At 30.3% G+C, this 144179-nt stretch overlaps 19 protein-coding genes across 19 annotated transcripts; 8 read left to right on the top strand and 11 right to left on the bottom strand.

Annotated features, from left to right (window-relative positions):
- Positions 1 to 47760: 47760 nt before the first annotated feature.
- Positions 47761 to 48075, bottom strand: K444DRAFT_512748 (uncharacterized protein; the record flags this gene model as incomplete). Its single annotated transcript, XM_024873496.1, has 1 exon — positions 47761 to 48075. A coding segment is annotated over one exon (315 nt), but the record flags the coding sequence as incomplete, so codon positions are not given.
- Positions 48061 to 49686, bottom strand: K444DRAFT_499738 (HET-domain-containing protein; the record flags this gene model as incomplete). Its single annotated transcript, XM_024873331.1, has 1 exon — positions 48061 to 49686. A coding segment is annotated over one exon (1626 nt), but the record flags the coding sequence as incomplete, so codon positions are not given.
- A 20534-nt stretch (positions 49687 to 70220) lies between these two features.
- K444DRAFT_529438 (HET-domain-containing protein) lies at positions 70221 to 71000 on the top strand (the record flags this gene model as incomplete). The annotated part of the gene is made up of 1 exon (XM_024874809.1): positions 70221 to 71000. One exon carries the CDS (start codon positions 70221 to 70223, stop codon positions 70998 to 71000), a length of 780 nt encoding a protein of 259 aa, XP_024736931.1.
- Positions 70965 to 73579, top strand: K444DRAFT_629870 (uncharacterized protein; the record flags this gene model as incomplete). Its single annotated transcript, XM_024883118.1, has 3 exons — positions 70965 to 70974; positions 71116 to 72822; positions 72864 to 73579. The coding sequence occupies 3 exons, from the start codon at positions 70965 to 70967 to the stop codon at positions 73577 to 73579; spliced, it is 2433 nt and encodes an 810-aa protein (XP_024736930.1).
- Positions 73580 to 75467: 1888 nt separating this feature from the next.
- K444DRAFT_613054 (uncharacterized protein) lies at positions 75468 to 76703 on the bottom strand. The gene has a single exon (XM_024880265.1). The coding sequence runs from the start codon at positions 76444 to 76446 to the stop codon at positions 75886 to 75888; it is 561 nt and encodes a 186-aa protein (XP_024736929.1). The 5' UTR covers positions 76447 to 76703; the 3' UTR covers positions 75468 to 75885.
- Positions 76704 to 81912: 5209 nt separating this feature from the next.
- K444DRAFT_629868 (carbohydrate-binding module family 18 protein) lies at positions 81913 to 82952 on the bottom strand (the record flags this gene model as incomplete). Its single annotated transcript, XM_024883117.1, has 2 exons — positions 81913 to 82619; positions 82727 to 82952. 2 exons carry the CDS (start codon positions 82950 to 82952, stop codon positions 81913 to 81915), a joined length of 933 nt encoding a protein of 310 aa, XP_024736928.1.
- Positions 82953 to 83728: 776 nt separating this feature from the next.
- K444DRAFT_629867 (uncharacterized protein) lies at positions 83729 to 84127 on the bottom strand (the record flags this gene model as incomplete). Its single annotated transcript, XM_024883116.1, has 1 exon — positions 83729 to 84127. One exon carries the CDS (start codon positions 84125 to 84127, stop codon positions 83729 to 83731), a length of 399 nt encoding a protein of 132 aa, XP_024736927.1.
- Positions 84128 to 85071: 944 nt separating this feature from the next.
- On the bottom strand, positions 85072 to 85323 carry K444DRAFT_529113 (uncharacterized protein; the record flags this gene model as incomplete). Its single annotated transcript, XM_024874778.1, has 1 exon — positions 85072 to 85323. A coding segment is annotated over one exon (252 nt), but the record flags the coding sequence as incomplete, so codon positions are not given.
- Positions 85324 to 108116: 22793 nt separating this feature from the next.
- On the bottom strand, positions 108117 to 109382 carry K444DRAFT_561737 (uncharacterized protein). Its single transcript, XM_024876958.1, has 2 exons — positions 109312 to 109382; positions 108117 to 109185 (listed from the first exon to the last, which is right to left on the bottom strand). Exons 1-2 carry the CDS (start codon positions 109332 to 109334, stop codon positions 108189 to 108191), a joined length of 1020 nt encoding a protein of 339 aa, XP_024736925.1. The 5' UTR covers positions 109335 to 109382; the 3' UTR covers positions 108117 to 108188.
- A 1405-nt stretch (positions 109383 to 110787) lies between these two features.
- On the bottom strand, positions 110788 to 113083 carry K444DRAFT_663574 (uncharacterized protein). Its single transcript, XM_024886847.1, has 2 exons — positions 112755 to 113083; positions 110788 to 112690 (listed from the first exon to the last, which is right to left on the bottom strand). The coding sequence occupies exons 1-2, from the start codon at positions 112994 to 112996 to the stop codon at positions 111115 to 111117; spliced, it is 1818 nt and encodes a 605-aa protein (XP_024736924.1). The 5' UTR covers positions 112997 to 113083; the 3' UTR covers positions 110788 to 111114.
- A 993-nt stretch (positions 113084 to 114076) lies between these two features.
- K444DRAFT_613051 (uncharacterized protein) lies at positions 114077 to 114336 on the bottom strand. Its single transcript, XM_024880264.1, has one exon. The coding sequence runs from the start codon at positions 114288 to 114290 to the stop codon at positions 114084 to 114086; it is 207 nt and encodes a 68-aa protein (XP_024736923.1). The 5' UTR covers positions 114291 to 114336; the 3' UTR covers positions 114077 to 114083.
- Positions 114337 to 116362: 2026 nt separating this feature from the next.
- On the top strand, positions 116363 to 117654 carry K444DRAFT_613050 (uncharacterized protein). Its single transcript, XM_024880263.1, has one exon. It carries the CDS (start codon positions 116503 to 116505, stop codon positions 117502 to 117504), a length of 1002 nt encoding a protein of 333 aa, XP_024736922.1. The 5' UTR covers positions 116363 to 116502; the 3' UTR covers positions 117505 to 117654.
- Positions 117655 to 120516: 2862 nt separating this feature from the next.
- On the top strand, positions 120517 to 122813 carry K444DRAFT_723002 (glycoside hydrolase family 51 protein; the record flags this gene model as incomplete). Its single annotated transcript, XM_024888576.1, has 4 exons — positions 120517 to 121248; positions 121329 to 121424; positions 121485 to 122159; positions 122295 to 122813. The coding sequence occupies 4 exons, from the start codon at positions 120517 to 120519 to the stop codon at positions 122715 to 122717; spliced, it is 1926 nt and encodes a 641-aa protein (XP_024736921.1). The 3' UTR covers positions 122718 to 122813.
- A 292-nt stretch (positions 122814 to 123105) lies between these two features.
- On the top strand, positions 123106 to 124435 carry K444DRAFT_663572 (uncharacterized protein; the record flags this gene model as incomplete). Its single annotated transcript, XM_024886846.1, has 2 exons — positions 123106 to 123558; positions 123611 to 124435. The coding sequence occupies 2 exons, from the start codon at positions 123106 to 123108 to the stop codon at positions 124211 to 124213; spliced, it is 1056 nt and encodes a 351-aa protein (XP_024736920.1). The 3' UTR covers positions 124214 to 124435.
- A 1100-nt stretch (positions 124436 to 125535) lies between these two features.
- Positions 125536 to 127004, top strand: K444DRAFT_589731 (uncharacterized protein; the record flags this gene model as incomplete). Its single annotated transcript, XM_024878123.1, has 7 exons — positions 125536 to 125724; positions 125775 to 125843; positions 125897 to 125932; positions 125982 to 126160; positions 126260 to 126454; positions 126502 to 126569; positions 126621 to 127004. 7 exons carry the CDS (start codon positions 125536 to 125538, stop codon positions 126983 to 126985), a joined length of 1101 nt encoding a protein of 366 aa, XP_024736919.1. The 3' UTR covers positions 126986 to 127004.
- Positions 127005 to 128071: 1067 nt separating this feature from the next.
- Positions 128072 to 129195, bottom strand: K444DRAFT_529015 (putative quinone oxidoreductase; the record flags this gene model as incomplete). Its single annotated transcript, XM_024874768.1, has 3 exons — positions 128072 to 128272; positions 128312 to 128800; positions 128857 to 129195. 3 exons carry the CDS (start codon positions 129193 to 129195, stop codon positions 128072 to 128074), a joined length of 1029 nt encoding a protein of 342 aa, XP_024736918.1.
- Positions 129196 to 130018: 823 nt separating this feature from the next.
- K444DRAFT_529420 (uncharacterized protein) lies at positions 130019 to 132089 on the top strand (the record flags this gene model as incomplete). Its single annotated transcript, XM_024874807.1, has 8 exons — positions 130019 to 130182; positions 130231 to 130538; positions 130720 to 131077; positions 131130 to 131364; positions 131429 to 131444; positions 131497 to 131611; positions 131667 to 131915; positions 131975 to 132089. 8 exons carry the CDS (start codon positions 130019 to 130021, stop codon positions 132087 to 132089), a joined length of 1560 nt encoding a protein of 519 aa, XP_024736917.1.
- Positions 132090 to 136644: 4555 nt separating this feature from the next.
- On the top strand, positions 136645 to 138822 carry K444DRAFT_589727 (uncharacterized protein; the record flags this gene model as incomplete). The annotated part of the gene is made up of 3 exons (XM_024878122.1): positions 136645 to 136797; positions 136882 to 138220; positions 138398 to 138822. The coding sequence occupies 3 exons, from the start codon at positions 136645 to 136647 to the stop codon at positions 138661 to 138663; spliced, it is 1758 nt and encodes a 585-aa protein (XP_024736916.1). The 3' UTR covers positions 138664 to 138822.
- K444DRAFT_589725 (uncharacterized protein) lies at positions 138543 to 140567 on the bottom strand. The gene is made up of 6 exons (XM_024878121.1): positions 140160 to 140567; positions 139963 to 140106; positions 139631 to 139906; positions 139373 to 139572; positions 139038 to 139306; positions 138543 to 138988 (listed from the first exon to the last, which is right to left on the bottom strand). The coding sequence occupies exons 1-6, from the start codon at positions 140323 to 140325 to the stop codon at positions 138910 to 138912; spliced, it is 1134 nt and encodes a 377-aa protein (XP_024736915.1). The 5' UTR covers positions 140326 to 140567; the 3' UTR covers positions 138543 to 138909.
- Positions 140568 to 144179: the final 3612 nt, after the last annotated feature.

The following is a 144179-nucleotide window of genomic DNA, read 5'->3' as shown; positions in this document are numbered from 1 at the left end:
TTTTCTCTTTTAATAATTAGCTTACTAATAATCGGGAGTATTCGGGCTAGTATAAAGATATAAGAAGTTATTATATAGAGCTTAGGAGCAGCGAATATAAAAGTATTAGAAATAGTAAAGGTTAAAAAAATAATAATAGCTCGAGCTTTAATATATTTTCTAAGGCTCTTATAAGTCTATAATACCTTTATCTCGGAATTAACTAATAAGGCTATATAGTATAAGTTATAAAGTATATAAATAGAATAGTACTAGCTTACGAGTTATTCTTAAAAAGAAAATATTAGTATATTATATAGCTTATTAAAATAGTCTTATAAATAAATCTAAGCCTTATTTATTAAGTAAATAAACTTGGTCTTAAACTTATAAAAGGTCTAAACCTCATTTATTTATAGCTTCTTATATTTATATCTAGCTTTATATATATAGTAAGAATTAATAAAGTATTTACTAAGGTAATTAATTATCTCTATAGCTATCTTAAAAGAATTAGTAGCTTTAGGCTTATATTAAGTATATAAGTAGTATTAGGTATTATCTTTTATATAATTAAAGATATAGTATATATAGGTATTCTTATTTATATAATAGTTTATATTAACTTTAAATTTGCTAATAATCTAGCCTTATTAATAGTTATAGATTGGGTTTTTACTATTACTAAGCTTTAAGAAATCCGGAACCTTTATAAAGTAAAACTTGCTATATTTAGGAACTTCTCTAGCCGGATATACTTATTTAATAAAAGGAACTAGAGAGTTAGGTACTATATTATAGTATTTAGATTAGAAGTAAATATTACCTGAAATATAATTTCTACTAATAAAATATTTTCGGGAAAGCTTCTTTATATTAAATAAGTGAGCTAGACTAGTAGCTAAGCTATTTAGGGTTATATAGTTAGTTTGGATATTTATCTAGATCTTGACTCAGGCTTATTATAATATAAGTATATTAGAATAAATATTAGATAAAATAAGTAATTTTCTCGGAATAAAAGATTCTATTCTAGAAGTATTCTTAATACCAGAAATAAGAAGTAGAATTATAGGATATAGGTAAAACCTTTAAAAAGGCTATTAGTATAAGAGGCTATATTAATAGTATTAGGTATATATAATTCGTATATAAGAAGTTATTCTTTAGAAGTAAATAGTTATTTTAGGGGAAATATTCTAAAGCTTTTCTAGATAAAAAGAAAAAGCTTAGGTTAATTATAAAATATATAATAATAGAGTAATATATAAGTAATTAAGATAAGTAAGCTATAAAGTAATACTTATAAATATAACTAATTCCAAGAATTAATTCTAATAAAAGACTAATTAATACCTCTTTCTAAAGCTAGAAGTATCTCCCTATATATTTCCTAGTATTTAGCCAAGCCTATAAAGTACTTTATTTAACTAGAAAATATAATTTCATATAATCTATATAATTCTAATTATAAGCTTTATCTAAAATAGGAAACTAGATTTATAATATCTAATACCTATTTATATACTATTATATATATCTATTATATTAATTTCCTTTCTAGGCCCTTATTTCTAAGAGGCCTAAGAAAACTATAAATAGCTTTATAAATAACTTCCTAAAACTTTCCCGGCTATTAGTCTTTTCTAAAAACTTCTTATAATTATTCTGTTATTATACTAGGTAATAGAATTAAGGATATAGTTTACTAATTCTATCTAGTTAATTTGCAAATTGCTTCTAGTAATTCCCTCTTATAAAAATAGTATAAGTATAATATATATTATTAGTTATAAAGCTCTTCCGATCTCCTAATTAGTTTATAAATCTTAATTTAGCTTCTATTTATAAATAAATTATTATTCTATAGGCCCAAGAGCTTAGAAAAATTAATTCGATTTTCTGGTTTATTTATAAATTCTTTCTTTGAAATTTTCTAGATATTTCTAATATAAAACCGGTTTTAAATTTATAATTATTATTTAAGAAAAGAATATTATAAAAAGGCCTTCCTTTTCCTACTAACTAATCTTTCTTTTCCTTAATTATAATACTATATCTAGTTTTTCCTTATTTTTTACCTTCTTTCTTTAAGCCTTCTTTAAGCTCTTTTAAGCTTCTTTAAGCTTCTTTAAGCTCCTTTAAGCTTTATTTAAGTTCTCTTCTAATTCCCTTTTTTATTTCTTTATTTGTTAAGATAAATACTTCTCTTAGTACTTATTAGTCTATTATTATCCGTTTGACTAATATTCTTATATTATTAATTCGCTTTTACTATTTTTAATATTCCAAGAATATTACTAAGTTTCCTAATCTCACTTATATTAAAAGTAATAATTATTTAATATATAATTACTACTGCTTTAAGAATAAGAAATATAATTCTATAAATTATAAATTCCTTCTTTTATTTCCTATTCTAATACTATCTAAGGTTCCTTAAGTATATATAGTATAATTAAACCGCCTTCTTTAAGCTATTAATATATATAAGCGTTTCCCCTAATCTTTATCCGAAAAAAGAAAGTAGTTATTATTCTTTTTCTATATTAAACTATATATACTTCTTATATTAAAGCTATTATTCGAGGCTAATAAATTCCTCTAATAATCTAAGAAATAGGTTAAGTAATTCTTATTAGCTTAGTATAAATATAAAGTGCTTTTAATAATATAATTAATATTCTTTAGTATTAAGTAAGCTTACTTTTTCCTTATTTTTTATTAATAGCTAATAGTTTTATAAGCTAATTTACTATCTATTTCTCGAGAGAATTCTAATAAGAATAATAATGAGAATAGTAAAGAATAGTTATAAAAGTGGAGTATTTATAGAATATAGAAATTAGAGTTTTTAGAGTTCTTAATAATTTTTATATAGCTTTTCCAAGAATAAATATATAATTTTTAATAGTTTCCTAATAAAAGCATTTATCTTTTATGCCTCTATTTAGCTAATAGTATTATAATATTACTTTTTTCCAAGTATTTTTATAATTCTTGAACTATATTCTCTAGATTACTTAGTAATTCCCATATATTATTTACTAGTAAATAGCTCTTCTAATAAACGAGATACTTCTTTCCTTTTCTGCTCTTCTTATAGGCTATAATAAATTCTATCTCGAATTCCTCTTTATCCTTAATCTCGACCGGTTTTGGTTCTATTATAGTACTAGTTTACAGGTGCTATAATTCTAAAAAAAAAGTAGAAAATATTATAAATCTAATATAATAGTAATAATTTCAAGTAATATACTTATTTATATATTCCTATAATTTCTAGAACTTTAAAAAGGCCGAGATATTTATTTACTAGCTTTATATCAGGTTATAGCTATTAAATATTCTTTATATAAAATATAACTTTATTAAGTATATTAAACTTCTTATTAATATACTTTTTATTATAATACTTTTTCTATATATCTATTACTTCTTATTATTACTTCTCTATTACCTCTCGTTTTACTTAAATCCTTTATACTTTTTCTTATATTACTGGTATTTCTTTTTCTAGAATATTATTCTTAATATATAGTTTAATACTAGAATAGAATTTATATAATATATAGAATAAAGAAATTCCTATTATTAAATATATAAAATTATTATATATAAATTCTATAAGAGTAAGCTTTATTATCTAGTTATTCTACTAATAGCTAATATAGTACCTTAAGTATTATTCTAGAGTTTGGTTTAGATTCTTTATTTATTTATTAGTTTATAAGTAAAATACTATATTTAGCTATTATTAAACCTTTAAATAGAAATATAAACTTAACTAGAACTTGCTTATAAAAACAGATTCTTTATTAGAGATTATATCTATAGGTATACTAAAGTCTTTAATAATATAATATATAAATAGCTTTACTAATTCAGGAGTCGAGATTTCCTTAGTAATTAGAATATATTATATTATTTTCGTATATTTATTAATAATACTAAATATAGAATTATATATCTTATTATAAAACCTAAAAGAAGGCAGCCTTATAATAAAGTCTATAGTAATTTCTTATTATAGCTTAGAGAAGAAAGAGAACGAACTAAGTATATTATATAGTAAATATCTTTTTATTTTAGTTTATTAATATATAAGGCAAGTTCTAATATAGTTTTTTATATTCTTTTTTATATTTTATTAGAAATACTTTTTCTAGAGAATCTCTAGTATCTTACTAGTATTAAAATACCTACTTATAGGATTATTATAGTTAGCTTATAGTAATTTTTCTTTAAAAGCCGGCTTATTTAGTATATAGATAGTATCCTAATATTTTAATAATCCAGATATATTAAGTTCTCAAGTCTTAATAGCTCTAATAAAAGTCTTTTTTAAGAACTATTTATACTACCCGTATTATACTAATAGATTAAGCTTTTAGTATTATAATAGTAATTTAAATAGTATTTCTCTATTTTCCTTATATACTATTTCGGACCTAGCTATTTATATAGCTAGAATCTATAATATATATTATTTGTAACTAGTTATACTAGTAATAGACTCAAGTAATAATATTTCTAATACTATTTTATTACTAAAATAAACTTCCTTTTCGGAATTCCTTAGTATCTTATTAATTAAGAAGTGCCTATTTCCTTTCTTCTGGGCCTTAAATTATAGTATTACAGGAATAGTATAATATCTTATTACTATTACTTATAGGGCTTTTTATTTTATATTCTATAGCTTATTATAAAATATAAGTAATAAAGTATTTTTATTTATTTCTATTATAAAGTCTGGCTTTCTTAATAGCCTATTAATAGACTTACTATACTCCGGCTAGTATTTTAAGATAAAGTTAAAAATAGCTAGCTCTTCTACCTATCTTATTTATTAACTATTTAGTTTTCTCTTAGTTATAAAGTATTTTAAGTTATTATAATCTGTTTTAATAATAATAGTATACCAGATATATATTAGATAATATTACTAAATATAAAATACTAGAATAATAGTTAAGAGTTCTAAATTATATATCTTATAACTATTCTTAATTATAGTTATTTTCTTTAAATAGAAAATAATAGAGTATTATCTGGCTTTTATTCTCTTACTAAAAAGCTAGGAAATTATACTTATAATTATAAATCTTAAAGCATTTATTTCTATATAAATTTTTAAGGCTAAGTTAAAATAATAAAGGATTAATACTATTATAAATATAATTTATAGCTCCTTAAAAGCCTTATTTGCTTTATTTATCTAGCTAAAATAATATTATAGATTTCTATTAGTTTTTAATAAATTAGTTAATTCTTTTATTATCCTAGAATATCTATAGATAAACCTCTAGTAAAAGTTAGTAAAACCCAGAAATACTTAAACTTCTCGAATATTATTCTTTAGAGTCGGCTATTTCCTAATAGCTATAACCCGGCTAGCTTCTATTTCTATACTATCTAGGCTAATTATAAATTCCAGAAACTCTATTTTCTCTATATTAAACTCGCATTTTACTAAGTTTATAAAGAGCTAATATTATTATAACTACTCGAATATATATTAAACTATTACTATATATTATTTTAGGTTCTTTAAATTAATTAAAATATTATCTAGATAAACTATATAAATAATATTTATAAGGCCTACTAATATATAATTAATATATATCTGGAATATTACTAGAGTATTAGAGAATCTAAAGAATATAATATAATACTTAAAATATCTATAATATATTCGAAATATTATCTTTTATTTATTATTCTCCCGTATTTATAACTAATAGTAAATATTCTTTAAATCTAGCTTTATATATATCCTTATTTTATAAAGCCAATTTATTATTTTACTAATAAGTAATAATAGTATTTAGTTCTTAATAGTAATCCTATTTAGGCTCTAGTAATTAATATATAGATATAGGCCGCTTTCTTTCTTTAAAATAAATATAATTAGAATACTAGCTAGACTAGTAAAATAACGAATCTATTTCTTTTTTAAGCTAGTATTAAGATATTCTCGAAGAACTTCAAGCTTTCTTTCTAATAAAGTATATATAAGATTATATAATAGTTAGAACCCTAGTTCTGGATCTATATAATATTCTATTATATAGTAGTCGGGTAATATATTTATAGCCTTTATAAAGAATACTCGGAAAAGGTTCTAATACTTTTTGGGAAATATAACTATTTCGTTTATAATAATAGTAGTAATTCTTTGGCTATCTATTATAAAATAGGTAATTAATAGAAAAATATATATCTTATATTTTATTATTTTAGTAAACTTTCTGGTATTTAGAACTTTAATTTTTTATAATTAAATCTAGTATTTTTATATTACCTTTTTAAAAGAAATTAGGAGATTAACCTAATAAAGTTATAGGAATCCAAATATTATATTAATATAATTTAGATTAAAATCATATAATATAAAGTATATATTAGCCTCTTTTTAGTTCTCTAGTATATCTTTAGTAATAATCCTAAGAATACAATTTCTATATAAATAAATCTTTTTTCTTTCTAGTAAGAATAAGGGAATTACTCTTAATATTAATAAAATACCTATATCTAAAGCTAATTTCCTCTTTATATAATTAGTCTTTATACCTAAATTAACTAATACTCTAATTCTTTATTTACTTTTTCTTATTTTAATAATAATCTCAATTATTATTCTCGTTTTAGGAGCCTTGCTCTTTATAATATAAACGAATATAACTATTATAAGACATATTTATTTCCTGGCTTCTTTAGTTATAAGTACTTATATAACTTATAGCCAGACTTATTATAGTTATAGTAAGTTAGTTTCTTCCGGTTTAGGTAAGTAATAGTATAGTAACTCTTTTTCTAGTAAGTAAAGCAAATTATATCCGGTTTTATAAATTTTAATATAAGTATTATATTAGATTCTATTATTATATCTTTATTATTCCGGTTTTATAAATCTCGTAATAGAAATATACTTCTTTTCTGTTTTCTTTTATTATTTCCTTTCTCTTTTTTCTTATTTCTTTTCTTTTATTATCCTATTAGGTTATTATTATATTTCTATTAAGCTAATAAATTCAAATTATTCTTAATTCTTATAGCTATAGAAATAAGCTTCTCTTTTTCTTATAAAGTATTTTATTAATAATTAATCTTATTCCGAATCTCTTATTTTAAGCTACTAAATAAGTTATTCTATTCTTATAATAAACTTATATATCCTAAGTTATCTAATAAGCTATCTAAGTAAGATATAAAGCTTTAGATATTCTAGCCTAGCTATTATTTAGTATCCTTAAACTTAGTAAGAGTATTATTACTATAATTCTCTAAATTCAAGATAGAATTTTTTATAAACTTAATAAAAATCTCCTAATTCGTAATATTAATACCTATTAATTATTTTTTATACTTTTAGATATCTCTAGCTATATCCTTAAAACAGGAAATATAATATATAACTTTTACTATATTAGTAGCCCAGGTAATTCTGCTATCTTTATACTATTTTAATTCTGTCTAGTAAAAGAAGTCCTGGGTTTCTTTAATACTCTTTTCCTAATAAGTAAATAGTTCTCGGGTTTTTAGAGCCCTCTAAGCTAAGGATATTACTAGAAGTATAACGGGTTCTATACCGGATATCCAAATATTTTTAAGATAATAAATCTAAGCTTCTAGTTTCTTTAGATTCTTTCTTTATTATATTTCTACTTCTAACTTAGTAATATAATAGTAAGCTACTACTAATTTCTCTATTATTATTATTATCTTACTAGCTAGTTCTGGAAATATCTAAGTTTTATTTCCTTCTCCTAATTAGATAATATAAAGAATACTTAACTAGGTACTTCCCTAGATATCTGGCTAGGTTATTCCGGTAGTAGTAAAGGCGCTTCTTCTAGTTAATACTCTAGTTATTAATAGTTTTATTTATTAATAGCTTAACTATCTCGTAATAAACTATTTCCCAAAGGTTAGATTAATTAGAATATAAGGTATATAATAGTAGGGTAATATATAAGTAATTAAGGTAAGTAAGCTATAAAGTAATACTTATAAGTATAACTAATTCCAAGAATTAATTTTAATAAAAGACTAATTAATACTTCTTTCCAAAGCTAGGAGTATCTCTCTATATATTCCCTAGTACTTAACCAAGCCTGCAAAGCACTTTATTTAACTAGAAAATATAATCTTATATAATTCATATAATTCTAATTATAAGCTTTACCTAAAATAGGAAACTAGATTTATAATATCTAATATCTGTTTATATACTATTATATATATCTATTATATTAATATTATAGACCTATAAAAGAAGCTTATAAATAAGGCGCTTATAGGAGAACAATTTATTAAGAAATCTAAGCTAAAGAGGAAAAAAAGTCTTAAACTAAGGTCTTTTAAGTATTTATAATTCTTTACTTATAGCTCGGCCTAATAGGGTTTAGTATCCTAAATTTCCTAGAATATAGCTTCTTTTAGCTTTATTATATATAACTATTATATAACTTCAGATATTAGATACTAGGCTAAATAAAACATAAAATTATAATAAAATCTATATAAAACTAAATATATTTTATTAAATTTAAATAGATCTAGAATTAGAAAAACTTATAATATTTTATATAAGATATAGGACTTATAAATATAAAGTTTTCTAAAAAGGCCTAACTAATAGCCCTATTATATATTAGAAATATATAAATAATATTTTCTTTAATATTTTAATATCTTTTATATAGCTTATCTAAATAATATTTTAATTTATTTAAATAATTTCCTTAAATATAAAAACTATATATAAAAGATATTTTAGTAATTATAGAATATCGGTTTTTAAATAAATATTAAGAAATTAGAGTTTAAGATTATTTATATAAAATATCTAGATTTTATTATTTTTATTATTTTTTATTAAAATAGATTCAAATAAAATAATAGGTATTAAAAACTAGTAATTACTAATAATAATTAAAAATATAAGGCTTTTTAGGCTTTTATAATTTTTATTAATATTTTATTATAAAATATAGTTATATAGTAAAACCTCTAATAGTTCTAATATATAAAAGAATCTTATATAAATAAATAAATTAATATTAAAAAGGCTTTATTAAGCTAAAATAAGCTATATTTTTAATATTAATTCTATATTATTATAACTCGAATTCTTTTATTATAATTAAAATAAATATATTAAATAGAATTATAGCCGGTATTTTCTTATAATAAAATCCTTAAATAGAACTCTAGTATCTAATAGTATTTTTTCTAAAACTATATAATTAATAAAGCTAAATTATAATATTTATAATAAAGAAATATTTACTATTATTTTCTTTTTAATTAAATTATAAATGAAACTAAAAGGCCTATAAAAGGCATTTTTTATAATTTATTTAAATTACTAAGCTTTTAAATACTTTATAATTACAAAAAAGCTTTTAATAAAACAAATTTACTAGATAAAATATTTATTATTATTATTATTTTAAGCTTATATATTAGATAAGTAAATTAAATAAATAAATAAATATCCTAAATAGGAAACATAAAAATATAATTACCTAAAATAAAATAATAATAGTTTATTAAACCCAAATTCTTCTTTTATAATAAAAGATTAATAAAAATATTTTATAGAATCTCTAGTTAGCTTTAATTAAGGCCTTAATAAATCCGGCTTAGAAAAAAATCTAATATAATAATATTTAGTTTATAAATAAGCTATTAAGTAAAAATTAAAAGTTATTAAAATTAGAAAAGCTATAGAATAAAATAAGAAATAAAAAGAAAAGTATTTAAATATTATAAAATAACTTTTTTTAATATTATAATAAACTATTTGTATTTAATAATATAATAATACCCGAAATACTATTATATATTATTCTTATTTATAAGATATATATATAGCTTTTAATAAAATATTTAGAATAAGCTAACCTTTAATAGCTTTTTTAGGCCTGCTATTACTAACTAGATTAAAATATAAATCTTAATTAATATAAAAACAATTATTATATTTATTAATAATCTTATATATCTAAAAATAAAAAGCTAGATTTTTTATATTTATTATTAGTTTCTAATTACTTTTAATAATATATATTAATAGATTTCAAAAATGTCCAGAAAATAGAAATAAATATAATATAATAATAATCTTTAATTATCTAAATAGGTACTTTATTATAATTCTTATTTGAAATATAATTATAGCTAAAGAATTAATATATCTTTTTCTTATTTATATAATTTATTAAATTAGTATTCCGGAAATTATAGTATTTAATTAAAGTTCTTAATTTGTATTAAATTTCTAAAGCAAATTCTATAAATATATTAGTATAAAGCTTAAGTTATTAATTATTAATTATTCCTAAACTAATAACTAAATAAAGATTATTAATTAGTATTTTAATTAATAGCTATATTTTTATAAATTAAAACAAATAAGTAATAATAATTAATTATTAATAAATAGCTCTAGTTTATAAAATTATAGGCCAGTTTCTATTTCTTATAAAAAAAGGCTATAAATTACAGATATTAGTTAATTAGAAAACTTAAATATAATTAAATATTCTAAAGAAAAAGCTAAATAAATAAAATATAAAGGCCCTAATAATATAGCTTTATAAATTATAATAAATTATATAAGAGAATATAATATAAATATAAGAATATTATATTATTTAATCTAATAAATACTCTTAACTAATAGATTTCGAAATAGGAAATAAAATATAAGTTATTATTAAATATTAAAAGAATAATTATCCGAGCTATAAACTAGACTATTAAATAAAAGAACTATATAGAATCCTGAAATAAATAGAATATTTCTTTAGGCTTAAATTCCCGGAATTAATAAGAATATATCTGGTATTTTATATAAAGAAGCTATATAAAAACCCAAATAATTCTCTTTTTAAATAAGCGAATTCAGAGCCTTTATTATTAGAATTATAAAATAAGAAAACAAAATATAAAGTTTAGGAGATATTAATAATAAAGCTATTTTATAAAAAGTTTAAATACTGAATTTAATAAAAAAAAAATCAAATTTAAAATAGTATTTAGTATTTTTATTAAATAATAGCTTTCTAGCTTTTTAGAACTTTTATAATAAGAACCTTAAATAGCTAGAATTACTCTAGAATCTTTTTTATTAATTAAACTATATATAATAAATAAAGGTTCTTTAAATTATATATAAAAGGCCTTTAGCCTTTAATATATATAACTTGTAATTTGAGATTTTAATAGAGACTTTTAAAGCTCGGAAATAAGCTGATTTTAAGAAAAGAAATAATATTATAATTATTATAATATATAATATTAGTAAAGATTAAATTAGAATTAGCTAGATATATAAAATCGAAATCGGGAAATATAAATCGAGGTTATATATTACAAGCTTAAGCTAGTATATAGGCCCGTATATAGCTTATAATTATTTAAATTCGAGGCTTTTTCGAGATTTGTTTTATTTTTTTTAGCTTTAAATTATTAGAATAAAAATAATCTAATTTTATTTTTCAGGCTCTAAATCTTATACTTGTAATATAAAGTCAAGATCGCGTGTTACGAGCTTAAGCTAGTATATGGGCCTGTATATAACTTATAATTATTTAGATTCGAGGCTTCTTTGAAATTCTCTTCTCTTTTTTCGCTTTAAATTATTAAAATAAAAATAATCTAACTTTATTTTCTAGGCTTTAGATCTTATATTTATAATATAATTTAAAGCTAAAAAAAAGAAAGAGATCTCGAAAGAGCCTCGGATCTAAATAATTATAAGCTATATATAGGCCCATATACTAGCTTAAGCTTATAATATATAACCTCGACTTATATTTCTCGATTTTGATTTTATATATTTAGCTAGTTCTAGTCTAATTTTTATTAGTATTATATGTTATAATAATTATAATATATATATAATAGGTTAGCTTTATTAAATAAAGCCTCGAATACTTTTGCTTTAATATTATTTTATTACTTAATTAAATAGTAATAATATTTAATAAATAAACCGAATCTTTATAATATTATTAGAATTACCTCAATTTAAGAAATTAATAATAATAGTAATCTTATTAATAAAAATTAGAAATTAAAAGACTAGAATCTCTGAAATAAGGGAATTCTTTTTAATTAAAAAAATAATAAAGAAGCTCTTAGAATATTAGAACTTTCTAATTCTAATAAAAATAACTTAAATATATATATTATTAATAAGTCTTCTAATATAGAAAACAAATTAGTAACTTATTTAGAAGAAAAGAAAGAAAATAGAAAAGAAAGAAAATAGAAAAGCAAATAAAATATTCTTAAATTCTATTAAATAATTATCTAATATTCTTTTAATATTTTTTTATATATTAATATTAATATATATATATATAGATTAAGCTTTTAGATTATTAAAAGTCTAATATTACTAGATTTCCTGCTTTATTTTTAATAATTAAAAAATATTTAGAAATTCTAGTTTTCTTGGCTTATAATAAAAGATTCTTTTTTTAAAAATATATATATATATATTAATTTACTAAAATTATATAATTTATATATAACTATTTATAAATATTTATAAATATATATTCTATTTTACTTAAATTCTTTAAGTTTTATATTACTTATATCTTATTACCTATATTCTATTATTTTCTAAATATATATAATATAGCTATTTTATTAAAGAAATATATTTGAAATATACTAGAAATATTTAGAAAACTAAATTTCTTATAGACTAATATATTATAAAATATATATACTCTTTTATAGCTTTTTATATTCTAGTTTTCTCTTTTTTAGCCTTAAATTATCTTTATAAGAAATCTTTTATTTTGCTTTTTAAACCCAAAATACTATATTTATAATAGTATTTAAAGCTTATTTCTTTTAATTCTATAAAGGATTTCAAATAAATTAATTTAAAACTATTAGAAATATAGGTATTATTAAAATAATAAAATCTCAGAAATATAAGTAATAAATTCTAGAATAATAAAAGTAAAAAGTTTTAGAATTTTTTAAAAAAAATCAAATATTTATATTTTTATAAATATATATTAATAATATATTAGAAATTCTTTTAAAAATTCCGAAAATTAAAGAATTTTATATAAAGATTACTTTTTAATTAAGTTTTAAAATAATAGATATTTATAGGCTAGAAATCTAATTACTATTTTTAAGTTTTATTCTATAATTTTATAAGCCTTATATATATATTAGTAATAAGATTATTAGAAAGAAAAAAGAATGAAGAAATATAATAAATTAATTTCCTAGAATATTATATTAATTTTTATTAAGGCTTCTAAAGCTTTTATTAATTCAGATTATTCTGTTAGTAGCTTTTTTTAAACTAAATATTCTATTAATATTTCTAGAGAATTTATAAATAAATTTATAAAAATAGAATTCTTTACTTTTATTATAAAGCTTCTAAAAACTAATAATTATATTATTATTAAAAAGTTATATAAATAGGCCAGAAAGCCTAATATTTTGCTTTTAAATATTAATATTATTATAAAGAATTACCGGGAAAATATTTAAAGAATACTTTTATATAAAAATATTTATAATTATAATTATAATAAAGCTATTTTCGAAAATAATAAGTTCTATAATATTAAACTCGAGAAAAATATTAAATACTATATAGCTATAATAAATTAATTTATAATAATATAATATAATAAGCTATATTTTATTAAAATTACTTTATTTTAATAATTTTAAGGTTTTAGTTATATAATAAAAGCTAGAATCTTTTATATATAACTTATAGAAATTATATAAAAAAGCTAGCTTTTTTATAATTTTAAATAATAATTTCTTTTATATATTTAATTAATTAGGCTTTTATATATTATATATTATTATTAGTTTATTAGTAATATATAATACTATTATATAATATATATAAAATACAAATATATTAAAATTAGTAAAGTAATTAATATTTAGAAATAAGATTATAATATTATAATATTAATATATAATTCCTAAATTTATTAAGCCTAATAGAAACTAGCTATTAATTGAGTTATTTATAAAACATAAAATTATATAACTATATTCCATATCTTATATTCTATTACTTATATTCTATTACTTATATTTCATATTTCGAGTTCTATAATTAGATATATAACTTTTAAATAAATAGCTATATTAATACTAGAACTTTTCTAAAAACTTAAAAAATAGTATTTCTTTTTAATTATATACTAATTTCCTAATCCGGCCTAGTACTAGATTCCCTCAAATATTTTATATTTCCATTTTATATATTTATTTTCTATTTTATTTATATTTAATTATATTATATTTATATTAATTAGATATTTAAAGATATTTAATAACTTTAATTTTATTATAGAATTAGTAATATTTAATTTTTATAATCTCTTATTATTTATATATTTAATAAAGATATATTATATTAATTATTAGATATTTCTTTTAAATAATATTAAATTTAATAAAGCATTTATATAACGATTTCGAATTTATATAAATAATAAATAATAGTTCTATTTCTATTATTTTATTAATTATAGAATCTTAAAACTAAAATACTTCTAGTAATTTTGTTATATTTAATAAAGAACTAGTAAATAATATTACTATATCTAGTTTTATTTATTAAATTAAAATATATCTGATTTAGAAAAAGAGATTTCTATTATTTATAAATAAAATATTTATAAAAACAATTAAATATAAGAACTTTTTTACTAGCTTTATAAATCTTAGTTTTCTAATAATATTCTTAATTTGCTATTAAATATATTTATTAAATATCTTTATATTAGTTTTCGAAAATTTAATAACTTAAATAATAATTAATAAATTATATAAAGCTTCTAGTTAATAAATTAATATAATATATATTTCTTTAATATATTTAGTAATATATTAGTTTTTATTAAAGAGATTTTAATAAATAATACTTCTATTACTTATAATAGTAATATTTTTTATAGAAATAGTTTAGATGTTTTTATATTAGTATTTTTATATAAAAGTAATTCTAGTAGTATTTATATAAATAATATCTTTATTAAACTTGAGATTATAATTAAAAATAAGGCATTTATATTTTTTAGCAAAGAATTTAGCCTTTTAAAGCTTTAATTATTCTGCTTTTATAAAATTATTAATTCTAATAAATAAAGTATTATTAGTTTAAAGGCTAATAATTTTAAAAAATTATTTATTATAAAAAAAGCAAGAATTATAAATTAATTATTTTATAAAAAGCTTATTAATATAATAGAAATAGTAAGTTTTAAACTAGTAATTTCCAGCTTTTAATATATTATATAATAGTTTTATAATCTTTAGAATAAAACAATTCTTTAAATTTAGTTTTCTAATAAGCTTATAAAGTAAATTAATATAAAAATTATAATTAAATAAAGTTATTAATTATATATAAATTTGCGAGATATTGTATAAATATAATTCCGTAATATTTATTATTAATATTATAATAATAATACTAAAAATAATTCTTTAGCTAATATATTAAATAATAAATAATTATATTAATATTATATATTTGTTATTATTATTATAAGTTTAGATAACTAGTCTCGATTTCTTAAGCTTTCTTTCTATATTCTTGTTCTTAATTTTATTAATAAATCGAAAATTAAAAATATATATCTCTTTTAATATCTAAAATCTAGAAATAATCTTAAATATATTCTTTTCTAGAAAACTAATAACTTTAACTTAATAGAAATTCTTATATAAGTTATTATTTTATAGAAATGCTATAATATTCGAGTTCTTATAAAGGTATTCTTTATTATACTTTAGTAAAATAGCACGAATAATAAAAGAAATTATATTTATATTACTTTTAGTTTTATTATAAAGTTTAGAAATAGATTTAGATTCGAGACTATTAATAATAACTTTAATATTTCTTATATAAAATAACTTTATAAAAATTAAATAAAAAGTAGTATTATTATATAATAGAACTAGTATATAGTTCTTTTTATTAATAGCTACTAGCTTATATAACTTATTTTAATTACTAAATTAATTAATATTTCTTTTATATTATATAAAAATATTTGAATTTAGGAAAAGTTTATAAATATTAGTAGTATTAGAATTATTTCGGGTATTTAAAGTATTAGTAATTTAATATCTAACTCGAAGCTTCTAAATTTCTATTATTATTTTCTTAAATACTACTAATTAATATAATATAATTAATAATAAAGTATTATATTTAATTATTTAAAATAAAATACTTTAAATTAAAAGAATTAAAATAATATTATTAGGTTTTATAAGTTATTAATAGCCTTAAAAACTATTTGAAATATAATATTCTTATTAATTCTATTAATTTTAATTATAATAATAAGGTAAATATATTAAATTAGGCTATAATAATATTTTATAATTTTAATAGAATTATAAGCTTTTATAAAAACAATTTTAATTTTATTTCCTATAATATTTATAAGCTAAGTAAATTCCTTACTAATATATTACTTTCTAATATTTGCTATAATCTAATTAAAAGAGCCTAAATAAATATTAATCTAATATTATTTTATAGTATTTCAAGTATATAATATATTAATATTTTAAAGCTATTAGCTAATTTAATATCGAGTACCTTTATTAATAATATAAAATATAAGTTTATTAGAAATATAGAAAATATTAATAATAATAAAGTAATTAAAGCTAATATTATTTCTTAAATCAAACTTAAATTATTTCAATAATTATCCGAATTTCTGGTATTATTTATAGTATTTTATAAGGTATTTAAGAGCTTTTATATTAATATTATAGCCTGGTTATTCTAGTATATTTCGGAATTTATTAATAAATAAATAATTAAAATAATAATATAAATATTATAATTCGATTTCTATAAAAAAGCAAAAATTATAAATAAAGAATTCAGAAATAAAGCTTTATAATATAATATTTCAAAGCAAGAAAGAATATTTAAAACATTATATTATAAATATATAATATCTAATAAAAATAATAAGATAATTAACAAAATTATTAAAATAGATATCTAGCTTATTTATATTAGTTAAGCTAAATAGAAATAAAGTTTCTTTTAAATATAATATAAAATTATATTCATTTAATTAATATATTTATTATTATAAATCTAACAAAAAATATAAATTTAATATTAAATTAGATATTAATTTGGCTTTTAATAGTTTTATTAAGTTTAATACTATTATTAGTTTATTATAAAACTTGGAATTAGTTAAAATTAGTAATTAAGAATCTAGAAGCTTTAGTAATAAGTATTATATTTTAATATATTATTAATTATAAATATTTAAGTATTTTCTATTTATTTAATAGATTCTAAAATATAGTTTTTATTTATTATTTAATATATAAGAAAAAGAAAAGTAAAGTTATTTATAAGAGTATTAGTTATAGAAATAATAGAAATAAAAGTAGTAAAAGTAATTAAAAAGCTTTTAATTAAAATAAAATAGAAATCTAAATATTATTTCTTTTCTTTATTTATTTCTATTACTAAAGCTTTAAAAGTATTATTCTTTAATTTGTTTTTATTACTTTTATTATTCTCTGTTTTTTCGATTTTAGTAATATATTATATATAAATATTACTAAAGTATTTATTAAAGTTATAGAAGTTTCGGAATCTTAATTAATAGATATTTCTATTCTTAAATCGAGTTTTCTTAGTTTCTTATATCTTTAATATATATTTCCAGAAATAGTATTCGAGTTTTTTATATATAAAATATGATTTTGAAATATAATTATTATAATTATAGAACTTGAAATAGTTATTATAAATTCCGAAATTATAACTAGATTTATATTAATAATTTTCGAATAAATAATAATTTTAAGAATTTTAAGAATAGTATTATTAATTAATAAGATAAATTTCGGTATAAATTTATTATTTCTTTTTATAAATAATAATAAATAATTAGAGTTTATTAATAAGCTAGCCGAATTTATTAAAAAAGTTCGAAACTATATATTAGTATATTAGTAAACCTTAATAAAAAATAATAATTAATATAAATTATTAATTAATAGTTATAATATATATAGAATTATATATAACCTAAAAATATATAATAAACCTCGAATATTATAAGTAGTAATTAGAAAGATTAATAGCTTTTTAATATTATAATTATATTACTATTTATATTATAGGCTTTAGGCTTATTAATTACTAAATATATATATATTATTAAAAGCTTCTATTTAAAGAAGGCTTTTCTAGAGTTTATAAAAGAAATAAAAATTAGTTTTATACTAAATTTAATATTATAGTTTTATAATTTACTAATTTATTCTATTATTTTATTATTTACTAATAAATACCTTATAAGCTAATCTCTTTATCTTTAAAGGAAATAGTTTAATAAATAATTATATTTCGAAATTTGCGAAATATATAATCTTTTACTAAAGCTATTCTTATAAAAGAAATTAACTAAATTAATTCTAATATAAGTAATAGTAAAGGCTTATTTAATACTTTTAATAGGGCCTTTTAGGAGCCTCTATAAACGAGTAATAATTAAGATACTAAGATTAATATTTAAGTTATTATTACTCAAATAATAAAACAGGACTTATATATTAAAGTTAAAATACTTTAATAAAAGCAAGAATTAGTATATATAATTAATTAGTATATCCTATAATTAAAGTAATATAAGAGTACCTTTAGAAATACCTTATAATTTATTATATTTTATAGAAATTCTATTTATAAGTCTATTCTATTTTCTTTAGTAATTCTTATTAAGGAATTTCCTGAAATAGAAATAGAAATTATTTCCTTTCCTAATATAATAAGCTTTAAAATAACCTTAATACTATTTATTAGAAGCTATTATATAAGATCCTGAAAATATATTTAGATTAAGAGAAATTTCTTAAGATTTAAATACCTGATTTATATTATAGAAAGTTCCTTAAAAAATAAAGAATATTTGTATTTTTCTAAGAAATAGTTTTTAGAACCTAATTTTGGACTTATAATAGATATCTTTCTAAAATTAATTTTATTATAAATACTTTTAGAAATAAATCTTATAATACTTAAAAGACTATAATAAAGTAAAGCCTACTATTATATAAGATTTATTAGAAGTAATTTAAGGCCTATTTAGTTAATATACTCTAAGTACTTCAAACCTATTAGTAAAATACCTTTAAGGAACTCTGAGATTTTTATTAAAAAAATAGTAAAATAATTACTAAATTATATATTCGAATAATTAGTCTCGAAATTAACTAGAACCTATATTCTAAAAAAGACCGAATCCGGACTTTTAATACTATTTTATCTAATTATAAGACTTATTAGATACTTATATTTTTTTTTTTAGGAAATAAGATAATATCTATTTCTAAATAGCTAAAAAAAGCTTAGAAAGCAAAATATATTATTTATTCTAAATTAAGGAAAATAAAAACGGGAAAGTCTAATAAGAGTAATTCTGTTTCTAAGAATTCTAATTTAGTAAATTCTAATTTATAAGGCTATTAAAAAAGAAAAAAGAAGTTCCGAAAATTATATAAGAAATCCTCAGGTAATATTTTGGCCCTTTTTAAGTTCTACTAAAATACTAGTTTTATTTCAGATATAATTTATTAAACTTATAATTAGAAAGAATATTTCTTAGAAAATATAAAATATTTCAAATATAATAAATAAGCTTAATAAAACTCTAATAAGGCTAAGACTATAGAAGAATTAAGGTATTTATAGAAGTAGGTTTATATTATTATTATAAAAAAGTATTCTAGAAAAGACCTTTTTAAAAAAATAGAAAAAAGAAAAAACTAAATCTTAAATATTAATAATTTTAGCTATAATAAAAAAGATATATTACTTTATATAACTATTTAAGCAAGATTAATCTAACCAGAAATAGATACTTTAAATATATAATAAATTTAATAATACCAGGTCAGATTATAATTTCCTTAATAATAATTGGATTTAAAGCCAGAACTTTATTACCTTAGCTAAATATAATTAAGAATTTGTAATTTTTTATAGAAATAGATTTAAAATCTATTAAACCTATAATTTTGAGGTATTTATTATAAATAATTATAATAAGATATATTCTTTTAAGCTCTAGTTCTATAGGTATAAGAATATTAGCTTTTATAGCCTTATTTTTAGTATGGAATTTTATAAAACAATTCTTATATAATATATAAATTATATTAAGAAATAAGAAATATATATATTTATATAGCCTAATAATATTAAGATCCTAATATTAAAAGAATTTAGTAAAGAGCTTAACTAGTATCCTAAGCTAATATTTCAAGTTTTATTCTTAATTAAAGACAAATATAATTATCCTAAATAATAGGCTTTATATATTTATAATAATTATTAGATCTCTACTTTATTATATTTCTTTGTCCGCTGAGACATTGCTATATTAGCGGCCGCATGTAAATATCCCTAATTTGGATTATGTTTTGGCCGAATTAGAGATATTCACGTGCGGCCGCTAATGTGGCAATATCTCAGCGGATGAAGGGATAATTCTAGTAATACTAAATAGAAGTTTTTAATATAGTAAATTAATACTTTCCGAAAAGAAGCCTTAAAAATACCTATATATTTTCGGAATAATAAATATAAAAATTTCTTAGAGGTTTTTAATTCTAATAAAGCTTCGGAATTTTCTAATCTTGGTAATATTAAATACTCTATTAATATAAATAATACGGTTCTATATAGACCTTTGTATAATTTATTAGAGATCTAACTAGAAGTATTATTTCTATATTTATAGGATATATTTTATAAATATTAGATAAGGCCTAATAAAAGCCTTATAGAAACACTTATTCTTTTTGTTTCCAAAAAGAATAAAAGGCTATATCTTTATATTAATTATTATAAACTTAATTATATTATAATTAAAATTTAGTATTTGCTTTCTCTTATTAATAAAACCCTTAATTAGTTTTAAAAAGCCAAGATTTTTATAAAATTAGATTTTAAGAATATATATTATTAGATAAGAATTCATAAAGAATATAAATAAAAAACGGCTTTTAGAACTTGCTATAGCTATTTTAAATACCTTATAATGCCTTTTAGGCTAGCTAATATACTAGCCACATTTTAAATATATATTAATATTATATTTATAAGATTTCTAAATTATTTTATAGTTATTTATTTAGATAATATTCTTATTTATATCCGAAATAAAAATAAATACTATAATTATATTTGCTAGATATTTACTAGGCTATATAAAAATAACCCGTTTAATGAACTTAATAAATACGAGTTTAATATTAAGGAAATCGAATTCTTGAACTTTTTTATTGAATAGAAAGTATTTAAGCAGATCCTAAACAGATTTATAATATTATTAAATAGCTAGAACTAAAATTGTTTTATAATATTCAAGTATTTCTTAAATTTACTAATTTCTATTATAGGTTTATTTACTATTACTTTTAGGTAATTATAGACTTAATAGATTTTTTAAAAGAAATAGAAAAGGGCCGGAAATCCGGTTTCTTTATATAAATAAATAAAATAGCTAAAAGCTTTAAGATTTTAAAGAAAGCTTTTACTATAATACCTATTCTAGTCTATTTTGACTTTTCTAAAAAGATTTATATTAAAACTAATATATTAAAATTTGTAATTACTAGTACTATTTTATAATAAATTAATTCTAGTAATAGCCCAAAGAAATACTAATATCCGGTAATATTCTGGTTCCGGAAACTTTTCGGAACTAAATATAACTATAATATCTATAATAGAGAGCTACTTATAATTATTAAAGCCTTTAAGTATTAGTATTATTACCTTAAAGAATCCAGATTTATAATCAAAATTATTATAGACTATAATAACCTCTAATATTTTATAGAAATAAAATATCTAGAAAGCTATTAAATATATTAGATAATATATCTTATAATATATAATTTTAATATTATTTATTATAGAAGTATTTCAAATCTAATAGATAGATTTAATAGAAGGCCTAATTATAAAAAAGGTTTTATTAATATAACTTGACTTCTAATCTTTTAAAATAAGTTAAAAAAAGCTTTTATAATTATAATTTAGAGATTCTTATAGATATTTAAAGAGTTCTCTCTTTAAAATAAGTATTATTTAATACTTATTATATTTATAATAGCTAAAAATAAATATTTATTATAAAATAAATAAATAGATTATTTTATAGATTCCTTAATTATAGAATTAATTAAAAAGCAAAATATAAAGAAATACCTTAAAGGTTCTATTACTATAGCTAAAATAATAGAAATATCTATAATTATATTATTTAATAAAACTAAAGACTTTTCGGGTTTTCGAGTTTTTAAATTAAATAATTATAAATATCTAATTTCCTATATATAGATATATATAACTACTAAAAAAGCTATAGTACTAGCTTCTTTATCTGAATTTCTTCTAGATATTATCTAAATAGCTTAGAGAAATAATTCTTAATATTAGAATATCTTAAAATAAAGGCTTAGTAAAAAAAATCTAGAGAAATAATTCGGGTTTATTTAGGTATTATTTAAAAATTATTATATCTAATAATTCCGCTTTATATTAAGAAATTATAAAGCTTTATTATAATAATCTAATAACCAGATACTATAAAGTAAAGAAAACTCTCGAGTTTCTTAAAAGATTCTAGTATTAGGAAAATATAAAAAGAAATATTTATAAATATTATTAAAAATATAATATTTACTAAAAGATTAAAGCTAAGAGGCATTTATAATATAGTTTACTTAATAGTTTACTATAGCCTAAAAGACCGTAAAATAAGATCTCTATAGATTTTATTATAGATTTACTATTATATAAGAATCTAGTAAAAGATCCCGATTTTAATATAATTCTTATAATTATTAACTAGTATTCTAAAATAGTAAAATATATTATATACTATAAAACTATTAACTTTTCGAAACTTATTAAGATTATATAAAAACATATTTTCTTAATCTTTAGCTTTTTTAATAAAATTATTTCTAATTAAGAAGTAGTATTTATTAGCTAGTTCTAGTTTGTTTTTTATTTCTATTTAATATATAAATAGTATTTAAATATAGCTTATTATTCTTAGATAAATAATTAAATAGAAAAGTAGAATTAAGTTCTAGAATATTATCTAAGATATTATTATAATACCTAAAAGAAATAACTAGTTTAAGAAATTATTTTTTATAGAATTTATATATAATAATTCAAAATATTAGGTTTTATAAAATATATCTTTTTATATATATTATAAATACTATTTTTAACTTTTATAAAATCCTAAAAACAGGATTATAGAAAAGATATTAGTTATATATAAAAGGCTAGAAATCCTTAAAATAAGCAGAAAAAACTTAAGAATTTATAGTATTATATATAAAATAATTAGGAAACCTATTATAATAAGTATTAGTTAGCTAAATACTATTTTAAAAAGCCTAAATAATACTATTAATAAGAAATATTAAATTTAAAGCAAGAAAGCTTAAGCTAAAATTTATAGATTTATTTAAGGTTCTTAAATATATTAGTAATTTAGTATATAAATTAGAATTATTAAATATATATAATTATTTATATCTAAATTTCTATATTTTTCTCTTTAAAAAATATATAATAAAAAAGAATTAGAAGCTATATTTATATTTTTTGGGAGAATTTCCGGAATTAGTAAATAATAATAAAAAATAAAAATAGAAAATAGAAGCTATTATTAATTACTAATAAGATAATAGAAATAAGAAATAATAGTATTTAATTAAATAAAAAGCCTGGCCTGAAAACTATAATATCTAATTACTTGCTCTTTCTAATCTTGAAAATTCTAAGAAACTTCTAAAATTATATAATTAAAACTATAGCCTGAAATCCGAAACTATCTTTTAATAATTTTTTAAAATTAAAAAGATTTCTGAACTATTAAGAAAAAAAAGATCTAGATAGCTAAAACAAAATAAAAAAAAAAGGCCCGGAATAATAATAGAAATACTTTTTTCCTAGGGTTTTTTTATTTATAAAAGTTTTCTAGGGTTTTATTAAGGCTTATAAGAATTTTATTTAAATTATTAGAAAAAGATTTAAGATTAAGAAAAATTTATTATAAATAAACTAGCTATAAGTATCTTAAATAAATAAACTCTAATTCTTATAAATTCCTAATTTCTAAAGCAAAAATATTAAATACTAGTTCTATTTAGGAGTTAGTAAAGAATTAGATAATACTTTCTGGAATTCATTTATTTTTTAATAGAATATAATTATACTATAGTAATATTAGTATTAAGGATATTAAAAAAAAAATAAGGAACTTATAATTATTATATATATTTTATAAAAGACCCGAACTTTTAAAATTAGATCTTAAATAATTATAAATATTATATTATTAGTACTTGAAATACTATTAATAATTTGCTTGGAAATCTTAATAGAAATCTCGGTAATAAAATTAATATCTTAAAAATAAACTTTATAATATTTTTTTAAGGAATTAATAAATATTTAAATATATTAGAAAAACTTATTTTTGGAATATTAATTTAAATAGTATTCTTATTAATTTTATTAAGATAGGAAAAAGAATTCTAAAGCTTATTAGATTTTTTCTAGTTTTTAAAAACCTAATTAATAGTATTATTTATATTAGTATAATACTATTTAGAATATTTTTTAAGAAATTTCTTAAAGGTTATAATAGTATTTTTCTAGAACTAATAAGCCTTTAATAGGTAATAAGAAATCTGAAGTTATATTAGCTTTAATAAATATTAAAGCTAAAGAATTTACTAAGATATAAAATTTAGAACCCTTATTATAATAGTTATAATTCTTTTTACTAGATACTATAATATATAAGGTAAAGAAATTAATAAGTAAATACTTAAAATATTTCAAGTATTTGCTAGTAATAGAAAAAGAGGCTATAAGGTTATTTTTATACTTATAATTCTATTAGTAAATAGTAAAGCCAGAAAATATTATAGAATTAATTAAAAATAATGAAAAAAGACTTAGAAAAGAATAGAAAAAAGGCTAGAAAGTAATAATAGAAGAAGCTATTATATATATAGTTATTAGAAAGAAAAAAATATATAATAATATAAAAAGATTCTTTTATAGAAATAAAGAACTACCTGAATTAATTACTAGTTTTTATACTAGTTCTAATAGGAAATTAGTATAATTAATTAATATATACTTTCAGGAATCTATTAATAATTTCTAGAATCTTAGAAATATTTATATAGGTTTTTTATATAAATATTTTATTAAATTCTTTCTATAAAGCTATTTAGATTATTCTAATATAAAATCTAATAAGTAATATTAATTTTATAAAATAGTACTTTAGTATTTTAAATTAAGCTAATTAGAATATTTAATTCTTAAAAGAAATCGTAATTACTAGCTAGTTCCTATATCTGAAATATAATAATTATTATTTTTTATTTATTTAGCCCTAATTTAATTAAATGCTTTTTATATTTATTATTTAGATTATATTAATAAAATCATTTCCTAAAATACTAGAAGTTTACTTTAATTAAATATTTCATTAGAATAGATTAATAAATCATGGGAATAAAATCCTAAAAAGAAAATATAATTATAATATATATAAGGTTATATATAATTTAAAAGTATATAATAAATCTCGAATATTACAGATATTAATTAGAGAGATTAATAGCCCTTTAATATTATAATTATATTACTATTTATATTATAAGTATTAGGCTTATAAATTACTAATTATATATATATTATTAGGGCCTTTTATTTAGAAGAGGCTTTTTTAAATCTTATAGAAGAAATAGAGATTAGTTCTATAATAAATATAAAAATTTCTTAAAAGTTTTTAATTTTAATAAAGCTTTGAAATTTCTTGATTTTAATAATATTAAATACTTTATTAATATAAATAGTATTATTAGTATAGCTATTTCTTTAGAAGTTATATATATAATTATAAGATTCAAAATATAAAATACGAAATATAGTTATATAATTTCATATTTTATAAATAATTTAATTAGTAAACTAGATCCTATTAGGCTTAATAGATTTAGGAATTATATATTATAATATTATAATTCTTATTTCTAAATATTAATTATTTTACTAATTTAATATAAATAAAATTTATAATTATATAGTAATACTATATATTACTAATAAACTAATATTAATTAATTTATATATATAAATTAGTAAAGATTTTAGATTAGTTCTAGAAATATTTAATAGCCTAAAACAAATCTAGTCTATTTTATATTAAAGGAAAAAATTATTTATTAATTTTATAAAAGTATTTAGTAATTTATAAAAATAATATCTAGATTTTATAAATTAATAAATAATTAGCTATTTAATTAATTATTTAATTAATTTCTATTATTCTTTAAAACTAATTTCTTTTAGGCCCAAAACTACTTTCTTATAAACTATCTTTTCTATTTATATAATATTCGAATCTATAGAATTCTCTTTCCGGAATATATATCTTATATATATCTTTAAAGCTCTTTAATTATAATTTCGATTTTATTATTAAATCGAGCTTTTTAAGTTTTAAACTCTTCCGGAATTATACTATTTCATATTCTAAATTTCTTATTATAAACGAAATATTTACTTTAATATCCTTAATATCTAGATATTTAGATATTTTTATTATTAAATTCTTTTTATAAATCTACTATAAACTATTTTACTTTTGAATTTCTTTTATTATAAATCATATATATATATATTAGAAAAAAACTAAACTCGGTTTAATATAAATACTAATAAGGAAAAGAAATTAATTAAGAAATAGAAAAATAGTATTAATTTAGTAATTATAATAAGAAATAATTTTTAGAAATATCTAATTATTAAAATAGATTAATATATCTTATATAAAAATAAAAATAATAACTTATAGAATCTATTCTAGAATAACTTTAAGAATTTTAATACTATAATATTTAATTAAATTAGTTATATATTATTATAAAGTCTTTTAGCCTAACTTTAGTATAATAGTATTTATATTAAATAGAACTATAAAAGCCTTATTATTATATAATTCCTTATTAATCTTATTTAAAATAAAATAAATATATATAAAATAAAGCTAATATTATTAATAATAGTCTAATTAGAGTAAATCTTTTTTAGAAATCTATTATATTAGTTTATTTTACTTTAAATAGAATTAAATATAAAAGAATTAGATATTTTTATTCGAGAAATTAAGCTATCTATTTATTACTTTTATTTTTACTATTATTATTATTATTACTAAGCCCGAAAATCTATTAATTAATACCTACTATTATTACTAGAAAGCTTATTAGAGAAATAGTAAAAATATATTCCGAAATATAAAAATATAATAAAACTAATAATAGTTTTAATTATAAATTTACTATTTTTCTTAATATTTACTAATATATAAAGCTTTTAAAAAAGATACTAATAAGAGCTTTTTATATTATATTAAAGAAACTAGTATAAAACTACTATTGGTTTACTAGTAATATATAGTACCGTTATATAGGCGTGGAAATACTAGTTGTATTAGTTAGTAAAGTTATTATTATTCAGAAGTAGGGATTATAGTATTATAGTATTAATATATAATCCCTAAATCTACTAAGCCTAAAGGGGTCTAGTTACGTAACTCCCAAAGAAACAGCTATATTAATACTGGAAACTCTCTAAAAAATGCGAAAAATAGTATCTCTCTCCGATTATATACAAATTCCCTAATCCGGCCTAGTACCAGATTTTCCCAAATATTCTATATATCCATATTACTTCTGAGGTTTTAGTTATATACCAAAGGCCGCAGCCTTTTATATATAACTTCCCCTCCTATAATATCCTTCTATTTTATATATCCATTTCCTGCCCTATCTATATTCGACTTATTCCTCTATATCCAATTATATAGTATTCATATTAATTAGGTACTTAAGGGTATTTATTAGCTTCGATTTCATTATGGAATCGGTAGGATTCGATTCTCCCTTAATCCATTTAACTTCTGTAATCTCTCGTTATTTATATACCTGGCAGAGGTATATTATATTAATTATTAGATGCTTTTCTCGATAGTTCCCAATTTAATAAGGTATTCGTATAATAACTTCGAATCTGTATAGACTACTAGTAGTAATTCCATTTCCAGTATTCTATTAATTATAAATTTAATTAAAGTACCCATATTAAAGCCGTAAGCTATACTATAGAGTTCCGAAGCTAGAACGCTTCTGGTAACTCTCTTATATTTGGTAGAGAACTAGTAAATAATATTAGTATATCTAGTTCTATCTACTAGAACTAGAATATATCCGATTTGGGAAAAGAGATCTCTATTATTTGTAAATAAAGCATTTGTAAAAACGATCAAATATAAGAACTTCTTTACTAGCTTCACAAATCTCAGTCTTCTGGTAGTATTCTCAATTTGCTATTAAATATACTTATTAAGTGCCTTTATATTAGTTTCCGAAAGTTTAATAGCTTAAGTAGTAATTAATAGGTCATATAAAGCTTCTGGTTAATAGACTAATATAATATATACTTCTCTAGTATATTAGATAATATATTAGTCCTTAATAGAGAGATCTTAACGAATAGTATCCCTACTATTTATAATAGTAGTATTTTTTATAGAAATGGTTCAGAGGTTTTTATACTAGTATTCCTATATAAGAGTAATTCCAGTAGTATTCGTATGAATAATACCTCTATTAAACTTGAAATTATAGTTAATAGTAAGATATTTATACTTCTTGGCTAAGAACTTAGTCTCTTAAAGCTTTAGTTATTCCGTCTTTATAAAATTATTATTTCCGATAAATAGGGTATTATTAGTTTAAAGGCTAATAATTCCGAAGGGTTATTTGCTATAGAGGAGGTAAGAATTATAAGTTAACTATTTTATAGAAAGCTTATTAATATAATAGGAATAGTAAGTCTTAAACTAGTAGTTCCCAGCTTCCGGTATATTATATAGTAGTTTTATAACCTTTAGAACCGAATTATTATTTAGATTTAGCTCTCTAGTAAGCTTATAAGGTAAGTTAATATAAAAATTATAGTTAAATAAGGTTATTAATTAGATATAAGCTTATAAGATATTATATAAATATAGCTCTATAGTATCTATTATTATAGTAGTAATACTAAGAATAATTCTCTAGCTAATATATTAAATAGTAGGCAATTATATTAATACTATATATTTTTCACTGTTATTATAAGCCTAGATAACTAGTTTCGACTTTTTAAACTCTCTCTCTATACCCTTATTCTTGATCTTATTAATAAACCGGGAATTAAAGATATATATCTCTTTTAGTATCTGAGATCTGGAAGTAACCTCAAATATACCCTTTTCTAGAAGGCTAATAACTTTAACTTAACGGGAGTTCTTATATAGGTTATTGTCTTATAGAAATACTATAATATCCGGGTTCTTATAAGGGTATCCTCTGCTATACTTTAGTAGAATAGCAGGAATAGCAGGAGAAATCATACCTATATTACCTTTAGCCTTATTATAAAGTTCGGAAACAGGTTCAGGTTCGGGGCCATTAATAATAACCTTAATATTCCCTATATAAAAGGGCTTTATAGAGGTTAAGTAGAAAGTAATATTACTATATAATAGAGCTAGTATATAGTCCTTTCTATTAATGGCTACTAGCTTATATGGCCTATTCCAATTACTAGATTAACTGGTATTTCCTTTATACTATACGAGAATATTCGAATTCAAAAGAAGCTTATAGATATTACTAGTACTGGGACCATTTCGGGTATTTAGGATATTTGTAATCTGGTATCTAGCTTGAAGCTTTTGAATTTCTACTATTACTTTCTTAAATACTACTAATTACTATAATACAGTTAGTAATAGGGTATTATATTCGGTTATTTAGGGTAAAGTACTATAAACCAAGAGAATTAGAATAATATTATCGGGTCTAGCGAAATCGTTAATAGTCTTAAAAGCTATTTGAAATACGGTATCCTTATTAATTCTATTAATTTCGGCTATAATAATAAAATAAGTATATTAAATCGAGCTATAGTAGTATTCTATAATTCCGACGGAACTATAAGCTTCTATAAAAACGATTTTGACCTTGGTTTCTATAGTATTTATAAGCTAAATAAACTTCTTACTAGTAAACTGCTTTCTGGTATTTACTATAATCTAATTAGGAGGGCCTAAATAGGTATTAATCTAATACTATTTTAGGGTATCCCAAGTATATAATATACTAATATTTTAAAGCCATTAGCCGGCTTAATATCTAGTATCTTTATTAATAATATAGAGTATAGGCTTACCGGAAATATAGAAAATATTAATAATAATAGAGTAGTTAAAGCTAATATTATTTTTTAGGTTAAACTTAAATTATTCCGGTAATTATTCGAATTTCTAGTATTACTTATAATACTTTATAAGGTACTTAAGGGCTTCTATATTAATATTATAGTCTGCTTATTCTAGTATATTTCAAAGCTTACTAATAAATAGATAACTAAAACGGTAGTATAAATATTATAATTCGACTTCTATAAGAAAGTAGAGGTTATAAATAAAGGATTCGGAAATAAAGATTTATAGAATAGTATTCCAAAGCAGGAAAGAGTATTCAAAACATTATATTGCAGGTATAAAGTATTTATTAGAAGTAATAAGATAATTAATAAGATTATTAAAGTAAATTTCTAGCTTATCTATATTAGCTAAGCTAAATAGGAATAGAGTCTTTATAGATATAATATAGAATTATACTTACCTAATTAGTATTCTTACTATTATAGATCTAATAGAAGATATAGATCTAATACTAAACTGGATATTAACTTGATCTTTAATAGTTTTATTAAGTTTAATACTACTATTAGTCTACTATAAAGCTTGGAATTAGTTAGAACTAGTAGTTGAGAATCTAAAGGCTCCGGTATTAATTATAATTCTATAAAAGCAGTAAGTATTATATCTTAATATACTATTAACTATAAATATCTAAATATCTTCTATTTATTTAATAGGCTCTAAAGTATAGTTTTCGCCTATTATCTGGTATATAAGGGAAAGAGAAGTAAGGTTATCTATAAGGGTATTAGTTATAGGAATAGCAGGAGCAGGGGCTATAAAAGCGGCTAGAAAGCTCTTAATAGAAATAAAGTAGGAATTAGAATAATATTTCTCTCTTTTATTCGTTTCTACTAGTAAGGCTTTAAAAACATTACCTACTAGTTTGTCCTTACTACTCTTATTATCCTCTTCTCCTTCGAATTCGGTAATATACTATATATAAATACTACTAAAGTATTTATTAAAATTATAAATATTTCGGGATCTAAATTAGTAAATATTTCTATTCTTGAATTAAGCCTTCTCGGCCTCTTATTCCTCCGGTATATACTTCTATAAGCAGTATTCGGGTTTCTTATATATAAAATATAACTTTGGAATATATTTATTATAATTACAGGACTTAGAATAGTTATTACAGGTTCCGAAGTTATAGCTAGATCCGTATTAATAATTTCCGGACGGATAGTAGTTTAAAGGATTTTGAGAATAGTATTATTAATTAGTAAAGTAGGTTTTAGTAGTAATTTATTATTTCTTCTTATAAGTAGTAATAGATAATTAGAGCTTATTAATAAGCTGGCCGAGATTATTAGGAAAGTCTAAAACTATATATTAGTATACCGGTAAGCCTTAATAGGAGATAATAATCTTATTATATAGGAATTCGGTACTTTATAAAACAGGAATAAGGCTATACTATAATTTATATAGGTTATTAATTAGTATTTAGACAAGCTCAAATATTATCTTTTTAGAGTCCTTTACTATTATAGTTACTAAGGTAATAGTATTCTATTTATCTAAATTTCAATAATAGAAACCGGGGCCTTTAAAGAAGCTATAGATATTTGTATAGGCCTTTTTATATATATGGTTTGAGAGCTAGTTATTATAGAAGTAGTCTTATATTAGTTCCTTTAATATAGTAGGAAAAGCTCTTACTAGTACCTCTTCTGGGAGCTCTATATATTAGCAGATATCGAAAAAGATAGTAAGTTTATAATTAAAACTACTATTAGTTCTGTTATACTTCTATATTTCGGAATATATCTTTACTATTTCCCTAATAAGCTTTCTAGCAGAAATAGTAGGTACTAATTAATAGTAGTTCGGATTCGGTAGTAATACTAGTAGTAGTAAAGGTAGAAGCAGTAGATAGTCTTGATTTAGAAAAGGTAAATAGATAGCTTAATTTCTCGACTGAGATTATCTAGTTCTTTTATATCTAGTTTTATCTAGAATAAGATAAACCAATATAATAGGTCCCTAAAAAAGATCCGTTCTAATTAGATTATTATTAATAATATTAGCTTTGTTTTATATACTTTTTATCTCTTTTTAGATAAGGTTAATAAAGGATTATATAATAGTAAGGTTTCTATAGTTCTATTTAATATAGATACTACTATACTAAAGTTAGGCTTGAAGATTTTATATAAGTATATAATTAATTAGACTATATACTATACTATTAAAGTTTTTAAAATTATCCTGGAATAGATCCTATAGATTATTATTACTCTTCCTATATAAGATATACTAATATATCTTAGTAGTTATATATTCCTGAAGTTTAGCCTTTATTATAGTTACTGGGTTAATATTATTCTCCCATTTCTTAATTAGTTCCTTTCCCTTATTAGTATCTATACTAAACCGAGTTCAGGTTCTCCCTAGTATATATATATGATTTATAATAGGAGGGGTTCAAAGATAAAGTAGTTTATAATAGGTTTATAGAAAGGGTTCGATAATAAAGATATCCAGATACCTGATTTAGATACTAAATACCCCAGATATCTAGGGGTATTATAGGTATTAAAGTAAATATTTCGCCCTTAAATATTTCATTTATAATAAGAAATTTAGGAAGTAAAATATTATAATTCCGGAAGGATCTAAAGCTTAAAGAACTCGATTTAATAGTAAAATCAAAGTAGTAGTTAAATAGCTTTAAGGATATATATAGGATATATATTCCGGAGAAAGGGTCCCGTAGATACAGGTATTATATAAGTAGAAAAGATAGTTTCTAAGAAGGTGGTTTTAGAGCTAAAAGAAGTTAGTTTTAAAGAATAATAGAAGTTAAATAAATAGATAGTCAAATGGCTAACCGCTTATTAATTAGTAAGAGCTAGATATTTTCTCTATAGGCTATTAAATACTTTCGTAAAGTTAATAAGTAGTTTCCCCCTTTAATATAGAATAGACTAGATTTGTCTTAGGCTACCAAATACTTTTAGGACTAATCTAAAATCTTCTCTAATCTATATATATAAACTAATTAATATCGGTTTACTAGTAATATATAGTACCGTTATATAAGTATAGAAATACTAGTTATATTAGTTAGTAAAGTTATTATTATTCAGAAATAGGAATTATAGTATTATAGTATTAATATATGATCCCTAAATCTACTAAGCCTAAAGGGGTCTAGTTACGTAACTCCCAAAGGAATAGCTATACTAATAACTACTTTTATAATAACTAGCTCTTTTAATATATATATAAAAAGGCCTATATAAATATTTATAACTTTTTTTAAAGACTTTAATTTTTATTATTAAAATTTAAATAAATGAAATATTATTACTTTAGTAATTATAATAACTAAATATTCTAAAAAGACAATATTTAAGCTTATTTAAATATTAATTAATAACTTATATTAATTATAATATAGCCTTATTTTTATTTTATAAAATACTAAATTTCTATATAATAAAAATATTATTTCCTATTAAAGATTACTAATATACTAATATATAATTTCGAACTCTTTTAATAAACTTAGCTAGTCTATTAATAAGCTTTATTCATTTATTACTATTTATAAGAAAAAGTAATAAATTAATACTAAAATCTATTTTTCTAATTAATAATACTAATTTTAAAATTCTTTAAACTATTATTTATTCGGAAATTATTAATATAAACCTAGCTATAATTTCGGAACTTATAATAATTATATTCCGAAATTATATTTTATATATAAAAAACCCAAATACTATTTTTAAAAATATATATTAGAAAAATTAAAAATTAAAAAAGCTCGATTTAAAAATAAAAATATTTATTAATTTAGATCTCGAAACTCCTATAACTTTAATAAATACTTTAGTAATACTAATATATAATATATTACTAAAGTCGAAAAAGAAGAGAATAATAAGAATAATAAAAATAAATTAGAAAATAATACTTTTAAAGCTTTACTAGTAAAAAGAAATTGAAAAAAGAAATATTATTTAGATCTCTATTTTATTTTAATTAAGAGCTTTTTAGCTATTTCTATTACTCTTGCTTTTACTATTTCTATAACTAATATTTTTATAAATAACCTTATTTTTTTTTTTTTTATATACTAAATAATAAATAAAAACTATATTTTAGAATTTATTAAATAAATAGAAAATATTCAAATATTTATAATTAATAATATATTAAAATATAATATTTATTACTTTTATAGAACTATATTTAATACTAAAGCCTCTAGATTCTTAATTACTAGTTCTAACTAATTTTAAGCTTTATAATAAACTAATAAAAATATTAAATTGAATAAAACTACTAAAAATTAAATTAATATCTAGTTTAGTATTAGATCTATATTTTCTATTAGATCTATAATTATAAAAATACTAATTAGGCAAATATAATTTCATATTATATTTATAAAAATGCTATTTCTATTTAGCTTAACTAATATAAATAAACTAGAAGTCTATTTTAATAATTTTACTAATTATTTTATTACTTTTACTAGATATTATATATTTATAATATAATGTTTTAAATACTATATTATAAAGCTTTATTTCCGAATTCTTTATTTATAATTCCTACTTTTTTATAAAAATTAAATTATAATATTTATATTATTATTTTAGTTATTTATTTATTAATAAGCTCCGAAATATACTAAAATAAGCAGACTATAATATTAATATAAAACCCTTTAAATACCTTATAAAGTATTATAAGTAATACTAGAAATTCGAATAATTACTAGAATAATTCAAGTTTAACCTAAAAAATAATATTAGCTTTAATTATTTTATTATTATTAATATTTTCTATATTTCTAATAAGTTTATATTCTATATTATTAATAAAGGCACTTAATATTAAACCAGCTAATAGTTTTAAAATATTAGTATATTATATATTTGAAATATCCTAAAATAATATTAGATTAATATTTATTTAGGCTTTTCTAATTAGATTATAGTAAATACCAAAAAGTAATTTACTAATAAAGAGTTTAGTTAGTTTATAAATACTATAGAAATTAAGATTAAAATTATTTCTATAAAAGCTTATAATTTTATTAGAATTATAAAATACTATTATAATCTAATTTAATATATTTATTTTATTATTATAGCTAAAATTAATAAAATTAATAAAGATATTATATTTTAAATAGCTTTTAAGGCTATTAATAATTCTATAAAATCTTATAATATTATTTTAATTCTTTTAGTTTATAGTATTTTATTTCAAATAATTAAATATAATATCTTATTATTAATTATATTATAATAATTAGTAATATTTAAAAAGGTAATAGTAGAAATTTAGGAGCTTTAAACTAGATATTAAATTACTAATACTTTAAATACCCGAAATAATTCTAATACTACTAATATTTATAAACTTTTCCTAAATTCGAATATTTTTATATAATATAAAGGAAATACTAATTAATTTAATAATTAGAATAGACTATATAAGCTTATTATAATAGACGAGAAGTCTTATATACTAGCTCTATTATATAGTAATATTACCTTTTATTTAAGTTCTATAAAGCTCTTTTATATAAGAAATATTAAGGCTATTATTAATAACCCCAAATCTGAACTTATTTCTGAATTTTATAATAAAGCTAAAAGTAATATAGGTATAATTTCTTTTATTATTTTCGCTATTTCACTAAAATATAATAGAGAATACCCTTATAAGAACTCTAATATTATAATATTCTTATAAAATAATAGTTTATATAAGAATTCTCATTAAATTAAAATTACTAGTCTTTTAAAAAAGAATATATATAAGATTATTTCCAGATTTCAGGTATTAAAGGAAATATATATTTTTAATTTTTGGTTTATTAATAAAATTAAGAATAAAAATATAAAAAAAGAACTTAAAAAATTAAAACTAGTTATTTAAGCTTATAGTAATAATAAGAAATATATAATATTAATATAATTACTAATTATCTAATATATTAGCTAGAGAATTTATTCTTTATATTATTATTATAATTATAAGAATTATAGAACTATATTTATAGAATATATTATAAGCTTATATCTAATTAATAATCTCATTTAATTATAATTTCTATATTAATTTATTTTATAAGTTTACTAAATATCTAATTCTAAATAATAATTCGATTCTAAAGATTATAAAACTATTATATAATATATTAAAAGCTAAAAACTACTAATTTAAGACTTATTATTTCTATTATATTAATAAGCTTTTTATAAAATAGTTAACTTATAATTCTTACTTTTTTTTAAAATAAATAATTATTCGGAATTATTAGCTTTTAAATAAATAATAATTTTATAAAAGCAAAGTAATTAAAGCTCTAAAAGACTAAATTTTTAGCTAAAAAATATAAATACTTTACTTTTAATTATAATCTTAAGTTTAATAAAGATATTATTTATATAAAAACTACTAAATTACTTTTATATAAAAATACTAATATAAAAACTACTAAATTATTTTTATATAAAAATACTAATATAAAAACCTTAAAAATTATATTAATTAAAAATACTATTATTATAAATAATAGAAGTACTATATAGTAAAATCTTTTTATTAAAAATTAATATATTATCTAATATACTAAAAGAGTATATATTATATTATTCTATTAACTAGAAGCTTTATATAATTTATTAATTATTATTTAAGCTATTAAATTTTCGAAAACTAATATAAAAGTATTTAATAAATATATTTAATAGTAAATTGAAAATACTATTAGAGAAATAAAATTTATAAAATTAGTAAAGAAATCTTTATATTTAATTATTTTTATAAATGCTTTATTTATAAATAATTGAGATCTCTTTTTCTAAATTAGATATATTCTAGTTCTAATAAATAGAACTAGATATACTAATATTATTTACTAGTTTTTTATTAAATATAAGAGAGTTACTAGAAATATTCTAGCTTTAGAACTATATAATATAGCTTATAGTTTTAATATAAGTACTTTAATTAAATCTATAATTAATAAAATATTAGAAATAGTACTTTTATTAATTCTTTATTAAATTAGATATTATTTAAAAGAAATACTTAATAATTAATATAATATATTTTTATTAAATATATAAATAATAAAAGATTATAGAAATTAAATAAATTAAGAAAGAATTAAATTCTACTAATTTTATAATAAAATCGAAGCTATTAAATATTTTTAAATATTTAATTAATATAAATATAATATAGAGAAATAAATTAAATATAAATAAAACAAGAAATAAATATATAAAATAGAAATATAAAATAAAAAATATATATAAATATATAAAGTATTTAGAAAAATCTAGTACTAGGCCGAATTAGGAAATTAGTATATAATTAGAAGAAAATTTTATTTTTCGTATTTTTAGAAAAGTTCTAATATTAATATAGCTATTTCTTTAAAAGTTATATATATAATTACGGAATTCGGAATATAAAATATAAATAACAAAATATAAAATATAAGATATAATTATATAATCTCGTATTCTATAAATAACTTAACTAATAAATTAGATTCTATTAGGTTTAGTAAATTTAGAAATTATATATTAATATTATAATATTATAATTCTTATTTTTAAATATTAATTACTTTATTAATTTAATATAAATAGTATTTTATAATTATATAATAATATTATATATTACTAATAAACTAATAAGTATAATCTTATATAAACCTTTATATAATTTATTAGAAATCTAACTAGAAATATTATATTTATATTTATAAAATATATTTTATAAATATTAAATAAGGCCTAATAAAAGCCTTATAGAAATACTTATTCTTTTTATTTCTAAGAAAAATAAAAGGCTATATATTTATATTAATTATTATAAACTTAATTAAATTATAATTAAAAATTAATATTTGCTTTATTTTATTAATAAAATCTTTAATTTATTATAAATATAAGATTTAGGGCCTAGAAAACAGAATTAAACTATTTCTATTCTAATAATTTAAAGCTAAAAAAAGAAGAGGATTTTAAAAAAGCTTCGGATCTAAATAATTACAAGCTATATATAAGCTTATATACTAGTTTAAGCTTATAATATATAATCTTATATATAACTATTAGGCAATTATAGATATTAGATACTAGATATTTAGATACTAGATACTTTAATATTAGATATTTAGATATTAAATATTTAGATATTATACTAGATATCTAAATATTCCGATTTCGACTTTATATATCTAGCTAGTTCTAGTTTAATTCTTACTAGTATTATATATTATAATAATTATAATATTATTTTCTTTTTCGAAATAAGTTTATTTTCGAACTTTAAAAGTCTTTATTAAATTCTCAAATTACAAATTATATATTAAAGGCCAAGGGCCTTTTATATATAACTTAAAAGATTTCCATTTATATTATATAGTTCCGGTAATATATTATTCTTAATATAATTTAACTAATAGAAGAGGTTTTATAATAGTTCTAGCTATTCGGGATTTTTATTATAAAAGCTTTAAAGAGCCAGAGTACTATTATTTAATAAGAATATAGAATACTATTTTAAATTTAGATTTTATTCTTTTTACTAGATTTAGTATTTCAGCTTTCTATAAAATAGCTTTACTACTAGTATTTCTTGAATTTCGTATTCTATTTCTCTATTTTATAGCTCTAATAATAAAGGCTTCAAATTTGCTTATCTAGAAAAGGAATTACTTGGGTTTTTATATAGCTTTTCTATATAGAATACCGGATATATTTTTATTAATTCTAGTAGCTTAAGCCTAAAGAAATATTTTACTTATTTCAGGATTTCATATAGTTCTTTTATTTAATAGACTAGTTTATAGCTCGGATAATTATTCTTCTAATATTTAATAATAATTTATATCTTATTTCCCATTTCGAAATCTACTAATTAGTAGTATTTATTAGCTTAAATAATATAATATTCTTATATTTATATTATATTTTTTTATATCTTTTATGTCACGAAACCGGGCTCTGGGCTTAGAAATTAAAGTAGAGTGGCTCTTTATCCAAGGATTCTAAACTAAGGAGGGAAGCTCGTGAGTACAGGAGCTTTAGTATTCTAAATACTAGCTCCAGCCGTATGCGTCATCGCGATCACGTGACGCTAAATTTACCAGTGAAGCGGTAGAGCGTAACATTTTACATCTTTTATTATAATTTATAAAGCCGTATTACTAGAGCCTTTATTTCTTATTTATTTAGTTCTTTTTTCGGAATATCTAATTATACTTAAATTTCTTAATTAAATAATATTTATAATTTATAGTTCTTTTTTATAAGAAATAGAAACTGGCTTATAATTTTATAAACTAGAGCTATTTACTAATAGTTAATTATTATTATTTATTTATTTTAATTATTCTAGTAATAGTTTATATAGAAATATAGCTATTAGTTAAAATACTAATTAATAATTTCTATCTAGCTATTAGTTTAGGAATAGTTAATTATTAATAACTTAAGCTTTATACTAATATATTTATAGAACTTGCTTTAGAAATCTAATATAAACTAGAGCCTTTAATTAAATACTATAGTTTTCAAAATACTAATCTAATAGACTATATAAATAAAATAAAAAAGTACTAATTCTTTAGTTATAATTATATCTTAAACGGGAATTCTAATATAATATTTACTTAGATAATTAATAAAGATTACTATTATATTATACTTATTTCTATTCTTTAAATACTTCTTGAAATCTACTAATATATATTATTAGAGATTATTAGAAACTAGTAATAGATATAAGAGACCCGGCTTTTATTTCTAGAAATATAGGATTATTAATAAATATAATAATTATTCCTATACTAATTAATATTTATTCCCTAGTCTAGCTAATAATAGCAGACCTAAAGAAGCTATTAAAGCTTGACTTTCCCTAGATATCTTATTAAGAACTATATTTTTTTATTTAAATAAAGGTAATATATAAAAATATCTCGAATATTATTATATTATTAAATATAAATAGTTTATAATATTATAAGACGAGTTTAGGGCCGCTTTACTAAAATTATTAATTAGTAGCCCTATATAAGCTCCGGGGCCAATTAATAATTTTGCCCTAAACTTGTCCCAAATAGGATTAGAATATAATAAAGGCTAGTATAGACTTTTTATAAACTCTTTATAGACGGTATAGGAAGAAAAATAGCCTATAAGTATATAAAGTTAGCTATAAGTAAGTTAAAAGCTAAGTAAGACCTTATAATATTTCTGGATATATTATATTACTTATATGATTTATATTAGGAAATAAAAGAATATAAAGCCCTGCCTATAAGATTACCCGTAAGGCCGCTATATAGAACTGGCTATAAGAAAAGACTAGTAACCGTAAATCCACTTCTACTACCTTAAATAACTAGCCTTATAACTTATTAATAGTTATTATAAAGAATAAAGCAAGTAGAAACTATTTATAGGAAAGTATAAAAGATAGTTACTAATTCGTAAACTAGAGCTTAATCTGTAAAATTGTCTGTAACTGGCTATTAAAGTCACTACCTAGTAGCTATATCCGAATCGAGAATCTCCTAAAGCTATATATTAATATCTATAACCCGTTATAAAGCCCTTCTTATAAATAGAGATTCCGTAAAAGTATTACGGGTATACTAATCTTGAGTTATAGCTTAAAGAGAAATAGACCCGGTAAATAGATATTTTATAAGATCTTTAGAAATAATTCTATAATTTCAGGATTTGCCTCATTTATATTAGCTAAATCTACTATAAAATATATTTATTCCTGGCCAGGAAATATATCTAGAATTATTTAGTTAAGCTTATAGATTATATTATTTAGGATTAATAGGATTACCCGTTTACTAAAGGCCCGGTAATTATATAGGGCCTATAAGAGTTACTCTCGGGAATAGATATAATTAATTAGGTCTGTAACTAACTAGATATATAGAATAAAAGGCAGGAGTATAACCTGCTTATTTAAGAACAGGTTATATAGTAGACTACTAATCTAGTCTATAAAATCCTGCTCGGACGGATTATTATAGACCCGTATATTAATCCGTAATAATAACTAATAAAGCTATAGCCAGATCTATATCTACTATAAGCAGGCCCGTATTATATTAGCCCGTAAACTATATAGAACTACTAGTAAGATCTAGGTAAAGTTTCTTCCGAGAATTACGGGTACTTCTCTAAAGAAAATATTATCTATAACTAATTATAAATTGACTATTAGCTAATATACTACCTTAAAGTAGTACTTGTACTATATAGGTATCTTGTCTCAGATAATTAGGTCTATAGAATATAAGAGAGCCCTAAGCCGGCTTATTTTAGTAATTATACTTATAGATAACTTATTAAGCTCGAGTAGGATCCGAAACTAGAAATAAAATATATATTTATCCGGGAGAAAGAAAGCCATAATACTCATTAATATTATATATAGGACTACTTTACCTTAGCTATAGTAATAGTAATAGAAGGTCTTATAAAGAAATATTTTACTAGTATTACTAGGGCCTTAGAAGTAAAAGTAAGTAGTCTGTAAATTATTCGTAATTACTACTATAATTATCTAAAAATAAGAATACTAGTTTATGTTTAGCTAGGCTTATATTACGGTTACTAGTAATATTTTATAGATATAATTAACCTATAAATTAGCTATATAATAGCTTATAATCTAATTAAAGATATTCTTAGGCAGGGCAATATTTATAAGTATTTACTAGAGATTTATAAAGCCGAGACCAAGTAAGAAGAGGCTATAATTATAGTAAGAATTAACTAAGGATAGCAGGAAGTTAATTAATGAGCTATAGGCAAGCTTATAGGCCAAGTTATTATAGAAATACTTCTTATACTAGTCCTAGACCGCTTATATATTCGTAATTAGTTACTAGCAAATACCTATAAGAAAGAGTATTTATAAACTATAGCTAGTTATTAACCGGATTACTTTATTAAAATACTAAAACTACTTCTAATTATTCTCTATTAAGCCGCAGGTAATATAAGTAATATAGTATATAGGATAACGAATGCCCTTAATTAAATAAAGCTTATTAAAGAACTATAGACTATATATAACTATTAGTAAAAGCTATAAATAGAACTACTTGCCCAAAACTAGGCTATAATAGTAAATATAGCTAATACTATATCCTTACTTATAGTACTTCTATATCCGGGTTTTAGTAACCTATATAAAGTACTATAGGAACTTATAGTAAAGATACTAGCGGCTATTCTTATATATTATATTATACTTAAAGAAAGCTATTAAGATTAAACGGGTATTTATAGTCCGGTTCGTAACTTGCTTAGATAAGAGATTAGCTATAAAGCAAACTATATATTATCTAAGGAAATAGATTATAAGATATTAAACTAGGGGAAACTCCTAGTATATTAGGTACTTAAATAGATACTAGAAAGCCTCTATAGGGCCTATATACCGAGCCTAGAGATACTAGGTAATCTTATTATTTATTCCTGAGATAGCTATAATTATATAATTTATCTCTTTATAGATATACTTATAGATATATTTAATTACTTATATAGATATATAAACCTTAATATTAATATATAAGTAGAACTTCTAGAGGAGATATAAGTTATACGAAATAACCTAATAATTATTACGAATAACTTCCTGGTCTAGAAAGCCTGGTTTATGAATTATAAATATATAACTATTATTCCGGTACTAGTATTCGGGATATCTATTCTTATAAATAATTATTATAGCTATAAATATCTTGGGAAATCTCTTCTAGTATATAAGTAGGACTATAGGTATACTATAGACTATATATAAGGCTTTTGGATTATTATTAAGGCTATATAGCCCGTAAGATATCTGGCTAGTAACTATAGCTATAAGTTCGCCTATAGGATCCTATAACAGATCTAGAAGCTTAATATAAACTATCTTATTAACTAAATTAGGGATTAAGAAAATAGTATTTCTCCTAAGAAATAAAAGCAGGTATATATATAAGAAGCTATATTTCTAGTACTTAATTATATAGATATGGCCTATATACTATCTGAAAACGTGGTTCTTAAGGTCTATAAAAAGCTCTTTTATTTTTAGAATAAAAACCCGGTAAAGGAAATCCGAATAATTAATTACTTATTACCTATTTAAGAAGTAATCTATAATCTCAGGCTAGTACGGGTTAGCTATAAAAGTAATAAAGAAGCTTAGTTTACTAAAGTACTATATAATAGCTATTAAGTCTTAAAAGAGCTATTATATAAAGTAATTACTACCTATAAAGCTAGATAAGAAGATAAAGTAATAGCTAATATTACTTATATAAATATTCTTATAAATTAGAGTATTTATAAGTTCTATATAAATATTTATATGAATATTCTACTAGTATAAGCAAAGCTAGTCAAGTAAGGTAATCTTATAGGTAATATATATATTAATAATATATTATTAGAAAAGGTAGCTAGTATAAAAGAATAAGGAAAAGACTAGATAAATATAGAAGTAGTACTAGTAAAAGGCCTACTACTCGAGCTATATCTACTAGCGAGTTCCGGTATAGTCCTATAACTATAACTTATAATACTAGCCCGGGTTACTATATAGGAAAAATAAAATATAATAAAGTAGTATATATATTATATATATAATATTAATTATATATATTTATAAATACTTATAGCCTGCCTTATAAATTATTAGTACTAGATTATAGTAGCTTATATTTATATACTTGTCCGAAATAAGGATAATAACCTTATTATTTATAGGAAGGTTCTTATAATAATAATCCGTATCTGACTTGAGAACTAAATATATTTATAAGTTAAGTAAGATCCGGAAATCGGTTTACTAGCTTATAAGATACTTATAGACTATTTTATAAACTATAATAAATAGATTATAATCCGTAAGTATATTCATAAGCTATAAAAGAATTATATAATTTAAATAAGGGAAGTTAGTAGCCTATATATTAGTTATAAAGAGCAGATTATAAAAGAAAAGCTATATAAAGGAGAATTTAGTATATAGCGGGCTAAAGCAGGCCCTAGAAATAGAAAAGCTTATTATAAATCTAAAAGTACTAGATTCTATAAGAGAAGTTAATCCGGGTATTTTTCTTATAGCTAATTAATATAAAGGCAAAAATATAGTTATATATCCGGATATTTATCCGGAAAGCCTAGTAAAGCAGGTTATTACCTATAAAGAAGTAAGAGAGATATAAAGGAGGCTTATAGATTAGAGGAAATATTATATTACTTTTCTTATAATAGGCCTCAAAGCAATTATTTATATAGCTAAAATAGAGGGCTTTATAGGCTATATAATAATCCGTAAGCGGACCGGTTATATATACGGGAGCTGGCCGGAAGCGGGAGAGGAAAGCAGGAGGCCATATAGTAGGTAGGTCGGCAGAAGAATCCTTTATAATATAAACAGGGGCTATAATAGACGGTTAACGGATCCGTTACTAGTACTATAGGGCTAGCTCGTCTATAGAGATATCCGTAATTGGCTATTATTATTACCGGAAGAGAAAAAGGGTATTTGGATTAAGTTCTTATAAGACAGGGCGCTACTGGCTATAATTAGTAGTATTTCGGGCCTATTAACTAGTTAATTAAGCCAGAAAAGAGAGAGGATATAAATTTAATAGTAATAGTAAGTCTTATATGGCTTAGCCTGCTTTATAATAAAGTCAGAAGCAGGCCGGTTCTGCTTATAGGAAGTATAAAAGCGGAGAGGGTCTATAGTAATAAAGAGAAGAAGGAAAGAAAAGTAATATAAGGTCAGAATTTTTTTTTTGTACTTTATACGGGACTCCTAGCTTAAGATTTTCCCCCTAAGCTTTAAAAAATCATAAGAAAAGCCTCTTATATTCTAGAACTACTAAAATAAAGAGAAAGATATTTGAGTATTTCCTCTATAATCCCAAGCTTAGCCCTAAGGATTTGGACAGAATCGCATTCCAATATGTGATTCCCTAGAAGAGGGAGATTCTGGTATTCCACACGTGACCCGTTTTTTTTAAAGAGCCCCGAGAGCCAACCGCTTAGGGTAGCCTGAATATAGGATAATATAGAGAAGAAAAGACTGTTTTATAATATTCAAGTATTTTCTTTCTTATTTCTTATCTTATTTCATAACTTTTCTAGCTCTAATAACTTTCGGTTTTTACTTAATAACTTATTTATAAGCTAAATACTATTTATTATAAATATAGTATTTAGGGCTTAGAAAGTAAAATAAAAGATCTTTTATAAAAACGATTTAAAGCTAAGAAAGAGAAAACTAGAATATAGAAGGCTATAAGGAAATATATATATTCTATAGTATACTAGTTCCGAAAAGGCTTAGCTTTCTAAATATCTCTAGTATATTCCAAATATACTTCCCTAGTAAGGCGGCCGCATCACGTGCGTTTAGGAGATATCTGGCATCTGGCCAGGTATCTTAGATACCGGATATCTGGGAATTATAATAACTAAGTATTTACTTTCTAAAATAGGAGAACTAGTTATTCTAGCAGGCTATATAATAAGCTTTTTAATAATGGCTTTATTCTTTTATAGGAGTTACTTAGTTTCTTTTAGCTAATTATAATAATTCTTACTATAGACAAAAATATTATATGTTTTTAGAATTAGCTTAATAATTTCTTTATATAAAACTTCGGGATTCCGGAATAATTCTTGGAACTCTGCTTTTAATAAGGCAGGTTCCTTTTCTTCTTCTATTTTCTAAAAGAGAATATCTCTCTTATTATAAATATTAACGGAATACTCGAACTCCTTAAGAAACTTAATAAGAGGCTCTAGTTTACTTTTAGTAATATACTAGTAATATCTCATATTATAGCTTTTTCTAACTTACCTAGTTATTCCGGGACTTGCTTTCTTATATCTTCTTTAGTAATAAGATTACTAGCCTATCTACTTACCTGGCTAGTTTAGGGCTTTCTTTTATTCTAATATTAGTTAACTGGTATAGGAATAGCTATAGTATATTATATCTATACTTATTAAAAACCGATTAGATAGGTATTATTTAAATCCTCTATAGGATTAAATAAATAAGCTTTGAATTATATTATAAGTATAAGATCTAGAGCCTAGAAAACAGAATTAGACTATCTCTATTCCAATAATTTAAAGCTAATAAAAGAAAAGGATCTCAAAGAAGCCTCGGATCTAAATAATCGCAAGCTATATACGGGCCCATATACTAGCTTAAGCTCGTAATACGTAACCTTTTATATAACCGTCAGGTGACTATAGATACCAGATACTCAGATGCCATACTAGGTATCTGAGTGTCCCGACTTCGACTTTATATACCTAGCTAGTTCTAGTCTAACTCCTACTAGTATTATATATTATAATAACTGTAATATTAATATTATTTTATTCGGCTATATTTCTTGTACCTTAAGAGTATAAATCAAGAATAGATTCTATTACCTCTTAAAGTTTGTTGCAATTATATTAAGGCATATAAGCTACTAGAATATTACCGGTAGAAGCAAGATATAGAGTCTATTTAATCGCCACGTATCTATTAAATACACAGATATTACAAATAAGTATAGCTGAAATTTATAAATGGCTTGCTTAAAAGTATCCAGAATACCAATATACAAAGTATAAGATTCGGAAAGTTCTAAAGCACGATTTCGAGAGAAAGTGCCCTCGGTTTGTAATTACTAACCCAGGTCGCATTGTGGGAATTCCACTTCGTTAGATGATTCGGCCTGGAACCGAGCCTCAACTTTGCAGGAGCTTCGGTGGGCCACCTCCTCCCTGGCGTCCAATTCCTCAATTCTATGGTGGTCTTTCCGTCATAATCTCAGACGACAGGTGAGCCTACCAAAGTCCATTTCTGTCTTTGGACCTGAGCAGTCGCTACTCTAACCTGACCCAAGGGTGAGTGTTCCTGGGTCTTGCCTGAACATCCTGAGCATTACAGATGGGGATCCGTTTTGACACCCAAATAACTCTTTCCTCTGATTTCGAATGAAATGCTTTAAAGCGAGTCCCAGGTTCTGGATGGCACTGGACTCCCACCCATCGAGAAATATGGACACTATATTCTTGTTGCCACCCAATTCGTACACAGGGTCTTTATCTTTATTGGCATCTAGGTGCTCATGAAAACATCGGGATATAAGGAAATCTTCAAGTTTTATTCGTGGATTCAGAATCAAGTATGACTAGTCCTAAAACATAAGCAATCGTAAGTGAGGAAGTATTAGTGCAACAGCCAAATAACTGTTGCGATGTAGACATCAAACCAGCCTAAATACCTTCAAACCTACCCCTCTTTCCTTCAAGGCCTCCGTTTTCATCCTTGGGTCCTCACGCCACTTGTTTTGTGACATTTCTTCAACCTGGTCTTGTTCATCAACCCTGACATACCAATGCCAAGCATAATCTTTGTCGTGACTCTTCCTTATCCAACCCTCTGGGAGCTTTCCTAGCCTCGGGTCTTCGATCTGAATATGTCCCGTCCTTTTATTCAGGTATACATCCCACCATTCGCCTGTTCCCCTGTTGTATTTATAGCCCCGGCACCAGCCATCTTCGAAAGGGCCAAGTATTGCCTCACTACTAACCATACCTAGAATATAGCATTCACCCACGATTGCAAACGATTGCTTTGCACCTGGGTCGCTGATCTTAGGCCGGAGTATCAAAGGTGAAGTACATCCTAAAAGAACGCACACTTTATCACCTTCTTGTACAGTGCTAGGAGCTAGACCAATATAACCGTTCTTCGTCTTGAACAAGCATCGGTTCTTGGCGTAGGATCTCACCAGTCTCAAAAACCTGGGCTCCAAATCAGGCATTCCATGACCCTCGCCGGCTAAAAGAGCTTTCATGACATGTCTGCACTCCTCAAAATGCAACTGTTCCTCTCTCCTAGGCAGAGCCATGTCCGAATATTCTCCAGCACAAACTGTCCGTACGTAAGCAGAGAGCACATCGCCTCCTCCAACATATCTGTCGTTTTCAGTATTCTCAGGCACTAGCTTTCGTAGCATCCTTCTTGTAGCATTCTCATCCCCAGCGCCTTCGATTCTCAAGTCAGCTGTATCCTGCACATCAGCGCAAGTAACACCGACAGCCTCTAGAACTCCATCTTCCACCAGCCTTGCGTCCGCATATCCTTCCCCACAAGCGTTCAGATGTAGAAACCATTTACACATATTCTTCCTCTCCCAATCTCGCACCCAGCTCGGTAATTCGCTTTCTGTATCATTCGACAACTCACATGCAGTCAACAATCTCAACATCCCACTCTGTAACAAATTCTGCATTACTACATCCTGATATACCTCTCTTTTAGACTTGTTATAGTCTGGCGTAATCTTCACCTCTTTATTTGAAATACTCAATATAGCATAAATTCGATCCCGCGGATCAGAACACTTGCTATACTCAGTCCGATGCAAAGTCCCACGAAGAGATGAATACGTAGATATCAAATATCCAAGACAACGAATGAGCTCAAGGCGGATGCCCAGCGGGCTGTCTGGAGGAAAAGCGCCTGTTAAGCGCAGGTAACTAGTGGCAGCGTAGAAGTCATCCCAAGGGATATTTTCAGATCCACAGAATATCCATGTGTGATGCTTAGGTGCGAGACCGATTTCTTGCACGACCCACAGCCGCTCAAACCAGGATCGTTGTAGAAGTGCAGAAATCGCAGTCAAGGATTGATGGGAGAGTAAGAAGTGAACATTGCTAGTTGTCCATCCTACATCTTCCGGGGAAGCTGCAGTGATGGTCTGAAGGATACTGTCGAAGTGTATCTTCGAGTTAATTGTTCGCAGTTGTTCGAGTGCAATATTGCTGTCTTCGGATTTTGGCCCGAGCCAGACAATGACTTGCGCAGCAAGGGAGTAGATGTCTGCCATGCGGGCTACTTGAGCGCTACGCTCAGCCATGTCCTCCTGATTGATGCAGATAGCGTCGATCCATAATGTGCGTTCCTGGTCGGGGTAGCGCAGGTAAGGCAAGAGTGTGGCAAGACTCTGGGTGACTGCCAGGGTGTCTTTATTTATGAAGATTTGTTTACGGTCATAGGTTGAGCCCCATGCGTAAGACAATGCTTCATATTTTGGAATGGAGGATGACTTGAGCGGGACGGTTTTCAAGGTGACATGGATTGGGGACTCGCGCTGTCCAGGATGCAGCTTGAGTAGTCGGATTTCGTCGTTAGTGCTACGAACGGGGTCGTACTGGTATGCCGCCATCTGGATCTCGGATGGATCTTCTGGATTTACGTCCTCTAGAGGTAGGGCAAAACGGGCAGATCATTTGTGGTTATGAAGTCGATAATAAATCGTGGCCCCGCCGAGCAAGGTGGGGGCCTAGAATCTCAGCCCTGGCTCAGATGAGGACAGGGCCTGAAGACTCTTAGGCACGTTATCCTTGGTTCTTAGATAATGCGAATTGCTTTTGATTTTCGTCCCTCGCGTGACGTTTGTGATAACTTTGCGTCTATGAAGCACCGTGATGTCAATAAAGGTTCCCAAATGGGATAAACTTAGGATTCTCACGAGAAACTAGCTAATTAGGGGGTCTCTAGGCTACATGCAACCTGCTCTGGCTCACTCTCGTTGGCTGTCCTCCATCGCACGAAGCAGTTTCACCAAAGGTCAACTTTTGGCGTCGATGAATAAACAAGAGTTTGCTGCAGCTATTGCTTACGAGGCGTGACGGCTGGGATGGGCGATGTAAGGCGCAGTTTGAACACTCGAAAATCAAAGGTGTGAGGTACTTATGCCCTTATAATAGGCAATTCTGCGTACGATGAGTGGAATGATGTAGTGGAATGGTGCGCGGGGAAGGATTAAAATATATCGCTGCCGGTGGCGTTGATGCCTGGGAGAATGACGTGGCGAAACAACCGCCTATCAGCTGGTGGTTACTGTTTTAGCGGAAGTGGGAATGCCACATAGCTAAGGCTATCTCTCTTACAAGTTAGAATGGGCTCGGGTGTTTTATATCGTCGTGATTGAGATTTCAGGCGTAGAATGGCAGTAAGACGATCCTTTGAAGTTCGATTTTTATAAACTAAGATGCACACACAGCTGTAGCGCCAAGGGCCTTACGAAGTTACTTCGGGATTCAAAATCCGGCCCCTTCTATATATAGCCTAAAGGGGTTCGTATTTGGCTCCCCACCGCTTTTAAGGGGACCGATTCAGGTCTTACGTACTTTTAGGGGATCCTGCTTGAGTTCCCTGGGAGCCGACTTCGTCCCCCTGAACATAGTCGTGTAGAGTTGACAAATTTGGTATGGCAGAACCGAACGGTAAGCAGGTTATGATTGGTTACGAGAAGCGAGAGTAGAAACGTGACTGAGTAACCTGAGCAGAGGGTGAGGCGAGGGTGAGTAGCGCCTGAGCAGAGCGACGATGCTAACGAGCCTGCAGACAAAAGTCCGTGTTTTTAGGGCATTTCGCTAAGAAACGAGCCCCATAACTATTTTGGACGCTTTCATTTTATATTCAGAATTGGGTTTAAAGGCCTTCTAAACTCAATCTATCCTTTTTTATTATGTGCGCTTAAATTATACGAGGTTTTAGTCTGTAGTTGTGAAGAAACTGCGAAGTGAAGTGGGCGACTTTGGGTTTGTAATGCCTGAAAACATCGCTAAAAACACGGACTTTTGTCAGCAGGCTCGTAACTAAACGACATCCCTGCGAAGCGAAAATCCTGTAGTACAACAGGAACTTCGACAAAATTACGAATATCTCAATGCAATAAAATAGTAAAAGATTTCGCACTTACTAGACCTCGTTTAAACACACGTTCATTTTAATATAGGTATTTAATTTCGCGAGAGCTCATGTAAACGTTTATTAATTATATTTTAATTATTACTTGTTTTATAACTCAGTTCTTTACCCTAATAATTTGTCTCTATCTAATTAATATCTTTGAAGCTTTAACCTATAATACTATTATATAATAGTAAGTAACTAAAATTATAATAGTGGATTTTCTTTACTTAAAGGGAAGTAAATTCCGTATAAAAGAATTAGTCAGTCTATATACTTCAAGAATAATACTTTAGCTATACTTACTGGTTTTTGAAAAAATTAAGGCCTTAGGCCAAATATAACAGGTATAGTATTAGATGAATGTGGCTTCTAAATAGTGTAGTGGGGATTTTACCCCTATTGGTCACGTGGCGCGGTCAGGTGACCTCCGGACGTCCGTACGTCCGGTTTCATATATATTCCCCGCTCTCCTTCTTAGTTCTTAGAACAAACCAACAAACCAACCTTCACTCTCTAATTTCACGTCTCACTCGTACGCTGTGATCCCACGCTGTGGAAGCCCATTCTACTATCTATATTACTCCGTGTTTTATATCCCTATTATAATAGTATAGCTTATCCTTAAGCGAATTCTTTAGTCTATTATCTTTTGAAACAGAACTAGCTAAATTAATTCAATTAATTAATATACTAATTATATAAATTAAGATCTTAATTTATATAATGAGTTTGAGAGTACTAGATTATATATATATATAAGAGTAAGAATAGTAAAATAAATAAGTAGAACCCGTAATAGAATTCTAATATTACTTTATTTTATTTTAATATTAAATATTATAATAGGTTAAAACCCGATTTATATATTTGGCTAGAAGCCTATACTAGATTATATAATAAAAGCCCTGGCCTTTATTATATAATATGCCTTTTTAAGTTAATAAAGCAATTATATATTACTTAAAAAGCTCGAATATCTTAAAGAATATAGTTCTACTTTTTTCGAGGGGTTTTTTTTTAAAGAATTCTATTTAGTTAATTAAACTACTAGTTTTCTTTATATAAAGGCCTGGCTCGTAATATTAGAATTCTCTCTCTTCTATCTTTACTAATTAGAGATTATATATATATAAAGCTAAAAGTAAGAAATACCTGAACTTATATATAGAAACCAAAGCTTAAAATAAATAAAGCTAGAAATAAACTTTATTAGAAATTACTTATAAAGCTAATCCCTTAATAAGACTTTAAAGTATATAAAAGCTAGTAATAGAAAGTATTCGAAACTATATATAGAAGCTAGAGTATTAATTTAACTAGTTAATACTAGTAATTATTTGGGTTTTCCTAAGCCCGGCTTAAGAAAAGAAAACTACCGGATTTCTCTATTATATAAAGATTTAGAAACAAGACTTCTAGTAATTAATTAAATAAATAAATAGCTATATAAAACCAAAATAGTAAATAAAATTCCCTAATAGCTATAGAAAGCCTTTATAATATAGTTCTAATAGCTATTAGAGCTAGTAATATAGTAAGCGAACTTAATAGTAAACCTGGCTATATAAATTAAATTAATTAATAAATATATAATAATTTCAAATCCCTTATAAATATAAATATTTTCTTTATTTTATATATTTCTTTAATTTCCTTTTATAAGGTAATTAAAAGCCTGCTTCTCGAATTCTAATAAGTTTAATAGAAATAACTTGGCCCTATATTTCTAGTTTAAAGAACTTTTATAAGTAAAGCTAAAAATTAATAAAGAGGTAATTATTACGAGTATAGTATTTAGGGCTTAAAAAGCAAGATAAAAGGTCTTTTATAAAGACGATTTAAAGCTAAAAAAAAAAGAAAACTAGAATATAAGAGGCTGCGAGAAAGTATATATATCCTATAATATACTAGTTTTAAAGAAACTTAGCCTTCTAAATATCTCTAGTATATTTCAAGTATACTTCCCTAATAAGGCGGCCGCATTATATATATCTAGCTAGTCAGGTATCTCAGATACCGGGTATCTGGAAATCATAATAGTAATTAGTAAAAAGAAAAAAAGGATTTAGTACGAGTTCGAATATTTATTTAGAGAAGTAATAAGCTAAAATATACCCAAAAAAAAAAGAGAAGTTTATAATTAAAAAACTATTTAAATAAATAAATCTGGCCTTTTATAACCTGTAAAAATAATAAAAGGTCTTAGAGAAATTAAATCGAATTTAGTAAAAATCGATCTCTTTAGGTAAATTCTTAAATAATTTTAATTACTTAATTCTAGAAATAGAGAAATAGAAATAGTAAAATAAAATTAAAAAAAGATATCTTAAAACTATTATTATAACTAAGTTTATAAAAGAAATAATAAAAATAAAACAAAAAGAATTATATAAGAAATATTATTTCTAGTTATAAATAATTAATAACTAGCTAGCCAAAATTAAGAATATAAAAGCCTATTATCCGAACTAGTTAAATAAGAGGCTCAAAAGCTCTTTTTTATTTAAAACCGCTTTATTCATTTAACTAATAAAGTAAAAGCCTATTATAAGTAATATAAGATAATAATTAAAAGATATTTTTAATTAGGCTTTTCGAAACGAAATTAATTAATGGAAAAAGAAAAGACTTTACTTTTAATATAATTAAGATAACTATTTTATATATAACTATTAAATAAAGCTATATTCGAGCTACTTTCTCCGAGCTAGTAAATAAAAGAAGAAAAAAAGAAATAGCTAAAAATAAAAGCAAAAAGTATAAAGATATTAAAAATAGTCCCGAAAAAGGCAAAAATAATTCGAGAAAAGAATATTAATATTTCGGACCAAAATAAAAATAAAAATAAAAATAAAAAGAACTTGAGTTTATTTAATTTAGGAAAAGATTAGCTTCTAATAAAAGTTACTATTAGAAATATATCGAAATAAAATTAAATTAGTAAGCTTAGAAGTAATTTCAGAAAAATATAATTAGGTCTCTTATTCTTATATTAATAATAGTTAATAAAAAGCATTTTATATAAACTCTTATTAATACTAGATATATATTATATAAAATAATTAATTCTCGCTTTACTAATTAATATAACCTCTAATATATATTAATTATCCCTAAATAAATAGAGGCTTTTAATAGAATAATATTAGATATAATTAAAAAAGTAGTAGTATTTAGTACAAATATTAATAATTACTATAAATCTTATATTTTTCTTTATATAGTTTCTAAGATTTCTGGCTTAGATATAATTTTAGATATATAATGGCTTTATTTATAGAATATATAAATTCATAATATAAGATTAAAGCTATTTATTTTATTATTAGAAACTTTAGTATAAAATAAAATTAATAAGTTATTAACTCTTAGTCTATAAATAATAGACTATATATAAATCTTAATAGCTTAATTTTTTTATTTAATAAAAAGAGATAAAAAAGAAATATAGAAGTTTTTTTTAGCTAGCTTAATAAATATTTAAAAAGCCCTAACTCGGAAAGATAGAACTAACTCTTATATAAAGCTTCCGGAATAGTATAAGAGCTTCTAAAAGGCATTTTATTTAGTTAAGGTAAAAAGGTTATTATTTATTTAGAATTAAGAAATTAATTATTAGATTTAATTAAAAGAAATTAATAAAAAGAAACCTATTATATTATAGGATCTATTATATAATATATTTCGAGACGAGTTCCTAATACTATAGAAAACACTTATAGAACTATTAAATAAAGAATTTATTTGAGTAAGTTATTTTTTTATTATTTTTATTATTTTTTTTATATAAAAATCTAATAGGGAATTATAATTCTATATAGATTACCGGGGCCTAAATAAGCTTATAAAAAAGAACTAGTATCTATTTCTATTAATTTATAAAACCTTTTAAGATATCGGGAAAAAGAAATAATTTATAAAGCTTAATATTATTAAAGGAAATAAATAAAAAATAATCTTTTATATAAGATATAGTCTATACTTTATAAATAGTTAGTAATTCTTTTTAGTCTAGTAAATACCTCGAATATATTCTAGAAATATATTAATTAGACTTTTAGGAATTTCCTAAACAAGTTCTATTTTACTTATATAAATAATATTCTAGTTTATTTATTAGAATTAAGGAAAGAATATTATAAGTATATATAGAAGGTTTTTTAATAATTTCAAGAAATAAACCTATAGCTAGATATTAATAAGTATAAATTTGAGATTAAGTTAATAAAATAATTAGGGTTTATTATAAAGGCCAAAAAGAGTATTTATATAAACTTAATAAAGATTAAAGCTATTCTAAGCTAAAAAGCCCTAAAGTTAGTAAAAGATATATAAAGTTTTCTAGAATTTATTAATTTTTACTAATATTTTATTTAGAAATTCTTAGAAATTATTTAATTATTATCTAATCTTATATATAAGAACCGAGTATTTTTATAAATAAATAAAATAGAAATTGCTTTTTATAAGCTTAAGAAAATATTTATTTCGGCCCTAATACTAGTAAAGTTTAATTATAATTAGAAAATAATTCTCGAAATAGATTTTTCTAAATAAAGTATAAATAATATTCTTATATAAGTTAATAAAAAGAATATTCTATTATTTTATATATTTTTCTCTAAAAAGAATAATTTTATAAAATATAATTATAAAATCTATAATAAGAAAATATTCATAATTATTTATTATCTAAAGTATTTTATAATAATATAAAAACTTGCTAAATAGTAAATAAAGTAATTTCTAATTCTCTTATAATATAATTTCAAGATCTTATATATTTTAGAAAAGAATAATAAATAAATAAATATATTTTTAAAGTAAAAATAGAATCTTTTTAATAGAAAAAGAAATAATTATTAATAGTCTGGAATATTATAAATATTAAAACCAGAGACTCTTAGTAATCTTTCTAAAAATTCGATTCTTATAATACTAATATAAGTAAAAAGATAAGTTAAGAAGAAATTTATCTAGTTTCTTAAACTTGATTTAAAAAATTAAAACTAAGAAAAAAGTATCTAGCTAGGAAACTAATAGAATATAAAAGTTTAACTTATAAATATAGATTAGTAAAAAAGCGGGAGAAATAGAATAGGACCTCTTTTAAAATAAAAAGATTTTTCTAAGCTAGATTTAAAAAGCTAAAAATAGAATAAGAATTATATTAATAATAAATAAATAAAATAGTAAACAAGAATTAATATTAAAAATATATTAAAAAAGCTCTAATATAATACTTAAGAGAAAAACAAGCTATATTAGGCTATAATTAAAGTAATATAAAAAGAGAAATAAATATTTTTACCTAATTTAAAGATTAAGATATTAATAGAGAAATATTTATTATTTTAATTAAAATAACTTCTTTTTCGGAAATAATAATAGATTCCTGATTTAGAAGAGCTTTATATAAAGTTAATTTAATAAACCTATAACTCGATCTAGTATAGCTATTTTAAATAAAATATTATAAATACTTTTCTTATATAATAGTTTTTCTAGCTAAATATATTAAGGTAAATATATTAATTTATATAGAACTATAGTATTTATAAGAGAAATAAAATATAAAGAAACTACTATTAGGGATTTCTAAAGCCGCTCTTTATCCCGAATTAAATCTAGTAAAAGATCTTAATTAATTTTATAATAGAACTCTTATTAAATAAAGAATATACTAATATAATAATTATTATAAACTATTTAAAAAAAGAAGTAATACTCGAGGCTATAATAGATATTATAATAGAAATAGTAATAAAGTAGTTTATAAGAACCTATTATTACTAGTATAGGCTTTCGAAAATAATAATTTCTAATTAAAAAAGGTAATTTATAGAAATACTATAAACTAAAATATATAAGCTATTAAATATTACTCATTAATTATTTATAATATATTATCCTAAAATAAACAAGTCTATAAAAAAAAATTAGATAATTAAGATCTTTTTCTATATTTTTATAGACTATAATTAAATAAACTAAATATAATATATATATTAATAGTAAATATTTAGCTGGATTTAGTAATCTAATTAGGCTAGTATTTATATAGAATTGTATTCCCTAATTAGAACTAATACTTTTATATATCTAGTAGAATATTAGGTAATTCTTTTATTATATATTAAGCTAATAATTAATAACCGGAATATTTTATTTATAGAAATTAGTCTATTTTTTCTATTATATAATTATTATATTAAGCTAATATAGCTTTAGAATAAAATTAGTAAAAAAAGTAAAAGACTATTATTTATTCAAATAGTAAATGATATTATATATAGGTTCTATAATATATAAAAATATATATAAGCTATAATAGTAATAGCTTAATAATTCTAAATAAAAGTAGTAAACCGGAAGAAAAACCAGGCCCCGGAATTTAAGATTAGAAATAAAGTCTAGCTTAATTTCTAGAATATTTAAATAAATAAGCTAACTAAAAAGCTTAATATAAAATATATTAAATATATAATAATTAAAGTAATAGAAAGCTATAGTTTTTAGCTTGATATTCTTTTAGAAATCTATAATATATTCTTTAATAAGCTTTTCTGGCTAGTTATAATAGACCTGCTATTAAATTAGTTCTAAAATAACTTATAGCTATAATTATAGCTTATAGGAAATAAATACAAGTATGAAATTAAACGAATTCTTAATAAGAAATATATAAAATATAATTAAGGGCTTTTAAAAAGCTATTTATAAAATAAAAGAGCTATATATATTTTATATAGGAATTATATTTTATATTTGAAAAAATAACTATATTAGAAACTTGAAAAGAAATTATTTAATAAAAAGAAGTTTTATTTATATATTTATAGGACCGGTATTTATAAATAAAAAGAAAAGTAATATAATAGATTAAAACCCGATTTATATATTTAGCTAGAAGCCTATATTAGATTATATAATAAAGGCCAGAGCCTTTATTATATAATATGCTTTTTTAGATTAATAAAATAATTATATATTATTTAGAGAGCTCAAATACCTTAAAGAATATAGTTTTATTTTTCTCGTTTTTTTTCTCTTCTTTTTTCCTTAAAGAATTCTATTTAGTTAATTAAACTACTAGTTTTTTTTATATAAAAGCCTGGCCTATAATAAATATTATTTTATTATATTATATTATTACTATAGAATTATTCTATTATCTAATTAAATAAATTATTCTCTATTTATTAAGCTACTAATCTCTAATTCCTATTTAAAATATCTCGAATATAATAATAGAACTAATTCGAATTCTTCTAATTAGAAATAGTAGTTATAAATATATATTGGCTTAGAAACTATTCTAGTTACTTCTAATAGAATTAATTATTTTATAATTAAAATAGGACAATTATTTAGGTCTTATTACTTTTATATAATAATATAATATTAATTTAGTAATTCCTGGCCTAGAAATTCTTTTAATAAATAATATTATTAAAAACTTCTTTTATATTATAAATATATATTATTTTGGCTCTTTAAACTCGTAATATATATAAAAGGAAATAAAACTCTTTTAAAAGACTTTATAAAGAGATATAATATTCTTATAACCGCTTATAAAAACTTCTCGAATTATAAAAACATATAAAAATATTTAAAGAATATTAATTATAATATAATAATTAAAGTAAGGGAGTTAATTATTAATAAAGAAATTATTATTCTTATAATAAAAAAAGAAGTTTAATTTACTTTAAAGGAAATTATATTAAATAAAGAATTTTATTTCATTAATAATAAAATAATAATTAAAGAGTTTATAAAAAGTAATAAATTTAATATTTTTAATTTTAATACTAAATATATAATTCAATTATTTTCTTTAATTTAAAATTATAAAAGAATTTTTAATAATAATTAAAAATTATTATAAAAAAATTATTAAAGAAATATAAAATAAAGCTTTTTATATATTAAAACCTTATTTATAAGCTTTATAATTATAAAAAAAATAAATTAAAAGTTTTAAAATATTAGTAATAAATATTCTAGTTAGAATATAAACTTCTAGAATATATAATCTAGATATAGTAATTAAAGTAGAATAAATATAATTATATTAATTATAAATTAAGGAAATTATAATATTCTAATAAGCTTATATATATACGATTTACTTAATTAAGTTAGTATAGTTCCTTATATATTTATATTGCTGTTTTCTAGTCTTATATTCTTATATTTCTATATTAAACTCTAATATAAAATATAATATTTAATTTAAAGATTTAAAAACTTAAATATTCTTTTCTTTAATAAAATCAAATTTAATTAAAGTTATAATTACTTATATAAATTATTATCTTTTAATACTTTTAGTAAATATAAAATTAAAAACAAATATAATTATTAATTTATTAGTAATATATAATATAATATATAATATAATATTTAGGGCTTAGAAAGCAAAATAAAAGATCTCTTATAAAAACGATTTAAAGCTAAAGAAAGAAAGACTAGAATATAAAAGACTATAATAGAATATATATATTCTATAATATACTAGTTCTAAAGAGGCTTAGTCTTTTAAATATCTTTAGTATATTTCAAGTATATTTCTCTAATAAAGCGGCCGTATTATATATATCTAAAAGATATCTAGTATCTAATAAATTATAATATTATTTCCTTCTTTAAAATAAGCTCGTTTCCGAGCTTTATAAAAGCTATTAATTAATTCAATTTCGTATTATTTTCCTTTTTAAAGTAAACTAATATTTCGGATATAGATATTATATATAAAAGGCAAGTATTTTTAATATATAACTTAGAAGAATTTATTCTTATTTCTATATAATTCTAGATAAATATTGTTTTTTATATAATCTAGCTAATATTATAGGTTTTATAAAAGTTTCGATATATTATTATTATTATTATAGAAGCTCTATAAAACCAGGAAACTATTACTTAATACTAAAGCTAGATACTATACTAAATTCTTATTTTAACTAATTTACTAGATTTTATACTTTAGCTTATTTCTTACTAGCTTAACTATAATAACCTATTTAATACTATATTTTTATTTGCTATTTTCTAGTATTAATAGAAGCAGTTCTGGATTTATTTAATTTAGTAAAGAATTCTAAGAATTTATTTATAGCTTCTTTATATAGAAAACTAGATATATTTTTATAATTTCCGGTAGCTTTAGAAGAAATAAATAGCTATATTATTCTATAATCTCAAATAAGCTCTTTATTTAGTTTTCTAACTTCCGGTTTAGATAATTAAACTTCTAATACTTTATAATAACTTATATTTTATTCCCGATTTTGAAATTAATTAGATAGTAATATTTATTAGCTTATATTATATATTATTCCTATATTTATTCTATATAACCTTAAGTAAGTTATTATAATTTATATAATTAATTTACTAATATTTTAGCTTTATTTCTATTTAGTTTCTCTTTAAATAAGCTAGTTTTAATAAAAGAGTTCTAGTCCAAAAAAATATAAGATTTATAGCCCTTTTTAGTTATAAATAGAAATTAGCTAATAGTTTTATACTAAAGAGAGGCTTATTAATAATTAATTATAATAACTTATTTATTCTAGTTATTCTAATAATATATAAATATAATTTCTAATTAAAGTACTAATTAATAATCTCTATTTATCTATTTATTTAAAGGTAATTAGCTATTAAAAGCTTAAGCTTAATATTAATTCTCGTATAGAATTCGCTTTAAAAATCGGATATAAATTAGGGTTTCTAATTTAATATAACTATTTCTAAAATATCTATTTAATATATTATATAAAATAGAAATACAAATACTAGCTATTTGGCTATAATTATATCTTATACGAGATTTATAATTAAATACTTAAATAAGTAATCTATAAATATAATAATTATATTATAGCTCGATTTATTTTCTAAATAGTTCTTAAAATCTATAATAATATATTACTAGAAGTAATTAAAAACTAGAAGAAAAAAATTAAATTAGGCTTCTTATTTCTTAATATATATAATCTCTTATAAATATAGTAATTACTATAATATTAATTAATATCCTTACTTATAAATAGCTAGTAATATTACTTTTTAAATAATTAATAGAGCTTTATATATCTAAAATATCTAGAAAGGAATTTATTATATATTTTATAAATTAAAATAGTTTATAAAAATAATCCGGGAATTATTTTATTCTTTATAATATAAAGTTTTCTATAGTATAAAAAGAGGCTATTTTATAAAGCCCAAATATTACTTTTAGCTTAGGCTATTATATATAGCTTTTCTAAATCCGGTAATATATAATTATCCTATAGAATCTTATTTATAAGTTATAAGCTACTATATTTAATAAGAGCTTCTAATAGTACTTTTATAGAAATAACTATAATAGAAGCTACTAGTAAAGCTTCTAGAAAATACCTTTTTCTAGGAGAATTATATCTTTAATAAAGATATATATTTCAGGAAAGTCTTTAGTATATACTTGGTTTTTAGAGCCGAATTCCGGATTTAGTAAACCGATTTTATAGAATATTATTATAAGCTATAAATTATAAATAATCTCTGGATTAATCTTATTTTTGGGAAAAAGTACTTAAATTTATAGCTTCTTTTTAATCTAGTATTAAATATCTATTTTATCTTATTTTTATAATAAAGTATTTATTTATTTATTCGATTTTCCAGAATAATATATAAGCTTAAAATAATAGTAAAATAAAAGTTTAGCCTATTTAGCTTATTAAAAAAAGAGCTTTTTAGTAGTTATAAAATATTCTAAAATATAATAATTAGAATAAACTTTAAAAGAAGTATTTTAAAAGCCTTCTAATTCGGTTTTTTATTTCTTTAATATTTATATTATAATAAGTATTTCCTTATTATATATATTATAATTAAGTTCTATTAAAAATATAGTTTTAAAAAATAAGCTATAGAATATTAAAGGCCTATTTCTGGGTTCTATTAAAAGAATAGACTAATAATTACTTTTTTAAATATATTTATTTCTATTATTATAAGTAGATCTAAATTATAGTATTATAGAACTAAAATAGAAATTATAGCTTTTTTTAAATAATTAAAAGCCTTTTAATATTATTTAGACTATTTAAAAGAAATATTCTTTTTTATAAATAAAATAAAAAATCTAGTAATTTATTTATACTTTTTAATAAAATATTTATAAAAGTTATAGAAATCGAAAAAGAACTATATATTTTTAATTATTTTTAGGAATTACTAGTTATATATTACTTTGATTTTATTAGAGTCTATTTTAATACTAGATATAGAAATAATAAAGCCTAAGTATTTTATATATATAATCTTAAATTCCGATTTCTTAATATTTATTTAAAAGCTAGTAAAATATAAGTAGTCTAGTACTTTTTATATATACTATTTGTATTTTATTAGATTCTTTAAATAAATAAAAATATTATTAAGATATATTATATAAAAGTTATTTAGATATTCGAAAAATATATTATTTATATAATATTAATATATAGCCAGGCTATTTATAAGGCTTTTCTAGAAAATATTATATTTTATATACTTTATAGTAAATACGAAATATAGTTAGTTTCTAAGAGTTCGAATCTATAGCTATATAATAAAAGGTTTAGTAAATATTTAATTTAATATAAATCTTGAAGTTAAATAATTAATTTAAAGTCTTATTAATAAATAAAAGGAAATATTAATTCTTTCAGGTAATATTATTTAAATAGTAAAAATTAATATAAAAATATAAACCTCTATTTGTTTTCTTTATAAAAAGAACTAGTAAAATAAAAAAAAGCTTAACTAGCTTTAATAAAGCTATTAGCTAGATTATTTTTAAAAAAAAATACTTGATTTCTAGAAGCTCTTAAATAGACTATTACTAGAGAGATTAGTATCTAATACTCTTAGTTTTCTTTAGGCCTTTAATCTAAATCTTATAATTATATAATCTATAGAAAGAAAGAATATTAGATTTCTTTTTAAAGGAAATAGAGATATATTTCTTAAATTTCGGAAGTAATATTTTCTAAAGCTACTAAAGCTTTATTTCTTCCGGTTATTAATTCTCTGAGCCAGAAATAGCTTCTTTTTTTCGAGCTTTAAGCTCTTTATTAATCTTATAAATAGAAATTCGACTAATAATATTTTTTTTTCTTAGCTATATAATTAAATACTATAGAAGTAAAAATAGCTAGATCTAATATTTGCTTTTTATTAAGAACTACTTTCTATTTCTTTGGCTTTTATTTAAGTATTATATTTTAATTAGGTTATAAAAGCTTCTTTTTTATAGTCTTATATAATTCTTTCTAATTATTCTAAAAAAAAAACTATTTGAGAATAAAAGATTTCCAGAAATAGCTTATAATAAAATCTTATTAATTAGTATCTTTTTAATACTTTTTATTAGATTACTTCTCTAGCTACTATTAAAAAGTACTAATAATATAATCGAATTATATAGATTTAGGCTTATTCTTTAGCTATATAAGCCTATATCTTCTATAATTAACCAGAATATTAATATATATAGCTTATTTTTTATTAAGGATAATATTATAATTTTTAAGATTTAGAATAATTATAAATATATTAATACTTTATTTATTAATTAGAAATGAAACTTCTATATATTTCTTAGTAAACTTAGCTAGCTTTTTATTAAAACCATATATAGTATAAAATAAAGAAAGAAGTTATAGTTTTATTTCTAAAAATTACTTTATAAACTAAATAAGCTTTATATTAATAAAAGTATAACTATTAGCTCTAGTATTAATAAAAGAAAAAGACTTGATTTCTAATTTATTTATACTAATAATATAAGGTATTATAAAAACGTCTTTTTTATTAGATAAATTATATTAATTTCTATTAAATCTATATTATAAGTTCCTAAAATAGAGACTTTCTTTAGAAGTATTTGTTTTCCGGTTATATATTAGAATTAGAGCCTGAATTCTTTAAATACTTTATTAGAATAGAAACTAGATATTTTAATAAAATAGAAACTAAATCTGGCTTAATTCTAGAAAGAGCTATCTTGGTTTCCTTACTATATTTAATCGAATAATACTTAATATAATAGCCGAACTTATTATAATTATAGTATTTAATAGTTAAAAAATCTTTAATCTTTATAAGACATTACTTATATATTTAATAAAAATAGTTAATATAAGCTCTTTAGGTTTCTTTTTTAAAGTGTATTTCTTAGAAATATAAAAGAATATAATACTAAAAGTAAATTTAACTAAAATAGCTTTTATTTTTTTTTATTTTTTAGTCTTTTTATATATAGCCTTAATTTACTAATTATTAGTAATATAGTACTAAGTAAAGCAAATAGTATTAATAGAAGAATTATTATAATATATATATTAATATCTAGAGCTTTAGTAAAAGCTTTTTATTTAGTTTATATTTAATATTTTAAAAACTAATATTGCCTTTTATAAATAATTATAAAAAAAGAATATAAAATTCCTGAAATATTTAACTTAAATATATTTAAATCTTACTAAAGTTATAGCAAGTATTCTATATTTTATTAGGATTAGTATATAGCTTTTTTAAGTAGAAATATAGCTCTAAGAGCTAATAGTACTAATTCGAACTATTTTTATTTATATAAGAGTTAATTAGGGCAAGAATATTACTTATAAGTCTATTAGAAATATAAATAATCTTAATATTCTCTAAAGAATATAAATTAGTATTTATTTATAGTTTATTCTTAATTTAAATTAGCTAGTTATTAAAAATAATATAATCTTTAATAAAGAGAATTAGATCTAGGAGCTTAGTAATTCTAGTACTTCTAAAGGAAATATAAGATATAGGAGATTCTGGACGAGAATAAGTAGGAAATAGTTCGAAATTCTTAAAAAGGAATTCGAAATAGCCGGATTTATAAAAATAATAAATAGAAATAGAATAGAAATAGCTGGAATTACTATAAACTAATCTATTATAGCTATATAATATTTAATATCCTTTTCGAGTTTAGTATTTTAGAACTTAGTATTTTCGAGAAAGCTTTTAATATTTTTATAATTTGTTTTATATAAAACAGTCTTCTTGAGATTCTTTTAATAGCTAGTAATAATCGAATTAATATCTGAAGGCAAATAATTAGCTTTCTTGGCTTATTTATATAGTTTTTTAGTAATAATAAGCTAATTAGTATAGAGGAGCTTTTTAATAAAAGAAGAAGCCTCTTTTTTTATAAATTTATTTAAAAAACTTTTAGAAATATTAATAGGGTATTTAGTTCGGGAAAGGCTACTAATAGAATAACTTGAACTAATAGAAGCCTTAAAAGAAATTAATATTATTCCGGATTATATAATTTTCCTTTATTATATATTTTCTAGTAGTTTTATTACTAGTATATATATAGGGCCCATAAGATTATAGAATAGGGCTTGAGGGTAGTAGTTAGATTACTAGCCTATAGATATTTATTATTTTAGGATTTGGTTAAAGAGTAGTCTTTATTTGAAGTTTTTTAATTTTCGGGTTTTCGGAAAGGGTTTCTAATATATTACTAATATATATTTATAAAGATATAAATATCTAATTTCTCTAAGAATTCTAAAGCTTTTTACTTTTATTATTTTAAAGTCTATTACTTGTATTTCTAAGGTTCTATTATTTTAGTAGTATCTATATTTCTAATAGTTCTAAATTAGTTTATTTAAAATCCTTTATAGAATTAAAAGATATAAGCTTTAAATACTATTATAAATATAGTATTTAGGACTTAAAAAGCAAGATAAAAGGTTTCTTATAAAGATAATTCAAAGCTAAAAAAGGAAAAACTAAAATACAAAAAGCTATAAGAAAACATATATATTTTATAATATACTAGTCCCAAAGGAGTTTAGTCTTCTAAAATATTTCTAGTATATTTCAAGTATATTTCTTTAGTAAAGCAGTCGCATTATATATATCTAGAAGATATCTAATATCTGGCCAGGTATTTTAGATATTAGATATCTGGGAATTATAATACTTGACTCCTGAACTAATAAAGCTATTTATATATTATATTATTAAAGATTTCAGTATATTTATAAATATAACCTCTAATAAAGAATCTATTTTTATAAGCAAGTTTTAGTTAAATCTATACTTTTATTTATAAACTAATAAATAAATAAAGAATCTAAATTAAACTCTAGAATAATACTTAAAATACTATACTAGTTATTAGTAAAATAATTAGATAATAAAGCTTACTTTTATAAAATTTATATATAATAATTCCATATATTTAATAATAGAAATATTTCTATTTTATATATTATATGAATTTTATTCTAGTATTAAATTATATATTAAGAATAATATTCTTAAAAAAAATATACTAGTAATATAAGAAAAAATATAAAGAATTCAAATAAAATAGAAAATACTAGAAAAGTAATAACAAGAAGTAATAATAAATATATAGAAAAAGTATTATAATAAAAAATATATTAATATAGAGTTTAAAATATATAATAAAGTTATATTTTATATAAAGAATATTTAATAGCTTTATTCTAGTATAAAGCTAATAAATAAATATCTTGGCTTTTTTAAAGTTCTAGAAATTATAAAAATATATAAATAAATATATTACTTGAAATTATTACTATTATATTAGATTTATAATATTTTCTATATTTCTTTCTTAGAACTATAATACTTATAGGCTAGTACTATAATAAAACCGGAACTAATTAAAATTGAAAATAAAGAAAAGTTTAAAATAAAATCTATTATAGCCTATAAAAAGAATAGGAAAAAAAATATCTTATTTATTAAAAGAACTATTTATTAGTAAATAATATATAAGAACTATTAAATAATCTAGAGAATATAATTCAAGAATTATAAGAATACTTAAAAAAAAGTAATATTATAATACTATTAGCTAAATAAAGACATAAAAAATAAATACTTTTATTAGGAAACTATTAAAAACTATATATTTATTCTTAGAAAAACTATATAAAAATTATTAAAAACTTTAAAAACTTTAATTTCTATATTCTATAAATATTCTATTCTTATAACTAGTCTTTACTATTTTTATTATTATTTTTATCGGGATTCTTTCAAGAAATAAATAATAAATTAGCCTAGAAAGCTATTAGCTATTAGTAAAAAACAAGAAGAAAATAAGTTTATTTAATACTAAAAAATATTAATTATATCTTTAAAAGTACTTTATATCTATACTAAGCTAGTAAAAATTACTTGATTTATATCTTGAATTATTAGAGAAATCCGTTAGCCTCAAATAATAGCTTTAATATAAGAAATATATAAAGTTTAATATAAAAAAAATAGTAATAGCTTTTTTTTATTCGAATAAAAACTAGAAAAAACACTTATATATATTTATAGCTTAAAGAAAGTAATTTAACTATATTATATATATTTAAGAAACCTTAAATAATATTAGAATAGGAAATAAGAGAAGGAAATTATAACTTATAAAATTATATTTCTTATTTTTAAAATAGTAATAATTATATACCGAGTAATTATTACTTTTAATATAAGTAAAATTAGAAAACTTAGTAATATTCTTGGAATATTAAAGATAATAAGAGCAAATTAAGGCTATAGAAGTATTAGCTAAATAATTAGTAATAAACTAATAAATACTAAGGGAAGAATTTATTTTAATAAATAAAAAAATAGAAGAGAATATTAAAAGGGCTTAAAGAAAGCTTAAAGAAGCCTAAAGAAAACTTAAAAAAGGCTTAGAAAAAAAAGACAAAGAATAAGAAAGAGCTAAATATAGTATTATAATTAAAGGGGAAAAAATTAGTTAATAGAAAAAAAGAGACCTTTTTATAATACTTTCTTTCCGAATAGTAATTATAAATTCGGAACTAGCTCTATACTAGAAATATCTAGAAAATTCCAAAAAAAAAATTTATAAATAAACTAGAAAATCAAATTAACTTTTCTAAGCTTTTAGGCCTATAGAATAATAATTTATTCGTAAATAAAAGCTAAATTAGAATTTATAAACTAATTAGAAAATTAGATAAACTTTATATTTAATAATATATATTATATCTATATTATTTTTATAAAGAGAAATTATTAGAGGTAATTTATAAGTTAACTAGATAGAATTAGTAAACTATATTTTGAAATTAATTATATAATATAATAATAGGATAATTATAGAAAGTTTTTAGAGAAAACTAATAGCTAGGAAAGTTTCTAGAAGTATATATAAAGCTATTTGTAATTTTCCCAGGCCTTTTAAGAATAAGGGCCTAGAAGGGAAATTAATATAATAGATATATATAATAGTATATAAATAGGTATTAGATATTATAGATCTAATTTCCTATTTTAGATAAAGCTTATAATTAGAATTATATGAATTATATAGGATTACATTTCCTAATTAAGTAAAGGGCTTTATATATTTGGCTAAATACTAGGGAATATATAGGGAAATGCTTCTAGCTTTAGAAAAGAGTATTAATTAGTCTTTTATTAGAATTAATTCTTGGAATTAGTTACACTTGCAAGCGTCACTCTGCAGCTTACTTACCTTAACTACTTGTATATTACCCTGCTATTACGTGCCTTATATTTCCTATATCTTAAGGATTTAAAGCTAAGAGGGAAAGGAGTGAGGTGTAGCAGTGGATAAGTAGGTATGGCTAAGACTACTGAAATACTAAGCTCTGGAAGCGAGCTTGATTTGAACTATAGCTTGGAACCTTAGCTAAAATTAACTTCTTTAGTTAAAACCACGTCTATATTAACTATATAATACTAGCCATTATAGATATATTATAATTTTTATTTTATTTTATTTATTTTACTTATTTATACTTTTATTACTTTTTTTATTACTTTTGCCTTTATTAAAGCTATTATTTGAAGCTATATTTAATATATTTTTAATAAAAAAAAGCTTAAATATTAATATTAATATAAGAGTTAGTATTATATATTAAAATTAAAGTTATTATTTAATAAAAAAAGTTAAAGCTAAGATTATAATAAATATAATTATATTTTTAATATTTATTTTTTAAATATAAAAATATATATTTAATATAATTATTTAAATTCAAATAAATTTATAATAAATTTATAATAAATAATCTTAAAAATAAAAATATTAGTATTTAATAACCTTAAATTAAATATAAAAAAATATAAAAAATATAATTTTAAGTATTATAATTATAAAAATAAAAGTATAAACGTTTTTAGTCTTATTAATTATAATATATATAGAGTTATATATAACCAAAAGACATGTAATAAACTTCGAATATTGCGGGTATTAATTAGGTAAATTAATAGCCCTTTAATATTATAATTAATAATAAAGGCTTAGAGAAAAGAGAAAGGAATAATAATATATAAGTATAGCGATTTTTATTAAAGTAAATAATATAACTTTGAGGGAAAAGGAGGCCTTAAGTACTAAAAGAGAAGTGGAATTCTAAATATTTTCTTTAAATATATAAATTAAAGAATAGCCTTACCTTTATTATATATAGTATAATGCTTTACTAAACTCCTTAACTATCCAGAATTAGAAAAGAGGGTACGTGGGCGGGGATTTGCTCGCTTATAATCGATTATTAATTAATTCAATCAATACCTTATGATTATGGCATTGATTGTAATCGATTACTAAAAACGCCAATCGTTGCCAAGCCTGCCGCCAGCACACCCCCTCGGGTGTCGGCGAAATCGGCCAAACGTGGACTCACCTGATGACAACGCCGTGCCAGAACCTTGTTCTTCGACAATACGACCACACCTATGCACAATCAAATTACCTTCTTCACTGTCAACTTTTCTTGTTACAGCATATGGATTTTGATTTTGACGCCTCACTCTCGACATTGTGTACCGCGCACATTTCACCCATACGCACTTCTTATCGGTCGCGCTTTAACTATGCGTCTTTTGCAAGTTAACGAGAACGGCGAGTTCAGCCTGACCAGGGATCTCACCAATAATATTCCGCGCTATGCAATACTTTCCCATACTTGGGGAGATGATGAAGAAGAAGTCACCTTTAAAGATCTAGAGAATGGCTCTGAGAAGACAAAATCTGGGTATAAAAAGATTCAGTTCTGTGGAGCGCAAGCCAGTCGCGATGGCCTGCGAAACTTCTGGGTGGATACCTGCTGCATTGATAAATCAAACAGCACTGAGCTTTCAGAAGCTATTAACTCCATGTTTCGTTGGTATAGCAATGCGGCCAAATGTTATGTATATCTGTCAGATGTTTCAGCAATTGGCCTTGATCCCATCGACGAGTCCTTACAGTTGTGGGAACCGGCTTTTCGGAACAGTCGATGGTTTACCCGTGGCTGGACCCTTCAAGAACTTATTGCTCCGCCATCTGTTGAGTTCTTTTGCTCACACGGTAGACGACTTGGTAATAAGAAAGAGTTGGAGCAACAGCTTCTTGAGATAACAGGGATTCCAGCTTCAGCTCTTCGAGGGACTCCCCTGTCTGAATTCACAGTCAATGAACGAATGTCCTGGGCATGCACTCGTACGACTCACCGTGAAGAAGATAAGGCTTATTCTTTGTTGGGCATTTTCGACATCTGCATGCCGCTCCTCTATGGCGAAGGTTTGGGAAAAGCAAATATTCGGATCCTCAAATTAATCGAAGAACTTCCCTATCCTATGCAGAGCGGTAAGCATACAACGTCATTTCATTAATCAGGAGGTCTTGCGAGTAGAGATTGGTAACGTGGTTGAAACACGCGAAGGGAGATGGAGTTAGCCAGATCAAGCATCTCACCTGAGTGCGTGAAACTAAACTAACACCGTAAAGATATAGTTGATAGCCTCCGCTTCCGCGGCATGTTCATGCGCGATGAGAGTATCGGAAAAGCCTATGAAGGGACGTTTGAATGGTTCCTCACCGACAAGCGAACAAGACAGCAAGGAAATGAACATCCTATGTTTAGTGAATGGCTCCGTGGCCCGGGGTCGCTCTTCTGGCTCAGTGGTGAAGCTGGATCCGGAAAATCAACGCTCATGAGACTTATCTTTCACCATCCGCAACTCCCCGAGCATCTGGAACATTGGGCTTCGTCTGCTCATTGTATAAAGGCAGGCTTCTTTTTCTTCGATCAAGGATCTTTTCAACTTCAAAGATCTCGGGAAGGCCTGCTTAGAAGCCTGATGTATCAAATCCTCAAGGAGAGAATTGATCATGTCACGAAAGTCTTTCCTCAAAAGTGGATGGACTACAAGTCCCAAGGAGCCTCTGTGGAGACCGATTGGACCTGGACCGAACTCAAACAAGGATTTAAGAGGCTTTTGACGCTCTTTGATAAAGACTTACGGCTTTTCTTGTGCATCGATGGGTTGGACGAGTACAAGAGGTTTTCAGAGTCAAGTAACGACTATGGTTCCTTTATCGACGAGGACGAATATACCATAATCCAGCACAAAGATGATGATTACCAGGAGATAGTAGAATTATTGTGTGACGCCGCCAGACAACCAGGTGTCAAAATTTGTGTCTCCAGCAGACCGCTCCTAATATTCAAAGACGCTTTTCTGCATTTCCGCTCCACCGAGTTACACAAAATATCAGCCAGGGACATTACTCTGTTTGTTGGAGACGCCCTAGGAGCAAATGATAGCCTTCGGCAGATGCAACATGGTAGTACAAATCTCCATTCAATCCTTGTGAAAGAGATTGTAGACATGGCAGTCGGAGTCCCCTTATGGGTTCGATTGGTGGTCAATAAAGTTCTAACCGGGGTTCGAAATGGAGATAATCCGCGAGAAATTATGGATAAGCTAAGGTCCTTGCCTCCCGAGTTATGTGGTGAGAACGGACTATTCATGCGGATGCTTCAAGAAATCTCTACCGATTATCGGCAGCAAGCAGCAGAGATATTCAATCTCGCCCAATACGCTCGGCTTCCTTTAACCCCATTGCTCCTTTCTTTTGCCGATGAAGATCCCTCTGTAGCCATTGGCTCGTGGACCGGCGAAACCATGACTGCGGAGGTTATTGAGTTTTGGCGGATTCGCGCCGCTTTGAGACTGGCAAGCAGATGCGTCGGCATTTTGGAAGTAGTCGATTCACCTTCTGGTTCACAATCAGTACGCCGGGGTTCTTCAGGCGAACGGCCGTCACCGACAATTCGATTCATACACAAAACTGCAAAGGACTGGCTTGCCAAACAATCGGTTTGGACAACGTTATTTCCGGACCGGTGTAGACAACACTCGCAACTCGATATCAATACTAAGCTTTTCATCATGTTTTGGAAGTTCATCAAAGCAGCTAGAGGAACCCCTGGCGAAATTGACGTAGTGGATGCCATCCTCGAAGCAATATATTTCGCTAACAGGGCTGAAAAATCGACAGGAGTTGCGTTGATTGATCTGCTTGACAAACTCGATAGGTCAATGACTGTCATCTGGAAAATTGACCCACACTACCAAAGAACCCGTGCCGATACTATGAATGATAGTCTTTCATGGCATTGGCTACTGGGAGAAAGCAAGCACACAGAACGTCAGATTTGCCTTGGCAAGATGATTTCATGTCCATCGCAGTCCAAGGCCACCTTTCACTCTATCTCGAGGCTAAGTTGAGTACTGGAGCATACAAGCTAGGAGACAAAAAGGGTAGACCTCTACTCTTCTATGCAGCCTTTCCCTGTGAAGGACAAGATCAGGCCAATCCAGCTACGACTGAACTCCTTCTCAAATACGGCTCGAATCTTAATGAAGTCTTCGACGGAAGAAGCTCCTGGCAGTTGCATTTGCAGTGGGCGTACAATTCAAAAGCCATCGAAAGAAATTTTGTGTGGTCAAAGTATCGGGATGGCATAAGGTGGGCCGAGAACACGAAACTTCTTGTCCAGTATGGCGCAAATCCCAATGTTTGGCTTTGGATTCGGGTTTCAAAGGGAACAATGGCTTACTCGCCATTATTCGTTGTAATCGATATTCTGAGGGGAAACCCCAAGATGAGGCGCGAAGTGACGCTACAGCTCAAGAAGAAGGGTGGATACCTCTGCTTGGGCGAAAGAGCGACCATTCGATCAATGTACCGACTGGATGAACCTGCTCAACGAGCACACGCCGAATCTGCCATGCGTAGACGGAACTGGGACGAAATTGACACCGAGGAGACTTACCCAAAGGTTTGGCGGCATATGGAGTTCAAAGACATGGACGAAATGATAACATATCAGCAAGACCTTGAAGATTTGATAGCAGAACTCGGGCCTGAAGGGAAAACAACACCTCAACCTACTGAAGCATAGAAAGGAGACTTGGTCATCCACATCCGCCTAGCCATCTCAGATTTCAATTTCTACTGCCTTGAAGACTCTATTCTTCAAAAAGAAAGCATCCTAGAGTTCATGCGAGACGGCGGCGCGGATGATATTCCACTTTGATGTCTATTGAATGAGAATGTTGGGGCGAATAAATATGGCATGTACAAGTCAGGGAGCGTCTACGGTGAAACTGTCCAGACGCGAATCTATTAGATGCAGGAAGGAGGTCGATATAGACGAGAAACAGAATTTGAATTTTCTCATCCCACGATCGAAAATTAAGACTCCGGCATAGTGTATGATTAGGTGGTCGTGGTGGCCCTGCCAAGTAGTCCATACAACTCATGGGTGCTTGAATGTGCCCGAGCAAGACGAACATTAAATTCCATTCGCGATAAGGTCTCCTACCGCGGTCACGGTAGGTCTAACCCCATGAATAAATCGTCCCTATTCATTGACTCTCAGTGATAGGGAAGTGGCTGGTCAACAGAAAATCCCCATCCCAAATTGTAGGAAAGAGATCAAGAAGCCACGGAAGAGAAGAAGCCATCAATGAGATCAGGGCATCTGGTATGGAGAAATATTGTTCAGTATTGAAATTTTAGCAATTCGCGTCCGTTCAGAGCTGCCCTCGAACTTACAGTACGAGTACGAAGTTTTGATAGATTACAGGAAACATGAAGGATTCTCAATTCTTGTCATATCGATCGCCATCCTCTTAGAGCACTGTGGAGAGTCGGCAGTATGCTTCCGGGACAAATATGTTGCTCGGATTGCCCAAAGTAAAATAAGAATGGCTCCTGTGAGTGCTGGATCTGATCAAGATTGCTTATAGATCCATTTCGCTATCGACTGTCCGCTGTCGACGTGCGAGCGATTTACCCGTTTTACGACTCCCCCCCTTCTGCCACGACTGCCTTGCAATGGCACATCCCTTTCCTCCTCTCACACGACGAGAGCACTTGCGATATGATACAAATATCAAACGTACATCCACACGGCCGTTAATATCACAAGATGAGATTACTGGGCTGTTGGAAGGCTTGGGCATGTTATTTGGGCTAGAGTAGTCTTGTAGCGCCCACGTGGGGTTGTACAAGGACGAAGCCTTGTCGGGGAAGGGATTGACCCCATGGCTATTGATTATAGAGTAGGAGGCTTTCTGGAGACACGGGTTGGTTGGTTTGGACCGGACGAGAAGTGTGTTTCTGGGCTTGTAATTGAATGAGAGGAGGTGGATCACGTGCAGCTCTCTAGCTTGCTATTTATAGTTCGCAAACGTACGATAGCTTGCCGGATTGCTTCCACGCCCCTGTAATTGTCCTTTTACTGTGTATATAGCTATCGAGTGCTCGGGGCGAGCACTTGGGAGAGTGGACATATGTGGTAGTGATCACGTGGATGGCTGTAGTGAGACCCAAGCAAAGCGGGATAAAAGCACGTCTCTAGACAGCTTCATTATCCTCTCTTTTTAGCCAATTACACCAGCTTTTGCTCCCTCCATTTTATATGGTTGTATCCCCTCTTCAATATATAATTAAAAAAGCCTAAAGATTAAATTAATGATTTAGTTTCTTTTAAATAAAAATCTAGTTATATATAGAAAAGAAATTAAAAAGCTTATAATTATTATATATTACTAAAAACTCTTTAATTATATTTATTAAAACAAAAACAACTAGCTTTATAAAACAAAAATATAGCTTAAATCCCGACACTAACTAGTGTTGTAAAGTTATGGTCTTCCCCCGACGCGGTTTTGATATTCGGGGGAAAACCCCCCCGTGTGTTGAAGCCAGTTTCGCCTACGGCTGTAACTTTACGAAGTGCAATGGATGGTCAGCTCACCTAATCCCTTTGTTTTCGTCATCCGTCGCTGTTACCTCTTTCGTGCAAAAACTCATCTTATTATAAGCGCCGAAGAGCTGTGCATCCAAGCACTGCCATTATTTCCTCGACAATTATCCGACCAAACCACCGATCCGTGCCAGTTTTGCGGCTTTACGTTGTAACTCCACTGATCCTTGTGACAATAGATCCGAATGCTGCGATATACCGTACCTCAAAGAAAGTCACGAAACGAGTGTCAGAGGCAGTGAAAATATGTATTGTGGCTCGTACTTCTTACACCGAGCTATCCCGAGGCACGCCGACAACAATACAGTGGTACAGTAATGACTGGAAATTAACTGTCGAACATGAACGACGAAGATAACCATGAAGTATAGATCGCTTCCCCCAACACTACAACCGGATACAAGGAACATTATGCTCAGCCATCTATCAGTTGATTACATCGGGACTTGAGATCCACACTTTGCGCAAAATGGAGTGGTGGTGCCGGACCCACACTGGCCACAATATCTCGTCGCCAGCTGCTTCTCAGTAGGAACCCCCGCTTGCGCAGCCGCAACACCGTACTCAGGTGCCGGCTGAATTGTATAGTCTCGCTGTGGCACACTATACACGTTTGCTACGGGTTGTGGTTTTTGAACAGTGCCAGCTTCAGCATTCGCCTGGGCGTTGACGTACACGACCGTTGATGGCGCGCGAGAACGACGGCGCTGAACGCACCAGACGATCAAGAGAACCCAGAACACGAACTTTAAGATGGCGCCGATGGCAATGCAGGCGATGCCTCCATTCCATTCACCAAGATCGCCGTAGCAGATGTAGTCGTAGTAGGAACAGGAGAGGCTGGCGCTCCAGGCGCCGAGGAGGCCGCCGCCGAGGACGAAGAAGAAGACGGAGGAACAGAAGACACCGACGACCCACCATTTGGACAACGGTGATCTGTCTGTGGCTGGTTGGGTGCCGGTAATGATCTGAGGACTCGAATTTTGGTATGCCATTTTGGCGGTAGTAGCGATGCGATATGTGAGTAGATCTTGTTGATAAGGGAGATCAAAGTCGTAGGACAGTGGTGAAGGAGATTCTTAAGCAATATAAGGCTGAATTGTTCGGATGAGGAGCTCGCCTAGAGGATCTTAAAAAAACACGACGTGTGAAGGAGAGAAGTGGGAGGAGCGCAACTTATCAAACTGTCCCTGGGGCTCATCTCCGGTACCAGGCACCTCGATCCTTCGTGCCGTCAATCTAAACGACTTTGTCAAGAAGATCTATTCTTAGTGGCCACAATGCGACACGATATCCAAACGCCAACACATTCCAATACGCCAAAAAAACGCCATTAAACGCCAAAAGGGGATTTGCCGCAAGGGGGACCAATGATATGCCAGAAGCTTCGCGAAACGTTGGTGGTCACCACACCTCTGCAGGTCACTAGACTGGCTGTCACAGTTTCTACCATGTCACATCTGATGCAGGCAGTCGGGGCTCAACAACAAAGCCAAAATAATGTAGGGGACAGAGGAATTCCAGGCGAGCATGGGCCACAAAGTAAATACGAACGCCCTTCCACACCCAGCCCTTGCGAGCCTTGTTACATTTTCTCGGCCTGACAGGCTGTAACGAGTAGGGTCAAATTCGAATATCTCAGAAGATCATGAGGAATAGATGGTAAGTTTAGACGTCTCTCGCCAGGTTCATTTAAAAACGAATTTAAAGTTTTTAAGACGGATTTGAAGCCCTCAAAGACCTCAATGCTTTCTTGCCCATGCCAAGAAGTCTCAGCCGCAAATGGGCGGAGCCTGCAGCTCGAGGAACTATCATGGGCGGGGAAGGCCCATGGGAATCGCTATTTAGAGGCTGTGCGGCCAGATGCCGCCCCTCGCGATGCCCCTGTACCTGCCCTGCAATCTGGCGTTCGGTCAGGGGCGGTAAAAATTCTAATGCCCTTTTACCACCCCTTTTACAGCTTGTTTTAGGGCATAGGCACCTAATTTGTTTTTCTTTACTTCGTAGGCCTATAGACACACTCACGTGCGACGGAATTAAAATGCAGTTAAGTTGTTTTAATAATAAGGAATATAAAAAGCAATATTATTATGAAGTAAGGAAGAGATCAATAGTATATATTAGCCCTCTGTCTCTAGATCACGTGTCTCTAATAAATGCCCTTTCAATGACCAATCGATATCTCATTCCTTCGCAGAAGTTACGTTAGGTTTTCGGCCACCATAGTGGAGTTCTCAAGGGGAATCTAAAGACCAATCCTTTGTGTGGAATTTGTTCCCATGATGTCCAAATTAATATGCACTTTGGAGGCGTAAAAGCTGTTGAATCAGCGATCAGCAGGTTGATTTTTGTGGTGGGCATCGCTGCGGAACTGGCCGCACGGGGAAAGCCGCTCCATACGCCACATAAGCTCAGCTCGAGGTTGCCGCAGGCCTACAAGCGATCTTGGGCCTATTTGGAGACAGCTCCACCCAGACTTAAAAACTCACACTTGAGAAAGCTTGTAACGGTTGCTGGATGGATCAAAACGACCATAATAATATCAAAACACGTTATTCCGGGATCAAGAAGAGCCTTTGCGAACATTGATCGATCGGCGTAACGGGCATCATTTTGATTGGATCGAGCATCCCACAGGGGGAGCGCCTTCGCATAAATTTACTTGGGCTGGACAAGCCACACGGATCCTGCTACTCTCCCCCCTAGGAAATAAAAGTAAAAAGGAGGCTCTTCGCACAGACGTTCGACCATACAAAACCCCCTGGTGAAAAGGCCCACTTTTTACATTTAATTAGGGGGAGAGCACCACCCTACGAAGCTCGCCCCCCCCTCGGCCACCTCAAAAAGTGGAATGGTTAACAGGGGATCACTGAAGTGGCTGGAAATTTGGTGACCGAACCCTAGGGTTTAGCGATCATAGCCTGGAGATTGACTTTCATCATTTTTTGCCTTGGCGTTGTTAATGTGTTGTTGTGCAAGGCTTTTTTTGTTTTTCCAGGGCCATGCGTGCAGAGCTGAGATGTTTGGGAAGGGGTGTCTCACTTTCAGCCAGACTCGGCCTCCAGACACTGCCCGAAAATTATCCCCTCGCCTGGTGAAACATAGCCACGCTAGCGGCTGCACGCGAATATCCCTTGTTTGGTTAGAATAATAGTCCCCTCTAATTAGGCTATCCGCATTTATGTGGCTGCTAGCGCTAGCAAATGTCTCAGCCAACGAAGGGATGGAAATTTACAATAAAAAGAATTTGTGTATTTTATTTATAAAAAAAATCGATTTTTATAATTATTTATAATTTATTTTATATATTTATAAATTTAATATTTAATATTTAATACATGAGACTATAAGAATCTTGAATAAAAATAAAAATATATAATTATTTTTTAATATACTTATATTTATATTCTTAACTTAATTATATAATATCTTTATTTTATATATAACTCTAATATACTAATAATTATTCCGCTTCTTTTTCTTCTTATACTCGGCTTGTAATAACTTAATATCTCCTTGTAGTACAGGCTATTAATCTATACTCTCTAGAATATAGGACCAAGATTGAGTTATAAGCAAATACAGGAAGATTTTCCTTTATTGCCAGATCTAGTTTTATATAAGCTAGCGGTATAGCGCCTCTATAAGAGCTCAAACTTCTACTTAACAAGACTTATAATCAGGATATTAACTCTAATTCTTTCTCTCTCGCTCGATCTGCTATATACTTGGGGGAGATATATCTAGAGGAACGGCAAGGGAAATCGAAATAGATACTATAGCCTTTCCGACTCTCTTAACTCACTCTCGGTGTAACGGCGGGATCGAGGCAATGGCCAGGGCTCAAAGATCCAAGAATCTCATATATTGAAAATATTAAGCTAAAGAGAAGAAGGAGGGGATAAAAGGAGGGAAGTACTACCGTATTATCTGGCGTATATGACCCCCCCTTCGTTCAGGACCAACCCCTAATAGAAGACCATTTCCAGAGCAATTCCTCAAGCAATAGCTTAGTAATAGAAGACCATGGTCTTATATTACTAAAGTATTGCTTAATTGGCTAGTTTGAGGTAATTCAAGTAATCTCCTAGCAGATTTCTCAGCTAATTCTCAATATATATAATTTGTAGTACGTAATATCAAGAGCAATTGGTGGTGCAGGTGGGAGTTTAAGAGGGAGAATGAGAGAAGAATAAAGGGATGAGGAATTAGAGGGGTAAGCACAACACTATACACTAAGCGGTTTTTAGTGGGATCGACGTATTACTAGACCCTCTCAGGCTTAAGACCATTCCCTGACGAATTATTCAGATGTGGAACGGGCTATAAGACCATGGTCATATACACCAGATAATACGGTAGTTAAAACTACTGAAACGCCGGCTAGCTAGAGGAAACTAGTCATGTGACAGCCACCCCCCTCTGGCCCCAGCCAGCGCCGTTATACTCGGACTAGCTATATAGTAGAGAAATTCTTTTACAGATATAGGCCCGAGGACTCGGTATTTCCATGGATGTAAAGAGAAATATAGGATATTAAGAGGATAAGGGGGGGGGTCAGGCTTAGATATTTGGGTTATGGGAGAACTTGAATAAAAGAACAAAAGTTCTAGTAGCTACCCTAACTGGCTATAAGAGGTTTTATATAGTTATAAGGCAATTTGGTTATATATAGAGAGTAGCTATAGGCCCCTGTCTATATCTGGCTATAGTAAGAAATGCTTTCTAAGGCAAGGGTACTATAATACCGTGGGATTAGAGACCCGGGACTATTTAGGAGGGAGTCTTTTCACCCCTTGTAGTTTTTGGCTTTATTCTAAATAGGACTTTGAGTTCTGAGGAACGCTCCTTGGCTTAGCACGTCCTCATACCCTTTTGGAGGTCTCTCGGACGTAAATAAATGTCAATCAATTAATTAATCAATCCTCTTTATACTCACATGTTGAGTCTTTTAACTTAGACAACGAACTGTGGCTTTACTAAGGCTGGCCCCAGAACGGGAAAGGTTGTGGCGTCGTGACAGTGTAATCGAGGTCTACAAGTTAAAGTTAACGATAGAAGAGCAGGACGTGGTCAATTGGAAGAGACTGAGATGTTCCCTGAATATGCGAGGATCTACAAGGAACAATCCCTAAACACGAGTAGAAAGGCCCTTCCCAAAGCCCTCGTCTGCGAATATATTTCAGCAGAGGAGGTTCTCGGACCGGAGAGCACGTGCTAGCGCCAGATTACTTTGAGGATGTCTATGCCATGGGCAAGATTCTCTGATTCATATACTTATGGTAGAGCTCCACTGCTGGAGCAAGGCCCGCTTACTTCTGATTTATGCTACAAGACTTCAAAGACTGTAGCAAACAATGAGGTTCAAATCTTTCGTATCACAATTAAATTAAATTTCAATACGAGGATCCGTCATCTCAAAAAGTAGCAAGGAGCGAAATCGCTTAAAAAACGTTGAACTTTTGAAGTGCTTTTGCCGGCCCCAGAGCCGACTCAATCGAAAATGGTAGGCCTGAAATTAGAGTGGATGGAGCGTTCCAATAATCAATGGAGATACCCATCCAGTCACTTCTGATAGAATAGTGGTTCTTGTAGCTCTATTTCATTGAGGCATGGCAAAACTTGCAGACAAATAGTACCTCTTTAGCCACTATGCTGTGCATGGAAGTTTATCTCCGTTCGACCCCGTGGTATACAAGAGAGGCACTGCCCTGCATGACAAGACGAACGACTTTGCTAGGTTGGTGGAACTGCAGAGGGCTGGACAATGCAAGAAAAGAGTCCCGAAGTATATATGCTTTAGCCTGAGGTGGTTCAGCAACTCGAATCTCGAGAAATATCTAGCTCATTTCAAAGGCGACATGGCCACTGAGCATGGGGAAGAGCGGAAATTATGAGCAAAAACAATAGATTGCAGCTGTTACGGAATAGCATCAGCACCAAATAGCTGATACTAAGACCGAAATGAACTCCAAATCCCGTGAAATCAAACCTTGTCTTAAGTTCTTAAACTTGAATAAGCTCAATGTTGGGGCGATGTAGCGCTTTTATTTTCGCTAACTCCCCGGATTCTTTCGGTCATCGTACAGTAACGCATACAAATTTCTATGTGCCGCGATGAAATGCGAATATTAGACGAAGACCTAAGAAGGGGGGCATTGGAACCAGTGAAAATCGCAAATTTGGGAGGTGCGCTGGAAGGTATTTGTAGCAACGGGTGAAAATGCTGCAGCACCTCGCTTCTCCGAGATCCAGGGTCACACTATCACACCTTGCGACGCTCAACTGGAAATCTAGCCACCTCAAAGTCAAGATTGTGGATATAAAAATATAGAAGATAATTGGAACCTAAGACCTAAATTTCCTGCTGATCCCGTTGAGCGCAAACAATACAAGATTCATCCCAAAAGACAACTGCTGATGAATTATACCATCAAAAGATAAGCAACAACGCCCTCATTTTAGGGGGAAGGAAATAGAAGGAAAATGCATTCCTGGCCATCGAGTAGAACCGTCGACTCTGCAGGAGCGGGCCCAGGCCCATACGTCGGCCCATAAAAGCTATCCGGGAATGTCGCATCTCCAAAGAACAGCACGCATTGATACGGATCAAAGACACCGACAGTGTAAGCATCTGTACAAAACAGTTGCTCTTGTGGCGGGCCCCCGGTGGTACTGCAGGAATAACAGGGCTCTAGCGCCATGTCCGCCCCCTGAAAATCTGGATATGCGTTTCCAGTTTTGTTGGCCGTAACGCACAGGCCGGAGTCAACCTGGTAGAGGTAGCCGAATGATGCGCAGCCGATGGTGGGCGGGGCGATGTTAGTTGATACTTGGTAGAAGGCGAATTGGTCTGTAGCACTCGCAGATGGGTTGTAAGTCGCGTAGGCCAGAGCGCCGACGTTGCTGTTAATAAATCCAAATGAGTAGACTATGCCCGAGGAGTTGTAGACCGCAGGGGCTGGGATGCTGGCTAGTGTTGTGTCGCCAAGGCCGGGTGTGAATGTGCAAGCACCCGATGCAGAGGGAACAGCGGTAGAAGACACAGATGTACTTGATGAAGGGATTGAGACTGTCGAGCTTGGTTGAGTACAAAGTCCTAAGTCAGGTTGACAACCCGTTCCGCAGAAGCTTGAGTCAGATCCACAGAAAAAGAATTCGGAGCAGCCTATTTCCAAAATTAGCTCTGATTAAGAGAATAAAGTTTTGAGTCGAGAGGCGCTGGATGGCAATGCCCGGGGAGCAAGGAAAGGGTTACACGAGTGAAGGACTTACAGTTTCCAAACACACTGCCTAGGCAAGTCACATTGTTACCACAACTACCATCATTTGATATGTTTGTGCAGAATCCGAAGCCAATTTGACAACCAGTACCACAATGATTCGCATCGTGGCCACATGTATTATCAGATCCGCAGCAGTTGCCGAAGCCACTGTCTTGGCAAGAGAGATCCACGCCTGCACCACACATTGCTCCCGTTGAGCTCGGTGTTGGCGGCATTGTGGTTGTGACTGACGAAGTCGAGATTGACGAAGATCCTTGACTGGAAGTAGACGAAATAGACAATGATACTGTTCCAGAGGACGGGGTGAAGAGCATCGTAGATGAAGTTGAAGTGGGAATTGATAAAGAGGAGCTCGAAATGGATGCAGCTGTTGACTTCGAAATAGAAGACACTGCGGCTGATGGTGCCGTAGGTGAGGTTGAACGGATGCTTGATGTCCCTGTGTTTGAAGTCAGAATATGAGCAGATACAGATGTAAACATCAAAATAGAGTTAGATTTCCCGGAAGAGCGTGTGGTTGTCTGGGTCGAAGTGAAAGCGGCGGAGCTTCCTCGTGGCGAACTAGATCGAGGTACTGGACTGGATATTGAAAGCACAGAGCTCAGAGCTGATTTAGTATGCGAGACAGTATTCTTGGAGCCAATTGAAGGGGCGACTAAGATTGTTGTTACGGTGGCAGATGGAAGAGTAGAAACGAAAGGTGTGACAGAGCTTGGTGTAGACATCATGGATAAGGCAATATTGACGACTGATGTGAATTGAGTTGGAGATGTCGACACCAGGGAAGAAAATGAAGCACTTGGGGTATTATGCAGGGACTGGAAGTTGAAATCGAAGCGCGGGTGCTGGAAGAGGGTCTGCGAGAGAATGAAATTTAGTAACCTTACCGTATGAAAACCCTGTGAGCTCCGAGCTGGACTTTACTCGAGAATATGTGCATGGACAGTCTGTGTAATATTAGCTTGGGGGCGAGAGGTCAGGTTGACCAATGTCACTTCCCTGTAATCGTAATTGTCGTAGCTTCGGTGACTGTATATGTGCGAGTACCATAAGTGAAAATTGTCGGCGATGGGCACACTGTAGTGTAGATATCTGTTGTGAAGGTTGTATACTCAACGGCCTCCATAGCCGGGGTCGAAGGTGGAGGGTTCATCGTTTGCGAAGCGGTGATAGTAGTATGGATACACGTTGGATTAGGAATAGTAGTCGTATAACCTTCGATGATCACAACAGTGCTGGAGGCGAAGCAGGTGTTGATATATATCGGCCGTTCAACCACCGTCCAAACCACGCAGAGGCTTTCCATTGGCAGCGGCATGGAGCCAAGCAGTGAGTTCATGCCCCATACGAGGGAAGGAAGTCCCAGAAACACAAGATTCATAATTGCCATGGTGTAAGATTGAGTCTACAATTCTACAAGATGACTCGAAAACAAGAGAAACGAAGTCACCTTTAACCATCTGTTACGCGTCGCGTGCTGAATACCGTCACGTCCTCAGGAATGTAGATCTCCCCGGGCTTGCAAAAATTTCCCCCTCGGAACACTTCGCTTGCTTCCCAACCTCGCTGAAGCCACACCAAATCACCTAAATAGCAATCACTATCATAACAAAAATTATCTAAGCAAATACAATTAAAGGCGACATTGTGAAGTGTTCCCATGTGAGGGTACACAATACACGAGAATAACAACGACTACCTACCTTAGGGGTAGAGGAAACCTGACAACCAAGAGACACAAATATGAGTGCCAAGCAGCAACGGAATAATTGAGGTTCTCTACTGCCGATCGTTCATTCCGTTGTGATTTCGCTTGTTTCTTCATCAAATAATGAGATTATTAGTGGCGCTCCCAGCCATGCTTATGATCGCGGATGTGCTCAACTAGAGCAACTGAATCTGGACCCTAGCAAGACATTTCTCGTCATTGGGCTCACTTATATCCTTAGTCTCTCTTTCTGTTCCAATAAATATCAAAAATTGAAATCAGTGCTCTTCGTCGGCTCCACCAGGCTCTCGCCATAAAAATTGGTATGAAATTGTCAGTTGCCATATACGTGATTCTCCCCTTTTTGAATTAGCTCAGCGACAGAGGCATATAAACCACCCGCTGAACCGTACTTCTTGTACTTTAGACATCTCAATCTACATCAACTTTACCCTCATATTTTGAAGCCCAATTACATGCCAAATACTGCCTTGTTCATGCAATTGTCAGAAGTCCCTTTTCTTCCAGTTAAACCTGAACCTTGCATCCTCTCCGTCCAAATCTCTCTCCTTTCTGGAATGAAGAACCAAGATATTAAAACTCCAACTATTGTGATGCGGAACCAGTCAAGAAGACGCCCTGCTGGCTTTCCTGAAATTCTGATCACTAGAGAATGATTCCTGGATCGGAGTGAATACCTGGGTTCTGACAGCCGCACCCGCTTTGCCAATCGCAGCAGCGAAACCCATATAGCCACGAAGGGGGGTTGGAAAAGACTCTGCTGCACAGAGGAAAGTCGCAACGCCAGGCCCCACCTCTCCCAACGAATTGAAGATTCCGTACAAATCGACGAAAAGCGAGAACTTGGTCTGGATAGGGCCTAAAGTGTCTCTAAAACTAAAGTCTAAGATGCCCCGTAAGAAGAAACTGAGGGTTATGGTTTGTTTCGGCCATTTTTGTCCATCAGGAGGTCGCCAGCGATGCAACCGGGCCGTAGAAGCAATCCACTACTGTGCCGTAACCAATGTTTTGAACTTTTGAGTAAATGTATTGTTGCGGTTCAGTTGTGAAGTTATGATGAATAGGAGGTACAGAAATGACTGCCATAGAATTAGTACGGAGCCATGCTGGATTTTAAGAGGGAGCTAATGAGCCAAGGAGCCAAGCTCCTAAGACATCTGCGCATTCCGGCTCCCGTGAAGCTCCCGGACTCTGGGCTCCCACAGAAGAAACCGGGAAATCATTATGAGAATAAGGTTTACTATGTGACGAAGTCGCAGCAGAACTATGCAAGAGCTGCCCTCCGTGTTAGTTAGGGTCGTACTGAAAAGGTATGGTCAGATACTTCCAAGTGCTGAGCATTGGCTTCCAGTAAAGCTTCGACGCGTGAATATATGGGACCTTTGACTTGATGGCATGTTTACGGTATTGGGTAGAATCAACAATTCGAATACGGAAGGAGGACACGGAAAGAGGTAGCTATGGTAATTGTTACTTAAGAACCTCAAATCGTTGACGGAAAACTTACCACAATGCCCAGCCCGAAACATATTCTCCACACCCTCAGATGACGCGTTCTGGTAGCATGCCAAGACGAACAATGCCACTGCACCGGCGACTATGAATCCCAAATCGATGGCCAAATTAGTTGCGGGAGCTACAAGAATGCGTCTTCGCCGAATCTGCAACCTCTCATCCGAAGCTTCTGCAGTGTGTCAAAAAAATAATTAAGGTAATTAATTATATTTAATTAAATCAAGTAAATAATTAATTATGATTTGATTATCGACTTTTTGAAAAAAAAAAATTTATTAGAAGAATTATAACTAAATATAATTAATTATTTCTAATTATTAAGTGAAACCCAGATAAAAGTTATATAAATAATAATTTCTCTTCTTTTTCTTTAAATAATATATGACTAAAGCATAAAGAGAGTAAAGGTTAATCGATTTCCAAAGAAGAGAGAAGGAGAGCAAGGTAATATATATGTGAATTATTTACTCTATATATCACATGACCGCATCCACGTGACTAGAGAAGCCAAACCCCCTACTATAGTACTTGTAACAGCTGGCATAAGGGCATAATCTGCCAAGAACAGGATATCGGAAACAGGCACAAAACGAAGCTAAGCCGGAATTACTTAGACGGAATAATACTAAAGGTCAAGGCATCCTCCTTACTTTATTTTATAGCTTAGTATTTTCTAATATATGAGATTCTTTGAACTTTGAGCCTTTAACTATTATATTAATCCCGCTATTATATAATACTAAGCTTACTCGACTCGGCCTATAGAGGCAATATAATACTACCGGTAAAGAACCCGTATTTATCCTTAGAAAGTAAAAACAGAATATTACTTTTAATATTTAATAACCTCCTCGAACTATAAAGAACTAGAGAGCTTAACTAGAAGTATAATATTCTCTATAACCTAGTTAATCTTGGAGCCTGATCCTTAACTAGAGCAGATAATATTTCTTTTCTAGTAATCAGTCCTCTACTAATATAAAAGAAGAAAGATATTATTCTCTATAACCCGGTTAATCTCGGAGCCTGACCCTTAACTAGAGCAGATAATATTCCCTTAATACTAATAAGAGTAAAAGAACTAGCTCCCTCTTCTAGTATAAGAAGAATTAGTAGTAGTTTACTAATTTAAAATAAGAAAAGATAATAGTTAGTTTTAGTCTACTAATTTAAAACTAGATAAGATAATAATTAGTTATAGTTTACTAATATTAAATAAAAAGAACTTACTTAATACTTATTTCTATAACTAATACCCTTTCTAAAACTATTATAGATAGCCCGGGGCCAAATACTACTACTATAAGTATATTAGATAAGAGGCCCTAGTATAATAAAACGGAAAAGCCAGACTTTAATATTATAAACTTATATTACCGGAAATGCTATTATAATATTATTCCGGAAAAAAAAATTAAGAAATAGCTAGCTAACTTAGAACTCAAAATTAATATAAATACTCCGAAAACAGATAAGGCCTAGTAAAGATTATTTATACGAGATAACCTTATTAATAAATACTACCTTATAGCTAATAAATAAGTAAAATATTACTAGAAATTCTATTTATATATTAATTAATTTACTAAGAAAGTTAATAAGCTAAAGGTAATTACTAGTCGACTTTATATAAGAAAAAGACTAGTATAAAAAGAAATAATAAAATAGAGATTTAAGTAAGTAAATATTTAGGAATATTATAGATTCTCGTTAGAAGAACTATTTGGGAACTAATACTAAGGCTCTCTCCTGCTTTTAGTCTATAGTAATTAACTATAACTTATTAGAATTAAGAATTCTGCCCTATTTATAAGTAAGAATAATTACTAGATTAATAATTAGATATTTAATATAAGAAATAAACTAATATAGAACTTCTCTAAATTTAATAGTAAATTACTAAAAATTACTTATATAGTATAACTAGTTACTAGAAATGCCCGTAACTTTATTTATAATTAATTAAAACCTGAATTAGTTAGATAGATCTTAATTACTAAATAGATCTTTAAGATTCTCTAGAAAGCTTATAATAAAAGTAAAGAAATAGAGTACTAGGAAGTAAAAGAGATATACTAGTATTTGAGATAAAGAAATAAGCTATTTCTGGTATTCTAGGTAAAGTTTACTTACTTAATAATAAAACTAGAGAAGTTGCCAGATAACTAATATAATAATTTAATAAATAAAATGAATCTCGAGCTACTTAAGAGCTTAGGTAATAAGAAGTTTAATATTTCCAGGAATCTTACTAAGTAGTATATGAAATAAGAGAATAGGCTTCTCTTAATTAAAAATTAGTAATTCCAGAAGAAATAACTAGTAGAAATTACTTGCTATTAAATACTACCTTAGGCTAGAAAGTCTACCGGGATCTAAGAAGTTATAGTAATCCTATATCTAATAAATTAACCTTAGTAGCTAGTATTCTTATAGCTAAAGGAAGTAATTTACTGAGAATTTAAAAAGAAATTAGACTAGCTAGAGAGTCTTTATTATTATAGCTATAGAAAGCCTAGATATATAAAAAGTACTTGTCTTAATTTTAATAAGGTTATATTTATTAAAGAGAATTATTTAAAGAGAGCTAATAATTTAGGAATAAATAATAAGAAATATAATATTAATAAGTCGGGAAAAGTCTAGCTCTAGATATAGAAATAGCTTTCCTAAAATAAGAACTTTATTAAGAACCTATAGATCTCACTTAGCTAATTAGTAGGAACTAGTTCCTTATTAATTATTAAGTATACTAGAAAGATAAAACTATAACTTTCTAGTACTTAGTAAATACTAGAGTAAATATATATACTCTAATTAATTAAAAACATATTTGTTCCTTAATAAAAGTATTATAAATATTCTTATATAAACTCAAAACCCCTATTTTCTTATAAGATTTTAATAAATAACTTAGTAAAGCTATTTAATATCTAGCTACTATAGATCTAGCTATTAATTAGTACTTCTAAACTTAATAATATTTACTTACTACTAACCTTAGCTCTTATAATATAATCCTGGAAAGGAAATAGCTAGTAAAGTATAATATCCTACTAGATTATTAATGGAATTAACTTTATTAGCTAGAGAATTACGAGATAAATTAGCTAAACCTTATTTAGAAAATCTAATATTTTAATAAGAAATATTAAAAAGATAATTACTCTAAAGGCACTTTAACTAGAATTCTAAAAAGAACTAGTAAAACTAGACTTGAGAAGTAAAAGAATATACTTCTTATTTTTTTATAAGACTTTCTTATAAAGAAAGCCGAATACTAGGCAAGAAAGAAAGAGTTAGATCTTAATACTCTTGAAATAGTTAAGCTACTAGACTATTCCTGCTATTTTATTAGAATAGCTACTTTCTAATTAAGTACTAAAAACCTTAGTAACTTAGTTAGATTAGTTACTATTAATAAGATTAACTATATACTTAAGAAGTAGGGTTATAAATCAAAGAGATATTTACTACTACTTATAGTAATTAGATAACTAATATTATAGCCTACTAGATATTATATTTAAACTAGTAACCTAATATATTTCCTGAATATAAATAAACCTAATATCCTCGGTAATATATTATCTTTTAACCCTAAAGAACTTTAAAAGCTCCGGGTATTTCTCCTTATATAGCTATATAATATAGCTAGGGCATTTTCTAAAAAAGTAGTAAATAAGCTTCCTTAGTCTTAATTCTTTAATTATAAGCTCTATTTTAATAAACTAGATTCCTTAATAAAAATAGCCTATCTTTATAAGATAAGCTCTAATAAACTCGAAAAAATAAAAAAGTATCTTATTAAGAACTTAAAAAAGGGTTTTATTAAGCCGTCCGAATTTTTTTTCTTATTACTAGTCTTATTTATTAAAAAGAAAAACAGTAGCCTATAATTTTATATTAATTATTATTATAGTAAGAATTACTAAATTAGGGCTAGTATAATTACTCCGCTTAGTTAGGATCTATATACTTATTTCCTGAAGCTTTATACTTTACTCAAGCTCTTTTTTAGCTAGTTTAATTAATTCTTTTACTATTTAATATAACTCCCTACTCTATAATCTTTATATATATTAGTTATAAGCCCGGTCTTGCACTAATAAGCTTCCTAATTAACACGCCGCAGAGAGTATTCAAGAGCTTATTTAATTTATTTCTTCGAAAATCATACTTTAGTTCGCATTTCCGTTATTAACTAATTAATAGAAATTATTCCCATAATTCCTATAGTTTCCAAACCTTAATCGCGATTATATTAGAAGCCACGGTAAAGAGCATTATCCTAAAGAACTATAGTTCCTGGGCAAACTAGTTTAATACTCTCTATAGAGTAGCTAGTAATAAGGGCATCTGGGATAAGATTAACCTATTTAATAATAAAGTAATTAAAACGAATATAGTAGCTCCTTCTAGGCCTTCTCCTATAATTAACGAGCTTATACTAAAGGAAATAGAGAATTACTATACTAGATACTAAGTTAATATAGAAAATTGGGATAAAGATACTTGATCTATAATTAAGAAAGAATTAAAACTAGTATCTCTATAGCCTGTAATATTCGGGGATATTAGAGATTACTATTCGGCGCTCTTATAAGACTATAAGATTAAGAAACTAGACTAGACAAATAAGCTAGTATACTATTATATAATTAGGTAATAGCTCTATTAAATAGTTAATATAGAGATCCTTATAAACTTTATTTTAGGATTTAAAGAAAGTAAATAAAGCTTTATTTATAAGGTTCTTAAGGTATTATTAATAAAATATAATTCTATAGATATAGTATAAATTACTACTATTTAGAGAGTATATAGCTCGGTCTTACTATAAGTAAGTAAAGAAGAAGTAAGCCCAAAGTACTAGTTTACTAATTAGGAAAAGGCACTTAATTATACCAGAGCTCTAAAAATCGCCAAAATCAAAGGTACTCTAGTAGTAATCGAGTTCTTAATAGCCCTCTAGCAGAAACTCGTACTAACCTGGATAATAAAATAGCTTAGTAATCTATATAGTAAAGACGAGCTAGGGCTTCTAATTCTTATACTCAAATAATATAGCCAGGTATTTAATTAGATTATTCTAGAAAACCAGAATACCAAATACTTAGGAGCTCCTATAATCTTTATTATATTCGGGAATTAAACTAGTAAAGAATCGGATAGTAAGCCTGATTCGGATAAGTATAAGTACTATAAGTACTCTTATAAGGGTTCTAAAATCTATAAGTATAAGTAGGACTTACTTAGCTATATTACTATAAAAATTATAATTACCGGATTAAATAAGATTTAGATAAAATTCAAGCCTATAAAGAATAGATTAGAAAAATCCGGGAAAGGATCTTAATCAAGTATTAAAAGGATCTGAAACCTTAGCTAGAAAAGAAATATAATATGAAAATCACTAGTAAATAAGCTATGGAAAAGCTAATACCCGGTACTAGTTCTAAAAAGAAGCCTAAAGTATCCGGAATCTAATTTTCTAGGAACTTTAATACTATTCTAGTAAATCCCATACTTATAATTCAGAGCTCAGGTTAGGAAATCTATATAATACTTGATTTCTCAAAATATCCGCTTTTTTAGAGTATCTTATTAGATAATTATAATACTATATATCTAGTTAATAGTAAGAATCTAATTAATTCTAGTACTTTTATTAAGGCGAAAATTAATAATTATATAAAAGCAGGAATAACTAGTTTTCTAATTATTAGATATAGTACTCATATAATTAAAAATATAGTTAATAGACCTGCGGGACTATATACTAAAGATCTAATTCTCTATAATATTATAGTTATTAAAGAATTTCATATAAATATTATTTCTAAAGCTTATCTAGTAAAAAAGAAAGCTTAGTATTATAAATATAATCTTATAATTAGACTAGGAGATTATAAAGAGAATATAATATTAATATAATTAGAATATAGATTTAATTTAGTTTTCCTTAAATATAAGCTATTCTCTACTTACTCTAATATTTTATTCGAAATTCCTACTAGTACTAGTAATATACTTATATTTCTAATACTTAAATATTTAATTAGAGCTTAATATAAGAGATTAAAAGAGTATCTCAAGCCGAGAAGTAATTTAGAAGAAAAATGGTATATAAAAGTAAAGTATTTAGCCTATAAAGCTTTATAAAAGCTTATTAATTATATATATAATATGAAAATTAATAAACTAATAAGAATTATATACGAATTTTATACTTAGGTATATATTAGGCAAGTAATTTTATATAGGCTAACTAAAAGAAAGTCTACTTAACTATTTTAGAGGATCTTATAAAACTTATTTAATTACTCAAATAGCTATAATAATTTGAGCTAGATTCTAATAATTAAAAACGAATTTAGTAGAAAGCTCTTTAGATATCTTCTATTAAATAAGAAGGATTTAGTAATATTTAATATAATTAGGGATTTTGAATACTAGGTATATAGGTAATATAATCTTTTAATTACTTATATTAAGTATAATTAGGAGAAAGTAGTTATTCTAATCTAAGAAATATTAGCCTATTAGATCTAGGTAAAAGAAAAAGGTATTAAAATCGAGCTTTCTTCTTTATATATATATGAGCCAAATAATAATATTAAGTAAGTAGGATAGGAAATTATAAATAAGGCTATTATAATATACTTAATAGCTAATTTGCCTAAAAAGCTATAGCTAGAAAGCTTTATAGCCATAATCTATCTCTATAATTAGAGTTCCTTATATATAAATTACTAGAGAATACTAAATAAAGTACTCGATTCGTGGTTTTATAATTATTTCTATTAATATAACCCAGAGCTTATAGCTTAAATAATAGTTAATCTTAAACCTAATTAGAATAGAATCTATATATATGATTCTAGGGTATATCTAATAATTAAGGACTATAAAATAGAACGAAATAAGAGAGTATTTAAGGTTATATTATATGAATATATTAGATATTTAATTAGATATATTATATCTAATATTTATAAAATCTGGATCCCTATACTTAATAAAGTAATTATTATATATAATATTATATTTAATGAGAATATTTTTTATAAAAAGAATTATAAATATACTAAAGGCTATAATATAAAAATTATAAAGGATATAGTAAAACTACTTCTAGAAAATAAGATTTAGAATACTAAATTAATTTTTAAGAATAAGGAATTATAATATAATAGCTTATTAAAGTAAATAGAAAATAAGCCTAAACTAGGAAATAATAAGTAATCGAACTAATAATTAAAAGAGCCTATAAACGTACTAATAAATTATAACTCGGGAATAGGAAGCTTTATAACTTTACTAGAAATAGAACTTATAATTTCATAAAGTACTCTAGAGCCAGAAAGTATACTAAAGCCTAGAAGTAGTAAAAATAAAAGTATTAAGTTCTTAAAAAGACTTAATACTATAAAGAGAAATATAATAGAATATACCGGAACTATTAGGGAAATATACTAAACTAATAAAAGTAAGAAAGAATCTTTTTAGAACTAGTAATAAGGTCTACTAATAGCTCCTATAAGTAAAGCAGGAAGCTTACCTATAAAATAAGTAAATAGCTTAATAGAAATAAGAGAATTCTCTATAAAAAGAGTAAATAGCTTAGCTAAAATAGAAGATAAAATAGTAAAACTAAAGAGAAAATAAATAAGGAAGCTAATTATTAAAACCAGAAATAGGCTAATCCAAATATACTTATATAAAAGAAATAATTAGAATAGAGATTCAGGTAAAGCTAATAGTAATATAATTACTATAATAAATATATTACTATAATAAATATATTACTATAATAAATATATTACTATAATAAATATATTACTATAATAAATATATTACTATAAATAATAAGTGAATTAAATTAGATTAATTACTTAGAGTCTCTTTTAGGGTTTCTCTGGCCTAATTAGCTAGAGAATTATAAGAAGAAATTCGATTATAAGACTATATATACTATAATTATAATAATAGTTTAATTAAGAATATATCTAGAATAGAGTATTTCGGGTAATATAATAATAAGAAAAATTCATATTAATAATCTTCTAAAGGCTCTAAAGACATAAAATAATCTAGAGAAATACCTAGTTAGGAAGTATTTTAAATCGGATATTAAACTAGAGATTAATAACTTTAAAGCTTGAAATTACTAGAGAATTATTTCTAGTAATAAAGCAAGTATATTTCTAATTTCTTTAAAATAAGTATTTATATATAAAATTAATTCTAATAAATATATTACTCGGTATTATTTAAGGCTAGTAATTTATAGAAATCTCTAAGAAGAGGTATTACTTCTGTCTATATATACTATTATACTCGTAATAAGGTTTTTTTAAATAACTAGTATAATTATGGCTTATTTTAATCTGGAAATAAAGTAATTTAATATTATAAATATATTTATTAATATAGAAAGAGATTCTAATAGGCCTATAGTAATATATAAGCTACTAGATAGTTTCAAGATACTAGGCTATATAATAGAGATAGATTAAGCTTTATATAAGCTATAAGACTTTCCTATTCTATAGTATAAGTACTAGATAGATATTCTTAAGAGAATTAGATTCTCGGGACTTAATAAAGAGTCCTATATTTATATAGATATAAATTATAAAGTCTTTATTATTTTTTATATAAATGACTTTTAAGTACTTTATTATAAGAATAATAAAGTATATACTTAATTAATTATTATTTAGATTAAAATAGTTTACGAGCTTTATAATATACGAAATATAGAATAGTTTCTAGGGATTTATATAATTAGAGATTAGAAAGCTAAAAAGCTCTAGCTAGTTTATAATATTTATATTAAGAAAATTACTAAGAAGTTTAGGGTAATAAATAGGAAGTGCCCTAATATTTCATTACCTGAAATTAATCTTTAAAAATATAATAATTAAGCTTATCTATATTAAATTAAGATATATTAAGAAAAAGTTAGATTATTACTTTATATTATAATTATAATTAGACTAAATATAGCTTTTGCTGCTTTAGTACTCTTTTAGTTCTTAATAAACCCTGCTCTAGAATATTTTATAGCTATAGATTAGGTTCTTTAATATCTATTTAGAACCCGGTTTCTAGTAATTTAGTATAATAGGAAATATAAAGAGATATAGCTATAGATTATATCTAATACTTTATATATAGATAACCTGGATATATAATAATTAAGCTATAGGTATATAATCTCCTTATTTAGAGGTTTAATATTATAGAAAGCCGCTTAATAAAACTCTATAACTACTTCTTTAACCGAATTAGAAATATATAAAGTCGCTTATATAATAAAGGAAACTATAGCTTTCTAAAGGCTATTTAGGGATCTAAGCTTAGATCTTAGAGAGCTCTAGACTATATTCTATAATAATAAGCAAACTATTTAACTAATTATTAGAGAGAATAAAAGAATTATTATAAAGCTTTATTATATTAATATCTAGAATATATAGCTATATTAAGAGTATAGTAAAGGTATATTTCAAGTTATATATCTTTAAATAAGTAATATACCTATAAATAGACTTATGAAAAATCTACCCTAATTTAAATTCGAGAACTTTAGAGCTTTATTAAATTTTTAGGATATTAGAATAAAGATTAAAATAATTAAATAATATAAAAAGAAGCTTTTATTTATACCCTTTATTTATAAAATCTATTAAAATAATAGAGCTTAAGAGCTAATAGTAAGAGATCTAAAGGCATTTTACTATAGTATTAATAAGCTTATATAAAAGGCCCTTTACTTAATTAGACTACTTCTTATTTCTATTAATAGCCTCTTAAACCTTAGTAAAAGAGCTCTTATTACTATTCTCTTTATTAGATTTAGTAATCTCAAGTATAGTATAAATAAAGTATCTAAAAGCAAATAAATACTTTAAAATAGTCAGAATCTATAAAAGAGAATTAAGAAAAGAAAGCTTATAGCATCTTTAGTAATCGGAAGTTCTATAAGAAAAAGCTATATAATAGAAATATAAGAGATTAGAATAACTAAATAAGAATAACCAGAAGTATATTTCTAGTAATAAGAACCTTGGCTAATAGTATTATAGTAAGAACTATTACTCTTGCCCTTTAGAGTAGATAAGACTATATTAAGTCAAAACGAGCTTTGGAATAGTATAGAGAACTTATAATAACCTATATAAGAGATCTCTCTAAGATTAGTATAAGCAGGACGAGAAGTACGAGGCTTTAGTATAGACTTCTTTACCTTTAGTAGAGAGGTACTAGGAGTATTAGAAGATATTATAGGGATCTAAATCTCGATATTCTATTAAAAGTGAGCTTTATATTAATAGTTAAGAGCTATATTTATAGCAGACTTGCAAGCTACTTAATACTATTTAAAAGTTAATAAAAGGTAAAACAAGAACATGTTTTGGGTTAAAAATACCTTGGATTTGCAAGCCGGAATTGACTTAATAGTAGTATAAGAAGAGGTAGAAGCCATATTTATAATAATCGGAAGCTTGGGAAGAGATCTCTAGAAGGGTATTAAAGAAGAGTATTTGATTAGAGGCTCTGGAGTTAGTAAAAAGGGGGGGTTTATAAGGGTTCCCCTGGAATTCGGTAATCTGGGGAAATAATATGTATTAAGCCTATTTGAATCGGAATATTAATACGGCTCTGTAAACCCTATATATCAAATGAATTTCGCTATTTCAAAGCTCTCTAATTAGATAGAATAGGTAGAATACGGTATCGTACCTTTCTGGGGGGTATATTGCAGTGAGAATTACTAAATTGGGGCTAGCGCAATTGCTCCGCTTAGTCAGGATCTGTATACTCACTTCCTGAAGCTTTATACTTCACTCAAGCTCTTTTCTAGCTAGTTTAATTAACTCTTTTACTATTTAATATAATTCCCTACTCTGCGATCTTTATATATATTAATTATTAATAGCTAAATACTATAATAAAAAAGAACTACTATTTCCTATTACTTATTACTAAGACTTTTAACTAATTAGCCAAATTATTAGTATTTACTAAATTAGACATTTAATATACTTTTAACTAAATTCGTATGGAACTAGCTTCTATAGTATGAGTAGCTTTTAGGATAAGATATGAATTCTTTAAACTAGTAATTCTACTATTTAGATTCTATAATAATCTAGTAATCTTTTAGTAATATATTAATATTATCCTAATAAACTATTTAAATAACTTTTACTCGGCCTATATTAATAATATACTAATTTTCTCTAAGAATAAGAAGGAATATTAATGGCACGTTAGAATAGTCTTATAAAAGCTCTAGGATACCGGATTATAAGTTAATATCTATAAATGCGAATTTAAAGTCTCTAAGATAATATTCTTAGGATTTATTATCTTAGATTAAGGCATATAGATGAATCCTGTCAAAACCTCTATTATCTAAAACTAGTACTACCCTATAATAAAAAGAAAGATATAATTATTTTTGGGCTTCTATAACTTCTACTATAGGTTTATCTAAGCCTATAAATATATTTCTTATTTCCTGAATTATTTAACTAAAAAAGATACTTTACTAAAGTTTATACTTAATAAAACCTAGCTAGATGCCTTTAATTAGCTTAAAGATTTATTTCTCTTTATTCTTATATTTCTTTATTTTAAATATAATAGGAAAACCTACCTGGAAACTAACTATTCGGATTTAGCTATTACGGGTATACTTTTTTAAAAAAGCCTAGAGAACAAATAATAGTACCCGGTCTTATTTTACTCTAAAGCTTTTTAAGAAGCCAAAAGCTACTATAAAGTTCATAATAAGGAACTTCTTACTATTATCTAAGGACTCCGGAAATAGCAGGTAGAACTAATTAGCTTATCTAATTTTCTAATTATTACTAACTATAAAGCTCTCGAGTATTTCGGTACTAAGAAGCTCTTAAATAAATAATAAATTTAATAGATAGGTTTCCTATTATAATTCTATTACTAGATTACTTATTAGTTAGGTAAAGATAATACTATTACTAATATCTTATCTTAAAAGAATAAGCTTATACTAATTCAGAAGCAGGCTAAGGAAGCTAAAAGAACTAGATAAGTTATCTTATTAGACCTAATTCTTGCTTTTACTAAGATAATAAATATGGCTTATACTTTTATTAAGGTAAAAGAAATAGACAAGCTATTTGTTATAATTAAAGTTCTATAAGCTAATTAGATAAACCTAGCCCTAGAAAATAAATATAGGAAAGCCCGGGAAAATACAGATTTATAGGAAATATTAAATAGCTATATACTTTATAATAAAAGACTTATTATATTAGACGGATATAATAATTTACAAACTAGGCTTCTATAATAAATTCATAATATAATAACTATTATATATCCCGGTTAAAATAAGACAAAAATCCTAGTTTGGAAACTTTACTAATAGCCTATTCTTTTTATAGATATTAACCGCTTTATAGTAAACTATTATAAATATTAAAAATCTTATAAGCCAAGAAATAAAATACTAGGCCTATTATATCTATTACCGGTTTTTCTAAGAATATAGGACGATTTATCTATAAATTTCTATATTCCTGGCTTTATAAATAAGAAATATAATAATATATTTATTATAGTTAATTAATTATCTAAATAATATATAAGCTTACTAATAACTAAGAATACTATAGCTAGAACTACTACTAGCCTATTTTATTACTATATCTAGTAATTCCGAGAATCTTCTTTTATTATTACAAGTAACCGAGAACCCTAATTTATTTTAGACTTTATAAATAAATTATTAAGATTAACTAGAACTAAGCTAAAGCTTTTAATTACGGAATATATCCAAACTAATAAATAAATAGAAATTATTAACTAGATTATTAATACCCGATTTTACTTCTTTATTAATTACTTCTAGGATAATTAGGCAGATTTACTTCCGGTATTTAATATTATAGGTACTACCTATTTATATAAATTAACTAGCTTATTTCCCTTAATAGTTAATTATAGATATAAACTCAGGCTAAACTTTAACTAGATACTACTAATAATAGAGTTTAAAATACTGAGAAAGAAACTTAATTAGAAGGAAATATAATAGTAGGCTAAAAGAATTAATACCGCTATTAATTATATCCGAGAATATATAGTAATAGCTCAGGAGTATTAAGCTAAGTAAGCTAATAAGAAATAGTAAGAATTAGATTTTAGTCTAGGAAATATAGTTTATATAATTAAAAAGATATAAAAAACGAACTTTTTATCTAATAAATTAAATTACTTCCTTATTAGATTATTTAAGATTAATAAAATAGTTAGCTATTTATATTAGTTAGATCTTTCTCTATTATATAAGATTTGGCTAATTTTCTATATAAATAAACTTTATAAGAATTCTACTAACTTATTACCCGGCTAGACTAATAAAGAGCCTAATTCTACTAAAGTTAATAGTAAACTCAAATAGGAAGTTAAAAAGATTCTTTTTTCTAAGGTATTTTATAATAAGCTTTATTATAAGATTAAATAGAAGAAATAGGATATAAATAATAAATAATATCTTATATTAAATTTTAAGAACTTAGTATTTAAATTATATAAATTTCATGAGTAAAACTCTAGTAAAGCAGGACTTCCTATCCGGCTAAATAAATAGATTTGGTATACTAAAAAGAATAAGTTTAATAAAGATTATCCAGATAATAATAAACCTTAATAATAAGGCCTCTATAACTAGAAAAGAAAAAGAAAAACCTAGATATTTCTCGGGTTTTATCTAAATCCTAATATATTTCCTTTATTTTACTATATTAGTACTTATTTTCTTTTCCAGAAATCTGGGCAAAATATCTTTCTTTATTATACTAGATTATACTTTATTATCTAGGCAAATTATAAAAAAAAGTGAATTCTTAAAGCTAAGCCAAAGATAAATACTTATCTATATTAGTTCGAAATATTATTAAAAATCGAGAGAAATCTTCCTAATTATTTTAATTTTTATAACCTTAATTATTTATACTACTATTACTACTTTAATAAAACTATTAATAAAAACGAAATAAATAAGAAATCCCGGTAATATATTATTTATAGCTAGACTAAGTAAGGCTACTTACTAGATCCTAAATAACTTAAATAATAGTAATAGTATCTTAAATTTAGTAGCTACTATTATTATTAATATAATTATTAGCTAAACTATTTTTATAAATAAAAATAGTAATTCCCTTATCTAAAAATAAGTTAATATATAAAATATAGCCTATATTACTCTTGAGAATATACCTAAAATTACTATAGAGAATATCTTAGTAAAATATTTTAAGAATAATAAAATAGAGATTTTAGTTACTAGTAATAATAAGTCTAATAATTAAATAAGTAGAATAAATAGTACTAATAAGAACTATTTAATTAATTTTATAAAGCCAAATACTAAGAAAACAAAAAAGAATAAGGCTAGCTTATCTAAGAAATATAAGGCATTAAATAATAGTAAGAATTCTAATAATAAAAAGACTAAGAATAAAAAGACTTCTAATAATAAAGGAAACTCTAATTATAATAAAAGTAGTTAAACTAGTATTAAGATACCTATTATAACTAGAAAACACGCGGTATTAAGTAGTAGTTATTATATAAAGTACTAGTCTAAAACCATAAGCTAGTAAATAATCCTAAAGGCCAAATTAAAGAAATAATACCCTATAGATATTAATAAATTAGTAGATAATACTATTTAGGAAGTCGGAAAATCCTTTAGAAGCTCTTATAAAACCAAAATCATATAGCTTAAGGCTCGGGAATTTAATAATAAAGTAGCTCAAGTAGCTGCTTTTAATATATAAGTCTTTATTATAAAGAAATAACTTGAAAATATATATATTAAGCTTGAGAAAGCCCAGAAATTAATTAAATAGCTCAGAAATAGTATAATTAAGCCAAATACCGCTACTCTAATTAAGAAAAAAGGCAAGTAAGCTATTATATTAAAGCCTATATTAATAAATAGACTTAATCTGCTATCCCTATTTAAAGACTATCTAATAATAATAGTTCTAATATTAGCCATGGCCTATATAGTATTTCTAGACTATATTATTAATATAAGTATAGGTATAATACAAGTAATAAATACTAAGAACTAGCTAGAATATACTAGGAACTAGGTTATTATAATAGGTATATATAATAATATATGAATAGGTATTAGATATTATAGATCTAGTTTCCTATTTTAGGTAAAGCTTATAATTGGAATTATATAGGCAATCGGAATTATATGAATTATATGGGATTATATTTCCTAGTTAAGTAAAGTGCTTTATAGGCTTAGCTAAGTACTAGGAAATATATAGGGAGATACTTCTAGCTTTAGAAAGGGGCATTAATTAGTCTTTTATTGAAATTAATTCTTGGAATTAGTTATACTTGCAAGTATTATTCTATAGCTTACTTACCTTAACTACTTATATATTACTCTACTATTATATGCCTTATATTCTAATTAATCTAACCTTCGGGAAGTAGTTTATTATAAGGTAGTTAAGCTATTAATAGATAAAATATTAATAGCTAAAGTATTAACTAGGAAAAGCGCCTCTATTATTACTAGGGTAACCTAACCGGGTATCTAGGGAAGTACTCAGTTAAGTACTCTTTATACTACCTAATTAGAAGAAGAAAATAGAACTCAGATACCCCCAGAATTAGCGGATAGGATAATAATAATAGAGAAATTAGTAGCGGCTCGCTATTATATTACTGAGTTAGAAATAGAGATATAATAGAGAGAAGATCTAGAGGAGCTAGAAGCTTAGATCCGTTATCTTAAAGATATTTGGATATCCGGTATAGAACCTATTATATTCCCGGTAGTATTCTTGGTTCAGAGGGCTCCAAAAACCCGAGAACTGCCTACTTACCGGGAAAAGAATATTAAAGAAGCCCAGGACTTCTTTTATTAGGCAGAGTTAAAATAGTATAAAGATAATAGGATTACCTGGGCTACTAATATAGTAAAGATTATATATTATACTTCCTGTTTTGAGAATATAGCCAGGGATATCTAGAAATATAGGAAGTAATTAGTAGGTATTAATATTACGGATTAGGAAACTTTTATTAAATTTATAAAGAATTCTATCTTGGATCCGGAGAACTATAGTAATAATGCCCTTACTAAGTTCAAGGATATTAAATAATAGCCAGGCTAGAGTATTTAAAGCTTTATATCTTATTTAGATAGCCTATTAGATAATTTGGAATATACGGGTTTGCTATAAGAGTAAAATGACTTATTTAGTAGTTTGAGGCAGGAGATTCGGAACGAGATTAATTATTAAGGAAATATTTTATAAGAAAGAAAGAAGCTTATTTTTATAGCTATAAGAGTTAAGAATAATTTAAACCTGTTTATTTAACGAGAATATAATAATAAGCTAATAGGATAGTAAAAGAAAGGAAATAAAAGAAAAGAAAAGGGAAATAATAAAGAAAAACGGAAGAGAAATATATCCCTATTATAAGGTTTATAAAACCGGGATAGTAAAGGCATAATAATAGGATTTAATATAGTATTTATATTAGGATCTATAAAACCGGATATAATTTGCTTTACTTATTAGAAAGAGGATTATTATATTACTACTTGCCCTAATTAAGAGAAATCGACTTATTATAACTATAATAAGTCTAGCTATAAAATATATAAGTACCTAGAACTAAAGAAGCCGGGAAATAGATATATCCTATAGTAGTTATACTTATTTATACTATAGAAAGTAAGGCTCCTAAAACGAGGATAGTAATTAAGATTACTATTAAAATAATAAAAGATAGGCAAAGAATTAAAGTATTAGTAAATTCGGATATAAAGGCCAATTATATAAAGAGGAGATTAGCTTTAGATATAGGTATTCCGTTAATATTAAGGGTAACTTTCTTATCTTTACTAAAGGGAAAAAGAATCTATTTATATAGAGATTATATTCTTGGGATTACTACCGAGAATATACTAGGAGACTAAAAGGAGGCTAATATATACTTTATATTATATAATTTTAATCTAAACTATATTAATATAATACTTGGATTTCTATAGTTCTATTAGGTTAATTCCCTAATTTCCTTTAGAAAGATAATATAGAGATACTAGATTCGATTATAAAAGATTAAAGTTCTAAATACTAGGAAGTTTACTAAAATAATAAAATATAAGATATATATTTTTCTATTAATTACTTATCTTATAATAGATAGCTAAAGAATTATTACTATTATTACTAATAGAATAGTTATATTTTCTAAGAAATATTAGAATCTTTTTCAAGTATTTTTTATAGAGGCTATAGATATACTATCTAATTACTATATAATAAAGTATTATATAGATCTGAAACCAGGGTCCTAACTATTATATGGTCCTATATATACTTTATTAGAAAGAGAACTTGAAGTTTTTCGGAAATATCTTAATACTAGCCTAGAGAAGAAATAATTAAGAATAGATATAAAATATATAATTCTAAGCTCTTGGCTATTATTCTAGTATTCCGTATCTAGTAATATTACCTAATATATACCCGATATACTATTATTATTAAGATAGATTATAATAACTTGAAATATTTTATAACTAAGAGAAAACTAAATAATTAATAAATAAGATAGGCAAAAAAGCTAGCTATTTTCGACTTTATTTTAAAGTACTAGCCGAAGTATAGTAATTCCGCTAATAGACTATTAAGAAAGCCAGACTTTATAATAAATATAAATAAAGATACTTTACTATCTATATTTTATAATAAGCTATAGAATATAGAATAGAGAGCCTTATAGGTAATAGTAATAAAATACTATACTATTCCTATAATACTATAATTTAAGGCCTAGAAAAGAGGAAGTAGGTATTTCTTAATTAGTAAGATACTAAGAAATTCCGAAAGGGAAGTCTATTTTAGTAATAAAGTAATACCAGAGATATTACTATTTGAGCCTATTACTAGTATAGCTAGTTATAAATAGTATATACTACGAATTCTAGCTATATGAGTAGCTAGGTCCGAAATAGTATATAAGAAAGATAAAGAGATACTACTTGAATTACTATTATAGTATTAAAGGCTCGATTTATTAGTATAATACTAGTAGTATAAATAGTTCTTAAAGGGGATTTTTATTAGAGCTATTAAGATTTAGGAACTTAATATATCTGGGTTATTAAGATATCGGGATACTATTTATATATTAAATAAGCCGGTTTTTAAAGAAGAATTATTATAAGCTAATTATAATAATCCTATAAATAGGTATTTTAGTACTAGTAAGATACTAGAGATTCTTTAAAGAAAATACTTCTAGTAAAGTATAAAAAAGGATATAAAAGACTATATTAGAACTTGCCCTATATATTAATAGACTAAGATAAAGAGATATTTATTATATAATATATTTAGTTCATTTTTCTTTTCTTTTAAGCTATAGTAAGAAATTATTATAGACTTTATTATAGGACTACCTTCTTTTAGGTTTTATAGTAAAGTATATAATTCTATACTTATTATTATTAATAGATATATAAAAATAATATAATATATTCCGATTACTAAAGAAATCTCGGCTTCTGAATTAGTAAAGCTATTTATATATTATATTATTAAAGACTTTAGTATATCTGCGGGTATAATCTCTAATAAAGAATCTGTCTTTATAAATAAGTTCTAATTAAGTTTATATTTCTATTTAAAGGTTTAATAATAACTAAGTATAATATTTCACTTATAAACTAATAGATAAATAGAGAATCTAAACTAAACTCTAGAATAGTACTTGAAGTATTATACTAGCTACTAGTAAGATAACTAGATAGTAAAGCTTGCTCTTATAGAATTTATATATAATAATTCTATATATTTAATAATAAGAATTTCTTTATTCTATATATTATATGAATTCTATTCTAGTATTAAACTATATATTAAGGATAATATTCTAGAAAGAGAAGTACTAGTAATATAGGAAAGAATATAGAGGATTTAAATAGAACAGGAGGTACTAGAAAAGTAATAGTAAGAAGTAGTAGATATATAGAAAAAGTACTATAATAAGAAATATATTAATAAGAAATTTAATATATATAATAAAGTTATGCTTTATATAAAGAATATTTAATAGCTATAACCTAGTATAAAGCTAGTAGATAGATATCTCGGCCTCTTTAAAGTTCTGGAAGTTATAGGAATATATAAATAAATATATTACTTGGAATTACTACTATTATATTAGATCTATAATATTTTCTATATTTCTCTTTTGGAACTATAGTACTCGTAAGCTAGTACTATAATAGAACTAGAACCGGTCGAGATTAAGGGCAAAGAAGAATTTAAGGTAAAATTCATTATAGCTTATAGAAAGAATAGAAGAAAAAAAAAGTATTTTATTTATTAAAAGAACTACTTACCGGCGGATAATATATAGGAACTACTAAATAATCTAGAGAATATAGCTCAAGAATTACAAGAATACTTAAAAAAGAATAATATTATAATACTATTAGCTAAATAGAGATATAAAAAATAAATGCTTTTATTAGGAAACTATTAAAAACCATATATTTATTCTTAGAAAAACTATATGAAAATTATTAAAAACTCTAAAAACTCTAATTTCTATATTCTATAAATACCCTACTCTTATAATTACTTTTTACTATTCTTATTATTATCCTTATTAGGATTCTCTCGAGAAACAGGTAGTAAATTAGCCTATAAAGCTATTAGCTATTAATAAGAAACAAGGAAGAAATAAGCTTACTTAATACTAAAGAATATTAATTATACTATTAAGAGTACTTTGTATTTATATTAAGCTAGTAAGAATTATTTAACCTATTTCTTGGATTATTAGGGGAATTCATTAGCCTTAAATAATAGCTTTAATATAAGAAGTATATACTATTTAATATAGAAGAAGAATAGTAATAGCTTTTTCCTTTTTGGGTAAAGAATAGGAAAGACATTTATATATATTAATAGCTTAAAGAAGGCGGTTTAATTATATTATATATACTTGAGGAACCTTAAATAATATTAGAATAAAGAATAAATAAAGGAAATTATAACTTATAAGATTATACTTCTTATTCTTAAAGCAGTAGTAATTATATACCGAGTAATTATTACTCTTAATATAAGTAAGATCGGGAAACTTAATAATATTCTTGGAATATTAAAAATAATAAAGGTAAATTAAGAATATAAGAATATTAGCCAAACGGGTAGTAATAGGCTAATAAGTACTAAGAGGAGTATTTATCTTAATAAATAAAAAAGTAGAAGAGGGAATTAGAAGGGAACTTGAATAAAGCTTAAAGAAGCTTGAAGAAGGCTTAAAGAAGGAAGGCAAGGAACGAGAAGGAGCTGGATATAGTATTATAGTTAAGGAAAGGAAGGTTAGTTAGTAGGAAAAAAGAGGCCTTTTTATAATATCCTCTCCCCGAATAGTAATTACGAATTCGGAACCGGCTCTATACTAGGAATACCCAGAAAATTCTAAAAAAGGGATTTATAAATAAACTAGAAGATCGGATTAACTTTTCCAAGTTCTTGGGCCTATAAAGTAATGATTTATTTATAAATAGAGGCTAAGTTAGGATTTATAAACTAATTAGAAGACCGGAAGAGCTTCCTGCCTAATAGTATATACTATATCCGTACTACCTTTGCAAGGGGAAATTACCAGAGGTAATTTGCGGATTAGCTAGGCAGGGTTAGTAAACTATATCCTTAAGTCCATTACCTGGCATAATAATAGGGTAATTATAGAGAGTCTTTAGGGAGGACCAATGGCCGGAAAGGTTTCAGGGGATTATTTATAAAGCTATTTGCAGTTCTCTCAGACCTCTTGGGGACAAGGGCCCAGAGGGGGGATTAATGTAATAGATATACGTAATAGCGTATGGACAGGTATCAGATATCGTGGATCTAGTTTCCTATTTTAGGTAAAGCTTGCGATCGGAATCGTACGGGCGATCGGAATCGTACGGATCGCATGGGATCGTGTTTCCTAGTTAAGTAAAGTGCTTCGCAGGCTTGGCTAAGCACTAGGGAACATATAGGGAGACGCTCCTAGCTTTGGAAAGGGGCATCAATTAGTCTTTTGTTGGAATCAGTTACACTTACTAGCGTCACTCTGCAGCTTACTTACCTTGACTACTTGTGCATCACCCTGCTATTACGTGCCTCACACTTATTTACAAAGATAAGTAAAGCGAGTAAAGGCGGGATACTAGCTATTAAGCCTATAATAGTAAGGCGATATCTAAATTAGGGTAAAATACGCTTTACTTTTGCGCTATAACGCTTATATTATCTTTGTAGTCACGTGTAATAACACGTGACCCAGTAATTAATTATATTTAATTAAATTAAGCAAATAATTAATTATAATTTGATTACTACGGTTCTGACTTAATTTAATTTGATTACCGGCCAATAATTATAATTAATTAAATTATTTGACACACTGAGCTTCTGCAGTATTGGTTCTGCAAACTGGGTACTTCCCATTTGCGCCAAAACAGAGATACCCCGAGCAACTATCGTCATCCAGAACAATCCCATCTGGCCTTTTCTGTGAGCTCCAGTTGCGGGAATAATGCCGAAGATGAGGAAGAAGGTTGCGAAGACAATGAAAGTACGACGTCCTAGTTTGTCAATAATCTATCCGAACAGCATACCGAAGATTTCTCCAATAAGATAAGAGTTTGAGGTATTCTTCCAATTCACACCTAAATCATACGCTGAAGGTTAACTGGCAGGTATTTAACGGCGGTTTATACGAGGTATTATAATGGGTCGTCTGAGACTAGTAAGCCGAGTTTGAAGTTTCAGGGTGGCCCGTCTGAAGGGGAGGAGCTAGAAACGTTTGAGAGGGATCCGTTGAGGGCTGAGATGGCTGAGCTGACGAGGTTGGATGACCGGGCGAAGATTATAGGGATTGCGTGGCAGACGCTGAGGACGTGAGTTTAAGGATATGGTTCAGAGGCATCTGGAAGCTAAGATGGCATGTTAAAATCGACGATCAGCCAAGAGGCGCGAAACTGGTCTGGCCACATGGATGGAACACTGTTGCCACTTCTCCCTGATTTTTCCGCATATAACTTGCTACCTAAATTTTCCGTGTTCTCGATGTGTTTTTACACTCAGTTTAAAGCCAAGGTCTTTTCAAATAGGTGACCAGTATGCTCCCAAACTTTCTCTCCCCACCCCCTCTCGACATACTTCTCAAAAACACCATTCTCCACAACAGGAATAACTTCACACGCCTGATTAACTCTCCAAGCCCCAGGCTCAAACTCCTCACTCACCAATAGGAACGCCTGCCTCTCGCCACTCTCCTCCATAGAAACAGCCATCATCCAATACATCACCGCCGCCGCTCCCTTTACCACCGGTAACAGCACCCTCCAAAGCAATCCCGACCCCTCCGGCGCCTCTAACTTACTAAAAATCTGCGTCTTCACCAACCCTGGGGCCGAGTGTACGAACGTAATATCCTTATTACTTGGATCTTGGGAGAGATATGAGAAGGCGAGCGAAGTCATCGTGATAGTGTGGTTTAGAAGTGCCGTGAACGACCAGTTTTGCGCAAGGCCAAAATCAGTTTCTAGGAGGGGTTTCTCGGCGCCAGCGCTCAGGACACTGAGGATTACTGGCCGGGAGGATTTGCGAAGGAGGGGAAGGAAGTTTGAGACGAGACGCATGCGGGAGTAGTAGGAGAGCGTGAAGCCTGCGTCGAGGTGTTCTTTCGTATCTATTTGCTCGTCAGATCTCAAACTCGATATGGAGGTGAGGAATGAACATTGGGCTCCATTCAAAGGCACCAATCCGGGACTCATATATAAATAATCCGCCTTTTTCTCTGCCTGTATGATCTGTTTACAGACCGTATCCACATCTGAGAGCAGCGATACATCGGCTTCGAGAAATGCGATCTTACAGCTTGGGTTCAAGGTTGCTAGTTTTGTATGTTGAGCTGCAAATCGCGTTGCTGAGCGCCCGATTACGTAGAGCGTTGGGGAGTGGAGCATGGTTGCCATTCTCTCGAGTGTGCTGGCTCCGATGCCGCTTGTTGCTCCAGCGAAGACGCACACGAGGCCTTGTTCATCATGTGAGTTGGCGAAGCGCTGGTTGCTTTCTCTGTGACGGCGAAAAACTGTGTTAGCAAGTAGGTTCAGTAAGACAAGATTCAAGAAGTATTTATAAATGCTTGAGATTTCACATTCGATCAACCCGAGTGGAATACCCCATATTGAAGGCACGTACCTGATCGCTGTGATTTTCACCATGACTAGCTTTGAGGAAGTATATAATGGAGCAAGAGTCACATCGCTGAGGATGTTTTGGAGGTCAAAATTGTCCGCGGACAATTTTTAGCGGGGTTCTTTGGGATTGGCGGAGCTTGCCCTGCGTAAAGACTGCGCCGCTGGGGCTGACTCCTACACTGGGTTACTCCAGGAGACCGGGCGTGATTGCGCGATTCCACCGGAAGCGATTGCTCTACAGTCGGTCCGATCCAAAAGCGCCAAAACGGTCGCCCTTTTGTATCCATAATAACTTTTTAATCACAAGCCCGAGTAATTAATACAAAGTAATGCAATTATAGAGAAGAAGCAAGTGAATAAAACCTATTAATCAGATTTTTAATGCGATTTGTGGTTAATTAGTAATCGAGTTTTGAAGTGCACGGACGTTTCTTACTTTTTTGATTTCTGACCATACAAAACGCCAAAATATTTCACGAAAGTCACGTGTACCCAAGTAAATAATAAATTAAACTTAGACTTATAAGGTCTTATAAGGCTCCTTAAGCTTCTATAAGCTTAGTATATCTAGTAAGAGCTTAAATTTTAAGAGTTACTACTAAAGAGAATATAAAGTATAAAAAGTTTATAATTTTAGTCACGTGCAGCCTCGTATATTATACGAGATGTAATTTTTTACTCTTACAAAACGCCAAAATTTCTATGCGAGCTCGTATAAAAATGGTCACGTGATTTGTAACTTCTGTAATATTAAAGGTATTAAAATCGGAGACCAAGGAAATAATTACTATAAGATATACGATAGTTCCGATTAATATGATTTATATCAATTAGTATTTTGGTAGACTTTTGTTTTTTTGTCGCTTTTGGATCGGATCGACTGTAGCACTAGAAATAGGTGCGGCGCTAATCCTCAGGTATGAAATCACACAAGCTAGGCTCCTTTCAGGATAGCTAACAAAATCGAATGGCAACCAAAAAATAAGAAGATATATATGACCACCCAAAAAACAGACTTCTATCATATATATAATACTCAAAACATTAATATTGCCACCGGAATCAAGCTATTAAAGCTCTACTAATTGTGACGGCGGAGCTAGAACAATTGGAACGAGCGAGAGAGAGAGAGAGAGGGTAAAAGAGAAGAAGTACTAGCTAAAACGACTGAAACGCCGGCCTGACAGGTGAAGCCAGTCAGGTGATAGCCAACCCCACAGAATGCCAGCCAGCGCCGTATACTAATCTCTTACGCCTTTCTTTGCCTTGGAAGCTCTATACTCTCAAAGAAATTGTCCTTACTACCCTCGTCTAGCTCGTCGGGGCCGGCAAGAGAGGCATATTAGGCTGCTAACATTACCACAATTACTTCAAAATTAGTATCAAAATCAGTCGAAATGATATGCGAATGACTATGCTTTTAATAGACCTTAGATATCGAAAATCATAAATTTTCATATTAATTGCAGCAAAATGGGAGAATTTTTGGCGGTGGATACAGTGCGACGTCCAAATTCGCTTGTTAATCGGTGAAACCCTATAAGCCCTAAATGGTACACTCGGTCCCCTGGAGTAACCCAGTATAGGAGTTAAAAGCCAATGAAATAGACGTAGGTCCGCTGGAGAAAGTATGAGATTCCGGATATGAAACTTCATTCTCCAGGACTCTCTTTTCAACAGCAGAAGAAGATGGAACACATTTTCTGCAGCATTCATTGGAGCGCTCCAGTTTTATGAAAAGGTCTGTGGTACCTTACAAGCCGAAGTGCAGGACTGAGCTAGACGGGAAGCTCCTTCACTATAGCTATGACCAATCTACCACCCCCTCCCTCAACTCTGTCCTGATCTTCCCTTGAGGCTCCCTATACTTCTTGTACGCCGACACCGTACACAACTTCGTAATGGCATCCCACTCATAGGACGCAAGCTCCGTCGCCAGATCATGCGGAACATACTCCTCGTCCTCCAACCCTTCCTCCTCGAGATCAGCCAACCACAAGCAGTACTTCCCCGACAATTTCCCATCCCACAATCCCTCTCTTCTCGGGTACCGTATCAGCAAGTCGATGGCCTCTCGCCTCAATGCTCGATGTCGGAACCGGTATGCAAGCACGCCCAACGGGATAAGGAGATTCGCCTCCATCGAAAACCCACCGTCGTCGTCGCAATCGAGCAGCAGAGTCTTGCACAAGGTCATGAGCTCTGTCAGTCTGGCGGTCTGGCCGTAGTATGATTCCTGGAGACTCAGCATTGGAACCATCATTGTGAGGTACGTGTACAAGTATGTGATCTTCAGCACTATCGCACGTTTGAATTCATCCGGATTGGTCGAGCGTCGAGCCTTGAGGAAGAGAGGACGGAAAGCATTCGACCAGGACGTGAACTCGATGAACCGCCTGTTGCGCTCGAGACACCATTCTTCGTTCGAAGTGTACTCGTTCGGCGGTGGATCGGGCGAGGTCCTGGTTATCTCGTACTGCGGGGTCTTCACGTGCCATGGCCATCCATACCTAGATGAGCCAGTCCAGTGGACCTGTCGGATGGAGAGGACGCGAAGCACCGAGCGTGCCTGACGCATGCTTGTAAACTCCTGCGGGATGTCATCCCTCATGGTTCGACGGCATTTGAGAAGCGTGTCTGAGCCCGATTGGGAGTACCTGCTGTGAATGAGGGCCTGGACCTGAAGCTCTTGGAAACACTCGAGAATCTCGTGGTCGATGTCTTCAAGAGCCTTGGGGTCTTGATCTTCGACCAGGAAACTCATGGCTCGGATTTGTGCAATTGCGGAATTTTTGTTAAAATGGTAGATTTCAAAACAGACGCAGATGATACAGGCGACCAACTTGCTTCTCAAATCAAGAGATCTCTCTGTAATGGTACTCCGCATATCTGCTATGGCTAGGCTGTACTCGTGATATGCGAATTGACGCCGGCGTGTCTGGTCTGGGGTTTGGGCACGATTTCTCCATGTCTTAGGGTCCAGTGCGCCGAGGGCTATAACAGCGTGCCGGACTGAAGGGTGCGTCTCGCAAACTTGGAGAATGAGGCGCTTCCAGAGGTCAGTGGAGAAGAGGCCTGTCAATTGGGCAGCAGTTTGGGTGGAGAACAGTTGAAAGTATCTTTTCTCTTGGTCATTTTTAAAAAGGGAGGGTGACGGTGACCGGGAGACTGAGCTAGGTGGTGTAGGAAGCATCCGGGTACCCCTTTGTGGCGGTACGTATGACGCATAATTGGAGGGGGGAAGCACACGACCTGAGGAAGCAAGCGGGTGCCTTGAGGAGTCGTCCTCGTCTGCGGGCCCGTACCCATCACAGTCGAGGTCAGCCTTGACACAGCGCCGACAGATGGGCCTGGCTTCGTCGCACTTCACTCTCCGGATCCTAAATGTACTCAGCAACTGGCAAACACCTGAAGGGGCTTGCAGATATCTTAGGGCGCGCTCACTTGCATGTACCGCATCCCTTCTTTGACTTGTGGTGAAATCGTTTCTTCGTTACTTGGCCCTTGTCTCTGCCTCTGTCTTGATCCTTGCGCACGAACTGTCGGTCGGTATGGAACTCCTCCCGGTGAACGAGCACGTCCATATGATTGGCCGGCTGGAGCTGTCCGCGGCCACTGAGCGCCTCCCGGTGAACGAGCGCGCCCGGATGATTGGACGTCCGCGACGTCAACCCATCTGGAGCCATTATGAGGTGCAGTAGCAAGTTGAGGCGTCCCTGGCGTCGAACAGATGGGGATCTCTACATGTATGGCACATTGGCAGATGGGAATCGAGGGTTGCGATGGGAAGAAAAGAGAGGTCGCGTCCAAAGGCATGAAGGCTCCGACTCCACTTACAACGCCGTGGTTGGACAGCGTATCTGCGTATTTGGCGACCAATCACATCTCAAAGCTCGTGAAATTGGGGGCGACACTTAACGCTGGCCAATAAAAATGGTTCCTTGTGCCTGAGGAAAGCGGATTATCGAATTCTCCGTGCCTTACAGAGAGATGAATGAATAAGCAGCCATACAAAAATAGAACGAACCCCTTGTCTGGCTAAACGAATGAAATAACCACGTGATTTACCTCCGCCTCCTCCCAGCTACCATAATCCTCAATGAACAAGTTTCAATTTGAATACATATTCAAAGACTGAATCCTGATCCTCAATGTGTCGAATGTAACACACCTCCTTGGACCTCGAAATGGGTAAGGGGAACAACAGCTTCGCCTTCTCTTATTGCGTTTGGTCGAGGGAATCTTCGCATGGAAAGATTCATTTAGAAGTACGTACTTGCTGTTAGACTTGTTTACTTGATATAGTAAACAAAAGAGGTTTTGTTTTTATTCCTTCCTCACTTACAAAAGCGGACTCGACTAACGAGGAACGAAAAGGGGTCATCACGTGCTTCGCTAAATGATTCAAGGCAGCCGGGCCGGTCTCACCCGCCATCAGCCTTTCTCCGAACACCTTTTCTCTCCCAGCATCAACATACATTGAGGCAACGAAATATCAAAAGGACATGGCTCCTGGTCGATATCACCTACGGGTCGCGACATGCAAATTTTCAATCATTCCGTCTCTCAACGCTCTGTCCTCAAGTATCAGCTATGTCCCCGGCGCATACCAGGTATGCGAATAACTGCAGCCCCCCCTCCCCCCCAATCTGCAAAGGTGCCCCAAAATCTAGCAGAAGCGTCGATCGAAATCATGACGAGCAATGTTTACCGTATTCTCTTGAATTAATGTTTTTGCAACAACAATGCGGGGTTGAGGGTTGGGTAAGATCGTCAGATGCGGGGACCGTAAGCAGCACACTTTCCGATCGTTTGCCAGAGATGGGATAAGAAGGAAATGGGGATGGGGAACGTGGCAACTTGGCTGGGATTACTGGGCAAGTTCTGACGGTCTTTGTGCTCCTTCCTCCAACATATTATCTCCACTTCGGTGTTCCAAATATTTACCCGCCGTGCAAAGAGACACAATTCCTGTGCCATCTGTCCTAGGCCTGGCAAGAGATAGACATCGTCGCATATCACTTGGAAAAAGTGCGGAGAAATGTGGAGCAAACACGAGGAAGAGCACGAGAGGTTCTATTTGAAAATCATCTCAGACAGCAATACCATTGTGGACGATCTTGGGATTGTTTGCTTTCCATTCCAGTTCGAGACTCGCCACCACCTTTCCAAAACTCAAAGTCTTGAATATTCTAGCGATATCGGAACATCCCAACATATATAATGACAGCTGGTGCCAGAGGGAACAGTTACAACTTTTGCTGTGACCTTCTTCGTGGCCTTGGGATCTTTCACATATGGCTCCAACTCAGCAATCATGGGTTCGGTGATCGGTCTCCCCTCTTTCTTTTCCCACCTTGGCATTGCTTATGCAGTGCCAACGGCTCACCTATCACAGGAGCCATTAACGATATAAACTGCAGCGGTGGTGCAATTGGCTGTTGGATAATTACGCATCTTGCGGATTACTTTAACTTACGAGATTCAGATCATCTGCGTTATATCCATCGTTTCAGCAGCGCTTCAAGCTGATTCGGTGCACATGTTGTTGGTAGCTCAATTCATGAGTGTTAGCATTGGATGGATCACCTCCATCGTTTCAACATACCAGTCAGAGATTGCTTCTGCTGCGCATTGCGGCCGCATAGTTAGTTCTCATGGATTCGTCATTTGCATCGGATATGTAAGAACTCTGCTCTCGCACACCATAGTCAGAATGATTGATAAATGCAGGCTGCGGCAAGAGGGGCAGGTTATGGAAGCTAATTCGGCCCGCTGCCATTCAGTGGCGTCTTGTCCTCACTCTGCAAGCCGTTATAGCAATACTCTTACCGATTAGGAGCCCCTGGCTTTAAGAATCTCCACGTCGACTTATTAACCAAGCTCGTGATGCCAAAGGTAGACTTTCCAGACGATCATCTCATGTCAAAGCATGGGCTAACACATCCCGCAGGCCTGAAAATCCTTGAGAGGCTTCACGCCCACCCGACGTGTCACATCACAACTCGAGAAGAGTTCATGCAAATCCACAAACAAACTAAACTTGAGCGATCCCAGAAAGTCAGCAATCTCATCCAGTTGCTTATGCACCTAACATATAGGCAATGTATGTGTCACGGCTTCTTTTTCCAATGCCTGGCTCAGATGACCAGTGTTCTTGTCATCAACAACTATCTGGTGAGACGTCTTGGTGTAGTATCTTGAGCTTGGCTAGCTAGCTCAAGTTCTTCTTTACACCAATCTCGGACTCCACGGCGCCGATACTGAGTATATGGGTGAGAATCCATGGCTCCGAAAGCCAACTGAATACATCAGCATCACTCTTTGCATTTTGCCTCTTATTTTGGTCCCATATTCCTGGCGCCGCTCTCATCGGCCCGGTCAGTTTCCGAAGTGTGCCGTGGGGCTGAAGGTCTGAGAACAACTTTGCCGAGGGCCCAGTGGCTGGTGGAGCTGGCGGTGCACGCAGAGTCGGGCCAGTCAAAGCATCGCGGCCGACGAGCCAAGTTTTCCATCTAAATCAATCGTCCAATCATATCTCATCTGTATTTTTCATCCTGCCGACGTTTGGGCACGGCGGAGAAGGCCGGCGTAGGTGGCGTCATTGCCGACAGCTGTGAGGTAGCACAAATGCAGGTCAGCCACCGGGCTGAGCGATCAAATCTTTCCGACCACCAAAACAAAAGATACAGTAAGCTCTTGAGCTGCCAACGTCATCCTCCCTTGCGGTTTACACCAACCAAACTCAGCATTTGGAATGCCAATCACTTGGAATAAGCGCGATACCTGCAAGACGCCTTCCTCGGCTTACCCACCTCTGGTCTTCCGTTCTCTCCCCGCCGTTGTGGCGCTCCCGGCAATCTCAGATGCTGAAACACAGCCTCATGAGTGTACTGATATTTGTGTCCAGCGGCCAATGTGCCTTAGGCACAGCAGATGCTCAGCTTAGGACCTGCATGGCAAATGCAGATGGCGACTGTAATCAGAGCTGTATAAAGACGTTTGGATATCCGCTCTCTGCTTCTCCTCATCTCTTTATCTCATACAGTCTTCTCATTTCCTATCTTTCCTATCTTGTCTTTTCCTTGACACCATCTTTAGATCTTTTCTCTACTTGGATCTTCCAATTTTTCTTCTTTGCTTTCTACTTTCGTCCATTACAGTCTTCTATTATCCCTTTTTTTCTTCCAACATGAAATTCTCCACCATCCCAACGCTCAGCGCATTTTTCGCAGTCGCTTCCGCTGCCGTCTGCACTGATGCCAACCCAACCACTGTCACTCAAACGGTCACCGTCACAGCACCTCCTCACGGAGGAAACACCTATGTCCCAGCAAACGCCCGGGGCAACCCTTCTCCATATGTTACTACCTATGGCGGCTCTGTCACATCTGTCGACTACTCCGGGTCCACGACCTCCGTTTGGGTTTATCCCACAGGCTCTCCTAGCCACGACTGCACTGTCGCGATCTACGAGAACGACACTGTCAACGTGATCATCATCAACATCAATGTCCAGATCGTCAACGGAGCTACAACGACAATCACCTCGACAAAGACTGATGTCAAGCCAACCTGGGTCCCTCAACTCCCTTACAGCACAACTTCCACAAGCTCCTCCTACAGCGCAATGAAAACCCACAACGTCATTGTCGGCGCTGATGGCGAGCTCAAATATGCCGGGAACAACATCGACGCCGCAATCGGAGACATCATCCGCTTCGACTTCAACAGCACCAACCACACCGTCACCGAATCCACCTTCGATAAGCCCTGCTCCCCCAAGGACGGAGGATTCAATACCGGGTTCAACCAATTCAACAACCAGAACCACACCGGTATCATCTTCAGGGAGTTCGAAGTCAAGGTCAACACCCCGCTTTGGTTTTACTGCGCGCAAACCGTGAAGGTGTCTCACTGCCAAAAGGGAATGGTTCTTGGTATTAACGCTGCCGGCAAATTCCCCGAATTCCTTGCTAGGGCTACTGCAACTGCTACTTCGACTTCCAGCACTGCTTACGGCACAGGGAAGGTGTCCACGCCAGCAGCCTACACCCCCGTCGCCAAGACCCTTTCGACCGGTGGAAGCAGCATGTCAACCACGACCACCTCTTCCTCTACACACAAGGCAGCCGTGGCTGCTCCTTCTGTACATACCATTAAGGGGCGGAGAGTAGTTGCTTGGTCAGCTTAAGTGTTCGACTATCGATTGTAAGAGGACTGGTGTTGCACAGCGAGGAGTTCGGCATGGGTTAGACGGGTCTGATGGCATTTTTTGGTGTTTTAGATTTGACTGCAATGCAGAACACGGAGTGCAACACGCACATATGATATTAGACTAGAGCTTGAATATACTTTTGTTCAAGCCAATTCATTGCTTTCCTGAATTCTCTTAAGTGATCGCGATTTGAAGCTGAGAGTACTCTTAACAAGTTCGATTGAAAACCTAATTATATTTTCCACCGCATGAACTCAGAGTAGACAAAACTCTGTATGAGAATCTCATTCGGGATTCTATGCAAACTCTTACTTTTATATAAATGGTATTAAAAAGCGACAATGAACAACTTAGGCAGGCGTAGATTATCGGAGCTAAATAGGCAAGAACGGAGGAATAAAACTGGTTATAGGGGAGTCAAGTTTCTAGAAATGCTTGGGTACCCTTTATCGATTTTCTTGAATAAGAACAGGTAGTCGAGAAGCAGTTGTGAAGAGAATTAACAAATGGGACAACGATTAACTAATTTCAAGGTCGAGTCGAGTCGAGTTGAATTTCTTGGGATAGAAAGAAAGGTTAACAATATAATCCTAAGCTTCATGGCATGGCTGGGTACTAATATTAGTACTAATACCTTATCCTTGTACAAGTTCTAATAAAAATGGATATCCCATGTATTGGAGTTAGATTAAACAAGCATTGTACAAGCTCCGGAGACAGTCTATTACAGTGACCAAAGTAGAACAAATAACACGCGAGTGATAAGATAGAATACCCCAGGGATGGATGGATTAATTGTTTGATTTCAAAGCGAGAGTATCCGGTCTATGGCTTTATAAACTTCTATAGGTGGTCAAATCGTAATTATATGCTGTGTTTGTAAATTGTGATTACTCAAGGGCTACTCAAAGGCCGGTCGGGGCGGGTCGGGATGCTCTGGCCTCTCAGGCCAGCAGGCTGAGCCGAGAGTGAGCCGAGGGTGGTCAGCGCCTGAGTAAGAGTGGCAAGTTTATGAACCGAATACGAAGCACAAAGAGAGAAAGTCATAATACCCATGTCTGCAGAAACTCCGCTTTTAATTTTCATATGAAAGTGCTGGCATTCGTGGTCCGAGATTTCACTCGGAAGTGCATTGAAAGTATGTTGCGCCCGTAAAATACGTCGCCGCCTCTCAATCGCGCTTGCTAGAGGCTTTGCTTGTCATCCTTCGACCTCTCCAACGTCTCACACAGAATTTTAATATTCTCAACTAGCTGCTATCTTCTAGTTATGGTTCAGAGTTTGCTTAGTTTACATTCCTTTGACTTCTCAGATATGTATTAAAGAATGCCCTTCCAGCCCGTCAGTCCTCTCCACCCAGCGTCCAACTCAAAACTCCTCACTAACCTCCCACTATCTCATCTTCAACCACCAAATAAGACCATATCAAACATTTCACTTCTCTCTCAAACAACCAATATGCAATTCACCGGCTCAATCATCTCAGCCATCTTGATGTTCAGCTGCCTCAGCTTGCTGGCCTCCGCTCCTGCCCCAGAACTCCAAGTGCAAGCCAATTCCAAGCTCAACCAATACTCCAATCCCTGCTGGTACATTCCCTCTCCTCCCCTCCCACTCGATCCTTTAGCACTAAGCATATCACCTGTGTTGATAAACACGGGTAATGCCAATCGGTGAATGTGAATTACAATAATAGATTCCAAAGATCAACAGCACCAAAATGACTTAGTTTCTCTGACATGTGCTTCTCATGGCATCGCAACGAGTTTTCTTCCGTGTATTGGTGGCTGAGATAGGGGGCGCCGAAGTGGTGCCGCGAGAGCATGTGACTTTTAGGATGATTTCCCATTCGATCGTTATAATGAAATCTCTTCTGAGACATGTGCTTTCAATAATTATCCACTGGCCCAGCAAATTTCATTTCTGGCTGCGGATCTACAGTGCATCGTCCCCAGTCAGCCTTTGGCAGCTCCCCTGAACCAATTAAGCGACCCCGCACAGTTAAGCGAGTGTCGCATAGATATACGAAGGTCCAATGAGTTCAGTATCTGCTCCTGCATACGCGCTCATGCTGGGGGTTGCTATCTAAAGATGTAGCAGCTTCTCAGGCTCGTCATGATCCAAAATCATTGCTTGGCGATGTGAGGCATCACCGAGTGTATCAGACGTAAAGGGCCGAAGGAAATGGACTCGACCAGAGCATCATTTATCTTACGGTCTGGTGCTGGTTCGTCGCGCTCGGCCCCTCTTGCTTTTCCCGCGTGATACAGCGCGAGTACTTCTGTAAATTCTTGGATGTGGTACCCGTTCGTCCCATCTACCAATACTAGCCGGATTCCCCTTCGCAGCTCTGACCAGGAGGGTAACAGGAACCCGACTAACGTTACGCCGAACCACGGCCTCTCTCCGCTGTTCGATGTGTTACCCCTGCTTTCCCCGACTCCCCCAACTTCCCCGGATTCCCCGAACCCCCCGGGTTAGCCAATCATGAATTCAGAGCCGCCGGTACAAACCGTACTACTCAAAAGGGCCAAGCGAAGATCTTGTTGAATCCGACGCGGTGATTGGTGGATACTGCGGCCCTCCCTCGACTGGCGCCGGATCTTCTCCCATATTGAGAGACTTAGCCTCACAACTATTCCGCTGCTACGTTATTTACACACTACCGGCAAGCGAGCATACATTTAATATGCGCTTCAATCAGCATCCAGCACTCGATGGACCCGCCCGGCATCCAAGTGACGACATGCAGCCCGGTGCCTCATCTCGTAATTTCTAGTGCGTTTTGTGCTTTGCTTGAACAGTAGTATTTCCGGGTTAATATCTCTTCTACAGGGGCGAAGAAATATACCTCGGGGAAGAAATTGGGACCGCATTGACGTGACTTCAATTGAGGGGTATGACGCTTTAGGGAATTACCTTAAGTCTATATAACACCACCTCGACTGTGGCTAGTTAGTAGAACAACTCCTGTTCAATTTTATTAAGATGATCCTACAAATATTTTCTCTGCCGTTTCTGGCTGGTATTGCTAGTGCTATTAACCTCAAAGTCTCAAGTACCGGCGGTAATGCATCATCTCCACTTATGTATGGGCTTATGTTCGAGGATATTAATCACTCTGGAGATGGGGGCATATATGCAGAGTTGATAAATAACCGAGCATTCCAAGGAAGCAGAGCATTTCCATCAACTCTTGAGCCATGGGTACCAGTTGGAAATGCAGTCTTTGCTCTGCAGAACACGTCAATACCACTCTCCTCTGCACTTCCGACTTCAATCAATGTAGCTCCCGGACCTCTCTCAAGCCACGCCAAAATTGGGCTGCTCAACCCCGGATGGTGGGGTATCGATGTCAAACCTCAGAAGTACACCGGCAGCTTCTGGGCACTGGGCTCATACAAAGGAGATTTCACGGTGAAACTTCAATCGAACCTAACCGACGATGTTTTTGCCAGTGTAGAGATCCCATCGTCTTGCCAGCCCGGTAAATGGGTAGAGCACAAATTCGAATTAGAGCCCAACCTTGCGGCATCGAACATCAACAATACCTTTGTTATCGAATTTGAACCCGGCAGTGGAGCTGTGAACTTTAATTTGATCAGCCTCTTTCCACCAACGTACAAGAACAGGCCGAATGGAAATCGACCAGAGCTCATGGAGGCGTTGAAAGCTCTCAACCCCAGCTTTATTAGAATGCCAGGGGGTAATAACATGTCCGTATTACTCGGTACACATTATTTATCCAATACTAACTTTTTATCAGAGAGGGAGACATCTGGCACTACCCCTGGAGGTAGAACGAGACGATTGGTCCTCTCACCCAACGTCCCGGCCGTCCAGGTACATGGGGTTATGGCAACACCGACGGACTGGGTCTTGTCGAATATCTCAACGTACATATTTCTCTCTATAACTCGATATCCCCGTTTATTCCCTTTACTAATAATGTCCAGTGGTGCACTGATCTCGAGGTCGAACCTCTCCTGGCTGTATGGGCGGGAATGTATCTCGGTAGTGATGCAGACCACATCCTCTCTGCTGAAGCCCTCGCACCATGGGTAGATGATACACTTAATGAACTCGAATTCATCCTTGGTCCGGTTTCCACGCCTTACGGCGCTCTTCGCGCTTCTTTGGGCTACCCTGAACCTTGGGCTTTGAAATATGTCGAAATTGGCAATGAAGACAACCTCTACACTAATGGAAGCAGCACTTACGCAGCATATCGCTTCAGTATGTTTTATGATGCCATCACCGCAGCATATCCAAATCTCAAAATAATTTCATCTACTGGGGACTACACAGCAGTGGGAGGAAGCGGCGAAACTGCTACCTGGACGGATTTCCACACCTACTCACGACCAGATACCCTCGTGAGCATGTTCGACAAGTTTGATCACGCTTCACGGGAATACAAGACTCTGATTGGCGAATACGCTATTGTGCAGGAGAACCTAGATGGACAACTTGCGGGGGTAAATTGGGACCTACCAAAGTTTCCACAACCAGTTTGGATTGGGGCTGTGAGCGAGGCGATTTGGAGTATTGGGGCAGAGAGAAATAGCGATGCAGTTGTGGGCATGAGCTATGCTCCTGGGTTCCAAAATTTGAATTCTTATAACTGGAGTGTAAGTCTGCTCTGCTCTATCTATACTCATGAGTTTTGTTTCTTCCAACTCCCTTTCCTTCTCTTGTATTGGAATCTTACAATCCGCCATTATCAACAACCAGCAGCAGCAGCTAATGAGTCCTCAAACAAATAGCCCGACCTCATTTCCTTCACCGCCGACGTTTCGCAGACTGTCCTCTCAACCTCTTGGCATGTAATTAACCTCTTCTCCAACAGCCGCTACACATCAACAGTTCCAATAACCTCAGACTCTCCGCTTGGGCCCGCATACTGGGTAGCCGGGACCTCCGGAGAAGGAAAGTACACCTTCAAGATTGCCATATACAACGCCACTTCCTCGGTCCCATTCAACATCACCTTCGAAGGTGTAGCAAAGGGTGCGTCGGGACGGTTGACGGTATTGAGTGCCCCGGAGGGGCTGAGTGCTAACATGTTGGATGGCGAAGGGGTACCGACGGAGGTGGTGGCAAAGAGAGAGGTGGAGCTTGTTGCGGGGAGCGCGGGAGAGTTTGGATTTGAGCTGGAGAATTGGGAGGTTGCTGTTTTCACGACTTGACATCTACAATTAACTATAAATTAACGGGGTAGCATTAGCCTCCAAATTACAATACTCACTTCGCTTGCTTCCTCTGCTGGGTCTGCCGGGTCTGCCGGGTCAGCGCTGCGAGCCTGCCACCGTCATTTAGATTACTTTTTGGCCGTGGCCGCGTCCTCGGTTCCGCGCCGTGCGTCCCCCTGACTGACCCCGTCGCTGTGGGCCTGCGCATCCCCGGCCACCCATCAAAGCAGGACGCGACCCCTCCCACAGCCCCTCAACCCTGGCACTCTGTCTGCTCACCCTTAATGGCCACTCGCACCCACACCCGCACTCAACCTCGATCGATTCTGCTGTATTTGAAACTCCAGCCTTAAGTCACGTACACTACACTATACGGCACTTCGCAATGCTCTTTCGCCTAATCTTCCTTTGCATTGCGGCTGTTGAGGCTCGTGGCTTGGACAGCGTGAACTACGGTGCATTTACGCAAACCGCGACGTACTCGATTGCAAACCAACTGGGATTCTTCACTGCGTATGGATTGGACGTCCTCTATCAACAAATACCCAATTCAACTTATGCTTATGCACAGATTCTCAACGGCGGCTACGACATCTTAACTGGCACCATTGACAATGCTGTTAATCTGCGACTGAATTCCAACGAGAACGTCACGGTGATAGGTCAATTGGACCAGGGTCCCGATCTTGTGCTCGCATCGAACCCAAATATCACCAGCGTTGCCCAGTTGAAAGGTAAATCTCTGATTGTCGATTCTCCTGTTAGTGGCTACTCGTATCTCCTGCGCAAAATCTTGAGCACCCATGGACTCTTACTGAATACCGATTACTTCTTCCAGGTGAGATCTTTAAGGGTCCATGTTCGCGTTGTATAAGGGCTAATAAAGGCAGACGGTTGGGGGTACCAACCTCAGATATGCGGACTTGGTTGCAGGAAAGCTTCCCAACGGGACTGCCGTTTATGCAACAATACTCGTGTACCCATTTACAGCGGAGGGTGAGGCTCTCGCTGCCGCTCAAAGACCAAATATTCTTGCTCGAATTTCCGACGTTGTCGACCCCATCTCCTCATCAGCTTTCACAGCTCGCCAATCAGCTCTGAGTAATTGCACCGAGAATGATGTCTTGGTACGATTCATGAGTGCCATGTACACTGCAAACCTCTACCTGCGCAACCCCACCAAAAAAACTTGCAGTCTGAGAGCAATTGGAAAGCAACTTAATGTAACGACCACCGTCGCGCAGCTCGAGTACAACGCCGCAACAGGTGCCGATACCGGAGAAGTAAGTCCCGGAGGAACCTTTACTGTCAGCCAGACGGGGCTGTTGAACGTGATCGCGGTACGGGAGGAATTCAATGGATTCAGCAGCTTACCGTCGGACTACAATTTCACCGCTGCTATTGTCCCCGGCGAAGGGAAACTGATCGATTATTCGATAAGGGATCTCGCAGTGGCAGGCTTGAAGAAGCATCTCCTAAAGAGAACTTGTTAGGGGTTGCTGTAGTCTTGCGGAATCCATTAGTCGGGTACGTAGGATAAGTCAATTAATGTTGGGAGGTCCCTTTGTTTTCATTTCTGTTAGAAATGCGATCCTGCTGTGTCGCCTTAAAATCTGGGTGCTGTACATAGAAGAGATATCAAGAATAATCGTGGAGGACAATAAGATAGACTATTAGCGATGAGGGTTTAAGAACGAATGTATGCAACGATCGGGCTCAATTCAGCTCTACTTGCAGGCCGAACTCAGTACCTTCCTGCCCCCTCAAATGCATTGTAGATCACCGCTTTTGTGGGTTGGAGACGAGCCGCGCTTATTTGTATCGGTTACAATGCCCTTCCTCCTAGCCCAGCCAGTTCGTGCAAAGGTCAAGATCTGGCCCCCTCATGAGGCAAGATCCTGGAGTTCAATTGCGAGTAGTAGGGAGCATCTTCCATGCGTAAGACAGACATCCTGGTAGTTTTCCACTGAAAAGGTGGAGATCGACTTATTATTTAGGGGGCAGCGTAGAGTGGGAGCGAGGTTCACGGCATTACCGGCATACAAAGTTTAAATTTACCTAGCACTGGGTGGTGAACACTCTAAGTTAGGTTCCCCGAGCCCCCTACCTCGCCCACCTGCCGCATTAGTGTCCTCCCGCACTGCCTGCGCCGCGATACCTGCATCCTTTGCTAGCGTGGTCGATTGTCGCCAGACAAGGAGAGAAGTAGCTCCGCTGTCAGCAGTACTTTGGCTGGAATTAACCCTGAACATGAGCGTCAAGGTAGCCTCATCCAGACATGGTTGCTTCAACCCAGCTCAGCCGAGGCCGAAGGTTTCCCCTGCACTTAACCGGCCCACGAAGTTCGCTGGCTCCTCTTTCACCACATCAGGCTTATCTCGTGAAGAACCAATCTCAACAAAAACTCTAAATCAAGTGCATACAAGCAATCAGGAAGGGATCACCCGCGTCTGAATTCTTTCTACTGAGAATGAATAAAGCACGCCCATGATATTTAAACGCGGAAAATGAAGGGAGTTTTATCAATGATAGAGTCGAGGAGCTAAGTTTTAGGTAGCTAACAAGATTGTACATATGGTGTAGGGGTGTGTTCAATTTACTCCTTGTGATTTTCTGCAGTTGTCTACGGAGGATTCACTCGGTCGAGCAAGGATGTGCCTCCGGGCCGCGTATTAACAGCCTTCCAAACCTAATCCTGAGCCGGATCAACGATAACCCAAGGATCCCGACGAGGTATAAGAAAATGAAAGTAAACTCGGCTTGACTCTTATGCCTTGACCATTGCTACAGATACCATTCCCCACGGCAGATACCAATGCCTCTCACGTTTCTACCTCGTGATGTCATTGATGATGGCCTCTACAACCCTCGTGGACAGATGCTGGCCAATCTATCGATCGCCTTTGCGTGCCTTTCATTTCTCTTCGTCACTGCACGACTAATGACCCGATATTTTATACAAAAGTCTTTAGGGCTTGATGATTTTCTAATTGTCCCTGCATTAGTAAGTGAGCAACGCCATCGTTGATGTATGACCCCGCTGATCAGCAATAGGTCCTGGCTCTTATGATGGCAGTGTCGTACAACGAAGAAGCTAAAAATGGATTTGGGTTCCATTCAACGGTAGATCATCTTGAAGCGATTTCTTGGTCCAAAGCAAAGCTAATGATCTCTAGCAAGTAGACAGCAAGCATAAGATCCTAGCCATGAAGGTGAGTGAGTCAGTCATAGGTATCTCCCAACAGTTGCTGAAATAAAAAGTGGTTCTTCGCTGCACAATTGCTTTACAAAGTAGCAATATGCTTCACCAAGCTTAGTATTTTGTCTTTCTACCTGCGAATATTCCCAATTCAGAATTTCAGAACAGCAACTTTCGCCACTGCCGCAGTTGTTGTCGCCTATACCGTCGGATCAGTTTGTGCGACGATATGGCAATGCAAGTAAGTATTTCATCCTTCCCGTATTTACCTCAAGTGAACGCCAATGTCCTTCCGTACACCCTTCACCCAAAATCTATATTAATCAATCTACCTTTACAGACCTATCCCGAAAACCTGGAATAAATCACTCCCCGGGACATGCATTCAAATCGGCGACGTGTGGTATAGCACGAGTGTGATGGCCATCGTCACAGATATAGCTATTATTATATTGCCCGTCTACCAAATCAGACGTCTCCAGCTTCCCCTATTGCAAAAGATAGGTCTATGTTTGCTGTTTAGCTTGGGTATTTTGTAAGTCATTTAGTTCACGTCGAATGCTGCAGAAACTGACTGCTTAGCGTTGTTGCTTGCACTGTCGTTCGAATGATCGTTGTCGGGCCTGCAATCACCGCCAAAGACACTATGTGTAAGGTTTTCTCCTTTCTGACCAACAAAATGCGATGCTGATATCGTCTAGATTACCAAGCAACCTCGAATAGCTGGACCTTTCTCGAAGTCAATGTGGCTATCATTTGTGCAAGCCTACCTGTCCTAAAAGCTACAATTACTAGATTCCTCCCTGGTTTGATGCGCGACAAGACCACTGGCAGCAGTCGTTACGCGGACAATACTTCGAGTAATATCGCCTACACGCCGAGAAGGGTCATATCACACAATGCTCGGGTTATGACGGACAACGCCAGTGACGAGGAGTTTATTCTGGCGGAAGTTTCCAGAGTGCGGAAGACGACAGACACCAACGTCACCTACGAGGAGGCGACGTTCGGGAAGGCGAACATCGAGACGGCAGAGTTCGGGAAGGAGAAGTCTGGGATAGTATAATTTGTAGCTCAAACAGGACGTATACTTGAAGTGTAAGGCCTTATTGAACGCTCTATGTGCATGAAACTTGTCAAGTGCGTATAATTGGTCAAAGCCAAAGGGCGACATACGTACAAGGTGTAAACTTCCATGTAAAAGTGCCATACAGGCAACTACCCTACTGCCGCTATAACCTCGCTATCACCACCATTCCTGGTACTGTTCCTGCTACGAATATCTTCATTGTTGCCCTGATCAAAATTCATAAATTCTTGAATGTTATGTCCTTCTGATTATACTATAACAAGACTATGTTTAATTTTTTTAGTAGATTGTCCATCCCCACGTCATGGAATCCTGCCTGGCCTAGCGCCCTCGCTAAACCAGGCCCCGAAGTCAAGAGCTAGGGGTTGAAAAGCCGTCAGTCATACTCCATACATAAACATTATTCAAAAACCGTATCTGAACATCATCTCAGCAACTCAGCTTCTCCTTGCGATATCTGTTCAATTTCACTTGCGACGACCGCTCAAGTGCAGATAGATCGGCCAACCCCCCACCCCCACCAAAACCTTTAACTAAACCTTCTCTCTTCACACAACCCAACCGCCTTGAGATGTCTTCTGACAAAACTATTGTTTTGATTACTGGTCCATGCCGCAAGGAATTAAATCGGCTTCGGCAGGGACCTTGTAAGTTTGACTAAGGAGCGAGAGCAGATATCTTATGACTTCTTAATAGATTCAATTTTCAAAGAGGTGGCCGTGTTCTAGATACAGCCATTAGCACAATTTATATTTAGACAACATGGAAACTATAACGGATCCGTGAGAGGCCAGAAGAGGAAGCCCTGGGGTGCTGAGCTGACATGACTCATCAGGGTACTCAGGGCTCAGGGCTCAGCTCAGGTTAGAGTAGCGACTGCTCAAGTCCAAAGACGGAAATGGAAAACGCTCATGTCAACGTCCCTACGTGGGACTACCTGTTATGCCGCGGGAATATTCACAAGCTTGTGTGACTAACTTTGCCTTTGCTCAGGCTCGGCTCAGGCCCGGCTCGGCAGCAGGGTTGCTTCTTTTGCTCCTACATCGTTGCAAGAAACATTGGTTACTTTGTATCTGCAACTTTAAATACATATTTACTAGCGCTCAATTTTCCGTCTTTGAGGTCCGATAACCCTTTGCTGAGTGCATTCAACCCCCCAGGCAATAATTTGTAAGGGTGGCCGTTCAACCATCCATCATGCAGACCACTCGTGAATAATCGAGACCAAACAAGTCCGAAGTCTCTTCCATTTGTTGCAAGTCCCTTTCTGTCCTGATCTTGAAGCCATGCATCCGTCTTGACGTCACCGTTGACGTTGCCAACATAGGTAACTGTTCTTTCAATTGAAGCCGGGATATCGGAATAATCCTCACCGGGACGAAGCAAAGTGATGTGGCCACCGTCCGTCATAACTTTTGAAATGTTTCGGTAGCTACCATTCTCACATACTGTGTCGATTGCGTGGAATATATCCTTTGTTCCGGCGGCTTTCAGTGCGCTTCTAATTTCTTCGACTACATAGTCGCTTGCATTACGATAATCGACAACGGTGTCTCCTTCAGATCGCTCGATCAAGGACTCAATGAATGGCGCTCCAGCTCCAGCAATCGCAATGATGGGATGAATATTTGACCGCCGTGCAAGTTTGATTGCAAAAGATCCAACGGCAGTAGACGCACCGTAAACTATCAACGGGATTCGTTTCGTAGCGGGGCTCCAGGGCATGGGGAGGCTAAGACGCCAATGTATCCCTATGGCAGCGGCAAAGCCAGCAAGTGGAATGGTCGCGGCCTATTGTATCTCTCAAATTAGTATGGTCCTACTTACCTAAGGGACATGTAGCATACCTCCTCAAAACTAATGCCGTCTGGTATATGAAATGTTGTCCAGCTCTCGGCGAGGCCGTACTCAGCAAATGCACCTCCGGGTCCTTGCATTGTATGAAAGGCTGCGACTCGGTCACCGGGCTTAAACTCAAGGACGCTAGTTCCAACAGAACTTACAACGCCAGCCATATCGTCACCAGAGTTGCTGCTGGTCTTTGAAAAGAACGGGAATTTCCAGTCCTTCGGGTTGCACCCGGCACATACAATCCTGATCAAAATCTGGGTAGCCGCTGGTGTAGGGATTGGCGCGTCATGGTTCACGGTAACCATGAGGTCAGGATTCACGATTGCTTCCTTCATGTCGCTGATGTCAGGTATATTGCGAATATTGGATTGGCAGAAAGCAGCTTCACAATATATCTACTTTCAGTTTGAGAAATACAATCTATTTCGACGAACAATTATCCATCAGCAAGCACCAGAGGCGAGTTGCAATATCACGACCCAGGGATGGAAGTACATTTCCAATTTGTTAGTAATGCTTTGAAGCATGGAGTTTGCTTGGTTAAGTCCGAGGTGGACGGGGCGGGAGTAAGCTACCTGCATGGCGCCGAATGGTGGGAATTTTGACGGTTTGGCCGAGACATCCCGTGATAGTCTCTGCTTACGATTATCTCATAATTCCTTACGAAGTTAACTCGGATTTTGCTGACACGTACTTTTCGTTGTCTCGTGGCTGTATGGACACGGTTGGTAGCGTCGTAAAGACAAGGCTCCTCGCGCATTGTGCGCCATTACGCGGGGACATATTATAATCGCTTCCATGTAAACACGACTTAGGTCCGGAAGTAGAGTGCTAGATCGTCCAGTTAGTAGAGCAAGCCGGTAACCTTCTCTGTCCGTATGGCTTCGTATCATGACACCGCTAAAGCCACTGAAAATTTTCATTGGCTTCTGTACTCAGTCACGGCGTGGCCAGATACTAGCACTCGAAAGGTGGAGATTTTGAATCAATTTGAAAGTCTTATAAGATGCATGGCCAGAAGTCCGGTTCTCTGTGCCAGCGGACAGCAACAACCGGAAACTTTTCGTATCTTTTAACTTGATGAAAAGCAGACAAATCATTGTCTAACGAGCTCTTTACCCATATTCAACTCCGACGCCCTTCCAAGAGCATTTTAAAATGGTTTTGTCTCCATTAGTAACTTTACTCTTTTTGGCTAGCATCGTTTCCAGTACTGCTCCTCCGGCGCACTTCTCTAGCAGCGAGATCCTGGGCAAAGCGATAGAAGCTTTAGGTGGAGCAGATGCCTTGAGAGCGATTAACGGGATTTCCTATCATTCATAGTGAGTAAATTCAGATGATAACTCCTCGGATAATACTAATTCTTTTAGTCTTTACCGTACTCAGTCTCTGGAAGAGAGCAAAACTCCAGGCATTCCTGACACGGGCGTTGCTTCTTCAGGCTCTGAGACGATCTCCTACGACTTTTCAGGAAATTCCTCAGAAGTGGTACAGAGAATAGACAAAACATACACCCTAGGGAACTTTTGGAATTTTGCCCGACCCAATCTCGATCCAGTTGATGTTTCGATCGTTGTACATGGCGGTAGTGCAGGGTACGGATGTTACGTGAAGGGAAACGAGCACATTTTCAATGATCCCAGCAGCGCCTTTGGGTACACTGATGGTAAGTACATTGGTGTCAATTACCCAGTGGATGTTATAGATCTTATTAATATCTGCTCTTTTAGGGTTTCTTGCGGATGTCCTGGTGCGAGATGCTCTTCGACTGTCGCCAAAGTTACTCCTTCAGATGCAAGCCAACTCTCAGTCCACATCAGCCGAAAACATTACTTATCACGAGACTGGGCCATTTCCAGCTGTGACAGATATATCTCTCAACATAACTGTCATTTTCGATCCAGAAAGCTTTCTGCCTTACTTGGTTCGGTCGTACGAAGACCATTTGATTTTTGGCCCCTCCACGAACGACTATGTCTTAACAAATTACACCGAAATCGGAGGAATCAAGTTCCCCCGCCTCGTACAAATCATGTACAATGAAAACAGTCTTCTTTTACACTCTTTAAGAGATACTATCACGATCAATCCCACTTTCGACGTCGGCTTCTTTGATGGCATTCCGCTCTCGCAAATTGGAAGTACGTTTTCTCTGTCGCCTCCCTCTGCGCCAGTGCTATCAACAGAGTATGGCGCGGCGGAAGTATTCGAGAATAAGTAAGTCCATGCAGAGAGCCTTTGCCTAACGTGCTGATTTTCCATCCTCTAGCGGGAACCTGGTTTGGTATGGGCCTTACCCAGGATCTCTCGCAAATTTAACCGTTACGCGACCTGTTCCCGAACTTCCAAATCTATATCACTTGGACTTTGAAGGAAGTATTTACACGTGTACTGTAGGAGTATTTGATGACTTTGTCATGGTCACCGATGCAGCTCCACATCAGAGTAAGCTGGTCATCAAGTGGGTGCAGGAGCAACTGCACAGAAAAGTTACACATTTATTAGTGAGTACTGCGTCTCTTCTTCGAGTATAAATCTTGACAGCTAAATCTAACTTTTGTGCTATAGGTGACCCACCACCATCGTAAGCACAGAATTGCTTAGACTTCAAGAGGTTCCAGGCTAAATGGGTATAGATGACCACAATTACGGTGCCGTAGATTTCGTTGCAGCAGGCGCAACGCTTGTTGTCCCAGAGGATTACACCTACTACTGGCAGGCAATTCCAGGAGTGAAGTTTGAAACCGTTGCGTGAGTGATCTCTATGAATTCATTTAACCAATAAATTCGCTGATACCCTCCTCAGAGAGGGCAAACCATTCAAGCACAAAGACTCCGGGATGCAAGTTCGTGCGATCTGGCACAATAAATTTGTCCACGCCGACGATTGGATGTATTTTGTTTGGACAACAGCATGCCCAGGAGCAGACTCGCCAATGGTAGCTACTATTGCGGACGCCTGGTCTCCTGGCTTTATTGGCTATGAGTTTGATCATCTCTTGGCTTCGCAGTATCTAGACCTTGCCAGGGAAGACCACATGCCACATGATTACCTGTGAGTAGAAGATATTATTTCCTTGGATTGTGTAACAAAAACTAAAATCTGGCTTGCAGGGTTGTACCAATCCACGGAACTCCTCACAATGTGACGGATTTGTATGAGTTGCTTGGATATGCGTATCCGAAATACGTGACAACGGACTTCCTACCAGGAGGGCACTTGTGTTAATGGAGTTCAGGAACAAGACCTGTGTAGGAGGCCAGAAGTTATAAGTTTTAAGCAGATGCTTTTGCACCTTATGGAGTGGCAAAGATGAGTTTTGTCCTATATACTCTTCGGAATCCTATTTAAGATTTGCGTTACTTTGATATTCCAGTGCATGTTCAGAAAATTTCGCAGAAAGGTCACTTCAAGACCTTGCCTCTGCACTGGAGACGGTTGGAGACGGCACTTGTAAACCAATTCAATAGTCCCCAGGGAATAAACTTAAGCCTGACCCCCTGCCACCAACACCACTGAAGGCACAAAATTCCCTACTTCGCAATTTGAGCTAGCAAGACCCGCTCAACAGAATAGAGGAGGCTGCGCGTGTGGGACGGCACGGAGGACGCAAGGAAGATCACGAGAGGCCACGGGTTGACCAATACTCCTACCAACAGACAGAACTACGTCGTAAACCGAGTAAACTGACTTGTGTTTATTTACTACATATCTGAACTGATCGGCTTAAGTCAATCTGTGCTTTGCTGAAGTAGGATATCGTAGTCATTGCGATTGACCCAACTCCACTATGGCTCAATAAGCAAGGGGACAGATGGTTCAGGGATATCTTCCACATGAGACACCCGATGTCGTTCTCCCATTTCCACCAGTCCGCCAAGTTACTGATCGTTCGCCATTGGATCCAAAATTCAGATACAGCAGGACCAAGGTCCTAAAACGCATTTCCTCTTATCGTGCACCGAGCTTCACACAGCTTCAGTCGCTGTATGACCGCCATTTCTACTTCCACTTCAATGAGAAATTGGCACAGTCTACAGTCCCCGACCTTGACAAACGGTTGCCGTCATGTATGAGGCAAAACCTAAGCTCGCTAACCTGATGAAGGGATAATTATAAGTGAAGGCGATTCTTCCAGGGAATCTGTATTTTAATCCATACCCGTAATCCTAGAGATTTTCTAAGTCGAATTGGTTTTGATGAAGCCTGAATAAGCCAGAATATCTTCGTTGCGCTTTAAATATCAAATGTCAAATTCACCCCTTTCCAATTTCTCGCTAAGCGAATTCAGGATATTTCGCGAAACAGCTTGACCAGACCTCCATAAATTTCTCAACGCAAATGCAGCACGAAATTCTGCTATCGTGAGCCTATTTAAAAGTAAGCTCCATCGCTCCGAATATAAGGGAGCCTTGCGGTACCACCGATTTCTCCTCCATTGCACCAACAATAATTACTAGGCCTTTGAATTTGATGGTGCTGAGTCCAATGTCAATTTCAGTCAGGATGTGGTCAACATCGCGAAACTCCTTTGGTATTTCAGAGACAAGTATTCCCTGCGATTTTCACAGGTTGAACACTTTCCAGACTCTGAATTTCACAAGTTTGGGAGCTCCCGTATACCTGATTCTGCAGAGTGCGAGCAACTACGAGGGGAGAACGTCCTCTTGTTGAAAAGAGTTTATACCTTGAGGACGACCTTGTCGGCATTGTTAGTAGTTTCATTCATCATCCCATGATTGAATACTCAGAACAAGCAACGGGTCAGGGCTTCGGATCACCTCGTGGCCAGAACACGGAGTCGAATGTCTGGTTCTAGTGTTTGGCTCGAGAAGGAGGGAATTTTTCTAACAGTCGCAAGGGTATAACTTTCAGGACAGCAAATTCCACAGTCACCTAGTCATTAGTTTCTTACGCGCCCAAGCTCATGGCGTCGATTGGAAGCACCTCAAAAACTGTACTCTCTCTTGGCAGGGGCAGAAAATCACATGCCCCCATACACTCAGCACAGTGTCGCCATACACAATAGGGGGGTTGGTTTACGGCCCGGAAGATCCTCGTATTGTTCTGAAGCACGACGTGGAAAGTTCTCAGCCAATATTTATCTTTAATATGCGAACGGACTCCAGCTCTTACGAAAGAGCGATGTACGTCATGAAGCCATTTTCTAACTTCACAACGAAGCTGCGGATCGAGAATCAACAGCCCCGCCTCAAAGAGAGAAAAACTGGGCACCTTTCTTACTGCCATGGCATGAGGACACAAGAGATATATAAAAGAGCTTTCCAAACAACAATATACATTTTGTCTACGAATTCTCTCCCCTCCGAATACTTCGGTGTCGTCTTTCTAGTGGCGCGTGTAAGTTTGTCTATGAGCAGCAAATTCCGAAGGCATACTTCGACGCGCAAATTCATAAGCACTCCTCGAGCCCTATGAGAGGTGGCACAAACTTTGAGCCTCTTGCATATCAACGCAGACCTAGAATGATTTCATTTGTGGGACTATCTAGAACGCGTACGGAAGCTGCTTGCAATGGAAACGCAGTTTATCATCCCGAGCTTGTGATACTTACAACTGATAGGGAAATTCACTACTTACACTACACCAGCGAAGCACTTCATTTTGGATCTTCAATATTAGAGGAGCAGGCGCGGAAGAGCATTTGCGACGGGGGGCGGATTCTGACACCTCTCAGTATCTCCAAGATCGATGGTGAGGACGATATCTTGACCGCATCTTTCTCTGTGGCGGATTCGACGGTTCAATTTGCGAGTATCAAAGGGTTCAAGCTCTCGCGGATCAGTCACGCCAGTTTAGTCCCGATGCTTGGAACTATTCAGATCTAGAAAGGAACCTCAACGTCACCATGGATGTCCTACGGTGCTCTGTTGAGGCGGCTTCTGACTACGCTATACTTACCGCAAGTGGCAGGTTGGTATGAAATAGAAATGGAATCTCCAATTCAGTAGTAAATCTAACCAGAAATACCTGATTCTCAAAAACAAGAGAATTTCGAGCCGCTTGAGATATCGCACGCGTTTAAAGCTGTTCAACGGCATTCTGAAAACTGGTAGGGATGAGTAGGAGTTTGAATTTGCAGAGATTAGAGAAGCATTGCGACTTATAAACAGCGGGGACAACCAACAAAGGTTGAAACACGCGATTCAGGAAGTTGCTCGGAGGTTTCGCTGAGCCACGCCTGGTCGATTTCAGAATTACTATTGAAAATGATGCCCAGCCCTCTTACTTTAGCCATCCTCAAGAACAAGCCTCTCAAAATGGTAGCAGAACACGAGGATCAGAGGATGATGGAGCTACTCTGCAAAGAGTAAATCCGTATCTACCATCCAACACGTCAAAATACTGTTTTCTCCATAGCATAACAGACGGCTGCAGAGGTACAAACAGCCGAGAAGGATAACTAACGTGTCAATTTTTGGAATGCAACTCCCGCTCTGGACCAACAGGGCGCCTTTGCAAGATGGGCAGAAACCCGAACTGTTTCACTCTACAGTTACTTGAACAGAGTAGCTAGAAACCGTACATTTGGCAGGGCAGACTTCCTCCAACGATTTTGTCATTTGTACGGGAGGAGGAGTTGCCTTGGTTGTTCTAATGGTAACCTTGGTTCTAAATATCTCTCTCGCTAAAAATTTAGTTACAGACATCTTTGCAACAGTCTTGATTGCAGCACTTATCATTGCTTGGAATTCCACTGGGGAGCCTCATAAGCTGCTGTCTTGATCATCTTTCTTGGATTCAATTCGTGCGCTTGCTAATTACACTGCTGTCTTGATTACCTTTCTTGAATTCAATTCAATTTAGTTATAGCAATAGGAAACCATCATTTCTTTTAGGCACATTGTAAAGGAATCTCGACGAATCCGTCATTTTTCGATGTGAGCTCAAGAAGCCACTCCCTGTCAGATGCGTTGAACTGTGATCAATTGGAGAGCTAGCTAGAGCGGGGAATGAACCTAAATATAAGAGAGTAAGAAGAATCACATGAACAATAAACAGTGGAGCCTGCTAAACCGAGGGTGGTCAGAGGGGGTTGAGACACGTGACCCCACAATTGTACCAGCTGACACCCTCCATCCCAAGCCTGGGTCGGCCCTCTATTTTTTTTCTAACTTGTATGGAATTGTTGAAATAGCAGAACTAAGAAAGCTGAACAGTTCTGGGACGTTTAGTTGAGCCGCCTTCTAATAATAATTGTTCACTGATTTACTTAGTTCGAGGAGACTAGCTTCGTAGGGAAGCTAGAGATAGGGGCTCGCTAGAATAAGCGAGCAAAATACCCATTGTTAACTAGATAATTTTTATCTTCTTCTCCAATGTCCCTCTTCGAATTCAATAAAACACTGACGACTGGCTGTTGACTTGGTTATTCTTTAGCAATATTACAAATCGAGTATCCTCGTCCGTCCAGCTTCATGCAGATGGCCCGACCTCGCCTCTGAGCCCCCCGTTCAAAAAACACACCTTAATTTTGTTTTACCTACTATAGGAGTAATTGCAAGAGATTAGAGAGTAAGAGCGATTATGTCAATCACTGCTAAAAGGTGGAGAAAACGTTGGCCACAAGCTGAGTGAAGACATCAGGCTGGTGAGTCACGAGCTACCCCCAGGCACACGTGCTCGCTTAAGAGGTCAAGAGGCATCTTTGCTTTTTCCCAGCCTTGAATGTCGAGCACTTCACCCAACTTCATGATCAGATCGCGTACACCCCCGACCCAAGTCTATCGCCACCCTAAAGCTGCTCAATCTCGTATCAGGAATGGATCGCAATAATTCTCGTTACAACTACGAACCCCTGCAAGGGCCGGAGCAGATACGCACTCTCACGCTCCGAGGCATCTCGAACGGCGTCGTCGAGTGCACCATCCAGCAAATCAAGGTGTCGGAAGGTGGCTACCAAGCGCTTTCGTACGTCTGGGGCAGCGAAGAGAAACCTTTCCATGCGCTGGTGCGGGATGCTAGGAAAAAACGGTATGGACGAATGCCCTTCATGAAGAATAAACAGCTTGGCCGGATCCCGCTCACCAAGAATCTGAACGACGCCCTGCATGATTTATGGAACGCCGATGAGCTCACGAGTAAGGTCTTCTGGGTCGATCAAATTTGCATCGATCAGGAAGGCGAGGAGAAAAATCATCAGGTCGCTTTCATGGGGCAGATTTACAAGAATGCTTCGAGCGTGATAACTTACCTGGGGCGAGTGGAGGATGAAGAGGAGGAGCAGAGAGGGTTGGAATTCTTGAAACGGTTGGACAGCCACTTCTCGCCGAACTACGAAAAGTTATCTCAGGCGTGGGATCTCAACATCGCAATGTCCAAACTATCGGAACTTCCGGTATCGAGGCTACCGGATGATTTGTTAGGAGGTGCTGTCAGTGAGCGAATATGGCAGTGGTTGGTCACATTGTGCTTTGGAGAGTGGGCAACGCGTCTCTGGATAGTGCAAGAACAGATGCTGAATACAGACAATCGCATGCTCCACGGCCATCAACTACTATCTTGGGATTCCGTGGCCGTCATGCCTGTGCTCTTCTGCCTGAGATTACTTCCCGATCAACACGTTAATACATTCTGCGCAACCAATCACAAGTCACTTATAGAAAATCCTGGGCATGTTGTAAGTTCTATCTTCTCAATCTGGAGAACTTATCAACACGCAAGGCAGAAAGCGGCAACCGCGACGTCTTTCGCCTATAGCTTGCTTTCAAATATGTCGCGCTTTGAGAACATGCAGTGTCGAGATCCACGAGACTATATATTTGCTCTGCTAGCCATTTCCTCCGACTCAATCGACCTTGGAATTACTCCAGATTATTCAAAATCACCTAAACAGGTCTTCTTGGACACTACTATTTCCATGGTCGAGTCTCATGCAAATCTGGATTACCTCACTTTTGCATGCAGAACGGATAATTCATCGGACCTGATACACTCCTCCTGGGCTATTACTTCTCCCCGGCCTGCACATCTGTGGTCACGAACTCTACCGTTTAAGGTTTTCAGTCCCCATCCCTTCCTCATTCTTCATGCACGACCACGGTTTTTTGCCGATGGTAAAACTAATGCCTTGACCCTCAAGGGCCGTATCCTTGACCATTTTTCCTTCATAAAATCTCCGATATACCAAAGCAAGTCATTTATCCTCGACATTAGGGACGCGGACCTCACGGAAACTTTGTCACAGCTCACTGAAGCTCTGTCAGATGTGATATGCGATCTGGGCATAACTCTCGAAAATGCAGCTGCACTTTGCCGAACCCTGATCTTAGATCCAAACTGGAAGCCGACTCATGGGCAAGGGTCTCCAACACAACAGACTGCGTACCACTTCTGGTGTTGCTTTCGTTGGTTTGTTAGATGTACCGAAGAAGACTCAATACGCTTGGGCCTAAAGGTCCATACAGCGGCTCGATCTCGCCATTTGATCAAAACTCTTGCTCCATTGATTTTGGAGACTAGTCTCAATTACTTTCCGATTGAGGCAAAACTACGCCCTTCGGAATATGGTGCAGGTATGAATGTTTGGAAAGACATGCATTTTCAAGGACGCTCTTTTTGCACAACGCAGCAACGACGGGTCTGCAGTTGCATGAATAAGATAGAGAGTGACGACGTGATAGCGGCGTTTCGTGGGGGAGATAGACTATACGTACTTCGACCAGTAGAGGGAGGAAGATACCGGCTCGTCGGTGATGCATATGTGGACGGTTTGATGTTTGGTGAAGCTTACGAAGGCGTTGATGCAGATGAGGTCGATTACGACATTGAGCTTATGTGATCTGACAAATGCTACTTTATGTACTGATTCTGATTTCTTAAGTCCTTCTCTAATTCCTTATACTCGGATGACAATGGGGTGGTTTTACGGGGAGTTGTACTTGCTACTAACAGCAAAACTTCGACACAGGAAAGAATTTTTGTTCCAAGAACATTCATCATGTTCCTCCAATATAATAAGAATGAATCTTCATTGTTTATCTATCACTTCACACAGGCTCTTCAAGCACATCTCAGAATAGTCAAATTACCCTGCACTTGGAGACGACCTGGGAGGTCCATTCGAAGGCAAATTCCCAAGGAACGTTGCCAATACAGCACAATATCTGTAGGAAACATCAGTAACGACGATTTGCGAACCGAAAGTATACTCACGCTGCAGAGCCCAGAAGAATGTCTTTGGCTTTGATTTTGGTGGACAGGGATAACAGGGTCGAGAATATTAGCACAGATAAAAGGACAGTAACAGATATCCAAGCGCGATTCCAAGGAGTCCAGACAAGGATAGAGACGGGTAGAATGAGAATTGCAACTGCGATGAAGACACTGATGGATTTTGCGGCGGCGGAAATCCGCTTCTGGGAAAAGTAGGTGACCACCGGCCCACCGCATCCATCTCCACATCTTGACGGACGGAAAAGACGCTAATGTGCTGTCAACTTATATCTGTGGGAGACAATTTATATTGAGCAATTTGCAGATGCACATACATTCAGAAATGATGATGCCAGCGAAGACTCAAGGTGATCTATTTCGGAAAGTCCGACGAGATCGTCCTCGTGCAAAATCCAATCGTCCTCTTGCTCCATAACTGGTTTCTTGCCCTCAATCCAGTGAAAGAGAGATTGATGGTTATGTTTCAACGGCGGACCGAGTGCTTTCAACTGACTACTCTTTAGAAGTAAATCATCTGGATATTCTTAAATCAGCCAAGACCTGGGCAAATGTTGGGTATCGAGTGGATTCACAGTATATCGGAAGCTTGTCCTGGAGTTTCGTAATGGTTTTCCTTTGCTCGCCATCCCAACCTTCTTCATGTCTGGTAGACCGCAGTCGATAAGCGGTTGTAGAACCATCATCAGCTCGATCCATCTGGTTCAGGCCATTATCAAGGGCTGCAATTTCGGACTGCAAGTGAAGTAGAACACGGTTGCTGGCTCGATCAAACTTTCGATAAATGCAGAAGTTATCATCGCTCGTGATTAAAGCTGCCAATTGAGGATAGCCTTCTGGATAATCATCGACTATGCTAAGATCAGCGTAATGTTTTAAAACGGGAATTCGGCCATTGTTTATTAACCATTGTTCCATTTGAAAGGCCGTAATACTGGCAAACTAGTCTCCCGCTGAAAGAGTTTGTATTGCCAGAGGTTTGAAACGGTAGATGAGGCAGACGTAACGATGTTCTTAAGGCGTGGTAGAGAAAATATTGTTCCGGGTGACACTTCACCATTGGTGAGCAGGTCTCAAAGAAGTCATTCTAGGATCAAAGCTTACCAGCTGTGCTAGTACGTGATAGTCGCTCGTAAATCGTGGCAGATCTGCTAGTTCTCAATGTGGCTTCGACCTTCGGGTGCCTAAAACCTGACGAGGCTCGCTCAGCCTCGTCAAAATCAGTGGCATAACTTGACCCTCTGGCGGCAATTTCCGGTCTCGCAGGCATGCAAGCACTCGTAATGGAATATCTGGATCTAAACTGAGCTTGGGATAAAGTTTGACAAAGGTGGGAAGGAAACTGGAGACGGGTTGGAGACTCATGGAATGCTCGCGGCTGTAAGACACCAATTTGATGCCCGGTTTGAACCCACCGTGTTGCAGCCCAACATCAGAGTGGGTGCATCACGGTTGCCTATGGCGCGGCCTTGGGCTTACTGAGTGTAAGGCTGTGCTGAACAAGGAGTTCAAAGCCTCAACAAACAGGTAGTGCTGTCCCTGAATAACGCACAGTTTCGCTCACTTTCTTTTTCTGTTGTTCGAACATTGCCTTTTTGAAGTCAATGGTTAGGAGGAAATTATGTATCTTTTTTTTTTTAAGAATCCCAAAAGATTGAAAATATAACATTCCAGGCAAATTCCAGCAGCTGTCATTCTTCTCTTTGCGTACATAGGCCGAGGGCAATTGGAACAAAATATGACTCACCGACTCACTGGGATCAGCCCGGAACGCAAGTTTTCCACATTTGATCTGACTTTGGGGAAGAATCTCAAAGAAAATATCAACCATGCGAAAAGTGACTGACGGAGAGGAGTTTTATGCCAGATTAACTATATCTAAATGGCAAGTTCAAGCCGCACTCATGACCATAGAGTACCTTAAAACTACAAATGACCATTACGAATGACCCAGAAGCCTAAGGCACTTACACTGATGAGAGTTCTCCTGTGCTTATTGCAAGCAACATTCAGAGACAGTGAGGTACTTGCTGTTAATATCTCTCGCTCGGCTCTGGCTATGGGATTGTCCACTAGTCAATTGGAATTCGAAAAGCACTGCTTCTTCGTGTCTTAGCAGGTTCACAAAACCTTCGCCCAAACCGTCATCCTACCTCTTCACAACCAAGCCTCCCCAAATTCTGCGGTGTTCAAAGAGTGACTAATCGGGATCGATTATTATGGCACACGATTCCCCAGGCGTTAACCTTTCACACTAAAACCCGTAAGGCATAGTTGGTCCGATCTAAAAACAATAAAATGAAGGGAAGTCTACTATAATTCCGATTAATATAAATCGTATTAATCGGAATTATCGTATGTCTAATAATTATTAATTTCTTGTTCTTTGATTTTTGATTTCTTTAATATTATAAGAGTTATAAAGCAAATAATTATTTTATAAAAGCTTATATAAGTTTTTTTCGCATTTTATATAATTTAAAAATTATATCTTATATAATATATAAGGTTATATATAATTAAATTTATAGACTTTTATTATTTTATATTTTTCTTAATAATAATCTTAAAATTTAAGCTTTTATTATATATAATAAGCTTACGAAAGCTTAAAGAATCTTATGAGTCTAAGTTTAATATATTATAATAATAGAATTGAAATAATAGCTAAAGCTTAAAGATTTAAGAATTTCATATATTAAAAATACTAAGCTAAAGAGAAGAAGAAGAGAGAGAGAGAGAAAGAGAGAATAAAAGAAGGGAAATACTAGCTAAAACTACTGAAATGCTAGCTAATTAAATAAAACTAGTTATATAATAGCTATTTCCCTTATAACTCTAGCTAGTACTATTATATATATTATTTATTTAAGTATATATAATATATTAAAGAATTATTTAAGTTATTTATAAATATTTATAAATAACTTAAATAAAATATAAGTAATAAATAGCTTAAAAAACTTAAATAGAATAGAATAATTATATAAAAGTTATATAAAAGTTATGAAATTATTATAAATTAATATATATTTAAATTTAAAAAAAGAACTAAGGTATTTATTAAATAGCCTTATATAAGTTAAGCTAGAACTTATATAAAATTATTTAAATATTAATTTTCTATAATAATAAACTAATTATTCTCTTTAAAATCTTGTTTTTTCTCTCTTTTCTCTTTTTTTCCCTCTTTTTTCTTAGCCTCTTTTAATTTATTTTTAAATAACTTCTAGCTTTTTAAATAAGCTATTATTTTAAAAGTATTCTTATTAAGTCTATTATATAAGTTAGATATAATAAGAGTACTTTAAGAGAAAAACCTTTTACTAGCTATTAAGGAAGCCGGAATTCCTAAATATTTCTTAACTATTAAAGCTAAAATAAGAAACCTAGTAGTATTAGATTTCTAATAATCTAAAAGCTTAGCCTATATATATATTAGTACTAATATATTAAAAAATATTAAGAGAATATCGAATAATTATTTAATAGAATTTAAATAAATCTTATTAATTTTTTAATTTTTAATTTTTTCTTCTAAATAAGTTATTAACTTGTTCTCTATTTTAAAGGTCAAATTAGTAATATATATTCGAGTTATTAAAATCGGAATTGAAATCGGCTATATTAATATTCGAGCTATTAGATCTAGTTTGAAATATATTATAATTATATTTAAATTTAAATTTAAATATTAGTTATTAATTTATTAAAAACTAATAAAAGGAATTATTTATATATTATAATTAGTCTTTAATCTATTATATATATCCGAAGATATATTACTAAATAAGCTAATACTAGTTAATTCTTTTTATTTAATTTAAGACTTAAGAATAAGAATCAAATATAAAACTTTATTTTTATTATCTAAAATACCTGTTTTAAAATAATATTTTCGAAGCTTAGCTATATCCTTATTTATAGTATTTATAAATGCTTTATTCTATTAAAAATTAATATAATATTATTAATAATATAAAAATAATTTAAGAAAAAAGTTATTTTAAATTTCTTTTTAAAAAATTTAAGTTTATTATATATTTTATATACCTCAAATATAATATATAATAGAATAATTTTCGGCTTATAACTTAGTTATGGCTTTAATAAATATTAAAATTATATTTAAAATATTATTTAAATAAGCAATTTTAATATTAGTTAAAACTAGATTTTTATTTTTAAAAGCTTTTAAATTGAAACTATTAATAATTACTTTAATAGCTTTATATATAAATATAAAGTTCTTTAATATAAATTAATAGTTAATACAAATTAATAATTAATATAAATTAATAATTAATACAAATTAATAATTAATACAAATTAATAATTAATACAAATTAATAATTAATACAAATTAATAATTAATACAAATTAATAATTAATATAAATTAATAATTAATATAAATTAATAATTAATATAAATTAATAATTAATATAAATTAATAATTAATAATTAAAAAATTATTTATTTATTAAATTAAGAAAATTGAGTATTTTCTATATTAAAAGCTTTAATTTAAGCTTCTAATAGCCGTTAATTTCTTGGTTATATTTAAGACCTATAATAGCCTTTTTAATCTTTCTCTAAATTAATAAATCTAAAATTTATTAATAAATCTCTTATAAATTATATAAAAAACTTACTTATTACTTGTTTTTTTTATATATTTTTTTTCAAGTTCTTTTATTTCTTACTCGTATAAATCTATAAAATAAGAAGTATTATAATTATTTTTAATAAAAGCTTTTAAAATATATTAAATTATTAGATTTAATATATAAGCTATATAAGAATTATTTTCTTGAAATTTAATGCCTTTCTTATTATAATACTTTATAAAAGCCTTTAATAAGATATTATTTGAGCTAGTATTATTTCGAATAATACTAAATAATATATATTAGTAATTATTTAATAAATATTTTAAATTATTTATTTAATAATATTAGATTCAATATTACATTATTTTAAAGCTTTAATAAAACAGAAAGTATATAAATACTAAAGTAAATATTTCTTAAATCTTTTATAACTAATAAATAAGATTTTGATTTAGAATTCTTATTTATAAAATATTTAATAATTATAAGAATATATAAACTTATATAATAATT

Source organism: Hyaloscypha bicolor (assembly GCF_002865645.1).
Source record: "Hyaloscypha bicolor E unplaced genomic scaffold K444scaffold_73, whole genome shotgun sequence".
Classification (NCBI taxonomy): Eukaryota; Fungi; Ascomycota; class Leotiomycetes; order Helotiales; family Hyaloscyphaceae; genus Hyaloscypha; species Hyaloscypha bicolor.
The sequence above is the reverse complement of the archived record's forward strand: the minus strand, read 5'-3'. Positions and strand labels throughout refer to the sequence as shown.

Coding starts and splice junctions, on each gene's coding strand:
- K444DRAFT_613054 (XM_024880265.1), bottom strand. CDS start 76,446: ATGGCATACCAAAATTCGAGTCCTCAGATCATTACCGGCACCCAACCA.
- K444DRAFT_561737 (XM_024876958.1), bottom strand. CDS start 109,334: ATGGTGAAAATCACAGCGATCAG. Junction 109,186..109,311: donor GTGAAAATCACAGCGATCAG/GTACGTGCCTTC, acceptor TCGCCGTCACAG/AGAAAGCAACCAGCGCTTCG.
- K444DRAFT_663574 (XM_024886847.1), bottom strand. CDS start 112,996: ATGGCTCCAGATGGGTTGACGTCGCGGACGTCCAATCATCCGGGCGCG. Junction 112,691..112,754: donor AAGGGATGCGGTACATGCAA/GTGAGCGCGCCC, acceptor GAGTACATTTAG/GATCCGGAGAGTGAAGTGCG.
- K444DRAFT_613051 (XM_024880264.1), bottom strand. CDS start 114,290: ATGGCACAGGAATTGTGTCTCTTTGCACGGCGGGTAAATATTTGGAAC.
- K444DRAFT_613050 (XM_024880263.1), top strand. CDS start 116,503: ATGAAATTCTCCACCATCCCAACGCTCAGCGCATTTTTCGCAGTCGCT.
- K444DRAFT_589725 (XM_024878121.1), bottom strand. CDS start 140,325: ATGCCTGCGAGACCGGAAATTGCCGCCAGAGGGTCAAGTTATGCCACT. Junction 140,107..140,159: donor ATCACGTACTAGCACAGCTG/GTAAGCTTTGAT, acceptor CCAATGGTGAAG/TGTCACCCGGAACAATATTT. Junction 139,573..139,630: donor GGACAAGCTTCCGATATACT/GTGAATCCACTC, acceptor AAGAATATCCAG/ATGATTTACTTCTAAAGAGT.